Here is a 121,896-nt window from a genome sequence, read left to right as displayed (position 1 = left end):
CACAATATTAAAAAAGGACAAATACACTGAATAATCAGCAAGAAGACTTAACTTACCACTCTCAAGATTATCACTGAAACTCCTGTCACGTGAAAATGGCTGTGGAAACTGGGAACGCTTCCTCGGTTGTGTAAATACGAATAATATGGAGTAGTTCAGCAGTTTTATTATGAGAAGAGTATGCACTGTCAGCAATTTGTCATCAATGTTATTCTGAAGACGTTGATGTCAAACTTGTGTCAAAGTCTAAATGTCTAAATACAATGTTTGTTATCACAGAATGAAAACTGGCCTTGCAGCATGTTGACATGGTATAACTTTTATTATATTTTTTAGTTGTAAAAGTAACACAATTATTTATTTATTTATTTATTTTCTACAGTACTCTAATATTATGCATTGCATTATACATATTATGTGTGGGAGGTGATGGGGAAGTACACAACATAAAGAGCACACACGGGTAACTCCCTTAACTCTGTGAGGTCTAGGTCATCAGTGACGACCCCAACCTGAGCCCCAACACGAAACACAATCCTATGATTTGAATTTCAAAGACTTGGGAGAGCAGTTTTTATAAAGCAAACGTTCCATATTTTGACTTTAAAAGGTTAGTTTAATGGTGACCCCTCTACTGTTAGGGTCAGGGTTTCATTAGAATCCACTATTTTATTTAGGAAACAATAGAAAAGCTTTTACCAGAACAAATATAATGAGATTCACTATTTGAAAAGTTTGTTTATTTAGCATGGGTCAGAATAAACCCAACATTGACACTAGATGGGTTGCTGTAGACCTGATGGATTTCAGAGCAACACAAATGAGTATAAAGTTAATGGAAACTTGAGCTTGAAAAAAAAAAATACTTTCAGTGGCTTTTTCTTGCTGACAGGTCTCTGACCAAACGGCTTCCTGTTCGTGTCTGAGTGGGAGGAAACATGTCAGCAAATAATGCATCGTACATGCAGAGCCTGTTGTTATGTGTCTTCATTGTTGCTGTCAGTTCATCCCTGTGAGTCATCTTGAAATACCACCAACATGTGATGTGAACTTTTGTCTTTAGTACTGCTGGTGCAGGTGTTCATGGCTGTGAGCTGATGTGATTTAGTGAGCGGAGAATGAGTTTAGAACTGGTGCGATTGGTCCTTCCTCCCCATTTAGTTCATCGGTCCATTCCAATCACAATAAAGCACCATTGCATGGCATTTTAGATGTGGCTCCTGAATGGCAGCCATGGAGGGTGTGAGCAGCTGATTGGTCAGTTTGGAGTTGCCTCGTCGTCCTCCAGAGCTTCGGAGATCATTACGCAAAGATTGGCGAATGAGGGACGGTCCTCTGTCCTCTGCAGAGAGAGAGAAAAGACAAAAGATATTTGAATACAGGACTTTTACATGTTTATATCATGTAAGAGGATGGGTTCTCGTATCACGAGACATTTCCAATTATCCATATGAAAAAGCATTTTTAAATGAGTCAATGTTCAGCTTTTGTGCATGTACCAAAAAACTCAATTAAAAAAAATTTGGGAGTTTTTCTTGTTCTAGTCATTCATGTTTGCGTTGTTGTATATTTTAATAACAATGATTGACACATAATCCCAGGGCAACGAGGCGCTCTCACTTCTCCATTAGTAAACCACTGTTAGAATCAGCTGAGCTAAAGAGGTCAATAGAGGTTAAAAAGCAAAACAAAACAAATTATTGCATTATGATTTTTGTGTTTCATGCAATGTGTTCCAAGGTAAAGTGTTATTGTAATCTAGAACTGCAACTATTCACAGAGTAAGATGATTATAAAAAATTCTAAGCACTAAATCTTTGTTTTGATGCTTCGTTTAGGGCAAGGCTTGGTAGCACGCCATTGTCACCATGGAAACGTGAGTGTTTCACCCACATTCGTGACTAAAAACAGACCTGCAATACAAACGTATTTCAGAGCAATGTGTGAATAAAAAGTTTGACAACATTAAGCCCACACAGCCTCCAGCTTTAAACATTAACACTCATAACACAACAGCAGCGATGATGACACTGCCACAGTTTAACGTGGAGCCGGAGTCTGTTTACACACCGGAAGTGCAAAAAGGCGGAGCCGTTACTCCATCCACCGCCGTTTGTTTTACGAAGAGAAAAATCTGCAGTAAGCTTTCAGATGTTGTATAAAAATATGCAGAAGAACCTTTAACATGGTCTGATATCATGTTTAAATTATACAGCTTGCTGAAGGCTGATGACAGCCATCCTATTTTACATGGAAGTGAACAGCGGTGAGTCTAAAGGGGGGCATACGGTGTACTAGACCATATTAATTTGAATACTTTTGTAACATTTTTCAGATTGAGTAAGTAAAATAATATAAAATCCTATCAATATAAAAATAACAGCTAAAAAATACATTTAAAAAATAAAAAATTATAAGAAACGAGCCTCATATGAAGAATTTACTTTCCATTTTTTACTCACCTCATACCAACACATCTGCATGGTGTCATAGATGGCAGGCTTGGCCATTTTGGGCCTGTACAGGCGATGACCCTGTGTAACTAATGTCACCACCTCATGGTTGGGGCTTTGCTCAAATGGCATCCGACCCTCTGTGAAGACCTCCCACATCAACACACCTGGAGACCCAAACACAGAGAGGCGATTTTTTTTTATGAGCGCTGAGAAAATTTCTGTCTGTTAAACTAAGTGGAAAAATGTTCCAGCTCACCGTATGACCAGACGTCCGACTTGCTGCTGTATTTGCAAAAGTTAAAGACTTCAGGAGGTGACCACTTCACAGGAAACTTGGCGCCCGATGAGCTGGTGTACTGATCATCTAACACGTATCTGCATTTAAACCATTTAGTGATATCAGACGCTTTTATTTTCTATCTGCTGACTTGATGCGAGTCATTTATAACTGGAGGGAAACTTGTACCTGGTCATGCCAAAGTCAGACACTTTCACCACTAGAGAGTCGTTTACCAGACAGTTTCTGGCTGCCTTTAGAAAACGAAGAACAACAGAAGAGGATGGAATCAAAACATATGACTAAAAGTACTTAGCAGCTCAATTTACTTAGTGATGGATTTAACAGTTTCCCAACGATAAGCCAAGCTTGAAGTTACCAAGTCTCTGTGGATGAAGCCGTTGGCTTCCAGGTGTGCCATGCCCTCGCAGACATCCAAACAGATACTCAGCAAGCACCCCTGGTTAAAGCTGCCCCGCCGCTGCCTGAGGTAGTTCAACAGGCAGCCCTGCTCCATGAACTCCGTGACAATGTAGATTGGCCGCTGCTGGCTGCACACCCCATACAACTGTACCAGTTTGGGGTGGGACAGTTTCCTGGAGAGGGGAGTTGGTTTTGTTAAATGGAAATGACATTTTCCAAGCAGCAGTTTCAAATATTTATTGGTCAAAGAGGCTCAAATGTGAAGAGTCGGTTACAGATTTCAGTTCCTCCTTTGTCATATTTGATTGCTTCATCATTTCTCTACTTGTTCTGAGACAACCTTCTACTTGACGGAGAATAGATAAGGAAAGCTCCTTTTGGCTGCTCCCTTTTTCGCAAGCGGTCACCACACTAGGTAGCTCCACATGTTTGATGTGGCAGATTTTCACACAGTGAAAGGATGTGTCGTCTCCCAGGACAAAGCTGGAATCTTTCACTTATGAGGTGAATTTGTAAACCACTATAAACTATGGAGGCACATAGATAAGGTGTAGGTGAAATATTGCTGTAGGACTTTTTAAACTCCACCAGGTGGTAGAACAGGTGAAGGACGACTTCATCTGTGCTGTTTTTGAATAGACCTGCAAAAATCCCTCTTTCTCACACCATTTCCTCATCCAGTATGACTTTGGCCTTTTCCTTACTTACATCATAACCTTGGCCTCCTCAATGAAGTCTTCCTCATACATGGCTCCCTCCTTTAACGCCTTGATGGCCACTTTGTGTTGAGCTCTCCACTTGCCGAGCCTCACTACTCCAAACTGACCGCAGCCCAGCTCCTTCATGAAGGTTAGTTCATTGGGGTCAATCTCCCACTTTTCTGAAAGGAAAAAATGTCAAACATTACAAGAGCACACGATAACTCCTACCAAGACATTGTTCGTGATATTTGTCGTTCTTGAGTAAACTCTAGTCTGTACTCAAGCTAGCATCAATCAAGCAATGGTTAATTTTTAATGTTAGTTCAATAAAGAGCAAAAAGGGTAAAAAAGAAAGAGCATTATTTGTTTAAAGATACACAGTTCATCGTATAGACTCACCATAGCTGAAGCCAGCAGTGGATGGAGCTGATTTGTCTTGTTTTCCAACAGGATATCTCAACCTGGCTACAAGACCTAAGAGAGACATGTAGAGAGATATAAATGTAAACTTTACCAGAGAGCCCTTCATGATAGGCTAAGAGGGGAGCCCAGAAAAGGAAGCTTTCCGTCACATTTATCCACATTCAACATTTTTGAGTCATTATCTAGGTCGGTATAGGTGAGGCTTAAATGATACTTCAAAGCTTTGCCTTTATTCTCAGCTGTCAGAGTTGAACAGTTATCATGATGGCAGCAGTCGACACAAATAAGCACAAATTCATAAGTTCACAAATTGTTCTTTTCAGAAAACTGTGCAAACGAGCTCGAACTTTCTACCGTTTCTCAGATGCACGATTGCATCACTCTATGAACTGAACTTCTTTTGACCTGTGACTAGAAAAAGCAAGCGCGATGGCAGACCTGCCTTGGGGCGACAACAGCAGTTGCCTCAAGGCACTTTATGTTGTAAGGTGAAAACCCTGCAATATCCTACTACTATACATACTACTTTCAGTAGTGAGATAAAACTGCTCAAATTAAGTCTAAGTACTGTGTAATATTAATTTTCTTTAAAACTGAAAATGGTAAGTACAAAGAACCTAAAGAACTTCTTTTTAAACTGTACACAATTTAACCCCTGTTACAGATTTGCAGTTGGGATACAGTACCCTTGACTGGATAAGTGGAAGATGATGAATGGATGGATGGACACAACTTTCAATAAGTTGCAAGAATAATTCTCAATTCCAGCCAAATCTAATGTTGTCAGAAAACAATTTCTTTCTACATTAATACCTTTATACATCATATCATATTATAGTATTTATTGCAAAGTGTTGGGCAAATTACTTTGAAAAAGTAATTAGTTATAGTTAGGAAACCTCTTCCCGCTCCACCACAACCACCCACACATGCAGGGCCTTGGAGTAGGGGTATGTCACCAGGGTGCAGAGGAGGATACCACCCCCCCCCTCTGTCCCCTTCTGGCTGCCTCTGCCTCAATTTTATCTCACAACTTAGACATTCACATTAGTCACACTCTCATAACACATACATATAGGATCTTGGGGGTGGGCACGATACATGGATTCCAAAAGACCATCAGGGTGTAGACCTCACCCCTGGCATCGTTGCCCACCTCTCAATTTTAAATACACGTAGACATTGAGGGCTAACAGGAGGGACCATGCGTTTACCTGCTGCTCTCTGGCAGGTAGCTCCAAGCCCTCCTGGGTTTTAAATGCACCTTAGAACACACATGCATCAACACTACAATGAGCGGGTGGAGGGAGGTTTGGAGTCTTCTCTCACCCCCGTTCTCTGCGACCTGCTGGAGCGGGGGGGCTAGGAGGAGGAGTTGGCCGTCCGACTGCGGTCTGGAGTGTGGGGCCTCCCTGCTGCTGCGGAGTCGGGGCGGTCTGCCTCCCCCCACCGCAGGGAAAAGGGTAACACCACCTGGGTCTGGGTGCAGTTCCCCCCTCCAGGGGCAAGGGTACCTAGACCCGGTTCGTAGAGTACGCTTGGGGAGTGTGATCGTGTGTACAGCGTCTCTTTATGTCTGTCTCCACGTTGGTTGAGTGTGGAGTGAGTGCATATGAGAGCATGAGGGTGGGAATGGATGTTTGTGTCTGTGTGTGCCTGTATTTCTGTGTCTATATGTCAGGTTGGATGTCAGGCGCCACCTCTCTGGAGACACCTCAGGCCCTCCAAGGTTTGGAGACCTATCTCTCCCTACCACCACTTCCCTGCCAGTGGCGGACTCCCTCAGACATCGGTGCGTTGGTGGTTCTTTGTGTCCGGGGATGGGCGTCCAGTTACACACCGGCTCACTCCTTGGCGGCCGCTTATCGGGGCCTGGAGCCTGGGGCTCGCTCGGGCCACTTCGGAGGTGGGGTGCCCCCGGCCTCTCGGCCTGGGGCTCGGTCACTCAGGCACGGCTGGCTGCCGGCGGAGCTCACGGGCGCGTCACTGCAACTCCCCCTGGCTTCTGCTCCGCGGCTGCTGAGTGAGCCCTCATCTGGGACTCTCCTCAGCTCTTTCTGGGACAGTGGTGCGGCTGCCCCTCTGTTGGTCTTCCATGTTTTCTTGTGTTCTGGGGGCCTCTGGATGTCTGGAGTTTTGATCTCCTCCATACCTGCTTCATGCCCTGGAGGACGGGGCTGTGGCCCCCCCCACACCCTCTAGCAGATCATTACATGAAGGAACCTTTTAAAAAAACAAGCGCGTCCATGCTCACAGGTGTACACACGGGTGATCACACCCACAAACTACACCCTTTTTGGCTCCTACCTCAAAGCACACTGTGTTCTGTTGATCTTATGTGCTGCACAATAATGTTTAATATTTAGTATTTACTGTCATATTCCCATATATCATTGTGATGCTGTTTATTCTATTACTCTTGTTCTCTTCTGCTTGTTTTCTTTTTTCTTTCTCAGCAGGTGATCCAGGTGATCGATATATGCATTTTTTTCTTTTTTTTTTCTGCCCGTTCTGTTGGTTTTGTCTTTTGCCCTTCTCCCCCGTCCCTCTTCTCAGCTGTTTCTCTTTCCCTCTTTCTTTCTCCCCTTCTTTCCCCCAGTCAAGTCTGTCCCGTATTCAGCAAGTGAAAATAAAATAAACAATAAAAGGTGAATCAAATGGACCATTACGGCAAGGCTGGGATGGTCAGTTTGGTAAAGTAAATCCGTTGGGCATCTTTCTTTGCCTTTAGACAACAATTCTGATGGCAAAAGAGCCAAACGGGACAGGCAAAAAAAAAAAAAAAAGGAGAAAAAAAAGTTATAGTTAGTAGTTACTTCTTCAAAATGTAACTGAGTCCCAATTTTATAAAAGTAACTGATTACTAAGAAAAGTAACTATTGTGATACTTAAAAAAAAAAAAGTTTAACCAGGTCCAGGGTACAATTGGCCGTTTTCGACTACGTTTTACTTCTACATTTTACCTTTAAAAAATATTTACCTTTCCTTTTTTAGTATCATTCTTTTCAGCACAACCTCACATGTCTGAATTTATAATTATTTTTTCATTTTGACATATTGTATTAACACAATTGATCTGAAATCAGACTAAAGGCTTAAAATCTGAGTAGAAAAAAGTGATATTTTACACTGTAAAAAACACAAACATGTTTACTGAATGATTTTTATAACTTGAAATGCAAATATAAACTGTAAATTTTAAAAACGAAGGTTTTGCAAACAACAAAGGTTATATGCAGCTATTTACCTAAAAATGCAGTATTTACAAAACAATCATGTGTTCTGCATCAAATAAGATGGCACTCAAATTATTTGTGCAAGTCCAAAACATCATTTCTATCCACTGTAAGATAAAGAAGAACATCACAAGTCTGATACCTGTAGGCCTGACAGCAGGAGGTGTATCACTCCTCCTGTTTTCCACCTGGAGACAGCATTTACACTGCAATCTGTCTTTGGTGGCTGTTTTGGCAGCAACTGTGATATTCAGCAGTTGCACTATTGTTCTGACACACAAAACAAAACTATCGATTACACTACACAACACAACGCAACAAACTAACTTTAGACTCCAAACACGCTAAAAGTCACATATCTCTCACGTCTCAAAACTCTTTCTCTCTTTCTCTCACTCTCGTCGCTGTCACTCCTTACAAAGTTTTAGAGTTTCTTCCTGCAGTAAACATAACGATAGTATTCAGGAAAAACATTGTAAGTTCACTAAATTAGCTTGAAAAGCATTGACTACATGAAAATAGCCATTTGGACAAGGCTCATCTAAGCCATCAGCAGATGTTGCACTGAAAAAGTGCAAAGTATAATCAGCTGATTTACAGCGATTACAACAGAGAAAAACCCAACAATGTTTTCCCTGCTGAGGTTTTGTTCTCCTGAGTTTGACATGAAGACCCTCAATCACATTGTCCATGAACTCACTGGTGCAAAGAGTGGGCAGCGAGTACCTGTCAAAGAAAAAAATGTCAACCTGCTGCTGACCAAACAGGAAGAAGACGCCCTCTGGAACACTTCAAAGAGACCCTGAACCAGTGCATTCTCTCTCCCCTACTCTTCCTTCTCAACATCAACTTTGTTTTGCGGACTGCCATGGCCATGGATGGCTTTGGGATACCTTGGCATCCACCAACACGTCTGAAGGACCTCGGCTTCATGGATGACATCGCTGATGGCTGACATCCAGAAGAACATGAAAACCATGACATCAAACTTGGAGCAAGAGCCAAAGTGGGCTTGTGGGTCAGTGGGAACAAGACCAAGGCCATGAGGATTGGTTACATGACAACACAGGACCCCATTATGGTAGCACTGCAACCGCTGGAGGAGGTGAATCAATTCACCTACCTGGGCAGCATCCTTGCAAGCAACAGAGATGCTGACCATGAATGATGTTGTGTGTCGGAGAGCAACCATCGGACTGCAACACGTCCCCTCCATGGCATTGTGACTTAGCGGACAGTGCACTTTGGAGGTCACATTCTATGTCAATTCCCGCAAAGACTGCCCAAGATTGCCATCACGTGGAACCCTCCCCATGGAAGACGCAAACCAGGCCACGCCCATACAAAAAGGTGGAGGACTTTCATTGATGATTTACGTGCCTTAGACATTGCATGGGATGAGGCCAGCCGCAGCTGATCGAGTACGCTGGCGGGGATTTGCCACCCAATGCGGACAGGGCGACCAAAGTAAGTCTCCTGAGTTTTGAAAAGCAGGGATCAAAATAAATAATCAGCTGATATGCATAAAATATCATTTATATTTTTACCAGAACAGTACTTCGTCCCATCTCTGTAACACAGGGTTAGTGTTAGGGGGTGGGTCTGGGGCACGTCACTGTCACCATTGATGTTTTAGGCCTCAGAGGGTCAGAAAAGCACCGTAATGCATTTAGCTTAAGTCACTGTTTAATAGTCTACACAAATTGTGTGTTGGTTACCTGCTGCATTATGTTTGTGGTATTCGATCAGGTCTGGGATGGAGCTGAAGAGATGTTTCTCAGCCAGGTAGAAGTGTTTTGGTAGGGTTTGTGTCTCCTTGATGTGGTAATGTTTAATAGCTGCACCTCCATCCCTACAAATACAACATAACCACAGTGTAAATCAAGTTGTACCAGCTTTTATTACATAAAACTTATAACTACCACACATGTGCAGAATTACCCTGAAGACTTGGTGTAGAGCGAAACAGTGTAGGTTCCTGGGGTGCTGGAGTTTCTAATAATGAAGGCTCCTTCTTTATCCTGGAGGGCATGGCACAGAGACAAAGGCTGAAAACTAAATAAGATTTTTGTTTAACCTCTCAACATACACCAGGGCACCAACAGACTAGATTTTGGGCTAGGGTTGTTTCAGCCACAAAATAAAGTTTTGACCTTGCAGTTTTTCCTCTTTCAGGATTTTCCATTTGAGCCTTCCAAACAGGCAAAAACTAACTAACCCCAGATGGCTCGGCTACATAGGGCTTGTTAAAAGATAAAAAAAAAAAAAAACACTCCATTCAACCTTAGTTTGATATAATTCATTTTAGCTCAGCCCCTTATAAGCCAACCTTCTACTGATTTGTATATAGAAGAGCTGAGCAGGTGGGTTTCTGTTCAGCTGTTCACAGTAGGTTTTATCACATGGTAGGATTTGTAAAGAATTTATTCGTAAATTAGGGTGGAAAATAAGTATTTGGTCACCTCAAACAAGGAAAATCTCTGGCTCTCACAGACCTGTAACGTCTTTTGTAAGAAGCTTTTCTGTCCCCCACACGTTACCTGTATGAATGGCACCTGTTTGAACTCATCATCTGTTTAAAAGACACCTGTCCACAGCCTCAAACAGTCAGACTCCAAACTCCGCCATGGCCAAGACCAAAGAGCTTTCGAAGGACACCAGGAAAAGTATTGTAGACCTGCACCAGACTGGGAAGAGTGAATCTACAATAGGCAAGCAGCTTGGTGTGAAAAAATCAACTGTGGGAGCAATCATCAGAAAATGGAAGACATACAAGACCACTGATAATCTCCCTCGATCTGGGGCTCCACGCAAGATCTCATCCCGTGGGGTCAAAATTATCATGAGAACGGTGAGCAAAGATCCCAGAACCACACGGGGGACCTGGTGAATGACCTGCAGAGAGCTGGGACCAAAGTAACAAAGGTCACCATCAGTAACACACTACAACGGCAGGGAATCAAATCCCGCAGTGCCAGACGTGTTCCGCTGCTGAAGCCAGTGCATGTCCAGGCCCGTCTGAAGTTTGCCAGAGAGCACATGGATGATACAGCAGAGGATTGGGAGAATGTCATGTGGTCAGATGAAACCAAAGTAGAACTTTTTGGTATAAACTCAACTCGTCGTGTTTGGAGGAAGAAGAATACTGAGTTGCATCCCAAGAACACCATACCTACTGTGAAGCATGGGGGTGGAAACATCATGCTATGGGGCTGTTTTTCTGCCAAGGGGACAGGACAACTGATTCGTGTTAAGGACAGAATGAATGAGGCCATGTATCGTGAGATTTTGAGCCAAAACCTCCTTCCATCAGTGAGAACTTTGAAGATGAAACGAGGCTGGGTCTTCCAACATGACAATGATCCAAAACACACCGCCCGGGCAACAAAGGAGTGGCTCAGTAAGAAGCATTTGAAAGTCCTGGAGTGGCCTAGCCAGTCTCCAGACCTCAACCCCATAGAAAATCTGTGGCGGGAGTTGAAAGTCCGTGTTGCTCGGCGACAGCCCCAAAACATCACTGCTCTCGAGAAGATCTGCATGGAGGAATGGGCCAAAATACCAGCTACTGTGTGTGCAAACCTGGTAAAGACCTATAGTAGACTTTTGACCTCTGTTATTGCCAACAAAGGTTATGTTACAAAGTATTGAGTTGTATTTTTGTTATTGACCAAATACTTATTTTCCACCCTGATTTACGAATAAATTCTTTACAAATCCTACCATGTGGATTCATGGATTTTTTTTTTCACATTCTGTCTCTCACAGTTGAAGTGTACCTCTGGTGCAAATTACTGACCTCTGTCATCATTTTAGGTGGGGGAACTTGCACAATCGGTGGCTGACTAAATACTTTTTTGCCCCACTGTATTTCTTGTCTGCATGTTTCATGCTGTCAAGCCTGTGTTGTCATGTCTACATCTCTGTTTCCCCTTTTGAAGAGTCAAGTGTCTTCACGTTCTATGCGTTTTGTTTTACTTCCCCTGTGGTGTCTCTGGCTGTGTCCCAATCCAGCGACCGCACGCTCCGTAGTGCGCATTTGGAGACCGATTACGCCACAGCGACACGATGACGGCTGTCCCAATTCGAAGTGTTCTCCAATTTGAGGGGTGAGTCCGGTGTAGACTTTGTGGTCCCATATATCCCACAATTCATAGCGCGGTGGTGGGTGTGGATATTTTCTTTGGAAAAAAACGGCAGATGGCTGAAATGGGGTTAGTTTTGCGAGATCTCGCAAAAGTCCGTCTTAATTTTTTTTTCTCCCATGTCCCCTGCGGGGCTCCGTATGAATGTTTAATAAAGAAGAACATTAAAACATTACTGTTGGCCACATGTCGGCAAAGTTATGTGACATTAGTGATGTTTGTACTTGCAGCGTTAACTTGGTTTTAAAGCCTTTACGTTTTATATTCAGTCAGTCATATATCCACAAACACAACAAACTGAAAGTCAGTGATGCTGCTCGGTTTGCAGTCCTGAATATCACGGCACAAGCAGGATTCACTGCACGGTTAATGTTAGCTATGTTATATTGCTGCCTCTGTTCGGTGGTGTGTTCATATACCTCTTGTCATAGTTATCATTGCTGTCATAGTTGATTCATAGTTCCTCAGCCTCTTCACAATTTGTCAGAGTTATTTAGTTTTCCCAGTTTAGGTTTAGTTTAGTTTTGCCCAAGTTTAATCTCGGCTTGTTTTTCTGTTTATTGTGTATCAGCCCCAATAAAGGCTCGCTTTTTGTTTAACTTCAGTTCAGTTCTCCCGTGTCTGCTTTTGGGTCCGTTCATTAAACACACCAGCTGCTCAGCTGTGAAAGTGTGCCTGTAATTACCATATTAGAGATATCCCTTCTTTCTGACATCATAGAAAGCAAAGAGCAAACATGCCTGAAACTTTGCAGACTAAACTTTGTAGTTTCACCAGTAAAACAGTTACCAGAACATGTCACTGACAAACCATCTATGATTAGGCCTTATATTTGATTAACATCCACCTCTTTTACAATAAAATGCTAACCTGTGTGGAACTCTTAAATGTAAATACTTTGAAAAGAAAAACTGAAAGGCCAAAATGCATGAGACTAGACTGAAATCTAACATTTTCTAGTTTGTGGACACCATATAGCTAAGTAGAACCCATTTTAACATTAAACAGTTTGCCTGGCGGCTATTAAGAGGTTGACGGATTCCACAAGTTTAAAATTCAAGACTTTTCTAATCCACACAACAGTAATTTCTGTTATCTCAGTCACCTTAGTCAAAGAATCCAGAAAACTGGAAGGGCTGAAAATATCTAAATTTGTGTTTTCTTAAGAACAGATTTCGTTCAGCAACATGCTATCACTAATATCACCGTCTCTAAATCATAGAAGTACGTATAAACAGGGAGGGAATAAAGACAAAGAACCAAAGGAAGGAAAGAGAGCCTAACCTCCTTCCTCAGCAGCTCCTCAGCTTTATTCCTGTTGACATTTTTATTGTACCAGCTGGAACAAACAAAGAAAACACAACATGAGACTCTAGTGCTCTGCCTGCTTTGTGAAGCACTATCAGCTGGCTGAATCCAAACATCAAGAGTGAAATAAGCGTTTACTGGAAGATAGCATGACTCACAGTGAACTTTACGATTCAACTGCAAATACATTTACTTCAAGAGTACAACATCAGCCTCCAAATGATCGAAATATCTCTTCTACAGTTTTTGATCAACTTACAGTGGCAAAACCTAGATTTGCTATTTCACCAATGACATTGTGATGGTGTCTCAGGAAAGCTGAAAGTCAACCATGAGAGTTTCAATTTTGGTTTAGTTTCACTTCATTTATAGTGTTTTTAGCATTTTTCGTTAATAAATGTTCAAGATTCGTTTAATTTTAATTAACCCTGGGACCTACCATAGACCTAACTTACCATAGAACCAAGTTCGCCAGAGCTTATCTTTACATTTTTACATGCTGTAGTGCCATTTTTGGGAGCATTTCAAGTTGCTATACATCAATACAACCATTGTAGCCAAAATTTTAATAATGTGTATGCATTAAGTGCATAGTAATTACATAAATTGCAAAAAATTGCAAAAAACTGCAAAACAATTGAAAATTGTTTTTGTTTTTCTGTTTTTTATACATATATTTCTAGTTAGAGAAATTTAAGAGGTTTATCCCTCAAAACTGTAAATACAAAAAAGTTGCACAAAATTGTTTCAAACAACAGGAAATTTATTTTGAGTGTCTTTATAATTTTATTTTTGAGATACACCAATTTGTATATACTGCAGGAAAAACGAAAATAAATATTATGATGCAAATTTGCAAAAAAAAAACAAAAAAAACCCAGCATGTGCATCAAAATAAACTATTTCCAGCAGTGCAATATGAGTTCTAAGCATCCCAGAAACGACACAGAAAAGCATAAAGTCTAACATGAATTTGAAAAACACCAGTATAGGCTTATAAGGCCCTGAAGGTAAAAAATTTAAAAACTGTTACGCAAAACGGAGCGTGCTGCTCCGTTCGGCTTTAAAGGGTTAATTTTGTAGATCAAATTGTAAGATTTAAGAAGTTGTCTATAGGACAATAATACAACACAATGCAAGTGTGTGACCTCTACTCATACAGATGCTGGTTTTATCATAAAGGTCTAACTATTAAATATATAACTATCACAGCTTTGATCAGAAATCTACACTTTAACTTTGGAAACCTGTATAACCTGTAAGATGTAATTAAGTAAACACAGTTAACTTAAGCAAATAACCACATATCAAACTCAATTCAAATGTGGCGTTGCCCAAGACTACTTTTCCCAACATGTGTTTAACTGCTTGGTGGTTGGCCATGCTTTCAGTCCATAGAAAGTGTGCTTGTGTAGACTCAGTAAATGCCAAATTTCAAAAACCCTGTATTAACAAGGTCCAGACATTAGGATTCAGCCAGCCATTAAACTCAAACTGTAACTGGGAAATGATTAACACACTCACACATATTGGACCAAGTTTCCGGATTTTTTCTCAGTTACATAGTTACTTGGAATGTATCCTTCCTCACTGTGAAAAAACACAAACAAACTACCACATCACCACAACACACAAAGACATGAGAAACTAGGTGGTAAAACACAGAAATACAGCGTGAACTCACTTATACTTGTTGCGTGCCCTGTACCAGTTGACGTCACACTTATCCACGATGACATACTCTTCCCCTTTCACCAGACTCAGATCATGAGGCTCCATGCCGGGGAAGTCATACATAGCCACGACCACCTCCTCTTCCTCAGCCTCCTCATCGTCTTCCTCATCATCTTCGGGGGTCGGGGGGGCAGGAGGAGGAGTCCGACGCTGAGGAGGAGTAGGAGTGACTACAGGCTTGCAGCTCCTGGCTTATACTGATATATTGGTAGTACGTGTGTGTACGTGTGTGCGTGTGCACATGTGTGTGTGTGTGTGTGTGCACGTGTGTGTGTACGTGTGGTTACCCTCTCTTTTTTACACTTCTCTCCAGGAATCGGGGGTAGAGGTTTTCTGGAAACTAAAAAAAAAAAAAAAAAGGAACAGAAACAGCGAGTCAAGCATGAAGTTTTTACATTTTCGCATTCAGTTTCATCTTCACCATCATCTCTGCTTTCAGTTCACACTGACCTCTTGACCCTTCTGCTTCTGGTCACCAGTGATGTGGCTGATCAACAGCTGTTGATCAGCCACATCACTGCGGCGTAGTGCACTAGTCAACGCCTCAGCTTTTAAGCTATAAATGCAATTTCCTGTTTTTGTCTTCTCACTTGGTGAATCAAGGGTTTCAAAATGTAATAAAATAACCATGACAACGGAGCAACTCAGTTTTATCTGAAAACCTTTACTGTGAAAGGTTCACCGACTTTTACAAATGTATTCTACTTACTGTGCGAATGAGTTTGAGGTACTCTACCAAAGTGTATTAATGTAGTTATCGCTACATTTCACTGATGACTGGAATCACTTTGCAAACTCAAAGGTTTACATTTAAAGAAATAGTTGGTTTATTGAAGCACTGTAGCTTCAACTGTGTGTGTGACTATACAAAACTATTAGGCTTTATCTGGGGCACTTAAATGCTATTCAAGTACAACTCAGCTGCCGGTGGCCTCTTACCGCTCCACGAGGGAGTATTTTAACATACTGACTCACAGTGTGGTAAGCTGGTTGCCCAGCAGCTGTCGAAGAGTGTAAAAAGGCTACAAATGGTCATTAGCACAGGCCACAAAATTATTGGCTGTCATCCTTCTCTCTCCTAGATATTGTTACCTCGCCAGAGGCCAAAACATTGCCTGAGACTGCGGCCACTCTGGCCACCAGGGACCTGTAACATCTGTCCTCATGTCACTGGCTCAGACACTGAGAACTAGGACTAATAGACCATGAACGGTTTCTTCTATAAGGCCATTACCACTCTCTTACAAAAAGCAGGTGTGCTGCATTCAAACACTGTTGGAATTACATTCTCACTATATGTTTTTATGTTTATTTTTTTATATATTGCCAAAATTATTGTAGTCTCCTAGGCACATAGACATGCAGGCTGCTGTTACAAACATTTGTGAAATAATGGGTCGCTCTCAGGGGTCCAGTAATAACATTTTCTCGCTACTAAATATTCCACAGTCAGCTGTTAGTGGTATTATCACAAAGTGGAAGCGATCGGAGACGACAGAACACAGAGGTCGCCAACTTTCTGCAGAGTCAGTCACTGCTGACCTCCAAACTTTGGGGGTGTCCAAATTCATGGGCTGCATCCTCCTGAGGCCGCATTTGTAGACCGATTACGTCACAGCGACACAATGAAGGCTGTCCAAATTTGTAGACTCCTCCAAATGCAGCCAACAAATGCGTCCTCCTTTTCCCCAAATTTGAAGGATGGGTCAGGTGTATCCTTTGTGGCCCACCATATCCCAGAATTCAGAGCATGGCCCAGCCAATTCCAGTTTTAAGTTTTAATAAAACTGCCACTATTAAGTTTTAATATTACTCTTATTACTCTTTCTACTCTTATGACTTTTAGCAAATTTTCAGGTGAGAATGTAGCTGTGTAAACTTCAAATATCTGCTTGGCTAATTAAGATATCATATAATTGCAAAAGTCCTCCGACGTTTTCAGAGACGTCTGTTATTCACTAGCTCGAGAGCTCGCCGGGAGCTCGAGGGTCACTAGAGCCGCAGAGAACGGCACACATCATTTTCAGATCACCACGGTCTTTCGCTACTCAGGTTAAACGCAATATATAAGTCACTTAGACAACCTAGTTTGGTTTTTTTCAGTGTTTTATTTGTTCAGGACTAAATCGGTTTGGCTGAGATAAAAGTTATTAGATTAGATTAGATAGCTGAATGTGAAAACAGAAACAGGAAACTGATGAAACAGAAGTGTGAGGCGGTCGAGAATTTACGCCAGTGTCCTGTTATATTTTAGATAGCAAGGAGCAGACGGCTGAGTTTATTAAACTCCACCAAGACAGCGGTGACGCTAATCTGAAGGCTAGACCGTCCCATTTCACAGACGTTTACTTCATGCTCCTACCTGTGTGGGAACAGTTTGTTTGTGGCACCCTCCTGTTCAAATATGACTGTGCACCAGTGCACAAAGCAAGCTCCATAAAGACATGGATGAGTTATGTGTGGATGATGTGGAAGCTCTTATAGCTGCAAAGGGTGGGCTGACATCATATTGAACCCTTTGGATCAATAATGTTACTCAAGGCAGATGAGCAATTACGTTTGGCAATAGCGTATTTATTTATTTTTATGTCACATGACAATAATGATTTGCGCATTCAATGTGGACTCGGACACTTTATAGCACAGCTACCTCGTTCACATTATGTGCACGTGGCTTTGTGGTGTAGCTGATATCATGATCTAAAAATGTAACATGCAACTGTTACTCTGGGACATGAAAGCTCATTGTATCATAAATACAATGTCAAAAAAAGGCTTTCTGTTTTATTCTATTCCAGCATACAATGCACAGAATGAATTTTTAATACACAAATTATTCAGCAAATATGAAAACTGGTATTTACACACATTTTGTGGATTCTATGTGAAGCTCGGGGGCCAAAACTGTGAGCCAAAAAGACACTATAAAGGTCTGTAGCATTTAATGTTAACACACTGAGGTAGAATTTTGGAGTTAGTTAGTTTCCAGTATTATGCAACTGATGTGATGTGGTTGGTGCTAGCTCACACTGAGCTGACATAAAATGAGTGCAGCGCAAGGACATCAGCTTAGCAAACAGCTAAGATGTGTGGCTAATGTAAGCTAAACCTTGCTTCAGATCTGGGTCAAAGTGTCACCCCACAGGTTTATGAGACTGGTTTGTTCTTTATGAAATCGTGACTGTTAAACATGGATAAAAGGCATCATTTTCATTGGAGGGGGGCTGGTTGAAGCAGTGTGTGCTTTGCAGCTTCTTTGTAGACATTCTGGACAGCCCGCCTTCGTTACAAGCTCCATTTGAAGGATAATTATTTTTCCACAGGTTGTTATTAACCATAAAGTTAATAACAAAGTCAAGAGACAGGAAGTCTAGATGGAGCACAGAAAGCAAACATGAGCGTCAGGCACTTACTGTCTTCTAACGGGTTGTACTGCTCGCACCCCAGTGCTTGTTTTTCTGCCTGGCGGCAGCAGAGCCACAACCCATCCTGCCAGAACTGAGGGTGAAACTTCACCAAGACCTCTGCATTGTCTTTGATCTCTGGATACACACACACAAACACACAAAAGTTCAACAAAACCAGGTCTTTCCTGCTGCTTCTCTTTGAATTTTTATGTCTAGATTATCTGAGACTGGTTTTCCTTGATAAGCTGTATATAAAGTTAGGTTGATAAACTGCATCCGCCATCACTAAAGCTGCAGCTGAAGTACAGAACTTTAGCTTTAATTTAGAGATGAACAAAAGCACTTTGTGAAATGTTTAAACTGCAGCTACAGTTGTAGTGACAGCTTGAAGTGAGGAACTCATGACTGTCACAAAAGGATGGGTTTCCTCTTTTGTCATCCCTTGCCAGACGTTTAATGCAGCTGTTTTCAGTTGTTCGTTTGTGGGCCTTCCTGCCTCAGTCAGTGCAGAATATTCCACTCCTTTACCTTAAAAACATTTGGTTTTCTTTAACTGGAGGTTTTGGGTTGTTGTCTATCTGTGCTTCCAAGCGGCATGAAGTCAACTTTGCAGCAGTTGACTGAATCCCTTCATCTAGCTCCTTCCCCACATCGTTACTAAATGCAAGTGACCTATTGCCACTGTAAGCCACATGTTTTCAGGTGCTGTTGTATACTCCAGATCATAAATCATTCCAAGCCCTGTTCTTACTTTTTTTCCCCCCATATTTCTGGTACGAGTTCATTTTAATGTCACCTGCTCAAAAAAAGCAATTCTGTCCAGGTTTGGCTGGTCCAGATTTTTTTTTACTACTTTAATTTGGCATTTCCGTTCTTAAGGATGATTCATGGTTCATAAATCTTGCATTCAGTATTTTCTCTTACCAAGTTTTCTCTGGAAAATAAAATATCTACCACTTGGAGGGTGCTCTTTATTAGGTTGAATGTTCTTAAGAGTTTGTCTTTATCATGCTAAGGATCCTGTGATCCTCTACCAGTGTAGTCTCGTGTGACCGTCTGGGTGTTTTTATGTTATCTTTTTTTTTTTTAAATTCTCAATATGCACCAGATTGATGTTGATGTGGTCATTTCTAAGGTTACCGATCTCTGATTAATTTATTTTGGCAGCTTTAGGATTGTCTGTTTCATTTGGACTGTGGCTTTCAAATGTAAAAACATCTTTTTGAATCAACTCCAGACCTTTACCTTTTCCATAATTTCAGTATAAATAATGAAAGAAAAGTAACACCAGTCCATGACACAATTTTTTATCGACTGTCCACTTGCTTCCAGTCCATGCGAAAGTGAGGCTACATTTAAAAACGTGTAATTATTAAAGATTTCATCCAACTTGTTCATGAAGATGCTCAAATTAAAGAAAGTTTGAGCGATTTCAATTTCAAACTGAATAAAGCAAAATGAAAGACCCACTTTACGACCCATTGACCCACCCACTGAACTGAATTTGGTGGTGAAAAATGTTTCTTATGTTAATTTAAGAGCTGTTAAAACAGACTGGCCAATTGTGACCGGAGCTCTAAAGTAAGGGTGGGGGTGAACACAACAGGAGGGTTGTCTGTGAAGGTTCTCAGTCATCCAGGTCATCGTAGTCAAAGGAGCTTGCATTGCAAAGAAAAGCGTCTGGACTTCTTTAAGTTGCTTGAAGACGTTTCACCTCTCATCCGAGAAGCTTCTTCAGTTCTAAGGTCAAATGGTGCAGAGTCCCAGATATAAACCTAGTGGGAGTATCCCACCACAGAGGGACAAAAGGACCCCCTGATGATCCTCTAATCATCAGGGGGTCCAGGACTATAATCCAGGACCCCCTGGACTATAATCCAGGACCCCCTGGACTGGATTATAGATGGCAGAGAGTTGGTGTCTGCCATCTATAATCCAGTTTTGAGATCCCTTCCCAGACGCCTTAACGCCCACTCACATCCTGGGCCATCTGACCTCAGGAATTCGCATGATAAGGTGGGGCCAGGTTTCACAATGAACTCACCCGAAACTCTGGCTGATTGGGACCCACGCCCAGTTTCACACCTTGGCTCAGGCGATTAGAGGATCATCAGGGTTGTCATTCACAGTTGAAGCTGGAATATGTAGAGTATCCCCGTGTTTTTGATCTATACTGCAACCAGCCACCTAACCTATAATGATACTGTTTGTATTTATACTCATTGATATCTATTTCCTATGAAAGACTTTGAGATGCACCCATTTATAGTCCTAATGACTGATACTTGCATTGTTTAAATAAAGAGAATTAAATTATTTAGAATAAAAAGATCAACAAAATAAAAAGACCATTGTGACCTCTAGAAGAACATCAGTAATGATACACAGTTCAAACTATAAGACAGAAAAGTGAACTAACCATTGCACTTCTGAGGTTTGAGAAATCAGGTCAAATTACTAAGCAGTACACAGCGCTTCTGTTGAGTAAAATAAATGCTAAATTTCTCATGACAGGAACAACAAGAACAATGGAAACAGTGCAGGGGTGCTGGAAGGTATTTGCATGTGTGAAAACCAGTTTGTGCTTTGTGGTTCAAAGTGTGAAAAAACATCTCTGCAGTACTTCAGATGTCTAAACTCCCAGTGTGAGCTTTCATACCCTACCCCTGTATATATGTGCATTTGCTAGTTTTTCACAGAACAAAACAGGGACTGACCTTCTTTGAGGCTCTGGACCCATCGACTTCTGCTTTCATGACTTGGAGCAAATACATAGAGGGTGTTGGTATCATACACCACCTGGACACAAACACACAGATCTGTCTGCTAACACAGTTTTATGTAGATTTCAAAGCTGCATAGGCATAGTTTAATCTTACAACAAAACAAGAAGCAGTCTGAAAGCCTAAACATACTTAGGAGGTTCATAATGCAACAAGAATAATACACTTTAGACTCAACTTGAAAAAAAGGCAGATGTGAAATGTAAAAGTGTGGTTACAGGTTAAATTTGGCATAATAATTGGATGTAAACTATAATGTGATATTTAAAATCCCCATAAACCAGATATACCAGTTTCATTTCCTAAATGTTCCTGATACAAACAGAGTAAAATTTAAGCATTTAAGCAAGTTTGAGCTTATTCTGCCTTCAAGAACAGGTCAGAGGTCCAAAACGATGTAATATTTTAATTTGTATAAGGGGCTTAGCAAGAAAGTGACTGGACTTCTTTAAGTTTCTTGAAGACGTTTCACCTCTCATCTGAGAAGCTTCTTCAGTTCTCAAACCAAATGGTGGAAAGGCCGAGTTGTCCCATAAAAGGGACGTTGACCCACTATTGATCAACTCAAGAATGGTACTGCATTTGTGTCTACAGGGAGTGCAGAATTATTAGGCAAGTTGTATTTTTGAGGAATAATTTTATTATTGAACAACAACCATGTTCTCAATGAACCCAAAAAACTCATTAATATCAAAGCTGAATGTTTTTGGAAGTAGTTTTTAGTTTTAGCTATTTTAGGGGGATATCTGTGTGTGCAGGTGACTATTACTGTGCATAATTATTAGGCAACTTAACAAAAAACAAATATATACCCATTTCAATTATTTATTTTTACCAGCGAAACCAATATAACATCTCCACATTCACAAATATACATTTCTGACATTCAAAAACAAAACCAAAACAAATCAGCGACCAATATAGCCACCTTTCTTTGCAAGGACACTCAAAAGCCTGCCATCCATGGATTCTGTCAGTGTTTTGATCTGTTCACCATCAACATTGCGTGCAGCAGCAACCACAGCCTCCCAGACACTGTTCAGAGAGGTGTACTGTTTTCCCACCTTGTAAATCTCACATTTGATGATGGACCACAGGTTCTCAATGGGGTCCAGATCAGGTGAACAAGGTGGCCATGTCATTAGTTTTTCTTCTTTTATACCCTTTCTTGCCAGCCACGCTGTGGAGTACTTGGACGCGTGTGATGGAGCATTGTCCTGCATGAAAATCATGTTTTTCTTGAAGGATGCAGACTTCTTCCTGTACCACTGCTTGAAGAAGGTGTCTTCCAGAAACTGGCAGTAGGACTGGGAGTTGAGCTTGACTCCATCCTCAACCTGAAAAGGCCCCACAAGCTCATCTTTGATGATACCAGCCCAAACCAGTACTCCACCTCCACCTTGCTGGTGTCTGAGTCGGACTGGAGCTCTCTGCCTTTACCAATCCAGCCAAGGGCCCATCCATCTGGCCCATCAAGACTCACTCTCATTTCATCGGTCCATAAAACCTTAGAAAAACCAGTCTTGAGATATTTCTTGGCCCAGTCTTGACGTTTCAGCTTGTGTGTCTTGTTCAGTGGTGGTCGTCTTTCAGCCTTTCTTACCTTGGCCATGTTTCTGAGTATTGCACACCTTGTGCTTTTGGGCACTCCAGTGATGTTGCAGCTCTGAAATATGGCCAAACTGGTGGCAAGTGGCATCTTGGCAGCTGCACGCTTGACTTTTCTCAGTTCATGGGCAGTTATTTTGCGCCTTGGTTTTTCCACACGCTTCTTGCGACCCTGTTGACTATTTTGAATGAAACGCTTGATTGTTCGATGATCACGCTTCAGAAGCTTTGCAATTTTGAGACTGCTGCATCCCTCTGCAAGATATCTCACTATTTTTGACTTTTCTGAGCCTGTCCAGTCCTTCTTTTGACCCATTTTGCCAAAGGAAAGGACGTTGCCTAATAATTATGCACACCTGATATAGGGTGTTGATGTCATTAGACCACACCCCTTCTCATTACAGAGATGCACATCACCTAATGTGCTTAATTGGTAGTAGGCTTTCGAGCCTATACAGCTTGGAGTAAGACAACATGCATGAAGAGGATGATGTGGACAAAATACTCATTTGCCTAATAATTCTGCACTCCCTGTATTTGCATTACTACTCATTAACTCGACAGTATGCATATAAAGAAAGAGGTCTCTCTGGTTGCAGGTGAGAGTGTGGTAGTGTGTTTGTACCTGAAAGGGGTATTTGTTCTGGCAGGGGATGACCCCTCCTCCATTCTTGACAATCTCCACACATCTGATGCGACTCACTTCGATGGAGCCCCTCTTGAACTTCTTCTGTTGATGCAAACATCATGTCATTTTTTAATGTTTGCTGTCTTTGTAATATTATCCAACTTGCAGTCTTAGACACTTTGACATTTTGTGCTGACATAGCATATTTGCACATTAGCAGTATTCAAATGATTGTTGAACTAATTTGACATGTAACTCATTTCCTTCAGCAGAATTTTTGATTTAAACTGGGATAAGAGCCCTGTATGCAGCTGTGTGGGCATTCCTGGAAAAACTGAAAGTGAACACTCAGCTTAAAACAGGGTGTTGCTACCTGAACCAACGAGATGTTTAAACAGACATTTTCAGTTTCACAGTTGAAGGGCATAAATCATATTAAAACAATGTAGATTGATGACACTTTCACACCTGTGCAGTACAAATGAACCAGAACCATTAGCTTAACTTAATATAAAAAGAGATAAATGACTATTCTGGCTCAGTGTAACATTACAGAGCTACTGCTGACTCAAATGACTTTAATGTTTTTTGATGAAACACCCACATGTAGCTGCTATTTACTTAAACAAAAGGTTAAAAATCACCATTACAAAGGTTAAAAGTCAGGAGAAAAAAAAGGTACCACAAAAGCAAAATTACAATATGTACCAAAAAGAGAAGAAAAGTCATTTTTTAAAAGGCAATATTTTGATCCAAAGTATCATGCATGAAAAACTGGTATAAAATGACCAAATGCCAAAAAAACTTGGTATAAGAAAAGATGCTTTTCTTCCCTGGAAGTTAGACTTCTGCATCATCTCTGCTGTTGTTGAATTCTCCGAAAGCTTTCACTTCAGCATTCTTTGAAAACCGCGTCTCTCTCTTTAATAATGTCTCTAAAATAACTGCTGAACAGGAGCCCAGCTTGCTGTTTCCAGTTTTCATCTTCAAGTAAGCTGACTGGATACTAAACATGTTTCACTGGCAAGTTCAAACATCTAATTCCCAGACTATGCTATAGGATTATAGTATAGAACCAGGTAAGCATGAACTCTGAACCAGTGCTTCTCCTTATTGTCTGTTATTTGTGTCTTGTTCCTATAAAACATGGCCAAAGTTTCAAAATGAAGTCACTACATGTATGTGAGCCAAAACTCACGTTGTTGACTGTTGTGAGCTCTCCTTTTCTGTCCTTTTTTTCCCCCAATTTTGGTTTTGGATCTGTATGATGTCATAGAGAGGGGATATCCCTAATATGGTCATTAAAACCCACAATCGTTTATTTCTATGAGAGGCAGCCAGTCAGAAGAAGCTCTGTTAAAGTAAGGGTGGCCTTAACTGAAGGGGGTTAAATCAGGTTGGAGGTAGGAGAGACTGTAAAAAAATAAATAAGAGTTGTTTTTGTATTTTAATCATGCAAAATTACTCCAATAAAGTTCAAGAATAAAGTTACAGAGCTGGACATGAGCAGAATAAGTCGGCTTTAAGAAAAAGCAAAAATGATCAGATTGTCAGTGCTTGTCTTCCTCATGATCCATCACAATTCACAGGTTGTTATAATGTCTGAGAACTAAAATCCCTAAAATCCACTGAGATGTCAGGGAGACTTACAGTCACATCATGTACAAATCAATGTTGTTTCACTAAAGTCTAACCAGTACTGTAGGAGTGGAAGATGAACGCTTCACCATCACATAATCTCATCAGTACTAAAGGAGCTAAAAATAAAAATACAACATCCATCCATCCATCTTCATCCGCTTTATCCGGGGCCGGGTCGCGGGGGCAGCAGCCTAAGCAAAGAGGCCCAGACCTCACTCTCCCCAGCCACCTCCTCCAGCTTATCCGGGGGAATACCAAGGCGTTCCCAGGCCAGCCGAGAGATATAATCTCTCCAGCGTGTCCTGGGTCTGCCCCGGGGCCTCCTCCCGGTGGGACATGCCTGGAACACCTCACCCAGGAGGCGCCCAGGGGGCATCCTTGTCAGATGCCCGAACCACCTCAGTTGGCTCCTTTCGATGTGGAGCAGCAGCTGCTCTACTCTGAGCCCCTCCCGGATGGCCGAACTTCTCACCCTATCTCTAAGGGAGAGGCCAGCCACCCTTCGGAGGAAGCTCATTTCTGCCGCTTGTATCCGCGATCTCGTTCTTTCGGTCACTACTCACAGCTCGTGGCCATAGGTGAGGGTAGGGACGTAAATTGACCGGTAAATTGAGAGCTTCGCTTTTACACTCAGCTCCCTCTTCACCACGACGGACCAGTGCAGCGTCCGCATTACTGCAGCTGCAGCCCCAATCCGTCTGTCGATCTCCGGCTCCCTTCTCCCATCACTCGCGAACAAGACCCCGAGATACTTGAACTCCTCCACTTGGGGCAGGAACTCATCCCCGACCCGGAGTGGGCACTCCACCCTTTTCCGGCTGAGAACCATGGCCTCAGATTTGGAGGTGCTGATCCTCATTCCTGCTGCTTCACACTCGGCTGCAAACCGTTCCAGTGCGAGCTGGAGGCCCTCACCCGATGAAGCCAACAGAACCACATCATCTGCAAAAATCAGAGATGAGATTCTGAGGCCACCAAAGCAAAAGCCCTCCGCCACTTGGCTGCGCCTAGAAATCCTGTCCATAAAAATTATGAACAGAACTGGAGACAAAGGGCAGCCCTGGCGGAGCCCATCACCCACCGGGAACGAGTCCGACTTATTGCCGGCAATGCGAACCAAGCTCTTGCAATGGTTGTATAGGGATCGAATGGCCCGTAGCAATGGGCCAGACACCCCATATTCCCGCAACACCTCCCACAGGACACCCCGAGGGACACGGTCGAATGCCTTCTCCAAGTCCACAAAACACATGTAGACTGGTTGGGCAAACTCCCATGCACCCTCAAGTATCCTGGAGAGGATAAAGAGCTGGTCCAGTGTTCTGCGACCAGGACGAAAACCGCATTGTTCCTCCTGTATAAAATGTAAAAATACAACAAATGAACAGAAACTGAAAGCGACCTCAGCTCTTCCATCGTAATATGTCAGCCGGCTCTTGGTGAGGACGAACAGCCTCTCCTTGTAGTTCAGCGGCGACGTCCTCTTCTTCTGCTGCGAACGCTTGATTAGCAGCTCCTCCAGCAGCAGGTCCGCACTCATCCTGGCCCCGCCGACGGCCTCAGCCCATTGGTGGAAGACGTCAGACCGCAAAGGTATGGAACTGATCTAAGAGAGATGACCAAATTCTCAGATATAACTCATTCCTCCTTCCAGATAAACACACCTTTAGATTTGTTGTTCCAAAAAAGTTAATACATTTCCTGAGATGAAACAAATTAGAACCAGGTCTGTATCATCAATATGGCCACAAACAGGAAGTCCTCCTTTGTCTGTGACCACATTGTTCTTCTACCACAGTAGAACTTTATCTTTAATAAATGCTGTCTCCTACATTTCTGGTGGTACGGAGCTTTTTGGGAAGCTGGACACAGCGAGCAGCTCTGAGGGGTTTTATTGCACTTTCTGTGGAAGCCTTATTTAGCAGGAATTTATTTTTGGTCATTACATCCACCCGTACTCTGAGGAAGTGCAGCCATCTATACCGAGCTTTCATTATGACTTATTTCTGTCTGTCTGATTCTGCTTTTTTTTGTCTTTAGAGCCACAAGGCTCATAAGCAGCGTCTCTGTTTACATGCGACGCACACTGATTTCCTTTATTTCACCGGCAACGCTCAGTTATCTTTATAATAACACAGTTTAGTTTCACTTGTGTCAACTCATTACACCTCAGCCTTTGTTGTTTATTTTCTTCTAGAAAGATGTGATTCATCCAGGATAAGATTTAAGAAGGGCTCACAGATCTCTTTTTACTTTTAAGAGTGAATAACATGATTTCAGTTTGGTTTCTTCTTTTTCTAAGTTGAAGCTGCTCCGTGTAACACCATAAAAACACCACATATGTCGCTTTAACAAAGTAATGAACTCTAATGACCTTTGCACTCAGTGGCTTCACAAGCTATTCATTCACTGTCAGCTCATTATGCAGTGATCACATAGCTCTCTTGCTGATTATCAGTTCATTTGCTGTGATTGATTCAATGTCCCAAGTTCAATCAGCACAAACTACTGAGTGTGATTAATAAAAACATGTGGGCATGTAATTCATCGACTAGAAATGACCATAGTCACTAGCATTTATGGGTAGGTGAGTAGCATATTAAGCTTACAAACCACATCCGATAGTCAGTACATCTTTTGTGGTGGTTAATCATCCAGTAAAACACTGAGTCAATCGATAATGTCAAAGTAAAAGAGGTGTTTTGTCTCAAGCTGATGCAGGATGTGCTCTTATCTGTGTCCGCCAAAGCTCTTCTCTCAGTTTGAACTTATCAGGTGATTTACAAATTTGGTTGGTAGGTAATAAGTAATTCCGTGCAAATCTATCAGACGCAAGGCAAATGGTTAGCTGCACTACACAGAAGCCTTTTGTTTCTGCTGTGTGAAACAAGTAATGTGAGCGTTCAACATCAGGAGGCAGATGGGGTTGGGCGTGACCAAGCAGCAACATCTGAGGTTAAAAATACATGCCAATGCTCAAGTGCCAACACATTTCCCACAGGGGCCACCTTAAACTGTCACCAAAAGTGCATAAATACCCACGGACTCCTAATTTTACGATTGTCAAATTCAGCTGTGGAAGTCACATTTTTGCTTAAATAAAAAAAAAAAAAAAAGGTGGAAAAAAAGCTGTTTCTAAGAAGTTCATGGTGTGAAAATTCACCCAAGCCATTCGTTTGAATTTTTCTGAGGCCTGTTTGTGAGGCTGCATTAGCCAAGCGTCCCATTGAGTGCGTTCACAACATTGGCTCCTTATTGAATTAGCAGACAAATAATATGCTTCAGGATTTCAGAGTCTGTCACTTAGCATGAACCAGCAGGTATGTGTCTGTGTGATGCATCTGAGCAAGCATTCATAGAGCCCTTCAAACTGCCAGAGTCCAAAAACCAGCTGGTGACTTCCTGGTGGCATTCGATGTGCGTCAGACACGTGTTACTGCTGCTCGAACCAAAAACGAGTCAAAAAAAACAAAGCTGGGTTGAGGCAGAACAGAAGAGGCAACTTATTTTGGTCTCATGTGACTGTTTAATGCATCAAAATGCATAACGCTAATCTAAAACCTTAAACACATGCAGAATAACACTGCGAATAACATCTGATAAGATTACTTGATATAACGCCATCAATACAACAGTGTTACAGTAGTGTCGTCTGGATCTCCGTGCCAACTTATCAAAATATAAACATACAAAATCCTGGCAGGTTGCCTTCATGCATGTGTCTGCAGAGACATGTCAACGGTTTCCTTTATATAACTGTATGTATGGGATAAACATGTTAACAGTTTTCATGCCCGAAGGGTGACAAAGGCAACACCTGTCTTACTGGCATTGCACAATGAAGCACATTTGTTACTGGTGCACTGTGGCTCCTTAGTCAAAGGTCAAGTTGTTCCCCGTCTTCACCTTCTACCTTCTTTATTTTCATTTCAGCAAGCGGTAAAGCATCCTTTGACTATGAATAGTCCCCACAGAATACATATAATCAGTACATTCGCCCATAAAGCATAAACCCTTTACTGCTTGGGTACAGTTTGGATGTGAAACAAGGCCGAGATTCTTCACAGTAGTGTCCGTTAAGTTTTTCCAACCGCACTTAAATGCAGCAGAGGGAAGGTAACGCACGCCGGTGATTTGAAGCGTATCGCGGGTTGTACACCTGTTCTCAGGTGATACTACACGGTCCTACTACACATACCATACTATATGTATACTATATTTTTTTTAATCTATACTGTCCGATTAAATACTAATATGGATATTTTACAAAGCAGCAGCTGAAAGCAGGTCCACTGGTGTTGTTTATACGCTGCAGCATCACCCCCACAAAATGAAAGTTTCAACGTTATTGAGCGTTTTTGCATCGTATCCTCTGTTTTAAACTCACAGCGTTTTTAAACTCACAGAGTTTAGCAGCGGCACTTCTAAACTCGCAGGTCCGCGGTTTCGTTTGCGGACAGCAGAACACAAAAGGCAAAAAGTTTACAGGAACTTCGCTGGGTGTCTGTGGAAAAAAGGATCCCTTACCTCCGCGCCTCATTTCCCAGTTTCTCCTCACTTGGTTGGAGTCCGTGGGCCTCCCATGTCGTTGCGAATCTCGGGAGCGGGATTCAGGAAATGAAGAGAAACGCACCGGCTCACGGACACGCGCACTTCCTCGTATTGCGCTGCTGCACGGTGATCGCTGAGTGAGCTACGACTGATTTAGACCTCTGGGGTGGCTGCGTCACCAGTGGGTGACCGTCCCCGTCTCCAGCTTTCACGCATGTACGTGCTGTTACCTCGTGTTTAATGCAGAAGAAGCAAATGAGATGCCGGGATTTTCTTCCATCACGGGTCCCATTCCTGTTGGGTTACTCAGGGTTTGTTTTCTCACTTCCATCTGTGATGAGCCCTGTTACACCTGAACGTATCTTTCACACACACACACACACACACACACACACACACACACACACACACACACACACACACACACACACACACACACACACTCTATAAATCAAAAACTAGCAGCATATAGTCATAATAAAACACAAACTGACATGATGAGTCAGCATACAACAAGTACTCTCATTTAGAAAATTCCTTACTCAGTGATCGTTTCCACTGGAGCAGCTGCTACATGCACACACTCATGTTGCAGTTTGAGAGTACGTGTTTAACATGTAAGTGGTAACAATGGTTCATTGCTATGCAGCCGTCTGAGCTTCATCGTTCAGGCCTAGCACTGCTCAGATCTCACGTCCTGGTGCTGTCCTCACCCTGCTCTCTTCTTTCCTTCCTCTTTTGACAGGCACATTTTTGCTTTGCTTGCTAAACACAATTAAAATGCAGCACTACCGGATAACCTCTCCATAAGAGGAACATAGTTGAGGTGTGTGGGGTTGCAGACATTTTGCACAAATTGACAAGGAACAAGGTGCGGAAGTATAAGTGATACATTTCCCAGCATGCTCCTCCGCTACCAAAACATTTCTGATAAAGTGACTGTTTTAGTCAGTGGAGTGTGAGTGGAGAGTTTGCACTGACAATTCATCTCATAAGGAAAATGTATATGGCATATCATGATTTAATCATTTAAATCATGTTTTAATCAAAATTCTAGTGTTATAGTAACGTTACTATAACACTAGAATTTTGAGTGTCAGGTGAAATGTAAAGAAAATGCACCTTGAAAAATGATTTTCACTGGACCCTTCCTACCTTCAAAGTCATTTAGTGTTAGCTTGGCTGTCCTATCAGACATTACACGTTTTAAAATTTGTGTGCAACTTTCCATAAAAGCAGTGGGCAGAGAGGAGTTTTCAGATTAACGAGCACCATCAACTATTAAATATTTCCTAGTGTGTTGTCAGACTTATTTGACCGGTCAAATGTTCTCACACATTGCTGACCTCTTTCTCTTTGATGGGCACAAACTTACAGGGGGTTTATTCTTCTGTGTTAAACCTTCCACAAACCCTATACCTAAACACACACCCCTTTTGAAATGCTGTGACAAAACCTGCAGCTTAACCTGCGATGCATCTCCATGGAAATTTCACGCTGCACTCGGCAACTAGCCTGCTCAGCACCATCAATCAGTACCGTCTATGGTGACACATCGCCAGCCATAGCTTTAATATAAGGACGCACAGCTGTCAGATAAGCAGAGCAGTGAATAAAGAGAAAAAGTCTCATAATTGTACTTGTTTCTATTGTCACTGGCACCACATGAAACACTAGGACACAACCACAATGCAATTAAACCCATGCTCAGTCACGAATGCTAGCAATGGCATCAGCCTCTTATGTAGTTTACATCGCAAGCCAACGGCTGCTCCTTGGCTGATTGGTTTGTGCTTCTTGAGAAACATGATAACTCTGTAAGAGGAGCTCCACCCACCTGCTTATCAAACCTTCTGTTTGTAAAGGGCAGCCAATCATGAAGATATTATCTTAAGGAAAGAGGAACTGAAACAGATGTTTGATGCAGATGTGGGTGAATTTGACAGGCTGCACCAAGGTCGAGTATACGATAAATAACAATGATTTTGAACTACCCCAGTAAAGTCCAAAATAAAAACACAAAAATAGATATGCGTAGGTGTGTGTGTGTATATAGAGGAAATTGAATCAAATTAAACTTTTTTTATACGCACATATGAACGGTTTACCCTGCCATGATGAACTGACTAGAGTGGATAGATATCTTATATTAAACTATAACATTTGGCTTGATATACACTAGGTAAATTAGCCAAACTTCACAAGGGATTTATACTTATGTGTTGCATCCAACACGGTGATAAGGACACACACACACGCATAAATCATCTTCCCAGGGCCTATCGCAGAGTTTTTAAGCCTGTGTTTAAGATTAATGCATAATTTTTAAGGCTCAGGTTCTCATAAGTACTTTAAGCTTTAATCGAGTTCGCTCATGAACAGCTGGCAGGAGTGCAGGATTGAGCCTTGAGTTTTTTCAGACTAATGACCTGTCTTACTTTATTTCATTGTTGACGTAAACTTTCTAACACATTTCACACTTTTACTTTTTTCATGCTGCTGGTTTCATTTCTTTTATTAGACTGTGGAGGCACAACACTTCCTGTGGGTATACTCTTCATGGCAGGCACTTTGAGCCATTGTTATCTTTACTAAAAAAAAAGTAGAAGCAGCAGCAAATGACTGAGAACAGAGAAAGGATTGCTATGGATCACAGGTCTTTTCAGTGTTGTTGTGCCACTCAACACCTGATGATTGATAATCAAACATCAGACGCATAATGTTCTTTTTTGTTTCTTGTTTAGATTTGAATCTCTGTCAACATATTGTACCAGAGATCGGAGTCATATTTGGGAAAACTGTTAAAAGTGAAAAGTGTTGCTCATAATCAGCAAAACAAAGTTAGGTTTTCCAAAAGACCTTCAGTTTCAGCAAATGCCCCAGAAATGTCCTCTAGGTCAATTTAAAATAGGAATATAAGTCACCTACAGTGTCTCAAAGGCAGAGCTTGGAGGAGTTTGGGATGGACAGATGGATAAACAAAATCTGGATTATTTTACTAGATATTCTTGTGTATTTTTAATTTTTTGTTCTTTTTAAAATATGGTCTTTCTTCAAACTGAACATTTTTGACAAGGAGGAAGACCACACATGACAAATGTCTTGTGGTGGAGAGGAAACGTCTCCATGGCACGGCTACGTCTGCAGCCTGTCTGCAGCTCGGACACCAAGCATTTCACTACATGTTGTAGTCTGTATGATTGTGTATGTGACAAATAAAGGTTGTTTGTTTAAAAGGAAAAGAGAAATCTGCACAGTGCCATGTAAGCTCAGGTGATTAAAAGGATAACCCTTACATGTTTTGCTGTTATCAGTTAGAGTGGGCTGTGACTTCCTTTCAAACTGTGGGAGAGGTGTCACACCACACGACTGATAGCTGAGTGGAAAATATTTAATGCTGCTTGTGCTGCTGTGTTGGAGGGTTGGTTTTGGAAAGTCTTTGGATCCTGTAAAGAGTGACAACAGCTCTCTGTGAATATATTTTCTAAAACTCACTTTTGAAAAGACATTTTCAAAAGTTAGACCACCTTTGAAGGTGGAAGCATTTATAAGGGCAAATATTTTGGAAAATTGCCAAGTTGACTTTCTCCGCTTTTGCTCATTTTCTGTTATTACACATACTGCGGATGCTCATATTAAACAAATGCTGCCAAATGATGCCAAATGCTGTAAAATGCCATTAAACATAGTTTCTTTTCTGCTCTTTGCTCTGTCTGAGATCAGAGGGAGGTGATTTCCCTAATATGGTCATCTCAGGAAACCAGCGTTTGCTGTGACCACAAGAGTCTCATAAAGAGCTAAAATGGCACATGTCCAACACAGGATGCACTGAAGGTGATGTTATTGTAAGCAGTGTTGGTCAAGTAATCAGTAACTAATTACTGTGAATTTCCCATTACGTGGTAGCGCACTCGGTGCTTGCTTGGAAGTTTAGGGAGTTTTCACTGTAAAAAGAAGTTTTCTTCTCACGCACAACGGACACTAATGTTTTTGTCACTTTTTATGGACTCAAACTCAAAGTAAGGTCAGTACTTCCACGCTTTAAACGCTGCACGCTCATACTCTCTCCCGCACTCGATATATGATCCATTGTTGATCTGCACACAGCTGTTGTCACGAACGTCGCACTCGCTTACGTCACTGTCATGAGACATTCTCGCAAAAAAATTCGCGGTTTTAGTAATGCAGCGTTCCTACGGGAAAGTAACGGTAATCTAATTACCGTTTTTGCAATAGTAATCCCTTACTTTACTCGTTACTTGAAAAAAGTAATCGGATTACAGTAAGCCCATCTCTGATTGTAAGATATATATACTGAAGACTCTACAGTCCAAGTACACTGATAGGAAAGGTTACCGGGAGAAAGCTTCTTATTAAAAAGTTTGGCTGTAATGCACAGCAGTGTGTTGGAGAAAACCAAACACAGCATATCAAATGATGGTGGAAGAATGACTATTTGGGCTTTGTTTTACAGGAATGGACAGGTTGCAGGCATGATGTCGACCATGAATTTCTCTTTATACCCAAAATATTCCAAAGATGAACACGAGGCCATTTGTCCAGTTGTTAAATCTTGGATAAAGCTGGACAGTGATTGCTACCACAGATTTGCTGAAAAAGAAAATAACAAAGGAGATCGTTGCATAAGAAACCTTTTGAACTTAAGCGCTCACGCACACAGGTGTACACGTGAGTGCTTACAGACACAAACTATATCTTCCTTGGCTGCTACATTAAAGCATATTGTACACTGTCGGACCTGTGTGCTGCTCAATAACATTCAATATTTAGTATTTACTTTTACTTACACGTATCTAGGTTGTTGTCTCTATATTGTGTTGTTCTCTCGTTTGTTTTCTCCTTTTTTTTCTCAGTGTCTTCTTTTACTGCCCCCTTCCCCTCTGTTTTCTTTTCTTTCTTTCTTTCTTTCTTTCTTTCTTTCTTTCTTTCTTTCTTTCTTTCTTTCTTTCTTTCTAATTGTCTGTCCAATTTGTAATTTCTTAAAATAAAATAAAATAAAATAAAATAAAATAAATAAACAATGATAATATAGATTAATCAAGTGAAAAAATTTGGCATTGGCATATTTTCTCCACTTGCATCTTTCCTGGCCTTCAGACAACAATTCTGATGCTAAAGTACCGAACAGGACAGGCAAAAAGAAAAAAAAAAGTAATGGGAAAGTGTCAGTGTGCAAGTTACCACTGTTTAACCATTTACTGATCAGTCTAACAGTGAACTACTATATTACATATTTTTAAACTGCAGTTGAATAAAAGCAGAAATATGAAAAATAAGGTTTTACACTTGACTGGGTTCAACATAAACTAACATACTTCAGAAAAATGATGATATGCGTGAAACGTGTCACTTAAACATGACTCAAGCCTTCACGAAAGAGAAAAAAACAGGGGGTTTCCCATCACTTGAGCCTTGACTGGAACTCTTTAAATCGTATCATCTTCTTCTTCTTCTGTCATGCTTCAGTAGTAGACTGGAGAATAAGAGCCACCATCTGGTTATCTCAATGAACCTCTTCCTAATGTTTGCTTTCTGCAGATGAAAGCCTGCTTTTATTTAAAAATGTCAGACTTTCAGACTCCTGTAGCGCCTACCTGAGTACAAGGTATGGACAGGCTGTGTTGGGGGTGCTCCCTGTTGTTAATGAATTGTGGGCCCTCAGGAAAACCGTTGTGTTCCCATGTGAAACTCTTCAGGTCACCCCAGGCAAGGTGAGAGTGGCAATCAAGAGTGCCCTTTCTCCTCTTTGACGAGGCCAGTCTTCACATTTTGGACCAAGAACACAAACAGTCAGCTGAGACAGAAGAAGTCCCTTATATGAGTGACGAGATGTTTCTCCCACTGCAAATGTTACGTTCAGATGAACGTTGAACAGAGGTGGTGGATTATGTCACCAGCTATCAACCATCTGTAGTACAAAGCTGTCTTGGGTTGTCTTACCAGGTGTTTCAACCTCTGCTTTCATTTAGCATCAGGTGACCTAACCTGGTCACACGATGGTTCTCACAGTGGTTTTACGCACAGTGGCAATGATCACACCTTTTTTTTGGTTTTGTTTTGTTTATACTTTGGCTGATATGATGAAACACATCATTAATAAAAGGTCAGTGATCATCAGCACCACCACGTAGAGGTTTAAATACCTGGAGTTTTAGAAGTGACTAATTCTCTTGGATGAGGGGGGAAATATTTTCATGAATCTAGACCAGTCTAGCTCAGTTTTTTTTCATACACCCTGTTACGGCCCAGCTCAAAAGCCGCAACATAAAAAAGGAGACGAATACCAGAGTGGTAGTGAGAAGAGGTTTTATCTTAAAATGGCATAGCAGGTTGGCTAAAATGGCTGGTGCCACCGAGGCAAAGACTAGTGAGCTTCCGGGAAGCTTGCCTCAGGTATGCTTTTATCAATTAGCACCGGCTGAAAACATTGAGGAGATTAGGGGCTGCAGAGGGACGTAACACACTCAAGACCTTAAAGTCCTGAATTACTGAGAAAAAATGTCTCCCATCTGCCCCAGGGCCTTCTTCATGTATGACGTGCCCAAAAAACTTAATCCAGGAGGCTTCCTAGTCACTGCTGCTCATATTCACAGCCTCTTTCTTTTGGTCATTACGAGAGCTCGTGACTGTAGGTGAGGGTAGAGACGTAGATCGAGCAGTAAATTGAGAGTTTTGCTTTGACACTCTACTCCTTTTATCATGACCCATACAGTCCTGCTGCAGCTATCCTCAGTTGTGAATAAGATTAAGGAGTGACCACAATATGTAGGTGTTGGTCAGCTGTGTGTGTACCTCATCGTTCTGAGTTTGCTGAACTAATTTTAGCAGCTCTGCTATATCTTTGATCTATCTCACTCAGCCAATCACACGGAGGCTAGAAACAGGAATTATGAAGAAGATACGGGATGTGGCCCTAACCTTTATAGACCAGGTAAAAGAAAAGGTGAAAGTACTCTAACAAGGCATCTGACCTTTCTGAGGAGGAAATTACAGTTTTGGACGATATTACCCCGGTGCTAAAACTATTCAGTCTGAAACAAAACTCTTACAGTTAACTACTTTACACTGGATCAACCTGTACCCCATGAAATATTTTTTATATGCTTTTATTTTACACTAAAGGAATGACTGGATGGGACACTTTCAAGTCACAGAAAGAATTTATGACTTTATGATCCTCTAATCACATACAGTGACCTTGTACTCTGAGCTCCCTAGACAGCATTTGGATAGCTCACAATTACGCTACCTCTGGTACAGTTCATTTACAGGACAGGTGAATCTTCTGTGGACCAGATGTGGCCAACAATTATGAAAAAAGGGTGGAGCTGTGGCTGAGCTGAAGCCTGAATGAGGTCAATCAGGGGCAAATAGAAAACCTGTGTGAGTAACACATGGTCAAACATTTCTGTTAAAACATTCCTTTAAAAAAACCTTTGCTAAAGAAATAACAAAAATGAATAACAAAAATAAAAAGAGCAGCTGGAGTCAAAGGACCAGATTTTGAACTGGCTCTGACGGTCATAGCAGCTAAGCGGAGGATAAAATATGAGCCCTGTTTTTGCATTATGAGCCTCAGTGTGTGTGTGTGTGTGTGTGTGTGTGTGTGTGTGTGTGTGTGTGTGTGTCTATGGAGATATTCACATAGACGGATGCTTTGTGGTTTCATTCACGTCATTCTTTCACTTCCTTTCTGTATCTTTGTCTTCATCTTTCTCCCACTCTCTTTCGCCCGCTCTCTCTCTGTAAACACTGTAAATATAAATGCTCTGCATTCAGACATTTAAATCTTGATTCATGTGTCTAAAAGCTGACTCAAAAAATAGTCAACAGCAGCAAGGCAACTATCCTCCTCTTCTTTTTTGTGCCCATATCTGCTTTCTTTTGCCTTCTCTTCTTCACCTACTCTACTTCCTCCACCCACCTGCCTGCCTGTGTCTCCGTCTTTCTTTCTACCTCAATCTGTCTCTGCACCCTTGTCGCTCAATTATTCGATGGTTTCCCACCTGTGGCGTCCTATCAGCTCCGCACCGATGGTTGCAGAAAGAGATTGAACCGAGCTGACCTAAAAAGAACTGAAGAAGAATAAGTGGCGCTGATGAGGAGATAGAAGAAGAGTCAAAGCAGGAGAAGGAGGGAGACAAAAAAGCAGAGGTGGAAGACAAAAGAAACAGACAGTCATGATTCACTCAAGTAAGTAATTTACGAACATACGTACAAACCTTGCTTATTTCTTCTTTTGACATTGGAGCAGGTTGCAGCAAACTAACAAAAAAGCCAACATTTGCACTGATAAGAATGAGTTACTCAGCGTTAAAGGAGAAAATGTGAGTAAAATGTGCGGCGTTAGTATGCAGCGTGAAATGAGCCCGAGACCATTAAAACGTCATCTAACAAACGGCCGGGCTTAATACCACCATAGGTTCCCGTCACTTTGTACCTGAAGTAACTTCAAGGTTATGAACGTCTTCTGAAAGTTTTTGATGTTTCTTGATCTCTGAAGCTGTGGCAGTCAGGCAGTTAAAGGGGACACCAAAATGGCAGTTTGGCTTGAAATGTCACTTCATCACATGACAAAACACAACAAAGACTCAACTTTGGCTCTTTATAATCTTTCAATGCCATGTTCAGGGGTGTCCGCTCCAAAGTTTTCTTCTTAGGCTGCACTAGACTAGCTTTACACGAGTTTTACTTTAATTCTTGCTAATGGCACAACGCCACAGTTATGTAGCTCACGTTCGCACCGTCTGAAGTGACTCACTTGAATGTTCCTTCTTTAAAAAATTAGAATCTCAAAAAAGTCCGAGCTGGGATGATTTTCAGGTCTTGTTCTCATTTGTTGCTTAGTTGTCTTAGTTTTCTGACTGTTTCTGGTTTCCCTCTTCTTCAGCCTACCTGACAGTTTTTTTGTAGTCCTTAACAGTAAAGCTTGAGTTTTAACCACATGAAGTAATTTCCCTCCATAATTTAAATTAATTTAACTTAGTTTAGCTTTTACCTGCACTTTTACCTGAGAGCCACTGATTTGACCCCCCCCAAAAAACCAAACAAACACAACAACATGAAAACAGTGTGGCTTAGTTTACGTGTTTAAAAATAAAAGAAGAGAAAATCTGTATGCACATCCAAAAAAGTGTATTTTTTAGCTTGAAGCATCTGCTGTTAAACCGTTAAACCATGTTTTTGGCTTGAAACTTTTTCCACATTTATTATGCATAAACCCTTGAGCTAAGGACAATGTGAAAATGTCGACCGAAAGCTAAGCAGAGGCAGAGACACCTGTATGCAAACTAACACCTCTGGTTTGCTGAGCAGAAAGGAGTGTTTTGCTTGCTAATGTAAAGTTTCAGTTCTGTTTCTCACATGGCACAAAGGTGCAGTTACCCAGACAGGAAGGTACACTCATACTGGCCTTTAAATCTGAGCAGAACCCAAGTAGAGCTAGTTCAGGTTTCTCCTATATGTTAGTCTCATGTTGACAAAAGTAATGCTAATTTGCTGTCAATTAACGTTTACCATGCTCACCATCTTAATAAATTGTGTTAGCATATTTATTTGCTAATATTTGCTTTATGCACTGTTTTGCAGCTGAGACTGATTAGACTTTCACTTCAGAACAAGTTTGCAATTCCAGTTTAGCAGAGGAGAGGCCTAGCGGAGAGCTAGCAGCTACAGCTGCCTGTGTCCGCATGCTAAGCAACCAACAGCATCTCTGTTAAAGAATAATTTTGGGCCTTACCAGTAAAACTCCAAGATGAGTTACAAACGAAAAGCTGTTATGAAAAGAGGGACTTACTTCGTAGCAGGCCATGAACGTGTTTCTTTTCAGCATTCTAAAATAGAAGTCTGCAACCAGCCTTATGACGCCAACTTCAGTGTTGGCTTCATTTTTCACCCCAAAGGAAATATTACAGTTAATATCCTCAGGCTAACCACAGAAAACAGGAATCAGAAGCCCAAAAAGTGTCAACTAAAATCCACAGCTTTCACTTCAGGTACTCTACATACACTCTGAAACCTTTAACTGTTACTTTTAAAGGACAATTATGACTTTTATTTAGAATCTAAGTGCTTATTTTACCACTTGGTAAAGCAGTAAAGAAAGAAAAAGAATGCAGTACCTGAGTGTATGACCCATGCCAGCCCATTTAAAAATATAATCCTGGCAATGCACAATGCATTTAGCATCAGTTATACAAATCTTAGAAATCTGAGAATTCACGGATATGGCTTCTGTGTTTTTTTTCTGCCGATTACACCCCTCTTAGACCCCCTGGCAATAACAGATACCTCAATAAAACTGTGTGTTCCCTGACCAGCTACGGGAAGTTGCTGCAAGTCTCTAGGTGAAACTGGCTGCAAAGAGGTTTACTACACCAAGGTCATCCATACACAGTGTTGGGGAGTAACGGAATACATGTACCGCCGTTACGTATTTAAAATACAAAATATGAGTAACTGTATTCCGTTACAGTTGCCGTTTAAAAAGGTGGTATTCAGAATACAGTTACTTTGTTGAAATAAATGGAATACACTGCGGTACTTTCCTGTTTCATATTGTCGCGGGTCAGGACTGTTTGGGTTTTGTTTGACAGCTACGTTCTGTTGTTCCAGGCGGCAGCGTTACGGTTGCCATGGTTACAGGGTGACGCTCTCTCTCTCTGCGACTGTGTGTTTCCTGGGTGAGAGAGCGCCTTTTCGTTGCTGTTGTTGTTGTGCTAAGCTAACAGGCAGAATGCTACAAGCATAGCTCTAAAGAATGTAGCATCATGGGCAGTGTAGTCCGTGCTGCAGGGAGAATGGACTGCCATACACATTATGGGTCTGTGAGCACGAGGAGGGAGAAAAAGGGGAGTGGAAAGGTACGAGTTGTCATCGAGGAAAAACGGGAGCTGGAAGCATGTAAATATAATAATAACCACTTCAGCCAAGAAGAGTGCCTGACGAGCCCAGTTGTAAGTAAGCTATTAAGACTCGACTGTACACCGTGTTCGTGTTTTCCTCCGAAAACAATAAGTTCCGTTGGAGCAGTCTTTCAACGCCTCTCTCTGTCTCTCGCAAGAAAAATTGACCCACACAACAAAGTAAAGCTATTTTTCGGCTACGAGCTGACAGGGACCCCGCCGTATTAGTCAGAGGTCCTTTTACTACAGTTTGGAGTCGCGGACCTTCAGTAATAGTAATAAATCACACAGCAACAGTACATTCACGTTGTTGTAAAAAGCATGGTAATATATTAAGTAATCCAAAGTATTCAGAATACGTTACTGTCATTGAGTAACGTAACAGAATACGTTACAGAATACATTTTGGGGCACGTATTCTGTATTCTGTAATGGAATACATTTTAAAAGTAACCTTCCCAACACTGTCCATACATGTATTGTGGTTGCTAGCAGGTTGCTGTGGTCATCCTTAGTTTGCAAGTAAGATGCCAGTTTGTCTGGAAACACTCTTCAACAAATTACCAAGCAGTAGTGAAACTCAACACAATCTGAGACAAACTGGACATTTTTTGCCTTCATAGAAACACTTGAAATGTGTTGATTGCAATGATAACTCATAACAGAGTTTCATATTGTAACACTTTGTAAACCTTTTAGAGTTTTGCTTTTACTGATTTGCAAGAGGTTGGCAGGTGTTTGCAGACAAGTTGCCTTTTTTGTGCAGTCAATGGATGACTTTAGCAATCTGCTAGCGGCCAAAGCAAACACAAGGACGCATCTGATGACTGCTTTCATCTAATGAAAGCTAATAACCTCAACGGATGACTTACTAACCAGGTTGACACAGAGGCTATAGTCAAAGAGTCAGTTTGCTTTAGGGAACTTCCTAACTAAGCGACTTGAAACAGAAGTATCTGCATGATGGCCATATTAAGAGCTGTTTCATCTCTTTAAATACTCAGGAAAGGTGAATAGCTTAGAGGAAACACTGAAACATTTCTTATGAAAAGAAAAGAGATGATTTCATCCCATGAGTCATAATGATAAACAATTAGAAAACATTCGGTTAATATAGAATAGAATAGAATAGAATAGAATAGAATAGAATAGAATTCAACTTTATTGTCATTGCACATGCACAGGTACAGGGCAACGAAATGCAGTTTGCATCCATCCAGAAGTGCTTTAGTGATATAGATATATTACAATATATGTTAGCAATAATATAGATATGTGAGTATATTACAGAAATGGGTCTATTATGGTATGTTATAATGTACACGGTATGAAGTATGTTGTGAATATTCTATAACTATAAGTATGTACAGGCTGTAGTGAGTACAAGCTATGTACAGGATATGAACAGGATATAAATATGAAAAACTATACAGAATATGAAATAAATAACTTTACAGAATCTGGGATATACAGCTATACAGAAATGGGAACTATGCAAGTTGTAAACAGTTGTAGGATTAAAGATTATCGAATGTACAGAATGATTATTTACACAGAGCTATACAGTAGTGCAGTTAAGATAAGTGAGGGTGTAGATAGTTTCTACAGAGGCTATATAAAGTGCTGGTGGTTGTGAGTGGTGGTTCAGTCCATGTTATTATTGTGTTTGAGGGTACAGTTGTCCATTGTGGGTGTGTGTATGTTCAGTCCATGAGTTTAACGTGGGTCAGATGTCAGGAGGCAGAGTTCAGGAGTCTGACAGCTGTATCTACTATGATGCAGTAAGCAAAAATATAAAATGAATGCAGGTCCTGTGGTACCAGCAGGTGGATTCTCTGTAACCTGAAACAGAAGGTTTTCAGCTGAACGTCCAGTTAGTGGAGCAGAGAACTGTTTGGATCCGTTAATTGTTCACAGCCACAGTCATTTGGATGACCTCTGAGCTGAGTCCACAGTTTAACAGCTGCTGTATTGCCTGAATAGGTAGAGGTTACACTGGATCACCTCTCCAGTAGGAAGTGAAAATATGACAGGATAGGCAAACACTTCCTTTCACCTTACAGCCCATTTATTCCTGTTTATCTATCATTACAATGTTGGTAAGGAAGTGACATGATTTCACCGATAAATAGTCCAAGATAAGCATTTTATGATCCTGAAGAAATATGTCAGCTACATAAATGATCACACTGTTGAGGAGTTGCGTTTAAAAGCTGTCTGTTTCTCTGATCACCGAGCTTCTCTTTTCCTAACTCCTGATTCTCCTTCACACCTTTCCTCGACCTTGTGACATTTTCCATTGGCTGATCAGATATAGAAGAGGTCATTTTTTTGGGCTATTTGACTGCAGCCTTCGTCTAAAGCTGTCCCACATCCTACTTTTTCTTTACAGGTAAACTTTTAAATAAATATTCACCAGCTGGGACCACATCCTAAATTAGATTTGACTGCCAGTCCAATGAGATTTAGACTGGCGGTGGCTGCTGGGCTGGGCAGATCCTTCATCCACTCCCAGTAGCCTGATCATCCTTTAAAACATAACAACCTACAAAAAAGTAAACAGGATTTAGGATTTAAAACTGTACTTTGTAATTATGACATTGTGCACCAGTGGGAGGAAAAATTTAAAGTAAAAAAAAGTTTCAGAATAAATACATATAAATACAAATCAGTTAATAAAATGTAACTTTTATTTATCCAAAAGTTGAGGTTTTTAGGGCCCCAGCTGATAGAAACCTCGGAGACTGGTTGTTATTAGGGTGTTGGTTCACCAAAAACCAACAGAAGAGTTCATAATTCCCTTGGCTTAACTTCTACAACAGGGAGGGCACATGCAAAGCATGATGGGACATGCCATAGATGCATTTGGCAGTTACAGTTAAAATCATGTGACACTTTGAGCATTTTGCCTTTGAGTGTTTTTTTTGTTCTCTCAAACTCATAAAGTTGCACAGGAAGGAATGCAGCCATCACACACAGACACACCTGTCTGCTGGCCCACATAAACACACACACACATGCAGGCATGCGCACACAGGCTCACAGGAAACTGCACTTCCTGACAAAGACCTCCTACACAAAACCACAGAGAGAAAATTAACATGTATTTGAACTTAATATCAAGAGATGACCAAAGCTACAGAGGAAGCTGCGTCTGGAGGCAAAAGTCTAATCTGTTCTGTTTGAAATAAAAATTCTAATTATTTAATTAACCTTTAGTTTTATTTGATTTTAGTACAGATAGCGAGAGAGAGAGAGAGAGAGAGAGAGAGAGATGGGAACGTCGACCCTCTGTGGTTAACTCTAAAGACTATGTGAAATACCCTATGAAAGTCTAGTAGAAGATGTGAATGCCTCATTATGGACACTCTCTACTGTGACCGTCACTGCTTGGCTATACGACAAACAGTCACAAGGAGCAGTACCCACCTTAAAGGACACTAGAAGCAAAAATATCAAGCCAGTTTTTGTACCTGCAGAAGTCTGATGACGAAAGGGGCGCCTAAGAAGTACAGCAACCTGTCCGTGCCTGAGGCTTTGGAAACCTCCAAGCAAAGAATTCACCTAATTGTAAAGGTAGAGGCAGGCCAATAAATCAGCAGTTCTCCACTGAACCATCCGAGGTGTACTCTCAGTGGCAGGGGAAGAATATGAGAACAACCTTCCTGAACAGGATCTAGTAACCATCACCGTGGCAGGCACCCAGGAAAGAGAGTTGGACAGCACCAGGCCCTGACATGATTCACACCCACTGGCTGAAGAAACTGACTGCACATCAGGAGCATCTGGCAGCACGAATGAACCAGCGGTCGAGAGATGAAACACTCACCTGGAATGGAAAACCAAAGGTCCGAAAGTCCTGATCCCGAAGGAGCCCCATCGAAGTTTCTTATTGTATTAGTATATTTATAAAAATTGACCATTGTGGTTGCTTTGAACTCTGGATTTGCAATACTGGATTCCACTAGAGCAGGAGTGTCCAACTCCAGGCATCAAGTGTCAGTGTCCTGCAGGTTTTAGATATCACCCTGGGTAAACACACCTGAATCAAGTGATTAGGTCTCTGGAGAACCTTAAGACACGTTGAAGAGGTAATCTAACCATTTAAATCAGCTGTGTTGGATCAAGCACACATCTAAAACTTGCAGGACACCGGCCGTTGAGGCATGGAGTTTGACACCACTGCACTACAGTAACTTTGCATCATTAAAAATTCTAAATTATCCTTATTTATCTTAAACTGGGCCTTGGTGACTCCTCTCAGGTCACCCTGTGTGTGAAACAAGCTTTTTAGCTCCTTCCCCTTCAATAAAGCTTTATTCTGATTGGTTGCCTCTTGCAACCACCACAGCCATATTAGGGATATTTACTCTGTGTGACATCATACAGAGCGCAGAGTGGACCGCCAGAAACTGAGTAGCAGTATATATTTGTAACAGTATATTTAGTATATGACCACAAATTAAAAATAAATAAAATAAAGAAGCATTTCAGTGTTGTACTTAATTCAGGTTGAGGTGGAAGGAGAGTCATCCATTCATCAATCAATGTTTCTGGTTCTTTTAAACTGCAGAGAGTAATAGAAACCATTGAGACCATACATTGATGCATCAACTTGTGTTATAATCTGAACTCTATGTGCACCCCTATGTGTGGACACCACACATAGGGGTGCAAAATCCAGGGGTCCAGCATTCGGCCCTTTAATGTGTTCCCCTCATGTGCGCTTGTTCACTTATTGCAAATTTTGGTGAAAGATGACTCATCTGACCACACTGTTCTTTTTCCACTAACTCTGGCTCTGTGGTTTTTAGCAACACTCTCACTAATGCACTCTTCTTTGTAAAGAGAGCCCTGCCATAACATCTTCTCTCTCTCTCTCTTCTTTGATTGTCTGACCGTGCGAACTGACAGTGTGATCACATCCTGCACTTACTCTTACAATCACCTTCATGCAACGTATTGCACTGAGAGCATCACGGCCATCAAATGAAAGCCATTGGCCACAATTTCCGTCGCTGCTTTTACGGATGTCTGCATGCAGACGACACGCTAAGATGAGCAGTGTTTTTGACTAAAGCTTCTGCTAGCAATAAAACCTTTTCAAAGTCATTCAACTCTCAAGTTTAAGCAACAAAAATAAAGTTGATGTAATTATCATGTCTACACCATATCTGTGACAGACAGTCTGAAGTGCTCCAATATCACTTAGACTGATAAGTATGTCATAGACCTCTCCTCATCAACACAGAGATCAGTGTATTTTATGTAACTGGGCCTCAAACGTCATCCAAACACCCCTAAAAGCCTGTCAGCGTTGGCGACTCAGTCTTTAAACCGCATGAAATATGAGATATCTCTAAATCTCGTTGTGCGTGTCTTAGTCGTGAGTGAACAGAAATGGAAAATTACATTGAAAGTCAATCAGCAAATGTGAATGTAAACCTGTGTTGTCATTTTATTTTTAAGTGGACTCAGGCAATAGCTCTCTAGAGTTTCTGAAGGTCTCTCAGAGATTTTCTTTGGCTGCTTTTCCCATTCTTTTTCCACCCTACTATTTTTAGAGGAATATGGTTTTGTTTTGACTTAGGATTCCTAAGTCAAGTCAACTGTTGTTGTCTCATACATAAAAGTGAATCCAACTTGACTCTGGATGTGAGAGGTAAAAGCCGGTAGTAGTCTAGTAGTCAAAGCCGGGAAGAATAAATGTGTTGTAGCAGATAAGAGTGATATAATTATGGAAATTATTCTGATCTTAAGAGGCTAATCAAAGGCCTAGTCAGTGAACCTAGCTTAATGTAGCCCAAGACCATAGATTTTTATTTTGAGGAATAACTAATACGTCAAGCTAAGTTGGAGAGATAGAGTTGAGATGATTTGAGGCATAGTGGATATATTAGAGAAAGGATGGTGAAGATGGAGCTAGTAGGTAGGAGGAAAAGAGGAAGACCACAGAGGAGCTACAAGGATATACAGTGACGAATAAGGACATGCAGAGGGTTGTGTGACATTGGACGATGCTGGGGATTTGCATTCCCTAAAGAGAGCAGTCAAAAGAAGAAGATGAACTAATCCGTTCGATTCATTAGTTTAGAAAGCTTCGTGGCAGATCAAAGCTACTGGAACTGTTTGATAGCAGGTGGCCATATTAACCTGCAGTGGTGAAAAAATGTTATGTCTTTGATTAATCTAGATTAAAAGAGGAAGAGGTATATTTGAACATAAAAGTGTGCCAAGAATAGAGCCCTGGGAAACTTTTTTCACTAATTCAACTCTGTTCTTGTTTGTTCCTTTCTTCAGATCACTCTATCCGGTCGATCATCTGCTGCTGCTGTGCTGTTCAGACCAGGTGGGCATTTAAAGAGTCCAAAACAAACATTAAAAAAAAACAAGGAGCTCGTTCATTTTATAGATACTGATCAAAACATTAAGTTAAAACTGATTTTAAAAATAAATGATGGGAAGAACAGGAGGTGGGAGTGCAGCTGGCACCAAAAACAGAATAACAAGGCAGGGGAAGTAGAATTAAACCCAAGCACATGAGACTCAAGACTTTCAAAATAAAACAGTGCTAACACAGACTGACACACAGACAAAGGCATGTGAAATAAAGGCTGCCTCAAACCTGAATTTTTAAAATGGTCACCAGGAGGCGACTCTGCTGGTTTTATTGCAGGGTCCTTGCCTTAAAATATAAAGCACCACATGGCAACTATTGTTTTGATTTTATGCTATATAAATGAAACCGAAGTGAACTGAATCAGTTTGGGTAAAAACAAAAAAACATATGTGGCATATAGACTCACTGATTGATTGGTTGATTCCAGGGAGTTCAGCACTCGTGTGGAGCTGGAGAGCAGAACCTCCCTTTGTTTCCCAAACCGGCGGTATTCAGGACAACCCACCCGGGTAGGTCAAATGGGTTTGCTTCTGTGTGTTTCAATGTTTCATTCATTTCTATGAATTAATCTTTACTTTTTGTCTCAGTTACAGGTCGAGAGGTCAAGGAGAAAGCTCCCCCTCCCCCCTCCTGAGGGTGAGGACGGTGAAGGTGAGGGCCTCTTGAGTGTCGTGGCCATGTACGACTTCACCGCCAAGGAAGACACTGACCTCACACTCAAACAGGTATACACACACATGCAAACAAATAGAAACACAAAAATAAACTGCAGAGATTTGTTAATCTTTTGTGTTGTGACCACAGGGGGAGGAGTACATCATACTGCACAAGCAAGACCAGCTGTGGTGGCGGGCGCAGGACAAGCATGGGTACTTTCAATTTAAATTTCAGTGTTTGTGTTTGTTATAGCAAGAGTATTTTGAGCAATATTACTGCTCATATAAGATATCATAGAGCAATTATTGGTGGGATTGTGCTTGATCAGTAAAACAAATAAATATTGCTTTGTTATAGGAATGTGAAGTTTTCTAGACACAAAAATATGTTTGTTTATTTTTAATAACATATAGTATAGATAAAAATATTTCATAGTGTATGAAATACACCCTACAAATTTTCATTTTGAAATGTAAATAAATTTTTCAATCTAGAACTATTTTTTTTTATTTAATTCTTAAACATCTTAAAGATTCTAGATTATCAGTGTTTTTTCTTCCTACTCTGTTTCTATCAGAAATAAAGGCTTCATCCCCAGTAACTATGTGACAGAGAAAAACAAAATCGAGGCAAACCCGTAAGTTTTACCATATTTTTGACTTTTGCCTTCTTTTTTTCTTTTTGCTTTTGTTTTTAGTCATTTTAGAATCACAAAAACAATCCTTTAAATTCTCGTTGTCCATCCTGTAGGTGGTATTGCAAGAACATCACTAGGACAGAAGCAGAGCAGCTGCTAAGACAAGAGGTATTTATGCACCTATTTAAATGTTCTCTAAGCCGAGCAAAAACAATGGTTTAGCAGTAAAGCGTTCATGTATGCTGACATGGCCCGAATCAATGAATATGAGGTACATCAACCATGCACTGAAGTTTTTACTCCTCTCTAGTCAGTGTTTTTGAGCAGTGTTTAAAAATACTACTACTTAGATAATTGTTGTTTCCTGGAAAAAATTTTTTTGTTTGTTTGTTTTGTTTTTAGCTTATCAAATGTGAAAAGCTGTATCTGACTGATTATTTTAGACCAGACTCAAAGTGGATGCTTTTATGCACACACTCAGTATTATATTAGCGAAGTTTTGAAATGTAATCTTTAGAGTGTTGGAGATAACCATGACCATATTTGGTCAAGAGGGCGGAGCATCAGATTATCAGCTAATGATGGCAAGTTTGGTTAGTAAACTGTCTTCGAAGATACGTACATGTGATAACCTGTGCAAGACAAGTACCAGCTTGATAAAACAAAACTAAAACGTTGCTCTTTAAAACTGTGGCAAAAATATCCTGAGCTGTCTGTACCGCAGTAATTACTGGATAATTCAATGTTAAATAGTTTAACATTACAAATGTTGTTTTTTCACAGCACAAAAAGTGAACTAAAAGAAGAATCCAAATACATTATGTTATTTAAAAAAATGATTAACGATTACTCAAATAAATAATGTTTATTTCTTGTTTTCTTCCAGGACAAAGAGGGGGGATTTGTGGTCCGGGAGTCTAGTCGAAAGGGAGTCTACACAGTCTCTGTTTACACCAAAACAATAAGGTGATTCATGTAACCTGAAGGGTTAAATCTTAGCCTGTCTGACAAAGACAAAAAATACACTGAATTAAAATCACAAACAAAGCACATCTTAACCTACAAACTGATCAATTCTTCTGTTTCTTTGTCTTTAGTTCCAGCGGAGATGTCAGGCATTACCAGATTAAAATAACTGACAATGAGCAATACTACTTAGCTGAAAAACACATTTTCAGCTCCATACCTGAGGTTATACACTACCATGAACACAATGCAGCAGGTAATTGAGCACATGGTATTTGTAAAAACAACACTGTCAGTTTTCCATTCATTACTGCAGTTGATATGTTTGTTTGCATGTTTTGTGCAGGTCTAGTGGCCAGGTTGCGATATCCAGTCGGACCAATGGGAAGGTGTGTCCCTGCCACGGCAGGATTCAGCTCAGGTATGTGTATATAAACACTTACAGATCCTCTCTAGTATTAGTCAAAAATACCTGCTAAATTTAGAGATGGAGAAACACGTCAGCTATAGTTCTTACTGAGCCATTGAAACGGTTTTCTGTTATACTCATTTCCTAACTCACACATTTTTTATTCTGGGACTGGGCTAGAGTAGCTTTGCATGATTTGCAGTTAAGATACTTATATTTATATCTATGTTTCTATCTATATTGGCTCTTTAGTCATGTAGAAGATCAAATGTCTAAAGATACTGAAGCGCACACAGAATTTCAACAATTTTGGGGGCTTTAACACATTTTGCCCTTGTAACCTTTAGTGCTTGGCCTGTAGCCTTCATCGCCCTGATGAAAGCTAAGGTTAAAGTGGAATGATTAGTCAATGAATAAAGTTGTTCTTCTTACTAAAAGAATATGATGAACTTTGACAGCTTGCTGAAATTGGATCTTCAACCTCTGTAAAGTAATATATTTCCACATAACAGTGGAAATATAAAACAGCTGTAATTAGCAGCTTAAACGCAAACTTCTTTCTATCAAATTACTTCACTGGCTAGCAGTCAAGTTTTAAAATGTGGACAGAATTAGGTCATTCAGAAACTGGTTGTATAAATGTATGCAAATGCATCCTTAACAAGGACAGGAATGAGAAGCAAGCAGATATGACCAGAGCTACATCTAATATATAGCAAAGTAAATGAGTGAACACAAAAATGAAAATATCTTTCATTTTGAAAATAGCTGAAAGTATCTTTCATTTTTGGAGCCTGATTTGAAAAAAAGATACAGATTAGAATATAATGTCTGTTTGTAGATGATGTGTTATTTTATATCAGAATTTGTTCCTCTTTCATTTCCCACGCATGCGACTAATAAAGGTTATCTCATCTTAACATTTCCTGTGGCATATTGCAATTATATTATTATCATAGACTAAATGTGGGTGTGTTCTTTATTTTTGAATTATTTTTGAATAAGTGTAATCATTATAAGGAATAGGAAAGTGAATCCAAAGTTAGAAAAATTAAAAAGCATCTAAGTATTTAACTAAATAATATAACTAAAGTTTTTTTTTGTTTTTTGTTTTTAAGAATTAGCAGTTTTCATGAAAAGCACATGAAATTCCCAACTTGTATTTATTCTGTTTCTTATATACTGGTTGGTTTTTAGGTCTCATAGAGCAAGAGGTTTTGAGATGACCTCACTCTTGTCTTTACTCACTTTATCTTGTTCTTGTGTTTTTTCTTCTAGAAAAGTGGGAGATCAATCCCAGTGAGCTGACCTTCATGAAGGAGCTGGGTAGTGGTCAGTTTGGCGTGGTGAGGTTTGGCAAGTGGAGGGGACAGCAAAGAGTGGCCATCAAGGCCATCAGGGAGGGAGCCATGTATGAAGAGGACTTTATCGAGGAGGCCAAAGTCATGATGTAAGGATGTCGGGATAATCCGGATGTGGGAAAAGGAAGAGCAATTAAAGAGCTCCTTAAAAACATTTTGTGACTGATCTCTCTTTTAGGAGGTTGTGCCACCCGAAGCTTGTACAGCTGTATGGCGTTTGTTTGCAGCAGCGCCCCCTGCTGATCGTAGCTGAGTTCATGGAGAATGGCTGCCTGCTGAACTTCCTGCGGCAAAGGAGCAGAACTCTACCGGAGTCGTGGCTTTTGTCTATGTGCCAGGATGTGTGTGAAGGGATGGATTACCTGGAGGGACATAGTTTCATCCACAGAGACCTGGTGAGCCAACACAGTAATTCTATATAACATGAGTAACAGTCTATGAAATCATGGTATATTTTTTGTAAGATTTGAACCTGTACAGAGTTTGTACAGACTCCTGTATAATGCATCTTTGACATCTTCAGATTCAAGGTCTTTATTGTCAATATAACAATATACACAGTATTCAGTGTACCAAAATATCCCAAGATCCCATGGTGCATTTATAAGAGTATAATATTTAAGAATATAAATATATATATATCTTCAAGAGAGATTAACTAGAAATTATAAATACATAATAACTACATTTAGGTAAAATAAAATATAAAATACTAAAATATGTGATTTGGTCGGCTAACCGAATTTCCCAGAGGAACCCACCCGAGGGATTAATAAAGTTCTATCTTATCTTATCTTAAAACAGAAGAAGGACAAGATTCAAAAAATAAATTTCAAAACTTGTGCTGCTCAACCCAAAGATTAAAATAACTAAAATGCTCAAACATACAGTGGCTTGCAAAAGTATTCGGCCCCCTTGAACTTTTCCACATTTTGTCACATTACAGCCACAAACATGAATCAATTTTATTGGAATTCCACTTGAAAGACCAACACAAAGTGGTGTACACATGAGATCTGTTCTAGCTGAATATTTGGTTTATAATGTTTCTTTTCCATATCCAGGCAGCCAGGAATTGTCTGGTTAGTGAGCACAATGTGGTGAAAGTCAGCGACTTTGGAATGACCAGGTATGTTCTTTTTTTTTTATTTTAACCACATTTGTTATGCAGACTACCTATAGAATCTAAAGCATGGTGAATAACTACTCCTGCCACCTGTTCTCTGGTTATATTTAAATTCTTCAACTATGTTTGCCAGATACGTTCTAGACAATCAGTACACCAGTTCAATTGGTGCCAAGTTCCCAGTGAAGTGGTCTCCTCCTGAAGTTCTCCACTACAGTAAATACAGCAGCAAGTCTGACATCTGGTCCTATGGTGAGGAAACACAGGCCAAATATACCAAGTGTATAGCTCCTGAGTAGTTGTAGCTTAAAATAGATTGCAGCTTCTCTTTGTCTTCCCAATCTCTCTCTCTCTACGTGTGTTTATATGTTTATATGTGTATGTATGTATGTATATATATATATATATATATATATATATATATATATATATATATATATATATATGTGTGTGTGTGTGTGTGTGTGTGTGTGTGTGTGTGTGTGTGTGTGTGTGTGTGTGTGTGTGTGTGTGTGTGTACTATGTGTCTAGTATTACATATATGTGGCTATTTTTCTCCAGGTGTGGTAATGTGGGAAATATTCTCTGAGGGTCGGACTCCATTTGAAAACCGATCAAATGTGGACGTAGTTACTGACATCACCAGGGGGATCCGGCTGTACCGACCACAACGTGCTTCACAACCACTGTACGCCATCATGTACCGCTGCTGGCATGAGGTATTAAACATTTTGTATTTTAATATTTTGACTGTACCATGTTTCTGCACCTTCTATAAAGAAATGCATGACATCTTTCTCCTCTTCTTCTTTTCATCTGCTATTACGTCTCCTTTTCTTCTTCGGTGGTGGTGCAGAAGCCTGATGGTCGGCCATCTTTCTCTGAACTGCTGGAGGAAATCAGAAAACTGGCAGAAAATCAAGACTAGCACACACATATTACTATATCGCTGGACTCCAAACTGTTTGTTTATTGTTGTCATGAATGTAAATATATTTTATTCTGTCTTTGTAAATAAATATTTTTATAAGGCCTTGCTTTAATGCTCTTGTTATATATTTTACTTAATGCACATCAGCTGTGGATACATACGAACAATGAAGTGATCAATGCTGTTCCTTGTTTGCTTTGAATTTGAAGGAACTTACTGTGCACATGAAACACACATGAAAGTGATAGTAGCACAAATATATTAATAGTATGAGTATGCAGTTGTGTACATTAGGATTGAGTGACCAAATGAATAAGAGAATGCATCATTCATTGAAAATTTGAAACGGAACAACAACAACAACAACAAATTGGTGTCATAAAAATGTTAGCACATGTTTACATGTTTCCTATCTCCCTAGACCAGTGGACTAATCTTCACAAAGCATGGCATTAAATTAATTTCATATATGGGTACACTGTAGTCAACTTCTGCAGCATTGGCTATGAGCTTTTTAGAAACATTTTATACAAATCCCACAATCATGTTTACTATTTGTTAGATTTTGAGTGTATCCTAGCATTCAGTTCATCTGCGTATTTTCATAGGACGAGTTAGGACTAACCTTCTTGAGAACACGCCGAGTCTGGGGAGAAACCGTTTATATAGCATTGTACATAAAACTGTTACTATCGTAGAGAGCTTCATCACTAAAGCCAGACGTATATCTCTAAATACAGAGGACACTACAACTTCCACAATCATAGATTTTAAAAAACAAGGGATTTGACAGTTCCATCGGAAAACTTCTGAACCCCAAAAAGTATCAATTCCATGCATGGTTGTATAAGACAGACTTAATTCTAAGTTTACAAGTTACAAGATTTAGTGACGCTTATCATAACATGAAGCAATACATACCCCAAATAAAGTTTAATGGTGAATTCGGCTTATTTAAATCCCTAAAATGTGAAATAAATACATGCTTAAAGAGACATTAAGCTAATTTACATGGTGGTGGGGAAACTTCAGCACTGACAAGCGACAGGTGGCGTTACCATGGTGACAAACACACGGACACGGAGTCAAGTTGTCTTCTCTTGTGACCGCAACACGTTACGCACATCAGAGAAACGGTGTTTACTGTGAGTGCAGGAGCTCAGTGCGCATATCAAAGCGATCAAAGGAGATCCGTATAAGGTCAGCTTGTGGTTTGAGTGTGTGTCTAATATAACTGTCGCTGTTTGCTGTCTGTGTCATGCGCTCGTCGTACTTCTGTTTTGTTTTTTAATGTGTCTATTTAATCACGATTTATTCACGATGTTCAGTGATAATGAGGCATTTTTATGCATCCAGAATATTAATAATCTAACGGCGCAATTAAGTCAGCAAAACCCATTCCATATTTTACATTAAATTTATATTATTTCACAGGTTTAATATCATATCTAAACTTGTATGAACGAAATGATAAAAAAAAATATACAGCAAATAAAACATCAAATAAAACATGTTAATAACTGGTGAGACATTTAGCCCTAGTGAAAATATATTACGTTAATACATGAGTGATAATAATAATAAATCATGTAGTTGTGCATGAAAGTACAAGAGTGGACTTTTTCCGACGTGAGGTACTCTCACTTGGATAGGTTATATAGATAATTTGCTTAATTGAAAGAACTTAAAAATTATGAAGTCGTCCATTAAGTTCAAAAGTGTGCAGGTTTAATGAAGACATTCACGACTCTGACTGCGATAATATTTTACTACTGTCTGTGGGCTACTCTGTCATTATTTGACAGGTACTTTTTTATATAACAAAACGGCAGCTGATTTTTTTTTCTCATGTTAAAGTAATGTAATTATTTTGTTCTGAGTAATATTTTAGGATAAATTTTATATTTTCTTTTTTTGTTTCTTTCATATTTTAATGGCCTTTCTGTAGTTTGATATGGCTTTGTTTTCTACAGGCATTGCTTGTTTGGGTAGTAATTGTAAGCAAATGGGGGCGATCGTGGCTCAAGAGTTGGTAGTTTGCCTTGTACTCGGAAGGTTGCCGGTTCGAGCCTCGCCTCCGACAGTCTCGGTCGTTGTGTGTTAAGCAAGACACTTCACCCGTTACCTGGTAGTGGTCAGAGGGCCCGGTGGCGCCAGTGTCCGGCAGGCTCGCCTCTGTCAGTGCGCCCCAGGGTGGCTGTGGCTACAATGTAGCATGCCATCACCAATGTGTGAATTACTGAATGTAGTGTAAAGTGCTTTGGGGTCCTTATGGACTAAATAAAGTGCTATACAAATGCAGGCCATTTAAATATGAATTTGAAAACATTAATGGTGTTTTAAAATACATTTTCAATTACACTGATGAACACCAAACAAGAATCGGTTTTAAAATCCAACTTATTCCTCTTTCCCTCTGGAACAAGAATTCGATGGAACGTTATGAATCTCTGGGTCCAGTCGGAGAGGGCAGTTACGGCACCGTGCTTAAGTGCCGTCATCGTGATACTGGTCGCATTGTCGCCATCAAGAAATTCATGGACTCTGATGATGACAAGACTGTGAAGAAGATCGCCCACAGGGAGATCAAGCTACTCAGGGTACCTGTCAATTAATCCATCAGCCTACCACTCATTCAGTCATTAAGTAAAACCTGAATGAAGACATTTACAATAACAAGAGACAAACAACGCTAAAATAACTGTATCAGTTTCTTACCTTAAGTTTAAAAGTCACTATGAGATGATGTGTGAGAGGAACCCAACAGATTATTGTAATCTAAAGGGAAAATTTGAATCTATCCACTAAATATTAGTGTTGACTTGACCATGAATAGTTTAATAACTTTACAGTAATCTGACATCGGACTTACAGGTTATATAAATTAGTATACAACACCTATGGTGGATAAGAGGGTTGTTGTATACTTTAAGCAAGTCACAGTGAAAGGAAATGAATCAGTCCTTATTTCTAAAAGTTTTTTTGTCAACAAGTGTATCTCAAAACATTTGAATATCATGAAAAAGTCAAGGTCCTTGATTTGCTGGGCCTGTGCAGCTTCAGTGACCCAAAAGCACTGATACCATCAATGATAGACTCAGTACTGTATGCATTCACAGAGTAACCACCCTTATCTTTATAAACTTCAAGCAACTGCGACATGAAAACCTGGTGAACCTCCTAGAAGTGTGGAAGCGCCGCCGCCGCTGGTATCTGGTATTTGAGTTTGTGGAACGGACACTTCTGGATGATCTGGAGCAAAACCCAAGCGGACTGGAGATAAACACATGCCGACAGTACCTGTACCAGATCCTAAGGGCTGCTGCCTTCTGCCATCAGCAAAATGTGAGGACGTATGATTAATTATTCATAAGTTAGCTGTATAGTAAGAGAACACCCACACTAACTTCTGATGCCAAGCCAGCCATTTTGTTCTATAAGCAGTCCTGAAACATGAGAAAAAACAATCACAAAAAAGCTTGAAGGGTTACTCCTAGCAGGCTTTCAATGAGCAATATACCACATGATGCTGGTTCGTTCTTTTCATTTTCAGATCATCCACCGTGACATCAAACCAGAGAACATCCTCATCTCTCAGGACAGTGTGGTTAAGCTGTGTGATTTTGGCTTTGCCCGCACTGTTGCATCGATCAGTGAGGGCAGCGTCCTCACTGACTATGTGGCCACTCGATGGTACAGAGCCCCCGAACTGCTGGTGGGAGACATTAAGTATGGCAAGTAAGTATCTGTGTACTAACCTTGCTGAAATTACCTGTGCTATAGGGTGTTTGTTGATTAGAAATTTTAACATATTTGTGTGTTTGTGTGTGTAGACCTGTAGATGTGTGGGCTTTGGGGTGTGTATTATTAGAGATGTTAACAGGTCAGCCTCTGTTTCCTGGAGACTCGGACCTTGATCAAATATATCAGATCATCCGGTGCTTTGGTAAGCTCTTCACACAGCGTTAGCACATTGTCTTTCCTCTTCCCCATGCTAACTGCACTCTCTTTTCTCTGCTATAGGTAACCTTAAAACTCATCACCAGGAGCTGTTCTACAGAAATCCTGTATTTTCTGGAGTTACACTGCCCGAAAGTTCTGACAGACTCACTCTCCAGCAGCGTTTCCCTACAATCACACCTATTAGCCTGGATCTGGCCCAGGTACAGTTTATTTTAATCTCAGTATATAAAAAATACTTTCTTTTTTAAAATTTTGTTCATGTGGTCTTTTCAGTAGCTGTAGCATATTGTGGATGTATCAGTTAATGGAATGTGACAACTAAAAGGCTGTGTGTGGGTTTACAGGAAAAGAAAAATATTTAGATTTAGAAAAACTTGGAGACATGTGAATGCCAGCATCTGTGGCCTTCACATGCATCTTTATTTCTTGCTTGATAACTGTTGGAGTTCTGAAAGTATTTATGTATTTTTGTGTCAGTTTCAGGGTTGAACATATCAGTAATATGTTTGGTTTCTTTTTTTTCTCTTCTTCTCAGAAGTGTCTACACGTAGATCCAGAAAGACGGGCTCAGTGTTCAGAGCTGTTAGAGCATCCACTCTTTACACAAGACTCCTTCCACATCAGGTACCACTTTGTTTTAGATACTCTTGATGCTGGTACACCTTGAAATACATGTGAGCAAGAACAGCACCGATAGCGTGATTTGAAAATTAACATTTGGGCTGGTGAGTAGCCACTAAATTAGAATTACTATCCTGCCTTTCTCTGTGCATTTAGATTTTTGGACGAGCTAAATTCAAAGATCCAAAAAGACCACAGAGAAAACTCTACATTTCCCAAAATAACCAAAAACCCAAGAAAGGATGAAAGGGATGAGAAAAACTGTAATGGCAAGGACAAGAAACAACCTGAGGACACGGATGACAAAGTCAACAAGGAAAAGATGGAGAAAGTAAAGGGGAAACAGCCTTTGAAGTTGTCTAAAACCCCTCGTCAGTCAGAACCTTTAATCTCCACTAAACAATCCAAAGGAGGCAGCAAGGTTATCCACAATGCAGCTCAATCTCCTATGGCTTTGAAAAGTAAAGCAGGCAAAGCTGCTGGTGTAGATTTGAAGAAAGAATCAGAGATTCCAAAGATAACCAGAACCCTTACTTTTGACTCATCAGAGACCATCAAGACTGTAGCAAACCTGGATGTCGCAAACAGCACAGTAGCAAAACCAAAACATGAGCGAGCGCTATCCTCAGATATAAGGGAAGACCCTATGAGAATTATAAAAAACATGCACGGCTCTGACAATACAGTGTCAGGTAGGACTGAAAAAAATACCCCAGAGAGCTCAAGACTGTATCAGTTTGAATCAAGCCAGGATTTTGAACAAAAAATGCATAAAACAATCAAAAAAGGTTCCCAGTTGTTGAAACAATCAACTACTGACCATCTAAATTTCTGCTCGTCTCCAAAACCTTCTGTGGAATCAGTCACTCATTGGTCCAAAACAGACTTGCCAATAAAATCCCCTAAACTGGGAATCAATCATCACATTGAGGTCCATACCACACTGTGTATCACCAAACAGTGTGAGACCAATAGTCATACTGACCAAACAGCTGATTCAGAAGAAAGAAAGACATCCAGAAGTACTGAAGTACTATCATTAAACCTCAAGCCATCTGTGTCTACCTCAAAAATGAACAACTCATCTTCAAAGCTGCTTCCACAGCACATTAACTGTAGAGAAGATAAAGAAACCAAGCTGGGCATGCACGTATCTCATTCTTCTGATGGAGACTACAAGGTACATCCTGAATCTTCTGAACCTTGCTGCCTACATCAGCAGAGCACCAAACCTAAGACCTCCACAGAAGTCACAACAATTTCAAATGAAAACACAATAATAGGGGCTGGTCTTAGGACAACACTGAATGTCTTGAATAAAGAGAACCAAGAAGATACAGTTCTCACTGTGCCCATTAGTGCAACAGCCAACTCATCAGTAACTCAAACCTCAAATGTGTCTTCAGGTAATGACAAACAGAACAACAGCAGTGACTTTGAATCTGACATAAAAGGCTGGAAAGTTCCTCACTCCAAATATTTGGTTGGAGAATCTAAAACAAAGTCTGGATCTTTCAGAGACCACATGAGATCCACAAGAAAGATGAATGACAACCCAGAAAGAAAAGACAAAGCCAGTATATCCAGTGTCCCAGATGTGACTTCAGTCACATCTACAGAAACTCCACACCACAAAGCTTTGACCAGAAGCTCTGTCCTTCACAACGAGGATAATGCAGACTTTTCTGAGCTTGATCTGAGTGTCTCTTGTTCTTCTCCACTCCCTCATCCACCATCCTCCACTCCTGCCCTCATCCCTTCATCCTCCACAACTCTTGTCAACTCCTTAGTCATCAAAACCCATGGCCCAGCCATCAGTGATCATTATATCCTAGGGGCAAGTTCCCATCCAAGAACCCCCACCCTGAGGTATCATAACCAAATACTACTGTGTTTTGTAAAATACTGATATGGTTATGTGTCAGTGTCTTCGTTATTAGACTGAGCTTCCCCTAAATTGGTCAGGCCTGTCAGGTGTTTTGAGTCCTGCTTATCTTGCATGGTTTGGTACAAGGTTTTTATCTTTGTTTTTACAGGACTTTAGATAAGTTAAGACATCACGGTGGCATTTATACCCAAAAATCCCAACAGTTTCCATCAAGTCATGTTAAAGAATTACTTACCTTCCAGGTAACAGCTTTCTTTACAGCATAATCAGAAGATTAAAAAAATATTTGAAAATAACGTCTTTGTCCTTTCAGGAGCCAGAGAGGAGTCTAATCTGTGAACACTCCTTTGTATCTGACCGTCTCCAGAATAGCAGCGATGTTTCCAAAAATAATTCACACATACATTTCCCAGATTTAGGTATGTAGAGAAGGTATTCACACATGGTAACAGTTTTTGGCGCGCTAATGGTGATGATGGCAGCTCAATTTGACCCAGTAGTCCAGTTTCCAAGCTATATGATAAGTGTGAGCAATAGCCCCCTTTTGGACTAACTGGGGTTTAAAAAGACCAGTTACATTTGAGATTTGACATGAAAAACACATAAAGAGAGTAGTTTGCTTTGTTTCAACCTGATGTTTTACCACTTTGTAAGTCTGTGGTACATCTATGGGACATGCTAACTTGCACTCTCCACCTCCTTTGTAAAGTTTCAGTGGACACCAAACAATATGTGTAGGGGTAAAAAGAGCAAGATTTTCAATAATCACTTATTTTTCAACCAGTTCCAGAGATTATCGACCTCAACTGGATACTTAGCTAACAACTTTGGGGATCTCTATGTAGGGATGCCCAGCACTCTCACCTAATCACTTGCGCACTCATCTGCACATTCCATTTTGTTGGTATATATTTTATTGTGGTATATGTTATTCTGGCCATTATTGTCAAATGAGTCAGAATCAAATGAGTCATGTCCTGTGTTCTCAGGAAAGCAAAAAGGAGCTGCCACAAACCAGCGAAAAGTCAAACAACCATCCCATCTACCATCAGAACCACAGCAGCGTGGACACAACAGCACTGAAACACACTAAAACAAACATGAAATTTACTTTTATTTATGGACACAAATGTTTATCCTTTTGTCCATTATAAAGGTTTATTTATCTGGATTTTGCTTCTGTAACCAGATTTAGATTGAGTGATTTGTCAAATAACCAAAAACTGTTAAAAACACAGGATTAAAACAGTGAACTTTGAACATTTTTTCAAAGAGATAGACAATGTAAATCATTGTAACTTGTTTTTCTGTTTAATTACGATAAACCTTTTAAAGTGGCAAATAAATAGTTTGTAAATACATTTTCAATCACCGCTTAAATGAATTCATTACATTAGTGTTGTTGTTTTATTTTTTATGAGATCAAAGTAAAAGAGCCTTTAAGGATAAAATAAGGGATGGGTTGTGATTTGCTAACTAAACCTAAGCTAAGAACAGTATCATACAGTCACTGAAACATCCCCAAAACAATCCTGTTACAACAGCCAGGTACAACAACTACTGTCCTAGCTGCTCGATGTGGTAGAGTTTAAAATAAACTAATAAAAGAAAAACATTCACAAATCTGTAACAGAAAATCAGGTTCAAAACATGGTCATGGTATGATTTTAAGATTCATCACTTGAGTCCTCAGAAGAGAATGAACCTGCTTTCCAGGTTGCTGATGACTTGGCACTGCGTGATGCCATCTGTGAACGTCCTATTTGTCTTTGTCTATTGGCCAGTAAGTAGTAAAGGATTCTGAGGGCAGCGTTGGATTGGCTGTTAGGGATTGGTATCACAGCAGCTGGCTGTATCCTGACTGGTACTCCAGCATCTTTGGTCTGTGGTTTCTTAAGTGGCGGCTTGACAGATGGCTTTTTAGTTGTAGTGGCTACCTGCTGCTGTAATACAAAGATAAGAGATTAAGTTTGCCTGTAACAAAAATGGTTAAACTAGGCTACAGCTAATCTGTCAAGGTGCTACTTCTTAATATATCTAATACATCACCTTCCTGGTGATGGGGGAGGTTGTGGTTATCTCAGTGGGAGTGTCAGGTGTATAATCAAAGAAAATCCTGCAGGTTGCATCCACAGCTGAACCGTCGATCTCTGGAACCGCAAAACCCGTCAGATAGGAGATGGACCGATCTAACAGAGGGGAGGCTTATTTGTCAATTTCTTAACTTTGACGTTAACAGAAACATCTTTTTTGATTTGTTTTTCTATGATAATGTAGCACAACTTTGAAAGTATTACATTTTAACTGGAAGTACATTTATTGCACTTTGCATGTTTCCAAGAGTCTCTTAAGTCGTCACAGGTGGAGAAATACTGAATACATGGTAAATGCATTTTTCTTCTTCCTGGGAAAGCACTATTTACACTTTCTTTTGTGAAAAAATTCTTTGTCTGCTTTTATCCAAAACATAGGATTCAGGATTTGAGTAACATAATTACTATGAGTTGAAATTCAGAGGGTTAAGTTTTAAATTACAGCTCCACAAACTCATTCAGCCTGCAAATGCAGACATATTTACAATTTAAGGCCAGATTCAGTAGTCAGTGGTGAACCTCTATCTTATCTACACCAAGGTCAACAGCTCTGTTTTGTATCAAGGTGTGTGTGCCGCTATTTGATCTGTCAGTGTGCTGCATATTTCATGATGACAGGACTGAGGTGTGTTTTCTTTTGTCTTTGGTTTGTTGCAAAGCCGCCATGAAGATAGCATACTAAAAATAGATCCATTTACCAAATTTGTATTTATAGTATATGTTGTTTAATCATAATCATTTGCATCCTATGGCTTAAGTTCTTCAAATTAAAATTAGTTTACTTGTACTCACCATTAATTAAGTCCACACTCTGAACTTTGAGGAGGAAGAGCAGGAAAATGAAGGGTGAACTCCAAGACATGACCACCGATGCAAGGAACAGAAAAGAAGGTAGACAGAAAGAAGACAGAGAGCAGAGTGACTTAGGAGAGCAAGGTGTTGAATAAAAGAGGCTGAAAGGAGGGAGGAGAAAGAAAGGGAAGACATGTACAATGTCTAGACTGTAAATATTAGTCAGAGCAGGACTGACAGATTTGTGGTTCTGTTTTGCAACAGAGTAAAAGCCACTAATCCTTGCTGCTTTTTTAAACTTTATTCATTTAAGGTTTATGGAGCAATGTCAATATGTGTTCTCCATTACTGGGAACTTTTTCCCAGATTTTGTCATCTTTTCTAGACTTTTCTAAACTGGTCATATAAAAACTGTTTTCATATTATTTATATATAGTAAAACTCCTCCTCAAATCGCTTTTATATCCAAACTGTAAGGCCTGGATATAAAAGATTTTTAAGTTAAATGTTGCCATAACTTTAGCCTGACTGTTATTTAGGGATTGAAGAACCTGCACAGTCACCCAGACTACCTTCATCATTCAGAGATTACAAAATTAAGGCAAAGCTTGGTGAAATACTGTAAAGATATTGTGCTAAAATTAGCATGATGATACCCGCTGGCCTACTGTATTGCATTTGTTTGAATGCGTTACACCTTATATTTTAGAGCTACATCAGATGATAAGAAATAAGCATTCAATATTCAAAACTAATTCTGCAAGAAGGATTTAGTATATTTCAAAACCAAGAAAAATATTTATTTAGGTGCTTTTTTTTTTTTTATAAACATTTTGCACATTTTGGGTTTTTTTTTTTTTTTGTTGTTGTTGTTGTTGTTGTTGTTGTTTGTTTTGTTTCTTAGACAGAATAAACCTGCGACCTAAGCTACAATTAGGAAACTACCAAGCTCCTAGTGCAAGGAGCTTTCACTCAAACCAGAGATGACTTCCTTTCAGTCCTACTGCGCAGAAGTTTGCTGTAGTTCCGTTGTGGGCACACCAGGGGGCAGTCAAGAGCTATATAAAAAAACTAATGGTTTAAGTTTTTTTTTTTCAATTTATCCTTTAGTTATACAAGTAGTCCGACTGGAACTCAATGCCTCATTCACACCTGTTTCTGATAAACATTAAAATTACAACATTAAAAACAATGAAATACCAATAAAATAACAAAAATGCAAATTTTCTGTTTACACAGTCACATCAAAAATAGGAACAAGTTCCCAGTGATGATTTCATAAGGTAATTCATACATCTTAAGAAATGTCATTACCTATTTAAACTTGCTTCCACACAAAAAGAGATACATTTTCCTTAAAAACTTTGCTTAGTTTTTACAATTGTACCACAAAAGTATCACACAAATTACAACTGTAAAATTCAGTTTTGGGGATAACCCCTTCCTGTTCCAACATGGCTGAATACCAGTGCACAAAACAAGTTCCATGAAGACATGAATGAACAAATTTGATGTGGAAGAACCTGACAGGCCTGCACAGAACATCTTTGGGAAGAATTAGAGTAGAGACTGCGGTGCGAGCCAGGCGTTCTCATCCAACATCAGTGTCTGACCTCACAAATGTGCTTCTAGAACAATGGTCAAAAATTCCCATAAACACCTTTAAACCTTGTGGGAAGCCTTCATAAAAGAGTTGAAGCTGTTATAGCTGTAAAGCGTGGGCTGACATCATATTACACCTTATGAATCCAGAACGGGATGTGACTCGAGTTCATATGTGTGAAGGCAGTTGAGCAAATACTTTGGGCGAGATATAGAGTAAGAAAGAAAAATGAACCTTGACTTTTCTGATCTAACACGAGAAACCCACAAATACATTTGGTTTTAAAGAAAAACTCTGTTAGCAGGGAACACTTTGTTACTTTTACTTGTACATCAGCACAGATAGCTTCACAATACTTTTTGTCACCTTGGGATTTCAAACAAAACTACGGAGCCCCGCAAGGGACAGGGGAGAAAAAAAACATTACAATGAACTTTTCGCAAAACTTTTGCGAGATCCCGAGTTTGTTTTGCGAGATCTCGCAAAAATCCGTCTTAATTTTATTTTTCTCCCATGTCCCTTGCGGGGCTCCGTATAAAACATCTCCACACACCATAAAGAAGGATAATGTTTGTCTATGCCCCTGTCTTATTTACATTCACAAATCTATCAGACTCCTTCGAGAACAAAATCTCCATCATTTGCTCTAATTTGCTTCTCTTTATAATCTCAGCTGTTGGTTTGATGTTTTGCTAAAGGGCTCATTAAACGGTTTATGGAAACAGTTAATCATCCACTTACCACACAGAGGTTTTCCTACAGCAACACAAAGCTGTTCTCTACCTATATGTCATTACTGCCGTTACTCATGTTAAATGAGATTTCCCAACTTCACACAACACCATAAACATAGCAGTGGTTTCTATGGGAGCTAGTGTCTGTTTACCGGCACACACCTACTGTAGCCCTTTGATGTTTCTGGGTTTGTGTACACGTGCTCTACCCTCATGATCCTCTCCCATTATCTCATCACGTGCAAACAAAAGGCAGATTGCTTTTTGAGTCACGCTTTTTTCATGGCAGAGATCCAATAAAGTGTTGGAAACATTCCTCAGGGCTGTTTGGTCCACATTATAATGATAGCATTGCACAGATGCCGCAGATTAGTCGGCTGCACCTCCAGGATTTGAATCTCTCATTCCACCACATGCCACCAGAGCTCTATTGAATTGAGATCTGCTGACTGTAGAGAACAGTGAACTCACTGTCATGTTCAAGAAACCAATTTAAGATGATTTAAACTTTGTGACATGGCGTGACTGGAAGCAGTCATCAGAAGATGTCTGGATATTTTCTCTGTTTTTGGACAATTCTCTGTAAGATACGGAGCCCCGCAAGGGACATGGGAGAAAAATAAAATTAAGACGGACTTTTGAGAGATCTCGCAAAACAAACTCGGGATCTCGCAAAAGTTTTAGCCGCATTCTTCGGAGGCCGCCAGCTCGAAGCCGACCGGGAGGTCGAGGCACGATGTGCCGGGAGAGCGGTGTTCCATGGCTGTAGTAGGTCTCGACCTCCCGTTAGCTTCGAGATGGTGGGTGTCAGATCTCCAACAACATCAGAGCACTTTTGCAAATATGTGATGTCTTGCAAACCGAGCAGATATTTGACGTTTACACAACTACAGTCACGCCTCAAAATATCTTAAAAGTTTATTTTGTGACCCAGAAAGAGTAATATTACAAGTAGCTGCCGCCATTGTTGGGATTCAACTTTTGCAAGATCCCGAGTTGGTTTTCTTGATCTCGCAAAAGTTCATCGTAATTTTTTTTCTCCCATGTCCCTTGCAGGGCTTCGTAGTAAGACTTGTAAATACTTGCGTGGGGAAATCCCAGATCAGCAGTTCCTAAAATAATCAGACCAGTCCGTCTGGCATAAACAACTACACCACTTTCAATGTCACTTAAATCCTATTTCTTTCCATTCTGATGCTCAGTTTGAAGAATCTTGAACTGAGCAGCTGTATGACTGAACCTAATAAAATGGCTCATGTCCCTGCCTGTTGCTTAGTTCCCCCAGCACCACCATCAATGGGTTTTGACTGAAATGTTTTTGCTACAGCTGACTGGTTTAACACTTGTTTCAGCCTTTCATGAGTCCATCAGAATGAATTATAAGAACTTTGAAGGTACAGTAGGAGGAATTGGTTCAAAGCTCATGTATGATTTTTTTTACAGGCAAACATTTACAGCTAAATGTTGCTGCTGACACTGTATGTCCTAAAACGATCATGAAAATTTAAAAATGAGCAAAACAGACACGTAATGTAAATTCAAAGTTTATAAATATGAAATTCTTGTATTTGTGATGCTGAACTTTAAAGTGCAAAACTTATGATACAGCTGATGAGGCAATGACATTGTTAGTAAGGGGTGATCAAACAATCAGTTTTTATAACAATCTTTATAAAAAATTTACAAAAAGAAAAAAAGAAAGGAAAAAAAATCAATATTATAGATCTGTATTTATAAACTGAATAACCTGAATAAATGACGTGAAAACTAGACCTGAACTTGAGAAGAACAAATAACACAAAAACATCCACGACCAACAGTCAGGAGTTTAGGTGAACTTCTTGATGAAGCGCAGTTTCAGGTAAGTTATGATGAGGAAGCAGATCGTCATGATAAACAAGGCCAAGTGGTTCTGCCACATTCCCCAGAGGGAGTATTCGACGCCCTGCTCCTCCAGAACCTTCTCCCCAGAGTAACAGCTGGAAACAGAGCACAAAAGTTCCTCAAAAACAAAATAAATGCTGAGATATGCTGAGATACCAAAAGCTGCAGTTGCTCTGATTCACTAGAGGTGAGTCATTCCCCAGAGACTCCCAACTTTACAGAAGAAATTTGCTCATGGTACACCAGAACTGCAGTTCCTCTAATGACCACTTGAGACTGGCTTTATAAACGAGTCAGTCCCCACAGACTGATGTAAAAATGTCCAACTTCATTGCAGAAATAAACATGTTTACAGCCTGATACAAAAGCTGTTTTTGCCTAGTATCTATTTAAACAACATCTCTAAGGGACTTGAATTGTGTTAAGGCTTAATTTTAGATGAATCTGTTGTGTTAATAACTTTAATCCCTTTTTAATCCCATTCTCTAAATTTATATTTTGAATTTTGATTGCAGCACAAATTTGTTTTTTAAACATTTTGCATTATTTTGGTAGTTATGGGCTTTGTGCTCACAGATGAGCCTGTTTTCCATGTTTCTATCTCATTTAGGAACCCACAGTGAACCTCATCACTTCATGTTAACTTGCATGTGTCTCAGTGCTGCTTACTATTGTTGGTCGAGAGTGGTATTCATTTTCTCACAGAATGTCAGCCCGGTGAACTCATTAGCCTGCAGAGCCTGGAGAGATTCACAGACAAATCAACAAACATCACTCAACAAGAGTTTCATCTGAAGAAAAAGTTCTTTTAAACCCAGAGTACCAACCCTGCTCACAGTATGCATGTGTAAAATGTAAAAACTACTGAAGAACTGCTTTTTTTAAAACAAAATGTTCTTCCAGGTAAGGTGATGCTAGCATTATTGCACAGGAGTGAAAATCTACAGCAAGTTAAAAGGTTTTCTAAATCTTTGCAAATGCCTTCATATACTAGCATGGTTTTTTTCTAAAAGCTGATCTTACCTTATAACTGATAATCAGCACATCAATCAATCAAACTTTATCTATATAGTACCGTTTCAGCTGGAGACACAAATCCTCTTTGGGGTTGTTTTAGGAAAGGTAGAGCCAAATGCAATGATGCATTTTGAAAGTAATATACAAAATGTCAAAGAGAAAAAAAATAGCTTGTAAGCACCACAGGAGAAGAACCAACAGGGAAAAATAAATAAGCAGTAAAACTTTATGTAAATAAAGATGGCCAGATAAAAGATCCTAAAAAGAGAGAAACATTATAAAATAGAATAAAAAGTATGATTAGTTAATAAAACAATGTTGCAATGTTGTGTATCATGGTGTAGCCCAACTGAGCTCAAATATGGTGTAAGTAACTAAAGTAAGTTTAACAGTTTAGTCGGTTACAGGCCTAACTTAAGGGAAGGGAAGATTTCTAAGTGATTATAAAATTGCTGCAGATATAATAAAACTGTTAAAAATAGATGTAATTGCCAGTGTTTGTACTTACACTGAGGCCATATCTGGGTATACTTAAGTACTTTAACCACGCGAGCCAGCTGGCGATGGAGGGGATGTTCACTAGCAGTCCTGCAAAGATCTGGAGAAAAGGAAACATAGCAGATGAGGCGAGTGGCGAGGCTTTGTGTGGTAACTTCAGGTTTAGCCTTGAGTTTTCATTTCTTTCTGCCTGTATGCATAGAAGATCCCACATCTACAGAGGTTTTTCGCTTCCCTGATGAGTACCAATTTCAAAACCATGGTATTGATCTCTCAGCCTTTTACAGATCAAACAGAGCACATAGGCCTTGAACTTGTTGACCTTTCATAAAATTTGTTGAAATATTGATTTGTGTTTTTATAGCTGTTCTTTTCTTGCTCCCAGACTTTTACCTTTGCCAGAAATAAAACTAAGTCAGTCTTACATGTCACAGGAATACATTCCTTTATGAAATTCTGTCTAACTTCAATAACATTAGCATTACCTGTCTGACCATCATGAAGATTAAAGGTGTTAGTTATAACTTCTCTAAAGCTGATATTTAACTTCTCACTGTCAGTTTTTTCTAAGCGAGTTCCTCATAAATTGATGTAAATTCATATTTTTATAATCAAATGACTGAACATTATGAGATTTGCTTTAATTCAGTTTGCTGTGAACGTGTGTCAGAATCGCAGCCTGATGTTAAGGTGGAACCAGAAAAGGGAAAATATACCCCGGTGCATGCTTGCAAGCACAGTCCCATCATGGTTTTGTGAGTGTTTGCAGGATTTTGATGGAGATTACCATTACCTGTGTTATAAGCACAGTTTGCATTCTGCACCTTTTGATGGACTTATTGACTAAGCCATTATTATTTAATACGTGATTCATTTATTATGTCTTCAACTGATTAGTAAAGCCTTGAGCTGACCACTTTTATGCCTTCCTCTTTACTTTTGGAGTCTTATGGAGTTGTGTGTATTCATTTTGTATTTGATTTTATGTTACATTTGTAATTTTGTAATAGTGTGCCTTCTTTGCCCGCTCTTCCTTGCCTGCTGTAAAAAGAGTTGGGGTTTTTTGTTTTGTTTTTTTTATTTAAAGGGACTTTCGGGTCAAATAAAGCTTAAATAAAAAATAAACAAGTATGTTGCTAGTCAGCCTGTGAAGCCGAAGGACACTTGTGACTCACATGAAACAATAAACAAACCTATCGGGTCATGAATTAAGTCAAAAGTAGGGTCACTTTTCCATAACCTTCTGTACAATCAGACAGAGTCGTCGCCCCCTGCTGTCCATTAGAAAAAAATGCAGGTCTAGGAGACCTTCACATTGGCTTATCTTTTCAGAGCCAGAAGCTGCAGCCATCTTCATATATGCAGGCTCTGGGTGTGTATGCACTAATGTTTGGACAGGTGTATGCTGATGTGTGTGCATCACCATCATGAAGACGCAGGAGATCGTCATAAAGATGTTAGCGATGGCCACCACTGTCTGGTCAGCTGAGATGGCGAAAGCCATGGAGGTGGCGGTGTAGGCACACAGAGCGACGGTGAGCATGTAGAAGAAGAAAGCCCCAGCTGTCGGCTTCAGACCTGTACATACACAGACGAAATCACAAATCAGAGCGCCAGGGTTATAAATAGTAACAAAGATGCACAAACGGCACATGATACAAATCCTAACAAACCTCTGATGTGTAAAACAACCTTGTCTTTATATGTTTTTTTGCCTTGATTTCTGTGATATAAAAATCTCAGAGTCTAACAGTTTTTCCTTCACATATGCAAAGGATAAACAGATCAAGATCAACATTCATAACACAGACCATTAGAAACACTGACACATCGGTTTACCAATCACATCTGCTCTACTCTGCATACAATTAAAGAATAAACACCAGGATAGCACAGCTTGTCTTCCACCTACCAACCATGAAGTATGCCACACAGGTGAAGACGATAGCGGGAATGGTCCTCAGCGTGATGATGTCAGACAGGATCTTACACAAGAAGTAGACCGATACCCTGTAGTAACCGCTGATATACTCATGACTGCAGAGAGAGAGGAAGACATACAGGAAACGTTGTGTTAAAAACGGCATCTGTGAAAACATAATGATAAATAGAGGTGAGTGCCATTGCTGCAGACCTTTAACTAATAAAGTTGTCAGAAGCATTTAATCTGAATTAGCAAGAAAGAAAATCAGCATAAAAATGTAAAATGTCAAAAAAACAAAATGATTGGAAATGCATAAACTTTCCATTTTTAAAATGCTTCTTAATAATCCTACTGATCCTTATTAATTGAAAAAAAAACATTAAATATAATGTGTTTTTAATAAGTAGATGATAGTTGTCATTATGATATAAAAGGGCACCGCAAGAATGTGTGTATTACGATTTCTCTTTTTTTGGCTAAACCTAAAATATTACATTTTGTGAAAGAAGAAGGCAATGAGAGGAGAACATATTGATCTGACTAAAAAAGAAAGTAAAGTAAAGATGTGCATTTCCTGCAAAGAATACCGACTCGGGTCCCTGGATGATAAGCAAGTCCCAACAATTTCACTTCCTGAACACATCTTTAAAGAAAGCAAAGATGCAAACTCCTCAACATGAATGAATGAGTGAATTTTACCCTCATATAATGAAAACCTTTCACCCCAAAGTGAATTAAAAAAGTTCCTTGAGTGTGAGACCCACGTGAAGATTTTCCTCTCTGCAATGAAGAGTTCAGCAGCCGACAGGGAGCTGAAACACTGATTCACGACGACGAAGAACAGCGCACCAGTCCTGGACACACAACCACACCATCAATAATCTCACATCCCAGATTCATTTTTATCATTTGTCTTTCAAATGTGACAAAGACAAAAGTACTACAGTAAATACCTGTTCTGAATCCCACTCGAATCATTCTGGACATTGAAGAAAAGGGCTCCGACAACCAGAGCGAGGAGGATTGTCACTGCTACCTAAACAGATTTTTTTTTTAAAAAGACACTTATAACCACTTATCACAGTTATCAATGCAAGTTCATTATTCCTTGAGTTTGAGGCAGGGAGGTAGTGTGTTTCCCAAACCCCTTAAAATGATCTGATGATGCAGTTTCAGTTATTGACACCAGGTGCTGCTCCTGCTAAACTCCCACTGACTGATGACACGTGCACACAGGAAGAGTGAGCGGTGATGCAGTGACCACAGAAAAGCCCACAGTAAATTCAACAGCAGGCAAAATAACAGTCAAGAAAAAAAAAGAAAACTTTCAGATAAATTTGTAGTCATGTAAAAGACTAAGTGCCCCCTTACTGCTTCCGTAGGACTAAGAGGACAAACATCACCCACAAGCTGCTAATCAAATGCACTTGATTAGAAGTCTTGTTATATATGTTGTCTGTTCTGGAGACGTCAGATATGCATTAACACAATGCCACAGTATTCACAACAGTGTCAGTCCCAGACTGTGCAGTGATGGTGGTAGAGGGGTGATGAATTGATGTCTCTGCATTATTCTAGGTGATTTGACACTATAAAAGTAAAAGTGAATTGAAAAAGACAACTGAGGGCTGCTTTTTGTCTTCACAGCCACAGGACTGACAGCCATACCAAAGTACTGTAGTGTCAAATGTGTGGCCATCTATCCTATAGCTAAATCTTGCCTCGCCCTGGAAGCGTCTAATGTTTGGACTTTTTGAATTGTTTATTTTATACTCAAGTATAAAGACTTTCTCTTGTAGTGATAATCTGTATTTTACCATTTGTTCTTAATATCATGGTTATCTGGGATTGATCTTGAGTTTTTTATATCTAATTTCAGGTTTCAGTTATCAGCCTTCCCCTGTGTTCCCCGTGTTTTGTCATATTTCCATCTGTTGGTTTTACTTAATTTTTTTGTCATAGTCTTTGTCTCACATGCCTTGTGCTCAGTTTTTCATCCTGTCTTGTTTGTCTTGTTCAGTTGTGTTCCCTGGCATCCCTCAGTTAATGTTTGTATTTGTTCAAGTAGTACTGGTTGTCCTCCCTTGTGTTACCTTGTGAAAAGCACCACTGAACGACACAGGAAATCATTCCTGCCTGTGGCCATCTCCCTGTACAACGCATCCACTTAACACACTGTTTACTGCAACAGCTACACATGTTTCTTTTCCAAATATTTATTTATAAGTGACTTATTTATGTATGTATGTATGTATGTATGTATGTATGTATATATATGTATATATTGTACTATTCTTAGTTAGCGTATTGTCTGTCTTGTCTTAATGTTGGTTTAAAATGGAGCACTGTAACAAAAAATAATTTCCCCCAGGGATCAATAAAGTATTCTGATTCTGATTCTGATTCTGATACCTTATAAGTAAATAAATACCTGCAAAATCCAATGAACTGAATAAATTCCCTCTTAGACAGTGAAGATACACATTCTCCAAACTGGACAGTTCTTGTTTTAAATAAGTGAATAAATAAAGTGGACATTACACAGACTTACCTGGGCGATGGAGGTCTGCGGGTTGAGTATGAGGTTGCGAAATGTCCTCTTGAGAACCCATCTGAACTGTGTGAAGAAGCCAGTGGTGTAGGTGATGGTTCTGAAGGGAGTAGTAGTGACCACCTTCTTTCCCTGGACGATCCTCTCTGAGACAGACAGAAGGTGGCAACGGTTTGAATTAATTTACATTTAAACAAATGCTCATGTCTGTATGAACTAATGTGTTCTGTTCACATTTAAAGTCATTAACATGTCCTGTGAAGACAGGACAGCAAAGTTTCACAGTAAAACCAAAATAAAGACAACATCAATTTGAGACAATGTAGTCATTCGTTATCTCTTTGTGGTTCATTTACATCGGGATTCAATTATTTGGAGAATTTTTGACCAATTTGTACTCACTATACCCCTTTTTTGTAGCCATCTAGCTTTGTTTATCGTCACCCAACATATTTTTGTAACAGTTTCAGATACAAACATTAAAAATCAATAAATACTGAAGCCTTCTTTTGGTACCCACCCAGCTCTGCTTTGGTCTCTTTGAAGTGTTGACAGTTTCTGTACTCCTCCACCAGTTTCTCCCCAATCCCTCTTCGGGACTTCGACATCGATTCTGAATCCAGCTCTTGATCTGGATCTGGACAAAGAGAGGTCTTGTCAGGTCTACAAAAAATAGGGTTTTATATTATTACTTCTAATCATATAATCACTGGCATATGTCACAGAATCAGGATAAATCGCTTTACAATTACAATTAGAACTAAATATTTTAACCCAAACAAATTCAAACTAACGTCAAATCAAGTCTAAATAATGTCATGTGTCCTACAGTGCCTGAATGCAGCATGTGTTACAGGTTCACTTGAGGGAATTTTGATTTTGCACATCTTTCTGCAGCACTTTCACACCTGGTTGACCAGTGAATCTAAAAATGTATGTAGGACAGAAGAGGGCACCTTCATCCTGCTAGCAGCTTGTCCATAATTTGAGTTCATAACATTTTAAAATCAATGTACTTTTAGTTATAGTAAACATTTCTGTAAGTATTTTGAGTCATTAGTAAAACCTTTTTGGAGAACAAAAAAGGGAATAAAGTCAACCACTTTCACCTAACCACTGTATGCTGGACAGCTGGTTAAAATGTATGTTTTGGTTTCCACATGAAAGAAGTGTAAATTTCTCAGTGCTCAAAAAGTTTCAGGAATATTTGTCTTCTATGGATGTTGTTGTTTCTCTTCTGTAACCTAATCATCATGACTATGATGCAGCTGATATCGTGAGTTAAACGCAGTCTGCTGAACAAAAGTTATTGTTCAGACTTTAATGATTTCATGTTTGAACTAACTAAAGTTTCACAGGATGAATTCTCAAAAAACTATTTATCTAATGTGCTTTTCTCAGCAACTTTTTATGTAACAGCGGAAAGCCCTACGAATATTATAGAGGGCAAAGTTATAGCTCCCAGCTGATAGTGGCAGAGTTGGACACTGGACACAGTGATACAGAAATGTGTCCATTTGGTGTTTTAACATAAAATGATGGTGCAGCATCAGCGTTAGTGTAGAACAGCTGTTTACTGATACTGGATGGTGTTTGATGAGATGAAAAGGGAAGACTTGACACAACTTCTAAAAGCTTCTTTCTCTGAATTTTTTTCCTCCAATTTGTCCACACTCAACTGCAAAAACTGCATGTGATGGTTGTTATTATTGTGTGAATGCCTGTTTCTTTTTATTCTTTATACTTTATTCTAGTTGCTCCGTGGTTCTTCGGCATGAAACTACTTCCACAGTTTTTGTGCAATTTTCATTGTTCAAATTTTAAACTATTCTGCTGTTTCTGCTAATGCCGGCTTCGGTGCTCATAACGTCTATACTTTTTGAGATATTAAGGTTTTTATGCCATTTTAGGCCCATTTTGCTGAATGGGACCACATTATTAGTGTGGTCACTGATTTTGCTTGCCGGGGTAGCTGTGTTTTAGCTCAGTGAGATGAGCAGCCGTTCTCAGAGCAGCAGGCCCGGGTTCAAATCCCGCTTATGGCAACATTTTTTTCGATTAATGGTTAAACATTTTTAATTTTTTTCAACACAAATTTCAACTTCTTCACCACTTTTCAGCAGAATTTTGAGTTGTTTCAGCCCTTTTCAGCCACGTTTCCGGTTTCTTTGGCTGTTTTCAGCAGAAATTCTGCTGATTCGCAGCTTTTCAGCAGAAAAAGCTTTTTCACCTCTTTTCATCACAAATTACAGCCTCTTCTGCTCATTTAAGCAGATTATTCAGTTTCTCCATATCGTCTCAGTATACTGAGAACTGGTTTGGCTCAGCAAGATGATTAACTGCCTTGCGACAAGGCGGCCTGGGTTCAAGCCCAGCTTGTAGCAACATTTCCTTTCAGGTGATAGTTTAACTTTTTCACATCTTTTCAGTACAAATTCCAGATTTTTTAGCTGTTTTCAGCACAATTTTTAGCTTCTTCAGCTCTTTTCAGAAGATTGTTCTCCTTCTTCTGCTGTTTTCCGATTCCACTACAAGGCATTCACACAGCATTTTTGCAGGAAATGCAAATGTTTCTAGTTATTATCATTATTATTATTATTATTATTATTATTAAGAGATTTTCCAAACAAGGTCAGGTTATAACCACGATGGCATACACCTCAGAGGATCTTTTTTTCCCCACTGCTGTCTTTTTGTCCAGAACAAACTTACACACCTTCTGTTTTCCCACTGTTGAGGACGACGGCGGTCGAGTCTCCGTTGATGACATCCAGGAAGAAGTCAGCAGGGTTGTTGTGGGGCTCACAGGTGTATCCTAGGAAACAGTTTTAAAACATAGTCACAAACATTGCCTTTCTGTCGTGTTGCATCTTGTTGGGTTAAAGTTAATCAGGCGTGCTTACCAATGCCAGAGAAGTACTCCAGTGCACTCCGTGCTGGGCCGTGATAAACCTGACATGTTTTACAACAGAGAGAAGAAGAATTAACATGTCAGTCACAGTTTCCTCCACAGGTAGCTTGAAGTTAGCTCAGTGAAAATGTTTAAGTGTTTCAATAAGCAGTATTTAAAGGGGACCTGATGACCGTTGACTAGCAGGGTGAGGCTGTCGAAGAGGCGGTAGATGGTGTATCGAGGCTGGTGGATGGAGAGGATTATGGTACGACCATTGTTTGCCATCCTGGAATAACAGTAAAAAACTGTTATTTAGGTTAAACTTATTCAATGGATTTTTTTTCATTTATTATAGTTATTCATTTAGTGATACTACTATTACTACTACCATATGATGCAGAGGGCTGCAGCTTGTGGCTTTCACCCTACATTGACAATTTGCTAACTGAAGTTACCTTTGGCCTGCCTTTCTTTCCATGTTAGGTCAGCCTTTGGTCCTCTCACTCATGTTTTTGGTTAGGGTTACCCTAACCTTTCACTGTACTTTTGGTTTTATCTAGAGCATTTTCAGTTTTGGTACTGTTGTTTTTTACACTTAGGATGGCAACCTGGCAACCTAATTGAAAACCTAATGCAATTAAGCTCATTCAACAAGTTAAGGTTTGAAGATTTTTAACATTTTTAAGCATTTCAGGCAAAATCTTCAAATTTTCAGTTTTCATTTTTGCTAGGAAATGCTTTTTCTAGTTGCTTCTGCTCTGCTCCTAGAATAAACAGTAATCAGCGCTAGCTAACAGTCTCCAGAAAAACACAGACTCCATGTTTCACCCAGCGAACGTTGTCTAATTGAACCAGAATTCAGCTATGCAATGATTACATCAGTCCTTCTTGCTTCTTACTTAATCCCTAATAAAACATTTTACACTGGAAAATACAGTTATAGATAACATCGCCCAGTTCATCCAAACTCCTGATGCAGATCTGGAAAAATGGCCATTTTTAAAAGTCAGTATCCTGCAAAATCATCACTATTTACAGTAGTGATGTTTGTGAGCTAGCTTGCCCAGTGACTTCATAGATTTAAGGACATAACTTCAGACTCAGTGTTAACGTTCAAGGTGTGGCCGCATGATATAGATGGGCATCTTCATGGCATCAGCACTAAAAATATGTGCGTTTTCACCTCTTGAGCAGCAGCAGCACAGAGTTGGCCGTGCTGGCGTCGAGGCCTGTGGTGGGTTCATCCAGGAAGAGGACAGGCGGATCAATAATCAGCTCCATCCCAATGTTTGTCCTCTTCCTCTCGCCACCAGAAATCCCACGAATCAGCTGAGTGCCCACCTGCACAAGCACACTACAATCAGACTTTTTCAATCTGTCTTCCAGTTCTTCTCATGCGTCTTTGTTTTGTTTTTTTTCTCATTTCTTTGCGCTATTTAATCTTTTGGATACTTTCATCCTTCCTATATTTTAGAGTCAGTTTTATGTATTCTATTATTCTTTTGTACCACTTCTTGACTAAATGTTTTATTTTTTTTATTGAAGTTTCTTTCGTCTCACCTTGGAGTCGGCCACTCGGCCCAGTCCAAGCTCCTTGATCAGTCTGTCAACTTTCTGCTTCTTCTCTTTATGGCTGATGCTTGATGGGAGACGCAGGGCTGCAGAGAAGGTGAAGTTTTCTCTGACCGTCAGAGTCCCCATCACCACATCATCCTGCAGACAGGAAGCTACTGTTCAGAAAAAAAATCTAACACATTAAAAGTGACCAAACATTTACTGCTGCCAGATGCATTTTTGCTTCAAGGACATCTTTTTAACTCAGTTTAATTTCCAGAGATGTGACTTATGACCTCAGTATTTCTAAAACAATTAACTTTATGCAACTCAAACAGACTTGGCCTAAGAAGCCAGTTTTATTGTTGCAGGAAATCTCTTCCTGCCCTGTCCAGGAAACTCTGCTAAATCCTGTAGAACTTCCTGCCTGCTTCACCCACCTGAACCACATAGCCAGACAGACACTTAAAGTTTGGGGGCTGAGGGGCTCCGTCAATCAGGACCTCTCCTGACAGACCTGCAGGGTCCTTTCTAGCTGCCAGAACATCAAGAAACCTAAAACAAAAAGGCAACATTCAATCACAAATTGAGTCCCGGTCAGGAGGCTTTATGCAGACATCAGCTCACACCATCTATAAGGATGGTTGCTTTCCTGTTACACACCATCTGAATTAGCAAAGGCAAGAATAGGCAGTCTTTGCTAATCAGCTGGCACAAATATAGACGGGAAGTTTGAACGGAAAAATAGCAAAACATTCTTGTTTTATTTCCTGTAATGTCTTTTCCATGTGGCAGGAAAATTGTTTATATATTCAAACTGTACTAGATAGAAGAAGACCTTATCTTTCTGTGTACAGCAAAGACACAAACATTTAGGTTTCCAGCAGTTAATGTGTACAATACTTCCTCTACACTGATGCGTCGACCACCAGTTGTTCATCTCTTAACAAACAAAGACGTTTTCTTCAGATTTTTGCTAAACATGAATGGAAAACATCCTGATTTCTCCCTGTACAAACACATTTGCAGCACTCACGATGACTTCCCGCTTCCTGTCGCTCCCATAATGGCGTTGAGACCTGGCTTCATGATCCCACTGAGGGAGAGAGCGACAAAAATATTATCAGCGGTGAATCTGTAGATGTGAGTTTCACATGAAAAATGTTTTAATAATTCATTTCATAAACAGCAGCCGGGAAACGTTTGGACACATTCAAGGGTTTCAGCTTCTTAAATTTTAAAATTTCCAGTTTTTTTCTTTATTCTGTTTATGTTTCGCTACTTTTTAAATTTGAACTCTTGGTTGAATGAAGTCACTGTGGTAACTGTGAAATTAATCAGCAATAAAAATAATAAGCTTCATTTGCATGAAGCATACAGCTCTTGAAAATTTGCATTCCTAAAGTTTAATGGATCACTAATAAAGATTAAATGTTGATCTTATTTTTTACTGTGTAGGAATAATAAAATCTTCTTCTGAATTGGGGCAACCAAAAAATCCTGAAAGCAAAACCTCTGTGCTCTTCAGTGATATCAGGGTCATTATAGTCATCCCAGGCAGTATGCCACAGCTAAATCTCAGGGAAATAAGAGGAAAAAGAACACAGCAAACAGCAAAAACAAAACAATAAAAAAAGAACCCAATCGCCCAATAAAATATTTACTTTCCGTAGACCTCCATCACACTCACTCACCCTCTCTTCTCTCTACCAACCTTCATCTTCGCAGTGCTGCTTAGCCTAGGATTACAGTAATGACCCCAATATCACTTTAAGGCTCAGAGTCGCTGTTTTCGGAAAGCACTGGAATTCCTTCAATGAAACAAACAGTTCAAAAGGTTTGCAAAACACCTGTCTGACCCCAGTGACAGGTTAGGCTCTAAAAAGTAACTTCCAGGGTTACTTTTCCCTGAAAGTTTTCACAGGTTTTTTTTTTCTGAAATGATGAAGCAGTTTGAGTTCTGCTTTTCTCTAGAGTGACTTTTATGATACTACAGAAGTCATGCTGCCGTATTTCTGAGGAACTGAAATGGCTTTTTCCAGCAAAGTTACAAGTTTAGTGGCCGTTTGGTTGAGGATGTTTCGTAACACTGTGATTCTTATTCTGCATTTTCCCTGACATGTACAAGGACGAAGACTTCCTCTTTTTTTTTTAAACTGCCACTAAGCAAATCTCAAGCTGTAACTATGACACAGCAGTTTTATATGTATCTGTCTTATAGTCGCCTTTCTCTCCTTCATGCCTTTCAGGCTAATGCAGGTTTATTTTTTTTGCTCTTGCTGGTATCGCTATAGTATAGTGAAGGGGATTGAAATTTACCACATGCATCTGAAACCCAAAACCACATGGGCACACTGTAAAGTGTCTGCCAGGGCATTAGTCAGCAATTTACTGTTTTGGAAAAGTAAAATTCATTTTTAGTCACTCAGTCATTTAAGTGAGTCTGAGAAACACAGGGAGGTGACTTCCTCCTGCTCAGAATCTGTCCTGTCATTCATTCAGCAGAAAACATGACTCTGCAGCGTTGTTTAGATTCCTGCAAATGAGAAACTTGCCACTCTTAATTCCAGTTTTTTGATCAAATCCAATTTTTTTGTCTGCTTGTTCACACTACAAATAAAATGTGACAGCAAACACGCTATAGTGTGAGCCCTCAAAGCGGCCCGCGCCCCAGGTCGGATTTGAAAATATTGGATTTGTGCTGTTCACACTGTCATACCATGATCAGATATGGGTCGCATAGGATCAAAAAAAGAAATCAGATTTGATGCGCTTTCGCCTGCAGTGTGAACGTAGCATTAGTAACTCAAAACACATAAGAACATTAAAACAAAAACAAAAAATGTAATGCAATGTAAAGGGAAAAATTAAATACAGTATATTTGTCCTTCACATATAATCTGCATTCTTGTGTCTATTTGTTTAACTTACAAAAAATCTCACTGCTTTTTAGCATTAGTATCCTGTCCCATGCAAACATACTTTCTGCCTCACTCACGGCCCAATGGGTGTCTTTTCAAAATCGTGAAGGACCTCGCTCACAGCATCTCATGCTACACCAGAGTAATTTGATCAATTTTTATTGATCAAAAAAAAATTCTTGCTTTTTTTTCTTTCACTATCTACTTTGCAAATGACTTATTTTTTTACACACTAGGTGTAGGGTAAAAAAAACCATTCTAGTAATGAAAAGAAAACTGAGGGCGTACTGTTGAAACTCCACTTCTTTATCACATACTGACGTATGTCTGAGATTAAATGCACAGATAGGGTAAGTTCACTGCTCTACCGAGCTGCTCTAATGGACACAGTGAATGGATGGATTAGCTTGAAGAAGAAGGCGACTTGTTAGCTAATCAATCCAATGACACGTCGCCTACTGGTGATGGCCAGAGGGGCCGATGGCGTGATATGGCAGCCTCGCTTCTTCATCAGTCTGCCCCAGGGCAGCTGTGGCTACAACTGTAGCTGCCTCACCAGTGTGTGAATGTGAGAGCGGATGAATAGTGGAATTGTAAAAGCGCTTTGAGGGTCTCGAAAAGCGCTTTATAAATGTTATAAATATTATTATCTCTCATCCAAGTGACTCCACTACAAAAGGTGGATGAAACCCTGCTTTGTTAACTTTACCTTCTTTCTATATCTTCCTCTCGTCCTTTGTTTATTAGGTTTTCTTTTCCACATCTTATCACAATTCAGAATACCTTGCGTGTATTCTCCGCGTGACAATGGCGTTGCTGATGATTTAGCTTCCATTACACCCAGACAGGTCAGTTTCTGGCCTGATTATAAATGCACAATCATAAATGATGGTAAAGTCAGTTTTAATGCGCTCCAGTATGAGCTGTCACAGCAGGATACAGCCCTTATTCTCATGCAAACAGGTTAAACGAAAGCACAGACCTTCAACTTTGTCAATGATTACACATGTCCAATAAAATCCCACAGGTACAAGTCATTAAAATCTGCACACACGCACACAAACACACCTGCTACACTTTGACCCATTAAAGCTTTCATAACTTACATATATAATAACACATTGATCTTTTTTATAACAGAGTATAATCCATGGCTTTGTCTGCAGATACGTGTTGGTGTAGTAGATTTAACTCTACCATTACCCTACATTTACCCTGACCCTACAAAGATAAAAAACCAACTATTTGTAAAAAAAAAATGTGAATAGCAATTATGGTCTTTCCAGGTTGCACTTTTCACAGTTTCACTATAAGCAAATCGCAATTTGCAAACAAGGTGACATCTTTGTCGATCGTCAACATGAGACTGTGGCATGGTTAGCGACCGAAGCTAACAAACATTTCAATGTTGAATAACTTTTGGCGGCCAGGATTTTCACAGTGTCTAGTTATGACTAAAAAATGGTTTCAAAATGAAAGTTGAACAGACACTGAGAAAATATCAGCAACGTTGATTCAACTTTCATTTATTTTTGGAGTTCTTCTACATTTATGTTTGTTAGAATACAAATCATGATGTGGTTTTCTGTCAGAACCCTGCACCTATTTGTGATAGATTTCACCTAGTGACTGACAGGAACCACTCACCAATTGGTCAGAGAATAAACATTTTTTTCTAGTGACCAAAGGTTACCAGGGGAATAGGCAACTGGTCTCTAGGTTTTGTGAATAGGGCCTTACACCGCTGAAGTTCAGTTGTTCTCAAAAACTCAAAGACTCAGACCTCAGAAGTTTAATGAAACTATTATTTGACTATTATAATTATTATTATTATTACATTATTTGGCATTTATTAGCTTTAACTCCAACATCATCTGCACGGCTCATCTGGCATTGTTTTAAGGACCTGAAGAAGCTTAACTGTCAACAACCTGGAGAACTTTCTTACTAATCATTGCTTCAGTGCTAAAGTAACTGTCAGTTTAAATTTATTAATCCTGGCTGTTATAAAGTGTTAATACTTAGCATCTTTGATTCAGTAACCTTTACACCCTCAACGTTCTTGCCAAGTAAAGTTTCAAACAAACTGAGGCAGTACAGCATCCTGTACCCGTGCCTGTTTGTTGGTTTAAGCCCAGAGTCATTGTCTTCTCACAGGCTTTTGTATGTACAGTATGTGTATGTGTTTCACAGAGGCAAACTTAGGAACCTGAGTCTCCCGACAAAGCAAACTTCCTTCCTTTGCCTCCCAACATGTTGGAGTGTTTGAACCAAGCAAACCTTGATCGTGTCACGTTTGCATCCCAGGTGGGCTCCTGGCAGCACGTAGACAAATAAACACACAGTAGCTGCACATGCAGACTGTGCATTACCAGTTTACCACAGTATGGGCTCATGCTTACAGTCACCTGAGGGCTAAAGCATGCATTGTAGCATCACAGGAATTTCTTGTAAGACAAAGTAAATCCAAGCCAGCTTATTGCAGTTTGGTTGGTAAACTTTAAGAGGCAAAGTGCATCACTACAGAAACAGTGAGGTGACAAGATATGACTTAAAAGGCTGTTAGTCAAGTTGTAAATCCACAGTTTTTCCTTGAAGCTGTTTCATTATCACAAGTCCTGACAAAACCTGAGCATTTCCACCCTCTACACATATATACCACGTGACTGCGTGGTATATCCTTGGGTAAAGGGCGTGCTCATTTTGCCGATTTTTATTCATGCTGCATGTTACTCTGCTGATTGTTAGAGCGTGTGATGTAAGACAAGGTTACATGTGCTCTAACAATAATGCATTACCCAAGCTGATCTTATCTTATCTTTAAAATACCTGACTGCATGTTTCTTTTAGTAGAGACGTGGTCCAACATGGGCCTGCAAAATCGTCTAACTGAACACAATGGATTGGTTTGCAAAGTGTGAAAACTGCAGTGAACTTAGAAATTAATTAAAATACATTGTTAATTTTTTTTATGATGGCTGAATAACTACACAGGATTGGAAAGTTACGAAATTTGTTGTCTCACAATTTTGAAAAAAGGAAGGTAAGCGGCATCTTTCACTTGGGCTTCTTTGTTCAGCTTTTAAAAAAAAAAACATTGCCTGCACCGAAACTAAAATTCTGCGAACATTAATGATGTGTCCTCATCACCTGCTCAGCGTCTTTTATGAACATCCACTGGACGTCCCTCTGAATCTTTCTAAAAAAAGAAGTCTGTATTCTAGGAATTTTTGTTTGTTTGCCTTTACCGTGATGAAACAATAGCCTTTCACTGATGTTGTAACATCATAGCCCACTGAGCATCACACAAGGACAATTCATAACCAAGTTATACCATTAACCAGAATTTGGGAAAAACACACCTGTGAGTGTTCAAAGGTCCTCAGTAAAAAAGATGAATATTTTTTTAAGATGAATGTGTGAACAACGTCCCTTTTATTAAAACATTCCTCAGCCACACAACTTTCAAAATTAAGCTTAAAGTTCTGAAAACCAATAGATAATTAGCCATTTGTGGGATATACATGGAAAAATCAAAATCCCAGACTTCATTTGCCTTTGTTACATTTAGGGATGGGTATCGTTTAGGTTTTATCTGATACCAGTGCCAAACCGGTACTTTTGCAACCGTGCCGGTGCTCGAACCGGTGCTTAAACAATGGATAACACAAACTTTGTCCAAAAACCTCTCATGTTTAGCTGTTTTCCAATTTTTCTTTGGTCATTTTAGCCTTCTTGGCCAGGGTGAAGGGAGTATCTGCCATCAAACAAGAAGACAGCCGCATGTAATGTATCCACGATGGTGTTTGCTAGTTCACCTTACATGCATTAATGTAATAACGTGGTTAGCCTACTCAACGTAAATTACACACGAACAACATTAAGCTACTCACGCAGAGAAGAACGGCTGCTGCTGCCATCATCATCCTCATCATTTCTGCTACACTGGCAGGGCTAGGGGCCAGGACTCTGCTCTTCGGGTTCTTGGGGGATGTTGCTAACTCCGGGTCCGATAACAGGCACCACACCCGCAGTAGGTAAGGTGCATTTCTCGGCTTTAAAAATACCCCGCTATGTGTCGCCGGGTGTTTCATCAGATTCGAGGAGTTACCTTCTTTGCACAGTATCAGCTTAAAGCACTTGTTGCAGGCTGCTGAGTTTGCATATTTTGCTGTGAAGTACAGCCAAACTTTTGACCGCTTAATCTAATGTTGTACTTTTAGGCTGCATGAAGATGAGATATTGCAGCTAAGCTTTGCCCTCATTTTTTAGAAGTGTGTTTAAAATGACAAGTAGCCTGTTGTTTGTTAGCTTAAAAATAAAACGTCTGTTGTCCTCGAAGTTTAAATGCACCAGTCTACTCACTTGAGGTCGATGAGGATGTCTTTGGTTGTGGCCTTCTTTCGGCAAAAACATCCACCTCCCTGTTTCACCTTGTAGTGAATATTGTGGAAACTGACTGTTGCGCCGTGCAACTGTTGTCTTGAACGGGACCCTTTAGGGGCTCCGTTTATCCCCATTTCGATCGTATCTTCGTTGTCTGACATCCTTCAGTTGTCTCCACCTGTATGCCCAACACTGAAGAACATTTTTGCTGTAAATACCATTTCTTAATAAAAATCTAATCTTTTACATCTCTTGAGGCAACGGTTTTGTTTTTACATAACAAATATCACCATATCTTGTCATTTTTTAAAACCAAATTTGAAGCAATTTGGTTTGTTACAAATCCTTATTTTTTGGATTTCCATATAAAATGCCTATTCTACATCAACATTAACAATAGTAGATTTTAAAAAATCATATTACAATCCTGTTGCTGCACTTTTGTGTGACTTTATGATATTACGTTCATTGCTGCTAAAGTTGAACTTGAAATGAAAGCTGCAGACAGGTCATTTACTCTCGTCTCCTCAGTGCTGCTGTCTCAGAATGTATTCTGTTAAATTTTGGGAATCTACAACAAAGCAAAGCCATATGAACAATGTCTATGCTTTAATGTCTATGTAGTTAAAATCAAGTATGTATTTCAACTATTACTATATGTTAGAGCTAAAACAAAGACCAGATGTTTAGATAACTGAAGAAATTTAAAACACATGCAGCAACACAGTTCACTTACTCTTAAACCCAGCACCAAGTTCGGATATTTCTTTAAGTGAGTCAGACCCACTGAAAAAGAAAAAACACTGTATACGGCTTTTAATTGTGTTTGCCCAAATCTCTTTCCTAAACACTGTTTGACTTTTAAGCCAACATCAATAAGTCCCGAGAACAACTATCTACAATTATCTAGAACCGTAAATGAATGAAGCGGGTGGTTTCCTGTCATTTTCCCAATTAATGTTTGGAATATTTTTGGAATCTGGAATGTCAACTTTTCTAAAACCATTTACATTTTTAGATTATTGTTACTGGATTCGGTTTTTTAAGACTCATTACCCAACCGTACAAGTTCACAAGATGTGTAAACTGAAGCTTGGTTTGTTGAAAATACCGTAAAGGTCAAAAGTTCATATGTAAATTGCTTGTGGCATCCGGCCTCTGCAGTAGACGCTTCCTGCAGTGCTGATTATCGGGCATCTCTAGTCTAATCTGATATACTCAGAAGCAACACCGTTTAATCTTAATGTCTGCTTCATACCACGTTAATAAAAACATGTTCTAGACTCTTCCATCTCAGCGAGAGCTGATTTTAGATTTTAAAAATAGAGAAAAAGATACACGTGGCAACCAAAACTCAAAACAAAGACACTATCTCTCACCTGCTTTAGTCGGAAAGCGCCACTGAAAACAGCTACGGACAGATATCCAAACCGCAGCAGGCTTACCAGGAAACTGCAGTGACTCAGACTGCAGAGCTAAACGCGTGCTTAGCAGAGCTAGAGAGGTTTGTTTAGTACATGTGCTCAGCCCGGTTTTATGTCTGAAAGGCGTGATAAGAGAAGTAGGGAGGAGGGCACTACTGTCTCTCTCTCTGTGTCCTACAATGGTGAGGTCCTGTTATTGCTTTATTGTGACATATGAGTTCCTGGGTAAGCAGCACTGCTGTTAAAATTTGCACTTGAGATTTTTGTTTACATCATTTTTCACTTGACAAGGGCAGGGCTTTGAACTTTATTGGTGACCCTGAGGGGCGGGTGTGTGTTTGTTTCAAAGGTCATTTACCTGCACTTTCATTATAAAACTTGTGACTTGAAGAGATTTTCTGAAAAAAAGACAATTTAAATAATATAAAATAACTTTATTTAACCCAAATGTAATACATTTGTGTTACAGCAGCCGAAATATCAAACAGAAGCTATAAAAAAAATTAAATCATAGCCTAAAGTGTCTCAATGATCTAGAGAATGACATAACAAAGTAGGTCAATAGGGTGAAAATTATATAAAGTAAAGAAATAAAAAATACACCTTAAAAAGCAGCAAACCAAGCAAAATTCCAAATGCCATGCTATGTAAAAAAAAATATATATACATAGAAATAAATAAAATGCCTATTGAATGTCTATTGCTGAGTCACTTTAATGTCATTTAAAGTGATTCAGCATCGACGAGTTTAGAATTTGGAAATCACCGTTATGTCACCACAGCTGTGAGCACTTTAGGGTGACAGAAAAAACAGGAAGCGGGAGAAAACCTACCAAAACCTCAGGGGGAATAAGATGTACAGGGTGGGCCATTTATATGGATACACCGTAATAACATAACAAAGAATAAAGTTACGTTGAAACCAAGCACACCATTGTTTTTCTTGTGACATTACCAATAAGTTTGATGTGTCACATGGCCCTCTTCCTATTGAAAAAACAAAAGTTGTATCCAAGATGGCCGACTTCTAAATGGCCACCATGGTCACCACCCATCTTGGGGAGTTTGCCCCCTCACATATACTAATGTGCCACAAACAGGACTTTAATATCACCAACCATTCCCATGTTATTACGGTGTATCCATATAAATGGCCCTCCATTTATGAAAAATAAGTTTCACCCTTTTCAGAAATGTTAATTAAAAAAAAAAAGACAGTTGGAGAATACCACAAACATAAGCCACTTTCCATTCCGGTACTTTCTTTTAGTACCTGGTAAAACTGTCAGGGATCATGCCGACTCTATACAAGTAGATGAAAGTTAAATTATACTGGCTTCCATATTTTGCTTGACATAGTAGACAAAGTCTACTATCTGTAATCTGTTGGGGATTACACATTTTTCCCTCATGACCGATGTTCACCAAATGGCTGATTGTCATGGACCGGTCTCTGGGTCTGTGCAACTAAGGATTTTTTCACTTGATCCTGCACTTGTGCCATGATTGTCACGTGTCTGAAATGTCTGGCACGCGGCTAGTGATCACTTGTCCGCAAAACCTGTATAGAAGTCCAAAGGAAAACATCAATGTCTTGGTATCTAAACACTTTCCCAACAAGGATATAAACAAAAACCAGAATTTAATGCATTTATGATCCATTTGATCCCGGCCATTAAAACCACTGTGTGAGAGGTGAAGATCAAGAAATCGTTTATCATTAAACAAAGGTAAATGCTACACAGGTTAAATAAATGATCACATGTAAATCTTACGTTTTGCTGACTCGGATTTATACAACATAACATAAGAAAAGTTCCAGTAGTATTAGTTATATTTATGTGGTATGATGAAGTTGATTGCCTATTTTTCTGATGTCAGGTAAATCTTTCCTACATTTTAAATTACCCACCACTAACAGCTTGAGAGAAGCAGGGATTTGTTCGAGTTGGCATGTAAGGCAGGGTTGAGAAAGGTGTGCTAAAATACGCTGCCGTTCTGGCAGCCAGAAATGCACATGTCACAGTAGTGGGTCTGAAACACAGTGTTTTGTGTTTGTTGATTAATTTATATTCTTTTATTTAGTGTTATTCATGTTATAGTATTTGTATTTCTTGTTTCTTAGTTATTTTTTGTAGTTTCAAGGATTTAGGTTTTGTTTCTATGTCTCCCCGTATTTCACATCTCGGTCTCTCGGTCTCCCGGTCTCGTTGTGTGTGTGATTACTCCCAGATGTGAACACTCCCAGATGTGGGAGTAATCACAGCTGGGAGCCAGCTTTTAAGCCCTTCTTCTTCTTTCACCAGGTTTCACTCTGAGTTTAGGTTGTGTCAGTTTAGTCACCATCTTCCTGTGCTTTTGTTAGTGTTTGATATGCCTATAAATAAAAGGCACGTTTTTAGTTCAAGGTCACTCCCGGTGCTACCAAACATTGATTAAGCAGGGCTGTCGAACTCCAGGCCTCGAGGGCTGGTGTGCTGCAGGTTTTAGATCTCACCCTGGGTCAACACACCTGAATAAAATGACTGGTTCATTACCAGGCCTCTGGAGAACTTCAAGACATGTTGAGGAGGTAATTTGGCCATTTAAATCAGCCGTGTTGGATCAAGGACACATGTAAAACCTGCAGGACCACCGTCCCTCAAGGCCTAGAGTTGGACACCTGTGGATTAGTGTATCTGATAAAGCACAGTAGCTATCTGACATTTTGGCGACGTTACAATCCAAGATATTCAAAGGATGGGCAGAGGGCAAGGGAGAACATATAGTTTTGGCCTCCAGGTCGGTGTGTCCCAGCTCTGATGTTACTTGAAAACTACAGAAAAGCAAAAGCACAGATACTGAGTGAAAGACAGGACACAATAGCACAGGTGAATCAGGTGAATTCGACATTCAAGATTCAAGATTTTCATTTGCTATTTGCGCACAGGACCAACAGTCCATGCACACTGGAAGTCTTGTGCAGAGCTCTCTAGGTCAAGTCACACTTTTTACAAGATAAAGACAAAACAAATAAAAAAGTAAAATGGAAATAAAGTAAAGAATGGAGCAATCATAGTATTTATCCATCCAGCAGGGGGCGCTGGAGCCTATCCCAGCTGTGATAGGGCGAGAGGCGGGGTACACCCTGGACAGGTTGCCAGTCTGTTGCAGGGCTAACACACCGAGACAGACAACCATTCGTGCTCACATTCACTCCTGAATTCACACCTATGGGCAATTTAGATCAATCAATTAACCTATCCCCACCAACTGCATGTCATTGCACTGTGGGAGGAAGCCAGAGTACCCAGGGAGAACATACACACTCCACAGAGAAAGACCCCGACCTGATGGTGGAATTGAACTCTGGACGTGTTTGCTGTGAAGCAACAGTGCTAACTGCCGTGCTGCCCCAATCATAGTATTTACTATATATAAAAACACTGTACAGAGAGGGTTGTAATACACTTCCTAGTATTAAAGTAAGGTGAGGTAGTGCTGTTATTTAAAGTGTTCAGTGTTTTTTGTTTTGCCATCAGTCTGACAGTTGTAGGGAAGAAGCTGTTGAAAAACCTTGTTGTGTGTGTGATGATGCTGTCCGCTCTGGTGTGTCTCAGACTGTATGTACAGTTTTTGTGTCTGAGCAGAGAGTGAGCTGGAAGGTGTGAGTCCCTAATAATTCTCTCTGCTCTTTTTGGGCAGCGTTGTGTGTACAAAAAGTCCATGGAAGGAAGTTTTGTTCCTGTGATCCTCTCTGCAGACTTTATGACTCTTTGCAGAGTTTTTCTCTCTGTCTGTGTGGTGTTCCCATATCAGATAGTGATGCCTGCAGTGAGGATGCTCTCTATCAATCCTATCAGGCCTGGGTGAGAGGGCAGTGGTTCATGCCGCCTTCTTGAGCAGCCGAATGATATAAAGCCTTTGCTGGGCTTTTTTCACTGTTGCTGTGGTGTTGAGAGTCCAGCTCAGGTGTGATTTAACCTGCAGTCCCAGGAATGTGTGCCTGTTGGCCCTCTCCACCTCTGTCACTTTGACGATGAGAGGCTGCAGGGAGAGGGGTTTCTTCCTGAAGTCCAGTATTAATTCCTTGGTTTTGTCTGTGTTGAGGATGAGGTCGTTTTCCTCACTATAGTCAAAGGAGCTTGCAAAGAAAAGCGTCTGGAACTTCAGGAACTGAAGAAGCTTCTCGGATGAGAGGTGAAACGTCTTCTAGCAACTTAAAGAAGTCCAGACGCTTTTCTTTGCAAGCTCCTTTGACTACAAAGACCTGGATGACTAAGAACCTTCACAGACATATTTTCCACACTATAGACAAGAACATTGTCTACTAGAGTCCTGTGAGAGGCAGCAGCCCTGTGGAGATCGAGTGCTGACGGTGAGCTCAGCAGACACACATCCTCCCATTCTCACCACCTGTGGTCTGTCTGTCAAAAAGTCCAGTATCCAGTTTCAAGTGGGAGTCAGGATGCTAAGGTCTGTCAGCTTCTCGATCAGCTTACCCGGGCGGATGGTGTTGAAAGCAGAGCTGTAGTCCAGGAAAAGCGTCCTGACATATGTTCTGCTGCTTTCCTGGTGTTGCAGAGTGTGGTGCAGGGCTATTGCTGTTGCATCATCCACTGATCGATTGGGACGGTATGCAAACTGGAGGGGGTTTGTGGTGTCCAGGACCATGTGATTGATGTGTGTGAAAACCATTTTTTCTGGACACTTCATAGCGACTGGTTTCAGTGCCACTGGTCTGAAGTCATTCAGGGCAGAGGTGTCCGGTCTTTTAGGAACTGGTATAATAGGAGTGTAGTAAGATCCAGGTGAAACCAATAAGGATAATTACAGAGCAGAAGTGAGATTGGATGAAAGACACCTACAATTAAACAGAAAGTTACTGACAAATAGAGCTTAGGTGTACATATGCCCACACAGCAACATTACATGGAGGGAGAAAAGGCGAAAACTCTGAAGCTTTTTTTTTTTTAACATCAAAGTTGCTGTAAAACAACACTGTTTTACAGCAACTTTTAAATTCTTACTTATTTTACTGTTGAGTGGTACTATGGCTATTACTAAATAGAGATGGACCGATCCGATATTACGTATCGGTATCGGTCCGATACTAACCTAAATTACTGGATCGGATATCGGAGAAAAATAAAAAAATGTAATTACTTTCTACACCAGGATCTTTTTCTACGTAGCTGACGCTGGTAACTGTGCAGGGGCGGATCTAGCAAAGTTTAGCCAGGGGGGCCGATAGGGCATGAACAGGGAAAAGGGGGCACAAAGACATACTTTTCTTTCTTATTCTCATTTAAAATGTCTAGCTTTTAATAAATAATTATCTGACACCCAAAGTTTTAATTTGATGTAAAATGAATAGAAGTCAATTACTGTATATAGTAACTATTAAGTCTAATATATATATACCCTAGTAAGCTATAGTACTTTTCCCTTTGGGACGGTACCATCTGTGCAGTCTGCAATTCTGTTGAAGAAAGATGTTGAATCTATTTAATATTTCTTGAAATATAATTGATTTCTGTGCATTTTTTTTCCACACTGCATCAAATTAAGGTTGATTACGTCGATTAAGCATCATGAGGTGGAGCGTGAGGGGTGGTTCCCTATTTTTTATTTATTTATTTTTGTTGTTGCTGGGAGTTGGAACCCTATTAGTTAGGTTGCTTAATATTTATGCTAAGTACTCTTTAAAATACCAGAATAGGGAGGATGGTGTAGGTTTAAGTTTATTAGATTGATCAGTATTGCTGAACTATGAAATATTATTTTTTGTATACAGGTATAACAGAATAGCTTTAGTGTAGTTGTTGTTTTAAACTTGAGTATGAACTTATACAAAATACAGCAAGATATTTAAAAAACAGTTTTGTTGATTAAAAAACACTATATCGGATTCATATCGGTATCGGCAGATATCCACATTTATGATATCGGTATCGGTATCGGACATAAAAAAGTGGTATCGTGCCATCTCTATTACTAAACAAACTAGTTGCAACATTAATGTATACATGAATACGTGTATTATGATAATGGATAGAATTTGACTCTAAATAGTCTAAAAAGTACAGAGACTTGTTTTACCTGTTTTACCTAAATAATCATTACAGCATCGGTATAAGAGAGCAGGGCCGCACTTGAGCCTAATACTGATACCCAGTGTTTTCCACACTGGACTTATTTCTGATCACATATTCTGATTTCCTGTGACACTAATAGTAACAACTGCATTATGTTGGAGTAAATTCTCTTTAAAAGTCTAACTTTTAAAGGAAATTTGAACTCTTGTGTGCCTGTCTGTGTAGGTTCTCAGTCACCTAGGTCATGGTAATCCAAGGAGCTTGGAAAGAAAACTGAGTGGACTTCTCAGTTTCTTGAAGACCAGTTGGTCTTAGAGCTGAAGAAGCTTCTCAGATGAGAGGTGAAACATCTTCAAGAAACTTAAAGTCCAGACACTTTTCTTTCTAAGCTGCTTAGTTCTTCTGTGTGTGTTTTTCCTCTGCGTTGCACTACAGCAGCTTCCCCTACTGGACGCAACACGTTACTACACACCTCAATTTTAACATTGTAGGGGAAGTAACAGGGTGGAGGGTTAGGTGAGCTTTAGGATTGAGAGTCCCACAAATTGTAAATAATATGTAGTAGAGACCACCAAGATGAAATACCCAAAATAAATCAATAAGTAATATTTATTTATTTCATAAATCACGTAAAATTCCCCATTAATTCCCAGACAGCTTCAGTCATAAAATCTACAAATATCTAAGCTGTAACTTGCAACCTATCAAACCAAAAAGTGAAAACAAATGTTACTGCATTGGAAATTGCCACAGCCTATTTTAGAAACACTGCAATCAATTCACCTGTTAACCCCATGTTTGCCTACTGGTGGTGGTCAGAGGGCCCGGTGGCGCCAGTGTCCGGCAGTCTCGCCTCTGTCAGTGCGCCCCAGGGCAGCTGTGGCTACAATGTAGCCTGCTATCGCCAGTGTGTGAATGTGTGTGTGAATGGGTGAATGTAGTGTAAAGCGCTTTGGGGTCCTTAGGGACTAGAAAAGCGCTATACAAATGCAGGCCATTTGCAGGCCATTTACCAAGTGCTGCAAACAAGTCGGGTCTCAGCACTGTTTAGAATTAGTGCTGTGTCACACTGGTTTACAGAGTACATCTAGGTCTTGATGGACTTGACCATAAAAACTTGTGGCCACAGCAAAAAAAAAAAAAATCCAAAACACACACTAATAATGACCACCTACAATGCTAAAAACCAAACAAATGTCTTACCCCAAATCATACCCACTCAGACCAGAGTGTGCTAATGGTCTCCAGAATTTCCCACAAAGGAAACATGCACCTACTTCCTTTTCAGTCGTCCTTTTCCAATCACATGACAGAAGACAGCAAAGTGCCAGGTGGCTCTTGTTGCGAATATATAGATATTTCCTGCCATAAATATACATAATTGTGCATTACAATTTGTTATCTGTTGGTTCTGAACTCCACATTTGTAAGTCTCTGATTCTAACACGAGTGTCAAATCAAAGTTCAAACCAACCTTTAAACTTTAAAGGTCTGCCAGGTTTCTAAATCTCTAACTGGCCCTCTCACATGAGTATAAACACACACATGCACTCCCTCACAGAGGTGCTAACATTACAACATTTTCTGAAGGTCAGCAAACACGCCGTCCATCACAAGGCTTTCTGGGTCAAGTTCTTGTGTGTGTGTGTGTCACTGTTTTTTGTGGGTATTTAGTGTCACTGACACACATTATACATTAAGATACTCTCTCTGTGTGTGAGTGTGCCATTGCAATGTCAGTGTCAAGTTGAGGCCATGTGAAGAAATTTAAGGAATCTCAATGGTTTCTATATTTACACACTGGCACCGGAACACCTCATTACCCACAAGGTGGCAGGAGATTCCTGCTGCTATTCTGAGAGGAAAATCCACCCCGGAGAAACTTTCCATGACAGCATTGTGTGTTGGGAAATCACAATGCTACATGAATATAGTCAGAAAGGCCAGCTGTGTGTATTCAGGCTTGTGTTAACAGAAACAAATGCAAACAAGATTAACCAGCACACCATCAGATCATATATGTCACTAACAGACCAAACCTTTGCCCTCTTAATTATTTAATTATTTTTAGCTACTATTTTCCTTATTTTTTTTAAAGTATTTCTTGTAAATCTCAATTACTTGTAAAGTAGAATTTAAAATCGCAGAATTGTTTACTTATACATATGTAGTTATAGATTATGTTTGCTTGAGAAAATAAAATATGTGCAGAATCAGGAAAGTTGTAAAAATGTTTTGGAAAAAAAACTATCCTAAAAAACTGTGGCAAGAGAGCAGCTAAGTTTCAGTTATTAGCTGCACTGATCCTACATGCATTTGTGTCATCGCGTTTAGATTATTGTAATTCCCTGTTTACCAGCTTGGATAAATCATCTCTTTCTCGCCTCCAAGCTATAAAAAAAACGCAGCAGCCAGACTAATAACTCGCTCTAGCAAGCGAGCTCACATCACTCCTATTTTATGTTCTTTACATTGGCTCCCAATAGATTTTAGATTTAGAGAATGCTCGCCGTCTCCGCTCACAGACTCAGAGTTTGTTAGTTGCTCCCAGAACACGTCTGAAGACGAAAGGGGACAGAGCCTTTCAGTCTGTGGCACCAAGGCTGTGGAACAGTCTGCCTCTACAACTACTTTGGTTGACTCTGTGGAATCCTTTAAAAAACAGTTAAAAACGTTACTGTTTAAACAAGCTTTCTGTTGACCAATGCTTTTTACATTTTATATTTTTAATTTACATTTGAACTCTATATTGTGTATACTGTGCATTTTGCTATTTATTGTACTGTTTATTTTAATCTCTGTGTGCAGCGCTTTGTGACTACCTGTCTATGGTAGCGCTTAACAAATAAACTTTACTTACTTACTTACATGACACTGAAAACAAAATGTACAACAAAAAAAAGCATTTCAATTCATTGTGTATATTATGGTTTCTGTTTGTTTGCATGCATTCAGTTGAATTTGGAATTTTTCTTCCGTTGTTTTTTGTAATAATATACATACAACAGCAGGCAACCATGAAATATGACATTTGACAGTTTTTTTGTGAAGTCCAGCTGTGTGGAAGGCAAAGCAGGACCCATAGACCAAGGAGATTTACTGCTTTAGCTTGTAAACTCAACCCCCCCGAGTCAGACCTCAGTCATTAATAGATGCCCTCATAACACACTTTGAATAACCCCCATTTTCATAATAAAACAAAAATGTATTTAAAAAGGAAAGAAAATGCAAATAAAAATTCAGGGGGGAAAGTATAAAAACAACAAAGTAAAATAAATACAAAACATGAAGTTGTTTTCAAATATCTTTATTTTCCAATTCATTGTAATAAACAATTTAGCCAACAGTCAAATTCAATTATGAGCACTAACCTGTGAACGAAACTGACACAAGTCTGTGTAAGAAAGTGACACTGATAATAAAACAGAAACAAAATGATGTTTCAGTTTAAAATATCAAACTTTCTTCTTCCCTGTGTCAGTGGGTCAAAGGTCAGAGGTGAGAATGTGGAGCTGGGTGAGGATTTGTCTCATCAACACTGAAGTGAGATATGTGACCCAGCTAGAGATATTTTGTATTGGATTTCTCACTTATATTTTAAAATGTCTTTTCCAAACACAAATCAAACTTTTTACAAACATGATGTACATACAGAGATTTGCTGTAGCAAATCTCTGTATGTACAAGATATATATATCTATCATTATACACTGTATAAATACGGACTTTCTTTTGTTAGCGCTAACAAAGGAAAGTTGATGCTAACATAATGTTTTCAAATAAATTTGATAGGGGTTATGGATCATTTTTAGTATAAAAAAAGATTTTTGTATCCTTAAAGTCATCTTCAACTTAATTCCAGAGCTTTGTGAAGTTATTGTGTCTTTGTGCCGTCTATGCCCATCTCCCACTTGAAATGAAGTTCCTGCTCATGCTGTACACTGTGGTGGAGCTCTGATGTCTCCCCCAGGCTCCGAATGGGATGATGATGATTGTAGCATTGTCCTCTGAGCCGTACTGCAACGCCTAGAAAAATATGAATCACATTATTTATGTCGGCAGACTTGGTGACTATTTGAATCTGAAAAGCCATATCAATTCAATGAAACACATTTTTACTCATTTTCTTTGTCTAATTTATAAAAAGTGGATGAAATAATAATGAAAAACCTGCTGAGCGATGACATCAGCAGCCTCAGTGGGGTCTTGGCATTGGTTGATGCTGTCACAGATCTCCTGATCACTAAGGAGGAAGTTGATACCGTCTGTGGTCAAAGCCAGGAACGAGTCGTTGGCATGTTGGACCTGCAGGAAAAGACAGGTGAGCTTTCTGACATTTCAGCCGTAGAAAGTACCGTTACACTTGTGTATAAACCATGTGAAATACCGTGTAAAATATGGATGTGACATCACCAGTCCCGTTATGAAGTGTAAACTTGACATGGACATGGCTGTGACTCTAAAGCCAAGGTCACCATAGACTCAGGGCTGTTTTCCCACAGACTTTATGACCTGAAGTTGTGTAGCCATTGGTAGGGCAGGGCAATATGGCCAACAATATTTATCATGATATATTATTGAAAATTTGGGATAGCGCTATAACTGACGATATGGTTGACGCGAGACAAAATACTTTACAACTCCACAACTATATTAGTGCAAAAAAAAAAAACCCCATCAATGTATTTTCACTTAAACAAGCAGCTGTTTTTTTTATGTGCATTAAAGTTATATAAAAATTTAACAGTGCAAATGCAAATTCCTTGCTGACAGTTTAACCAAAAGGCATTTTGGGCTGACATATCCTCAATATAACCACAAAACTTAATAATATCCACAAACTTAAAAGGAGGTTATATTTGGTGTGTATCTGATGGACGAAAGCCAAACCAGTTCCACACCACTGAAGCTGCAGCAATTCTGGTTCGTCCGTTTCATTCAACAATCCGCTTTCGCCCTTCTCATTCTCTGTTGCCGCCATGCTTTTCCGTCATGTGCATATGAAAATGAAGGCACTGCGCATGCATGTTTTACCTATATTTTATCGCGATATTTTATTTTCTTATCATTGGCTAACATTATACCGATATTACCGTGAACTATACGATGTGGCCCAGCCATAGTCATTGGGAAGGATTTGGGTAAAAAGACACTTCCGTGTTAACCTCACTTTTTAGACCTTGAAGCCACATCCATGTTTTTCTTTTTTAATTGTGTGGTATAACTCCTCCAGTGCAAGTAAAAGTATATAATTTTAAATAAATATTAAACTCACTTTAAAGTCAGAGGACTGAGGAAACAGTAGGAAAACTTACGGTGTGTCGTTGGGTATCTGGCTCTGCGATGACACCGCTAGCTTTCAGGTGGAAGTCTCCAATGCTTCGTGTCATGGCCAGCCTCCCGTTAACATTAGCCTGACCCACGCTGTTCCATGTCACGTAACCTCCAAACCTCTGGATCCTGAACAAAAATGCACACCCAGGATTACCGTCTCTATTCTGAAAGTCTGGGCGCTCAAAGACCAGGATCAGCTGTGTGCAACTTTGTAAGGCTGTTGCTCTTTCCTACGTTTTTAGTAATTACTAGTTTCACAGTTAGTTAAACACTGAGTTGCACAAGATTTTTATTTTTACATATTATTTACAGCTACTAGCCACAAGGTGTATAGTAAACATTTACAGTGATAGCTATTTTTGTGGTTCAGCCTGCTTTATTTAAGTTATATGTCAATTGGGAACCATGAAGAACTGACCCAAGTGGCTCCAAAGTAGTAACAGTTGGAACAATTAAGGTCTTTAATAAGTTTATCTTTTTGCATTCTGCAGAATGAGAAACCAGACACCAAAGCGTTAACTAGCTTTGGATTAAGTTCAAGTGAAACAAGACTTGGTCTGCTGTTACATAATTCTAGCAGCTTATAGCTAAAGGTAAATCCAAACGTCCGTCCCTGCACATCTCATTTCGAGTACTGGATGAACCAGATCTAATTTCTGCAGGGATGTCCTGGAGCCCCAACTCTGTGCCAGCTGTAGGCTCTCCAACATGCTGCAGGGTGTATTTATACACAATGATTTGACCAGCTGCTTTTGGGAAACCTGAACCCTTCTGAACTCTTTTATCTGTACAAATCTCTTTGGACTATAAGTGGTTTTGACTGAATCCCCTTCAAATATTCCTGCATCTTATTAAAATCTAATTATAATATTCAACAGGTCAATATTACTTTAATTATTAATTTCTTTTTTGTGTTGATTCATACTATAATTTTAAGGTAGCAAGAACACAGTCATTTGATTGCCGCTAATAGTGCCCATAGTAATTGTAATAGCAGTACTGTACTGGTGGATGTAGAGAAAGTTTCATTAACCAGAGGGGCTAACATTTATTGTGGTAGTGGGGACCATGTACCGGTGTCTCTCATCCTCGCAGTCAGGTGTGTGGTCTGTGGTGAGCTTGTTGGCTTTTCCATTCCTGCACAACATTGCCCGACTGTCACCAACACTACCGACCACCAGCTCTACGCCGTCACGTAGTAAAGCAACCGTTGCAGTGGTGCCAGCTGTCAGGAATGAGGCTGGAGAGGACGAGATGCAGAAATTTTTGATTGTTATATTATAAAGTCCAAAATGTTTTACAGAAAGTTCTAAGCTTGAGTTTTTCTTTAAGCACTTTTTGTATTGGTTATTTAGACATATATAGACAGTACAATAGCCCTTCAATAACTCCAAACTTTATTCCCTGTACAGTGGGGCAAAAAAGTATTTAGTCAGCCACCGATTGTGCAAGTTCCCCCACCTAAAATGATGACAGAGGTCAGTAATTTGCACCAGAGGTACACTTCAACTGTGAGAGACAGAAAGTGAAAAAAAAAAAAAATCCATGAATTCACATGGTAGGATTTGTAAAGAATTTATTCGTAAATCATGGTGGAAAATAATTATTTGGTCAATAACAAAAATACAACTCAATACTTTGTAACATAACCTTTGTTGGCAATAACAGAGGTCAAACGTTTACTATAGGTCTTTACCAGGTTTGCACACACAGTAGCTGGTATTTTGGCCCATTCCTCCATGCAGATCTTCTCGAGAGCAGTGATGTTTTGGGGCTGTCGCCGAGCAACACGGACTTTCAACTCCCGCCACAGATTTTCTATGGGGTTGAGGTCTGGAGACTGGCTAGGCCACTCCAGGACTTTCAAATGCTTCTTACGGAGCCACTCTTTTGTTGCCCGGGCGGTGTGTTTTGGATCATTGTCATGTTGGAAGACCCAGCCTCGTTTCATCTTCAAAGTTCTCACTGATGGAAGGAGGTTTTGGCTCAAAATCTCACGATACATGGCCCCATTCATTCTGTCCTTAACACGGATCAGTCGTCCTGTCCCCTTGGCAGAAAAACAGCCCCATAGCATGATGTTTCTACCCCCATGCTTCACAGTAGGTATGGTGTTCTTGGGATGCAACTCAGTATTCTTCTTCCTCCAAACACGACGAGTTGAGTTTATACCAAAAAGTTCTACTTTGGTTTCATCTGACCACATGACATTCTCCCAATCCTCTGCTGTATCATCCATGTGCTCTCTGGCAAACTTCAGACGGGCCTGGACATGCACTGGCTTCAGCAGCGGAACACGTCTGGCACTGCGGGATTTGATTCCCTGCTGTTGTAGTGTGTTACTGATGGTGACCTTTGTTACTTTGGTCCCAGCTCTCTGCAGGCAGTGTTGGGAAGGTTACTTTTAAAATGTATTCCATTACAGAATATAGAATACATGCCCCAAAATGTATTCTGTAACCTATTCCGTTACGTTACTCAATGACAGTAACGTATTCTGAATACTTTGGATTACTTAATATATTGTGGCGAGTTCAGACAAGGAGGAGACGGAGGTATCGTTTGGTCTTGCTTCCCGTGAGCTAGCCAGGGAGCACAGCCGTTTATTACATTTGCAGAAGAACACACTGCCACTAGCTAACTGCTCAGCGTGGCAACCACAACACACATAGGGCGCCCTCTGGCCCCAGAAGGACACACCGTCGCAGCGAGAGGGCGTCACCCGTCACCATGGCAACATACACAAAACATAACTGTACAAGCAGAACCCCGAACAGCCCTGACCCGCTACAATATTATCATGCTTTTTACAACAACGTGAATGTACTATTGCTGTGTGATTTATTACTATTACTGATGGTCCGCGACTCCGAACTGTAGTAAAGGGACCTCTGACTAATGCTGGGCTCACACTGTGCGATTTTTGGCCCATTTTGAGCCGATTTTTGAGTCGTGCGATCGTTTTGGCGATCGGCCCGATTTTGGCCTTCATCGTGCGTCGTGCATCGTGTAGTATACGTGGGGTAACGAGAAGCGATTGACACCTCACTACCAGCTCCCGATCATCAATCGCTTGGTCGTGAGGGTGTCACCGCAGTTTGCCACACTGCGCACGCGCAAACACAAATGTCAGCGAAAAAGACGGCGTAGCACGGCAGTGCAGCGTGTGATCTGGACACAAGCGATGGAGGCACAACCTGTAGAACCATCCGAGCCCTTTCGATGTGGCCTCACAAAATTATCACGACCACAACAACCGTGAAAATAGTTGGATCGACACTGCTGCTCAATCACAGCTGCCTGACCAATGTTTTTCATTAGCAATTTAGCAAAGTTGATGGTGGTGGTGTGTCTGTGTGAGTGAAAGACGGAGAGGGAGAGCGAGCGACAGAATTTCTGTTATAACCTTCATTTTTATGGACGCACAGTGTGAGCACTCAGGTCGCATCAGCAGTATAGTGTGAGACCCTGCATCGTGACCTATGAACTTCTAACCCCTGCGAGTCAATCGTACAGTTTGAGCAGGAGCTGAATCGCGCGACTGAAAAAAATTCGCACAGTGTAAGCCCAGCATAATACGGCGGGGTCCCTGTCGGCTGGTAGCCGAAAAATAGCTCTACTTTGTTGTGTGGGTCAACTTTTCTTGCGACAGACAGAGAGAGGCGTTGAAAGGCTGCTCCAACGGAACTTGTTGTTTTCGGAGGAAAACACGAACACGGTGTACAGTCGAGTCTTAATAGCTTACTTACAACTGGGCTCGTCAGGCACTCTTCTTGGCTGCAGTGGTTATTATTATATTTACATGCTTCCAGCTCCCGTTTTTGCTCGATGACTGCTCGTACCTTTCCACTCCCCTTTTTCTCCCTCCTAGCGCTCACAGACACATAACGTGTATGGCAGTCCATTCTCCCAGCAGCACGGACTACACTGAACATGATGCTACATTCTTTAGAGCTATGCTTGTAGCATTCTGCCTGTTAGCTTAGCACAACAACAACAACAACGAAATAACAACGAATCTCTCTCTGCGACTGTAGCGTCGCCCTGTAACCATGGCAACCGTAACGCTGCCGCCTGGAACAAAAGAGCGTAGCTGTCAAACAAAACCCAAACAGTCCTGACCCGTGACAAAATGAAACAGGAAAGTACCGCAGTGTATTCCATTTATTTCAACAAAGTAACTGTATTCTGAATACCACCTTTTTAAACGGTAACTGTAACAGAATACAGTTACTCATATTTTGTATTCTAAATACGTAACGGCGGTACATGTATTCCGTTACTCCCCAACACTGTCTGCAGGTCATTCACCAGGTCCCCCCGTGTGGTTCTGGGATCTTTGCTCACCGTTCTCATGATCATTTTGACCCCACGGGATGACATCTTGCGTGGAGCCCCAGATCGTGGGAGATTATCAGTGGTCTTGTATGTCTTCCATTTTCTGATGATTGCTCCCACAGTTGATTTTTTCACACCAAGCTGCTTGCCTATTGTAGATTCACTCTTCCCAGTCTGGTGCAGGTCTACAATACTTTTCCTGGTGTCCTTCGAAAGCTCTTGGCCATGGCGGAGTTTGGAGTCTGACTGTTTGAGGCTGTGGACAGGTGTCTTTTATACAGATGATGAGTTCAAACAGGTGCCATTCATACAGGTAACGAGTGGGGGACAGAAAAGCTTCTTACAGAAGACGTTACAGGTCTGTGAGAGCCAGAGATTTTCCTTGTTTGAGGTGACCAAATGCTTATTTTCCATCATAATTTACGAATAAATTCTTTACAAATCCTACCATGTGAATTCATGGATTTTTTTTTCACATTCTGTCTCTCACAGTTGAAGTGTACCTCTGGTGCAAATTACTGACCTCTGTCATCATTTTAAGTGGGGGAACTTGCACAATCGGTGGCTGACTAAATACTTTTTTGCCCCACTGTATATGTTAGTTTGATGTGATTTTAAACCAACGCATTGCGTTATTATCTACACAAGTGTCAAAACTATAAAGATTAAAATGCTTTTCTATTCATTTAAGATAAAAGTTGTGATCAAAACATTAAAAATTAAAAATACACTTCAAGATTATCTTCTTGTCCACCTCTGGACTGTTTTCAGCTACTGATTACTTGCAATGATGGACTGTGTCACAGCATCTTACAACTAAATGGAGACAAAACTGGCAAATAAGGTAAGTGGTGAGTGAACATTGTGTTGGGGCTCAAAAAGTGTATTTAGTACACTGTGAGTCAATGCATTCCAGCACGCTCTAGCTTTCATATGTTTTACTCTGAATATCATTCCCTAAGTGTTTCCACACAGGCAAAGACTAGCATGACTAGCATGTCAGGGATTTGTAGCGACAATGTGTAAAACTTGAGACATTGTTATTCAATTAAAGCAGCTACCAATGAGAGTAATGGATGCTGCTGATAAACACATGACATATGAGCAGTGTTGGGGAGTAACGGAATACATGTACCGCCGTTACGTATTTAAAATACAAAATATGAGTAACTGTATTCCGTTACAGTTACCGTTTAAAAAGGTGGTATTCAGAATACAGTTACTTTGTTGAACTAAATGGATTACACTGCGGTACTTTCCTGTTTCATATTGTCGCGGGTCAGGACTGTTTGGGTTTTGTTTGACAGCTACGTTCTGTTGTTCCAGGCGGCAGCGTTACGGTTGCCATGGTTACAGGGCGACGCTCTCTCTCTCTCTCTCTGCGACTGTGTGTTTCCTGGGTGAGAGAGCGCCTTTTCCTTGTTGTTGTTGTTGTGCTAAGCTAACAGGCAGAATGCTACAATCATAGCTCTAAAGAATGTAGCATCATGGGCAGTGTAGTCCGTGTTGCAGGGAGAATGGACTGCCATACACGTTATGTGTCTGTGAGCAAGAGTAGGGAGAAAAAGGGGAGTGGAAAGGTACGAGTTGTCATCGAGCAAAAACGGGAGCTGGAAGCATGTAAATATAATAACCACTTCAGCCAAGAAGAGTGCCTGACGAGCCCAGTTGTAAGTAAGCTATTAACACTCGACTGTACACCGTGTTCGTGTTTTCCTCCGAAACAATAAGTTCCGTTGGAGCAGTCTTTCAACGCCTCTCTCTGTATCTCACAAGAAAAGTTGACCCACACAACAAAGTAAAGCTATTTTTCGGCTACGAGCCGACAGGGACCCCGCCGTATTAGTCAGAGGTCCCTTTACTACAGTTCGGAGTCGCGGACCTTCAGTAATAGTAATAAATCACACAGCAACAGTACATTCACGTTGTTGTAAAAAGCATGATAATATATTAAGTAATCCAAAGTATTCAGAATACGTTACTGTCATTGAGTAACGTAACAGAATACGTTACAGAATACATTTTGGGGCACGTATTCTGTATTCTGTAATGGAATACATTTTAAAAGTAACCTTCCCAACACTGCATATGAGAAGATGGCAAAGATATGGTTACCTATGCAACTGGAGCCTGGAAAGTCCACTAGTGACCAACCATCAGTCGCTAAATCTGTTTATATGTGGTTTGGGCTTCACCCTTGGAGGTGCACAAGTTCACAGTACAGAAGCCAGGAAATATAAAAATGAGGGACATGTTCCTGGTCAGAGAAGAAGATGACCTTGAAGGTGGGATCCAAATTTAAACCAGTTATGGGTTTAGGTTTATTTGTTGGCTAAGTCACTTTACAGCTGCACCATGTCACCTCCAGATTTATCCACTATGCTAACTTCAACTTTTCATTGAAAAGTCCATTACTCTCACTGAATAACCAATAATGAACTCTTTATTACTATTTACTTTCAGAGCATCACAATTAAAATTCAGTTGTCCAATACTAACCCTTTTTTAAATCACTTTGATTCACTCTTTATCAGCAAAGTCACAGTTCTCTATTTAGTTTTTTGTTTTATGTCTTAGAAACTACAAGACATAGTTGGTGTTAACATATTGTGTAACTTCCTTTAGGTATCTTAAAGATTTCACAAATACAACAAGTCACATTGTGCCTGCTGATAAGACCTGACAAACTCGAAACGTGAATCACTTTTTACCATGTTGGCTTCCAGCACTTTAATCTTTACGGCTTCAGAGAAATGACTTGTGTCTCACCATTGTTGAAGTAGCTGAGATGTGTGTGTAGAGCCTTGTCAGCATCTAAAAAGGCTTTCTTTAAAACTTTCTCCAGATCATCATCCTGTTCCAAAGCATCTCTGCACCAAAAAAATGAGTTTAGGTTTTTTGTTTGTCTGTTTTTGTGAAGTGCAGTCATTAATGACTACACAGCTTGTCCAGTATTCAGTTGTTTATGTTCTCATATTTAAAGGCAGTATGCTCAACCTGATAAATTTCTCCATGAAGGTGTAGCAGTAGTCTGCAGCATGCGGGCCACCATGGCCGTCGAACACAGCGAAGTACAGTAGGTTGTCATGAATACGGCCGATGCGGAGACGGTCCTCGTTCTGATTCCTAAGACCGAGAACAGACGTACTGCCGACCCGAGACAGACTGACCTGAGAGGTGGAGGAAGACAACCTTTGGTTGATAAACTGAACTGACTGATTAGCCATTTCATTCATGTGTCCCAACCATGGGGGGATATGTAACATGTTAGGTTAAAATCTTTTTGAACCTGTGACCATGCCCTTAAAATAGCCACTGAAAACAGTCATTGAATACTTCAATACTTAACTATTTGTGCATTTCTGAATATATCTATTCAACCTATGCTCTTTACTTTACTTTAATAGGTACACGGTGCCAGTACCCAACTAAACTCAAGTTCGCCTGCAGAAGTACTTCAGGTCTTCATGGCTTAGATTAAACAAGGTGCTGGAAATATTTCTCAGAGATTTTGGTTCATACTGACATGTTAGCATCAGTTTGAACTTTAGCCTAAAGCCTTTAGCCTGCCATGTGACTGACTGATAGATACTTGCATTTGCAGCTGTACCTGATAAAGTGGCAGGTGAGTGTATTTATTATTCTTTTATCCATCTACTGCTCTTTCCTACCTGTGGGATGGGTCTTCCATATCTGATACTGGAGGGCAGTAGTATTGGTTCTTCTATCCTGTTGTCCCAAATACCAAATGAGTCCCAGGTCACTGGACGGACGCTGATGTCACCGTCCAATCCGACTGATCCACTTCCCTGCCGCACGCCCACCATCCCAAACAATGCCCCGCCCACCTACAGGACGATCATCCAGGACAAGGTTAGACTACTGTTGGAGCTTGTTTGTGTAAAATCTGATCAGGGATTTATTTTTCTTATCATAAGATCGTGAGAATTGTGTTGTTTCAAAGAAGACGTTACATGGTTACTTTACTCACCAGCAACTAATCCATTTTCCAAAATAGTCATAAAATTTATGTCTAATGACAAAAAAATGATCTTTTTGTTAACACTATTGACAAAATATTTAAGCAATCTGTCTTTTCACGTCACACTATGTCTAAAATAAATAAATCACATTCCTGGTGCTTCAAATGAGATTGAAGTGTTAATAGTAAATAGAAAACTCTGGATTTGTAATCATGCAAAAAACAAACAAACCCAATCTGAACAAATAATTAAATTCTGTTCCAATTTTCTGAAAGTAGGATTACATGATTTTATAATTTTGAAACAGAACATCACATGTAAGTCTCAGATTCACCTGTCCAGAGGCCGTGGAGGTTTCTGGTGAGGATCGTATGGAGAGGAAGGTTTGTCTGGAGATTGTGGAGCGACCACAACGCAGCATATTGAACAGCACTGCAGATGACATGACTGATTGCCTTTAACAGCTGTGGAGATTTTACAAAGGAGGAACGACCTTGCCAGGTGATGGACTTCTAAAAAGAAAGAAGAAAAATCATGTTAACAAGGCTGAGACTTGGTGCAGTAAATAAATTCACATTCTTCCATCCTCATGTTTCTAAGTGAACAGTATATGCACAATTTTCTTTCTTAGAAACTTGTGGAATTGTTAATGTTAACCTTCAAACCCAGTGTTACGATCATGCTTGTGGTTTTGTTGAGTTACGATTTGGATTCTTGTAATTTTTTTTTTGTGATTTGATTTCTTAATTTTTCTTATGGTAACAACTTTTTGTAATTAGAAAAGTTGTGCAGAAAAAAGTATAGCATACTTTTTAAAAATATATATATAACATTACTGGTTTTTCCATCCAGTTGTCCAGATGTTAATAAAACCTATATTCCTATAAGTTTGCAGGATGTGATTCACAACAATGTGACAAGAAGAACATAAATCAGGTATAATCATAACAGATAAATGCACATTATACTTTCTGAGAATCAGTTTTGAGTTTGTTGGGGTAGTTTCTAGGATGAGACCTTATTAGACTGAGAAGTGGTCAGATGTTGGCTCCAGTTGGAGTTTAATCTTTCAATTGTACGTAAATGACATTAACAAGGATTATGTTTCTCATTCTCTCTCTCTACTTTTCCATCCCTCATCATCTCTCTATATATGAGTATGTCCACAAATAGCCTCACGCCTCCTGCTGTGTTTTCTTAGCACATGATCCCCTATCTATTACAAGTATGGCATGGGCATGAGCTCTGAAAGTACAGAGAGTGTTACTTCTTTGGAAAGGAGTTTCCTTCCAAAGAGACACTTTTTTAAAGATAAGTAGCCTATATTAGCTATAATTTAAATAATCGGAGAAACAGGTAGACTACTGAAGTTGCAACCTTTCCCCTATTTACCTTTGACATAATTTACATCTTGCCAGTAGTCAGTATGAACCTGTCAATATCTTTGGATTAAATTTCACTCTGCAGCTCTGGGGCGTGCTTAAGTAAAGCTGCCTTAACTCTGCACTTCAAAACAGTGTGGGCACAAATAAACACATATTGTTGACAAAACACGGCGATGCCTGCTTCACAGATGAGTAAATTCAGAGGTCACATGCACTGACACACATAAAAGTAACAGTTGTAGGTCAGTTATTAGAATTTTGACCTGAATTTATTCAAAACCGAGCATTTTATTTATGAGATGAAAAAATAGCATATAAAAAAATTTAATGAGGAAAATTTAATAGACAAAAATTACAGAAATATAATTTTAAGTTATTCTATATGCTAAAAATATTTTTGCAAATACATCACACGTCTTGACATATCACAGAACATAACCTAAAAGAGTATAGCATGTTTAAATGAATATGACATAACTATGCAGGACTAGCAACTTTAAAAGTAAAGCAAAAACTGAACTGCAGCTGCACAAAACCACCTTCTTCCTGTTTCTTGTACTTCTGTTATTGATCTTCCCACCTTGTGCCGCCTCTGTAGCAGCAGGTGTCCAGAGTCCCAGCAGCTGCCTGGAGCCTTCAGCCGCTCTTGCGCTGTTGCTGTCAAAGCTCAGGGGCTCGGCTGGAGGGTATTTAAACTGAGCCGCACCCATCCAATGAAAACGTGAGATGTCCTGACGTCACAGTTGAATCACATGTGGAGGTTGTGACTATTTTGGGCGCCAAGCCAGTTGAAACACTGTGTGTTAGGCAGGTCTTTGTATGCTTGTTTTTACAAATAGTTAAAAAACAACAACAACAACAACAACAACTACAGCTCCAGTCCTAAAAGTTAGAGCAATTCAAAATGATTTAGAGAACACAAAAAATAAAGCAGGTGTAAAATTAATAACACTAACAACAACAACAACAATATGAGTAACAAGAAGAAGAAGAACCAAACTCTGCAGATGTGTACATGATGGGTTGCTATGAAGGTTCTCATCTATATTAGATATTGTGACATCATCATGTTGCCTAGCATCTATCAATTAACAGCTTAAAATGGTGCATTTGTAACTTTTTTGCATTTACAGTATATGCTGTTGTAATTTGTTGCTAAATAAAGACATTTTTTGGATGGATGTAAGAAATAATATAATAAAACTACAAACACAATCACTTGGAGCCACACATACATCAGCTTTTCCTCCTTTATTTCCTCTTTTGCTCTGCCTTTTATCCTACTCTGGTGTGAATTTGGCAGATTGTCACCAACTGTGGGACGTCCTCCAGAGGGTTAAGCTCCTGCTGGCTCCTTACTCACACACCTGCTTCTCATTCACTTGTCATTCATCTATGATAAGAAGACAGTCTGTTCACCCAATTGACATTTCATTTTCAGATCAAAAAAGACGTCCAAGCATGGCGCAGTTTAAAAAGCGGTTTAAGGATATGGTTTTTACAGGGTACAGGGAAAAGGTAGAGATTTGATAGGGTGTTCTTGTCTAATATTTTCATGTGTGTGCGCATGCACGGGTTTGTTGGTATGGGTATATATGTATGTGTATATGTATGTATGTATATATATATATGTAATTGTAGGTTGTGTATCCTTCAGGTGTTAATGGGGTTATTGAAAATGTGTATATGTGAGTATGTGTGTATATACGTAGGTATGGATAGATAGAAACATATATGTGTATATATTAAAAAAAAAAAAAAAAATTACACATAACATATAATGTAATTACAAGGAGGTATTTCTGTAGTCTATTGATACTAGATAGTGGAAAAGGGGTAGGATTAAATAAGCTTATGCTTCTTCCTGCTCCTTTTTGAACATGGACGTTATTTGGAGTTGTGGTTGCTCGTTTTCCTTTTGTTTGCTTTGTTCATTTGTCTCTTTTAATTCTATTTTTTTTTTTATACTTTTTCAACATGTTCAAAATAAAGATTCAATCAATCAATTTTCCTAGTGATAAAGCATGTAAGTGCTACTTTAGCACTGTAGTACTTTGTCTTACTACTTACCCTAATATCTTTTTTTTTTCCTCCTGCTTCAGCTTACCTGTTGGTGTGTCAGTCAGGCCTGTTAATGGGTTTTCGCTGATGTGGCTGTTCTCCCTGGGTTCATGCTTACCTCCTGCAAACCTGCTCACCAACAGAACTTTTAAAGACTTCTCTTTTTGTTGCACAGTTGCAAACCAGGTGAGTAATGGGTTTGACTGGGTTGTGAGTGTGGGTCAAGAAGGGTTTTCTTGTTGCCCTGAAACTGATGCTCTCATTTGTCTTGGACCATTCTGACCTTTGCGTCAGTAGGAACTCTTGATAGCATTTTGTGGCTTTAAAGGAGAAATAGTGAAAAATTAATATCGCCAACTGCATTAGGAAAAAACCAAAAAGCTGAACTTTGCCATTTCAACGATATATTTATTGTTATATGCTTTTTGCTTTATCAGTTTTTAAAGTGCCCACATGGGATGGCTTTCATGGCCTTATATGGCCTTTTTGTGGGAAAGACCACTGCAAGTTTCCCACAAAAGCCCATACAGGGCCCCAGAGAGCAAAATGACAACTCCAGCTGCTGTTTGGTAATCAACATCTTTTTTTGTGATCAACATTTTATTGATTTAAAACGGGGTTGGGGGGGGGGGGGGGGGGGGGTACAGACATATACAGCACAACTGTAAACTGCAGTAGCAAAGCAAACATTAGCAAACAAGGCATAGGGACAGCAAAGAAAAGACACAAAAACACAAAGTTAAAACCAATTATTGCCTCTTCCAGGAGATAACTCTGGATGAGAAGATTTTCCAAGCGTCAACAGTCGTGGGTCGAGCTTTATTTAATTTTGCTGTGGTATGTTCAAAACCAATAACACGGATAAGACATCGTCTCCAGAATGATTCCATACAAATGTCAGGACAGAACCATTGCTTTGTAATAGTCTTCTTTGCGGATGTAAATCCAGCGAACAACATTTTGCATTGCATTTGTTTTAAGGAGATTTCAGAGGTATCATTAAGGAGACAAAGACCAGGATTGGGAACATAGAAAACTTCCAGTACCTCAGATAACACAGAGTTCACAAAGACCCAAAAATCGGATACCACAGGACAGTCCCAAAACATGTGCAAAAACGTGCCAGGTGATGAATCATTGCAGATGTGACAGTAATACGTAGCCTGTAGTTTCATCTGGAACCTCCTATAGGGTGTAATGTATGTTCTGTGTATGGTTTTGAAATGAATTAATTGATGCGCCAGGTTCTTAGAAGTCAAACTCAGATTAGACCACACTGTATCCCAGTCTATATTAACCTGTAGTTCTCCCAGTTCCCTGACCCAAATAGATTCAATGGGCAGGGACTTCATACCATGTTCAGCTAATTTGTTGTAGATTTTGGAAACAGAGGGTCTGCCAGATTTAGGCAGGATCCAGTCCAACATGGGATGAGAGGGAAGAGGAGAGTCCCAGGGGACACCGTATGCTTTTAAAGCTGATCTGAGCTGCAGATATACAAAGTAAGAAGATGCAGGAAGAGAAAAACGTGTCCTTAAGTCCTGAAATGAGCAAAGGCCTTGGGCGTTGAATAGATCATCAAAAAGGTTTATCCCGAGTGAGAACCAAGAGGGTTGAACAAATGGTCGGCTGCCACATAGTAATTTTAAATTATGCCAGAGTGGTGAGCTTTTACAAAATTTAACTGGAGCACCCAGCCGCCGTTCTATCCTCCTCCATACCTGTATAGAGTTGGCAATGATAGGTCCAAATTCGTTGTTGTTGTAGAGCGTATTGGCGGGAACATTAGCAAACAGAAGATCTTGTAGTCTATGCGGTGCTGCCTTGGCGGATTCGATCATTTTCCACGCAGTAGTAGTCTCTGGGTTGACCCACGTACTAAGCGCCCTGATTTGGAATGACCAGTAATAAAACTCAAAGTTTGGTACTGCCAGGCCACCAAACAATTTGGGCCGCTGCAATGTTGACAAACGTATCCTAGGCCTTTTGCCATTCCAAATAAATTTAGACACCGCAGAGTGTATGTCTTTAAAATAAGTTAGAGGAGGAGAGAGTGGCAACATAAAAAAAAGGAAATTAAGCCGTGGCAGTATGTTCATCTTTACTGTGTTGATTCTACCCTGAAGCGAAGTTTTTAAATTGTCCCATCTTTGAAAGTCGGATTTGATCTTATTTAGCATAGTAGTAAAATTCTCCTTGATTATCTTTGGAATACTATTATGAATTGAAATGCCCAGATAAGTAAAAGTGCTTTTGATCTGAACACAACCGGGTAAGGAAACTTTCGTAGCTTTATCGTTCAAAGGCATCAAAGCAGATTTCGACCAGTTTATTTTGTAGCCAGATAGAGAGCTGAAATGGTCAAAGTTTTTAATCAATGGATGGATGGACGTCTCATAGTTGTCCAAAAACAGAATAATATCATCCGCATATAGAGATATGATATGATTATGACCACCAATTCTTATGGGAGAAATCGTGGACTGTCTAATGGCTTGTGCTAAGGGCTCTAGAGAGAGGCAGAACAGGAGAGGAGAGAGAGGGCAACCCTGCCTCGTTGGTAATCAACATCTTAAAGACAGTTGAAGAGGGTATGGTGAAATTGACTAGATATGGTAATGTACATTGATCAGGCATAATGCTATGGCAGGTGAACTGAATAATACTGATCTGGGAACACCTGGCACCAGGATGCACTTTGGTCTGCAAATCCTTGAGGCCTACCATCCATGTATGCCTGCAAAATAAGCATTGTTGCAGACCATGTACATCCCTTAATGGAAATGGTATTCCCTGATGGCTCTCATACAGCAGGATAATGCACTCTGCCACATAACGGAAATGGCTCAGGTTAGAGCACAACAAGAAGTTTGAGGTTTTGACTAGGTTTCCAAATTCCCCAGATCTGAATCTATCTGTAGGATGTACTAGACAAGTGAGTCTGATCCATGGAGGCTCCAATTCGCAACTTGCAGGATCAGTTGCTACCACCTTGATACCAGATGCCACAGCACACCTTCAGGGGTCTAGTGGAGTAGGTGAATTGACAGGTGAGGGCGGTTCTGGCAGCAAGGGGATCAACATAATATTTGACAAGTGGTCATGTTTTGTGGCAGTTGTTTCTGGACTCTATTTGTTTAACTGTTAGTATGCAATTTTAACCCTAAAGCTTGAACTCAACCAGTTTCAACTAGCCAGCCAGTCGGGAGTCTCCAGTGCTACTGAGCTCTTGACTGTTTTTGTTTTGTTTTGTTTTGGGGGGTCCCTTGGAAATAAAGCTGGTGGAGATGAGCTTAAATTTACACCTCAGGATGACAACATGAGGCACATCATCTGTGTGTTGCTCTGCAAGTTGCGTTTTTCTGCTTCTTTCAAAAGAGTTCGGATGACTGTGGAAACTTAAATGTCTCTTTTAGACTCTATTTTATATAGTGCTGTCTGTCCACTTTTACCCTGGAAACGCAGTAAGCATCGATGGATCACAATCACATAGTGATCCATCAAAATTGGTTTTACAGTTTCAACTATAAAAACCTGAGATGTTAAATCTTAGTCTCTCTGAGGCTATAGTAGTAGAGTTGTTTTTTGTTTTTAATCTTTTTCTATTTCAGTATGACACAATAGTTGTAATTCTTTGCCATGAATGTATTTTGAATAGAAAAGTCTGCATAATTTATGTCATTTGCCCTTCACATTACAGAAACAAAGATTCTCTATGGAACTTGACTGTATGCTGAAGTGGCAGCCCTCAAGGACTGGAGTTTGAGACCCCAGGCACAGTTTGTCCCTTTTTAATACATAATTTATTATAAATAATTATAAAGAAGGAATCTTATAATCATTTTTAAACTGCAACACTCAAATCTATTATCTAAAACTAATATATTAAGTTATTTTATGTTTGCATGTCCACTGTTTGGTACACTTGTTTCTTACTCAAGCAGATGTTGGGGCCAGTGAGGGAAGGAAGAGACAAAGATAAAGTTAAAGTATGCTTCAACATGACTAAAGGCTAAATGGCTCTATCTAGTGGGGAAAAGAAGCTAGTGTCAAGAGTTTGTTGGCATTAATCTAAATAAAATCCATCTCATCAATTAGACAAATTTTCTTCAGGACACACAGTTCTCATGCCTTTCCTCTTAGAGGTCCTGGCATTTCATATGTACTGGGTCCCATTACTCATGAGCACATGGCAGTATAGCTGTATGGAAGGTGGCAGCGTGCCTAATGCTGATGTTGCAGCTGTGAACCATTTCATCTGGGTTACTGGTTAGCAATGATTTTATTTACTATTGTAGCCCTTCGTAATAAAGCTTGTGATTTATTTGACAACATTCACAAAGTAATTCATAACTTAAAACGGCAGTTCATAATAATACTCAATTTATTTGCAATCCACAGCTTTAAAAATTATGTAGTATGTGAAATGTAATGATTACCTTAAGGATATTTGTCATTAAAGAACAATGAACAATCAAATGGGCTACAATTCATTGTGAAACAAATATTTGCTTCCCTTGCAGTTAATGTGAAAGACATGACATGCTGAGGCTCCACTTTCACCTGCAAGCATAATAATCACTTAACCATATGAGCCTACAAAATAATATGCCGTTACAATGTAACAGTGCACCTCTGCAGTGTAATTACAATATAAGAAATGGGGATGGTGTCATTTCATTTTTGAACGTTGTTCAGTGGAAAAACTGTCAGCTTTACTTTAACTCTGTTCTCTTCACACAGACAGACCAGTACAGCATACTTGTCACTAGAGATGCTGCAGTAATCGGACTCATGCTCCACTCGTGAACCCTAACCTCTGGAAACATTCAAATTCCAGCTAATTCACTTTAAATTTTTTAACTTTGGCCTGAACAAGATGCAGTCTTAACATATTTCATCACTGAATGAGACCTGATTAAATAAAATGACCAAATGTTGATGCTAAATGTGATTTCAGACTGCCTTGTCTTTCTCTAAAGCAACACCAATAGAAACCAAAAAGAGATACCTCCAACTTTGACACCAGCTTCTACAAGGGCTCTACAAAGCTATTTAATGTGCTGAGGTTTCTGCAAATTAACACCTTTTGTGTATCCCAGTGGAAGCTCTGAGTCAGAGGGCAGCGTGACACTGAAAGCTGTGACCAAGACTGATCAAGGATTCTACATGTGCCACCACCCAATAGCAGGACGGACTAATGACCTCTGGATTACTGTTAAAAGTACTGAAAAGCACACTGGTGCAATCCCACTGACACGGCAGAATTCACAGCTCAACCTGAAAATGAGTCTTAAAGGGAATGATGAAAGCATGATGCCATCAAGTCAACTGCTTGCTGATGGGCAGTGGCAACAAATATTGTGTGTGTGTGTGTGTGAGTGTGTGAGAGACCCTTATGCTGATGCGCCTGCCTTGTAGGAAAGTCAAACTGCACAGTAATTTTTACTCTACTTTATTTCTTATGTCTGGTATTTGCCTCGCAGCAAATCCCCAAAGGAAAACATTTCACTTTCCCAGACAACTTAACCTGGTTTAAACATGTAATAGTGGATATGGTAACATTGCTGTTCTGGCACTTCTCAATATTCAGCTGCCTCCCCAGAGAATCAAAACCTGAGGTCACACCCAGTCCATCTCCAAAACAATGAAGGTACGTACTACAAGAAAAGGCTTTTGTGTTTCTGTTCATGGAGTGAAACTATGGAACAGTCTGAATATGGAATTAAAGCAATGTCCAAACATAAAACTGTTCAAAAAGAGTTATAAAAATATGATCTTCTTGAACTATAAAGAAAAGGAAAATATTAAAATTAAGTGAATGTCTCTATTTAAAAAACACACAAAAAATTCATGATGTGATTATATATACCGTATTTCCCGGACTACAAAGCGCACCTGAATATTAGCCGCACAAGCTAAAATCAGGGGAAAATCCTGTTTTGTACATACATTAGCCGCACCTGACTAAAAGCCGCAGGTGTTTCAATGTTGACTTATCATATGTAAGAGAATATGCACAAAGGGAATTGTCAGGAAAGAGATGGCTGTTTGGAGACACACCCCTTTTATTAATATTTTGAAAAACAAGTTATGGGTACATATTTGCACATGTAGTACATAACAGTAACCTACAGCACACCAGAAAAATAGATTCGGACTACCTTTTAGGCTCAGGTGCAGTGACACGGCTTTAACAAGAAGAAAAGTCAGTCATTCACCATCTTTCTCTTCTTCCTGCGCTCTAAAACCACCAAAGTCCTCTTCTCCAATGTCGGAAACGAACAGGCTCAGGATGGCTTCGTCATCCACTCTCCGCTTCTTTCCTTCGTTGTCACTTTCAAAACCAAAGAAATCCTCGTTGTCAGTATCAGAGTCGAACACCCTCAGAAGGGCCGTGGCGGTGTCCTCCTCTCCATCATGCAGCAGTCCAGCCCTTCAAAATCTGTTGGTGATCGTGGATGTTTTCGCACTTTTCCACGCTGTCAGAATCCACCGGTGGAGTTGGGCATAACTTGCTTTTCGCAAGTTTATCGCCGCTCGTCATCCACGACTCCCGCTGAATGCGTAGCGCTACTTTGAAGTTTGTTTTTCGCGCTACTTCGTACGGCACTATGTTGCCTGGCGGACGGACATGTGACTAACATACCACTCTTTAACCCCGATCCTTCCGCCAGGCAACGTAGTGCCGTACAACAGCGGAACAAACAAAACAAATCGTCTTACGATATCACAAAAATCATGGACAATCCATAGAAAAGCCGCACCTGACTAAAAGCCGCAGGGTTCAAAGCTTGTGCAAAAAGTAGCGGCTTATAGCCCGACAATTACGGTATATCAGAAATCTGTTCACTACTTTTTATTACAAATTATATCAGTAAGGAAGCTGACTAAATATTAACTGATAATTTATGGCAAAGGAGTGGGATTAAATAAGTGTATACTTCTTCCCACTCCCTTTCAACGTGTAAATGAATCCGAATGTTTTTTTTGTATGTAATTTGTATAGTATTTTTTTCTCTCTTATTTTCTTTTCTAAATGTACTTGTATATTGTTCACATGTTGAAATAAATTATCAATCAATCAATCATACATACATATATAGTGTAAATGTACCCGGTAGCATATGTAATGCACAATGCAAAATCATTTTAGATGGATTTTACTTTTCAAAATATTAAATATTTCTTTTACGTCAGCATTTTAAAGGGGCTTTCAAGGCTAAAACTACAACACTTTGAACAATAAGTCAATAGATGAGATAATCAGGAGTACTCCATCAATAAGTAGCTCCAAAGTCAACATTACAGAAGCACTGATGTCCTCTTTACTGAGAGGATGTAGTACTCATTGCAAAATGCACCAGTGGGATCAGTTTGAGCATTTTTTTAAAGGGACCAACACTAAAAATCCCAATAATGCAGAATTTTAAGTGGGGGTGGGGAGCACACACTAAAAAATCCACTTCACAAGTGATTAACATATATTTCACCAGCAGGGGGTAATGAAGCGACAGTGCTCTTCAATACTTCTAAACTGTAAGGGAATTTGAGTTGAGACTGTTTAATCATACACAGGTAAAACTATCATTTTCTTTTCATGCACACAACGAACTAAAGACAATCACATCTCAATGATAACAGAAGACTTCAACTGCAATTCATAAGACATTAACAACCCAAGAGTGTTTCTTGAATGCCATGTCAACAATTTGGTTGTCAGTGCATAATTTGCATGTTTTCTGAGTGTTTTTGGAGCTAACACTAGCCAGCTTGGTAAACCAGTAACCAGTGCAGCCAAATACATTAACCAAATACATTAACATAATGAGTGCCAAGTATGAAACGCATAAAACACAGTTTTATTGACCAAACTGGTCTGTTAGTAAAATTAACTGTATTTTTATTTTTCCAATAAAGAGCAAGCTTATTGGCACTGAAGACATAAAAGCAGTAAAATAAAGAGCTGCATTTAAATAATAGCTTTTGTAAATATATTCTGGTGTTCCTGAACTCTAGGAAATATTCAAACATTTTAGAAATGTCATGACACAACTGTTTGGAAGTTAAACACTAAAGACTTTAATTGTTTATTCATCACATTATGGTCACAGAGACCTGTCTCTAACAATGACCACAAACTTGCTCAGGGTCAGCTTGTTCTATGTAAAGATAGTTACTGTTGGCTGCCAGCTGTCTGGCAATCAAGAGTCAGTGGAAAATAAGGAGGCTGCTAAGGTCACCATAATCTATCAAGTAGATATGTTGCAGCAGGCCATGAATAAATACATAGAAAGACAACAGAGGAAACAATTGGTACTGTGGCTTGCTTAGCTAGCATGTAAACTCTTTAGTTGAATGAAGAAAGAAGAAAAGTCTCAAGGTCCAGCTTCACTTCCATTCTGTGGTGACAGGTTGGACATGAACACAGGACACACCACAGATTGTCCCAATCAAATGGATCTTTATCTTACGATAACAAACACCTTTAGATGACTTATATTCTCCACACCATTTCTAGTTGTACAAAACTGTATTTATATACAAATTTATGTGGACACATGGAAAGTAATTTACTAGAAATGTGATCAGAAGTCTGCATGTTTGTTACATCTTTGTAATGATGTTCAAAAAGGCATAATTGGTTTTAGTATTTTTTGTGTTAAGGTTTTAGTATTTCAAGGGTAAATCTGAAACTTTATAATTGCAGACTGCACTATGTGTTTATCACTGTAAAGTGTTTTGGCCCTTGTCGCTGCTTATCCAAAAACCAGCCTGCCAAAGAAACCAGCTCCAACTTTGACACCAGGGTCTACAAGGGTTATAAAAGTTTAGCTTTATGTTCTGAAGTTTTCTGAGATTTGAAAAAGTACACAAACCCTACGTGTATCTAAACCTGCCATCAAAAGCACTGTTACTCTGAAAGCAGTGACCAATTTGTATTATTGTTAAAGGTATTAGAAAACACATAGGAGAGAAAGAAGTAAAACAGCAGTTGAGTTTTATTAACCTTCATGTCTTCACAGCTCCATCTGAAAACAAGAAGAAAGGAAAAAGCCATGGTGCTATAATGGCATCATAAATCAGTCCAGTCGCCAGCTTCTAACCTCTGATTTTCTCTTCATATTCACTGACTTTCCAATAATGTCTCCTGCCACACCAGAGGAGACAAGACTTTAGACCATGTTTATCCCAACTTGGCTGGAGCCTACAAAGCCACACCCCTCCCCCACATTGGACAATCGGACCATCTCTCCCTGTTCCTCACACCTCGGTATTCTCCACTCATCCAATGTGTGAAACCTGCTGTGAGGACAATTAAAGTGTGGCCAGAGGGGACAGACGCAGTGCTCCAGGACAGATTTAAAAACACAGACTGGAATATGTTCACTCACACAGACCTGGATGTTCGTCTCCTCCTGAAGGCCCGCAACACCGCCTTTAGGTCAGGAGATGCACACGCCTACAGCACAGCCAGGGCTAATCTAAAGAAGGGCATCAAAAAAGCCAAACACCATTACAAAAAGAAGGTAGAAGAACACTTCTCCAACTCCAACCCCCGACGCATGTGGCAAGGACTCCAGACCATTACAGACTACAGGACCACCAAACCCTCCCCCGCATCCTCTGATGTCTCCTTCCTCAACAAGCTCAACAACGCTCGTTTGCTCGTTTTGAACCCCACAATAACAACCAAAGCAGACATGACGCCAGACCACCAAACTCTGACTCTCTCCCCCACCAATGTAGGAGCGGTGCTGAGCAGGATGTTCTGGGGAGCTTGCAGGAGTGCTCACAGACATATTCAATCTGTCCTTGGCCCACGCTGTGGTACCGGCCTGCTTCAAATCCACCTCCATCGTCCCGATACCCAAAAACTCCAACCCATCTTGCCTCAATGACTACCGCCCAGTAGCACTCACCCCCATCATCACTAAGTGCTTAGAGCAGCTGGTCCTAGCACACTTCAAATCCTGCCCCTCCCCCCCACCCACCCACCCTGGACCCCCACCAATTCGCATACCGCCAGAACAGGAGCACAGAGGATGCAGTCTCCATCGCACTGCACTCTGTCCTCTCACACCTGGACAACAACAACACCTACGCCAGAATGCTGTTTATAGACTTCAGTTCAGCGTTCAATACAATCCACCCCTCACAACTCATCAGGAAACTGACAGACCTGGGCATCAGTTCCCTCATCTGCAAATGGTTACTGGACTTCCTGACCAACCGCCCCCAACATGTCCGGCTGGATAACCGCTGCTCATCTACAATCACAATGAACACCGGTGTACCACAAGGCTGTGTGATGAGCCCTTTCCTCTACTCCCTCTTCACCCACAACTGCAGACCTGCTGATGGTTCCAACACCATCATTAAGTTTGCAGATGACACCACGGTGATTGGCCTCATCAGTGACAACGATGAGGCCGCCTACAGGGAGGAGGTGGATCGTCTGGCTGAGTGGTGCGACAGTAACAACCTGCTGCTTAACACCGAGAAGACCAAGGAGCTCATCGTGGACTACAGGAGGAATGCTGGCCCACATCCACCCATCCACATTAAGGGGACGGCTGTGAGCAGCTTCAAGTTCCTGGGAGTCCACATCTCCGAGGATCTCACCTGGACGACCAACTGCTCCAAGCTGGTCAAGAAGGCTCACCAGCGCCTCTTCTTCTTGAGGACTCTGAGGAAGAACCACCTGTCCTCTAGTGATGTTTCGGTCACGAACGAAATGGCTCTTAGAGCCGGACGTGAACGACGCGAGCCGACTCCTTATCGCAAGCCGTGGGGTTTTTTTTCTTTCTCTCTCCCTCTCTCTTGTACTTTTTTTTTCACTTCACTCCGCACGCGAGCCTTGTGTTTTGCGCTGGGAAGAGGGGGGGGGGGTAGTTACACTCGCAGTAGCACAGGAACAGAGCGGGAGGGAGAGACAGAGAAAGAGAGCCAGGGACAACAACGTCACATTATAAAGGTATAGTAATCATCCACAACTATTTTCAGTTGCATATGATAAAGGATTCAGAAAGTTTATTCATGCAGGTCCATATGACAGAATATATGCATCTTTTTGTTTTCATATTTTAATTTATATTTAATTGTGTTGTGCTTTGCAGTGTTTTGTGTTGTTTCACTTTAAATTTGTTTAAAAGGAAAAAGCTGAAAATTTAAATGGTTAAAAGTTTAAATGTATATAGTTGGTTTTTGTATTATGATTTATTTATTGCATTTTATGTGGAGTGCATAAATAAAAGTATATTTACGGTGGCCCCTACAGACAAAGGACGTACAAAACACAACAGAAGTGCTCCAGTGTTGAGCTTTTGTTACCTAGTGGCTACACAAGCCAGCAAGTACCAACGACCAGATTTGGTGTGTGGTAGTAACAGGTAAATGAATTTTTTTTAAAAAAAAAATAATTTGAATATATATGAGTGCTTGTGTATAAATACACAAACAAAACACATATGCTTTCAATTGTGTAATTTAACTGATCTAGGTAGCTCTGTTTTAGAGGTTCAGTTAACGCTAGAAAGGTGTTTTGGAATTTGTACGTGCTTTGTCTCTAGGGGCCATATATGTTTATATATAAACATATATAAATAAAACCACTTTTTTTTTACATTAGTAATTCCTTTTGTGCATCATTTTATATTATTCTTAATAGTAAATTAATTAAATCAACAAAACAACCTGAAGAGCTGGTTCGGATCCGAAAGAGCCGGCTCTCTAAAAATGGTAAATGGCCTGCATTTGTATAGTGCTTTTCTAGTCCCTAAGGACCCCAAAGTGCTTCACACTACATTCAGTCATTCACCCATTCACACACACATTCACACACTGGTGATGGCAAGCTACATTGTAGCCACAGCTGCCCTGGGGCGCACTGACAGAGGCGAGGCTGCCGGACACTGGCGCCACCGGGCCCTCTGACCACCACCAGTAGGCAAACACGGGGTTAGTATCTTGCCCAAGGATATTTGGCATGCAACCAGGAGGCAGCCTGGGATCGAACCACCGACTTTCTGATTAAGATAAGATAAGATAAGATAAGATAAGATAAGATAACCTTTATTAGTCCCACACGTGGGAAATTTGTTTTGTGGCTGACCTGCTCTGCCACCTGAGCTACAGCCACCCGAAAAAGAGAATCCCATCACTACTGTCCTCAGACATCCTGGTGAACTTCTATCACTGCACCATCGAGAGCATCCTGACCAACTGTATAACAGTCTGGTACGGGAACTGCTCTGCCTCGGACAAGAAGGCGTGGCAGAGGGTCGTGAAAACTGCCCAGCGCATCGCCGGAGCACCACTTCCTGCCATAAAGGACATCTACAGGAAGCGGTGTCTGAAAAGGGCTGGGAAAATCATCAAAGACCCCAGTCACCCATCAGGGTGACTGGGCAGGGCAGGAGGGTGAAGAGTCACATGGACTCTTCACCCTCCTGCCCACTGGGAGGCGCTACAGGAGCTAAGACGACCAGGTACCGGAACAGCTTCTTCCCCACAGCTGTCAGACTCCTGAACGCTGCCTCCTGACATCTGACCCACGTTGACCCACGTTAACACACACACACACACACACACACACACACACACACACACACACACACACACACACACACACACACACACAATGGACAACTGTACCCTCAGACACACAATAATAACATGGACTGAACCACCACTCACAACCACTAGCACTTTATATAGCCTCTGTAGAAATTATCCACATATCTCACTTATCTTAACTGCACTACTGTATAGCTCTGTGTAAATTATCGTATTCTGTAGAATACGATAATTTTTAATTCTACAACTGTTTATAACTTGCATAGTTCCCATTTCTGTATAGCTGTATATCTCATATTTCTGTATAGTTTTTTTTTTTTCATATTTATATCCTGTTCATATCCTGTACATAGCTTGTACTCACTACAGCCTGTACATACTTATAGAATATTCATAACATACTTCATACCGTGTACATATTACATACCATAATAGACCCATTTCTGTAATATACTCACATATCTATATTATTGCTAATATTTATATTGTAATATATCTATATCATGGCTAAAGCACTTCTGGATGGATGCAAACTTTTGTTGCCCTGTACCTGTGACATACGCAATGACAATAAAGTTGAATTCTATTCTATTCTATAATTATTAATGCTCAGAAGATTAATGAACACCACATTTTTTAATGGTTTGACTAATGTAGTGAGAT

General features: G+C 40.0%; 5 protein-coding genes across 9 annotated transcripts; 2 read left to right on the top strand and 3 right to left on the bottom strand.

The window, feature by feature from the left end:
- Positions 1-595: 595 nt before the first annotated feature.
- tec (tec protein tyrosine kinase) lies at positions 596-29,647 on the bottom strand. Its single transcript, XM_026160399.1, has 18 exons — positions 29,295-29,647; positions 26,170-26,373; positions 23,124-23,228; positions 20,825-20,906; positions 18,114-18,242; positions 14,988-15,040; positions 14,651-14,850; positions 14,491-14,556; positions 12,943-12,997; positions 9,458-9,537; positions 9,235-9,368; positions 4,257-4,331; positions 3,865-4,036; positions 3,113-3,329; positions 2,923-2,987; positions 2,713-2,831; positions 2,463-2,620; positions 596-1,342 (listed from the first exon to the last, which is right to left on the bottom strand). The coding sequence occupies exons 2-18, from the start codon at positions 26,305-26,307 to the stop codon at positions 1,259-1,261; spliced, it is 1,932 nt and encodes a 643-aa protein (XP_026016184.1). The 5' UTR covers positions 26,308-26,373; positions 29,295-29,647; the 3' UTR covers positions 596-1,258.
- Positions 29,648-34,490: 4,843 nt separating this feature from the next.
- txk (TXK tyrosine kinase) lies at positions 34,491-52,787 on the top strand. Its single transcript, XM_026160428.1, has 16 exons — positions 34,491-37,532; positions 46,544-46,592; positions 47,071-47,152; positions 47,231-47,368; positions 47,448-47,512; positions 47,878-47,937; positions 48,051-48,105; positions 48,824-48,903; positions 49,035-49,159; positions 49,250-49,324; positions 50,591-50,762; positions 50,852-51,068; positions 51,738-51,802; positions 51,933-52,051; positions 52,361-52,518; positions 52,656-52,787. Exons 1-16 carry the CDS (start codon positions 37,520-37,522, stop codon positions 52,725-52,727), a joined length of 1,545 nt encoding a protein of 514 aa, XP_026016213.1. The 5' UTR covers positions 34,491-37,519; the 3' UTR covers positions 52,728-52,787.
- Positions 52,788-53,866: 1,079 nt separating this feature from the next.
- On the top strand, positions 53,867-60,607 carry LOC113017281 (cyclin-dependent kinase-like 5). Of its 3 annotated transcripts, none has more exons than XM_026160454.1 (11): positions 53,867-53,930; positions 55,157-55,330; positions 55,881-56,075; positions 56,284-56,468; positions 56,564-56,676; positions 56,754-56,893; positions 57,232-57,317; positions 57,471-59,183; positions 59,351-59,444; positions 59,516-59,621; positions 60,192-60,607. In XM_026160454.1, exons 2-11 carry the CDS (start codon positions 55,163-55,165, stop codon positions 60,293-60,295), a joined length of 2,904 nt encoding a protein of 967 aa, XP_026016239.1. In that variant the 5' UTR covers positions 53,867-53,930; positions 55,157-55,162; the 3' UTR covers positions 60,296-60,607. The 3 variants fall into 3 exon arrangements, with proteins under 3 accessions (XP_026016239.1, XP_026016238.1, XP_026016240.1); XM_026160453.1 differs by having other exon boundaries at positions 57,229-57,317; positions 60,192-60,606; XM_026160455.1 differs by lacking the exons at positions 59,351-59,444; positions 60,192-60,607 and having other exon boundaries at positions 57,229-57,317; positions 59,516-59,599.
- A 5,348-nt stretch (positions 60,608-65,955) lies between these two features.
- LOC113017222 (ATP-binding cassette sub-family G member 2-like) lies at positions 65,956-85,851 on the bottom strand. Of its 2 annotated transcripts, none has more exons than XM_026160377.1 (18): positions 85,432-85,851; positions 84,032-84,244; positions 77,782-77,841; positions 77,186-77,300; positions 76,752-76,904; positions 76,375-76,532; positions 75,375-75,477; positions 75,202-75,250; positions 75,015-75,113; positions 72,819-72,935; positions 72,299-72,444; positions 70,701-70,783; positions 70,512-70,601; positions 69,736-69,860; positions 69,247-69,401; positions 67,834-67,923; positions 66,978-67,048; positions 65,956-66,403 (listed from the first exon to the last, which is right to left on the bottom strand). In XM_026160377.1, the coding sequence occupies exons 2-18, from the start codon at positions 84,211-84,213 to the stop codon at positions 66,253-66,255; spliced, it is 1,947 nt and encodes a 648-aa protein (XP_026016162.1). In that variant the 5' UTR covers positions 84,214-84,244; positions 85,432-85,851; the 3' UTR covers positions 65,956-66,252. The 2 variants fall into 2 exon arrangements, with proteins under 2 accessions (XP_026016162.1, XP_026016163.1); XM_026160378.1 differs by lacking the exon at positions 85,432-85,851 and adding an exon at positions 84,789-85,376.
- A 9,369-nt stretch (positions 85,852-95,220) lies between these two features.
- On the bottom strand, positions 95,221-107,267 carry ppm1ka (protein phosphatase, Mg2+/Mn2+ dependent 1Ka). Of its 2 annotated transcripts, none has more exons than XM_026160403.1 (9): positions 107,133-107,267; positions 105,543-105,720; positions 104,897-105,073; positions 104,223-104,395; positions 103,995-104,095; positions 97,962-98,127; positions 96,869-97,013; positions 95,724-95,858; positions 95,221-95,579 (listed from the first exon to the last, which is right to left on the bottom strand). In XM_026160403.1, exons 2-9 carry the CDS (start codon positions 105,651-105,653, stop codon positions 95,448-95,450), a joined length of 1,140 nt encoding a protein of 379 aa, XP_026016188.1. In that variant the 5' UTR covers positions 105,654-105,720; positions 107,133-107,267; the 3' UTR covers positions 95,221-95,447. The 2 variants fall into 2 exon arrangements, with proteins under 2 accessions (XP_026016188.1, XP_026016187.1); XM_026160402.1 differs by having other exon boundaries at positions 107,174-107,267.
- Positions 107,268-121,896: the final 14,629 nt, after the last annotated feature.

This window comes from Astatotilapia calliptera, unplaced genomic scaffold (genome assembly GCF_900246225.1).
Source record: "Astatotilapia calliptera unplaced genomic scaffold, fAstCal1.2 U_scaffold_1, whole genome shotgun sequence".
Classification (NCBI taxonomy): domain Eukaryota; kingdom Metazoa; phylum Chordata; class Actinopteri; order Cichliformes; family Cichlidae; genus Astatotilapia; species Astatotilapia calliptera.
Note: the sequence above shows the minus strand (reverse complement) of the source record. Positions and strands in the feature narration are given on the sequence as shown.

Coding starts and splice junctions, on each gene's coding strand:
- LOC113017222 (XM_026160377.1), bottom strand. CDS start 84,213: ATGTCAGACAACGAAGATACGATCGAAATGGGGATAAACGGAGCCCCT. Junction 67,924..69,246: donor TCTCCTGCGTCTTCATGATG/GTGATGCACACA, acceptor CCTTTTCTCCAG/ATCTTTGCAGGACTGCTAGT. Junction 66,404..66,977: donor ACCACTCTCGACCAACAATA/GTAAGCAGCACT, acceptor CTCTGTTTCCAG/CTGTTACTCTGGGGAGAAGG.
- ppm1ka (XM_026160403.1), bottom strand. CDS start 105,653: ATGTCATCTGCAGTGCTGTTCAATATGCTGCGTTGTGGTCGCTCCACA. Junction 95,859..96,868: donor CAGATACCCAACGACACACC/GTAAGTTTTCCT, acceptor CTTTTCCTGCAG/GTCCAACATGCCAACGACTC. Junction 95,580..95,723: donor CTGATGTCATCGCTCAGCAG/GTTTTTCATTAT, acceptor ATATTTTTCTAG/GCGTTGCAGTACGGCTCAGA.
- LOC113017281 (XM_026160453.1), top strand. CDS start 55,163: ATGGAACGTTATGAATCTCTGGGTCCAGTCGGAGAGGGCAGTTACGGC. Junction 56,677..56,753: donor TCAGATCATCCGGTGCTTTG/GTAAGCTCTTCA, acceptor TCTCTGCTATAG/GTAACCTTAAAACTCATCAC. Junction 56,894..57,228: donor TTAGCCTGGATCTGGCCCAG/GTACAGTTTATT, acceptor TCTTCTTCTCAG/AAGTGTCTACACGTAGATCC.
- tec (XM_026160399.1), bottom strand. CDS start 26,307: ATGAGTGCGGACCTGCTGCTGGAGGAGCTGCTAATCAAGCGTTCGCAG. Junction 9,538..12,942: donor AGGAGCTGCTGAGGAAGGAG/GTTAGGCTCTCT, acceptor CATGCCCTCCAG/GATAAAGAAGGAGCCTTCAT. Junction 9,369..9,457: donor CTCTACACCAAGTCTTCAGG/GTAATTCTGCAC, acceptor TTGTATTTGTAG/GGATGGAGGTGCAGCTATTA.
- txk (XM_026160428.1), top strand. Junction 50,763..50,851: donor GAGGAGGCCAAAGTCATGAT/GTAAGGATGTCG, acceptor TCTCTCTTTTAG/GAGGTTGTGCCACCCGAAGC. Junction 51,803..51,932: donor AGCGACTTTGGAATGACCAG/GTATGTTCTTTT, acceptor TATGTTTGCCAG/ATACGTTCTAGACAATCAGT.